Source organism: Nuphar pumila, chromosome 5 (genome assembly GCF_984573655.1).
Source record: "Nuphar pumila chromosome 5, dmNupPumi1.hap1.1, whole genome shotgun sequence".
Lineage (NCBI taxonomy): Eukaryota > Viridiplantae > Streptophyta > Magnoliopsida > Nymphaeales > Nymphaeaceae > Nuphar > Nuphar pumila.
Genome location: NC_143253.1, coordinates 20,428,177 through 20,572,355, shown reverse-complemented (window position 1 = coordinate 20,572,355; position 144,179 = coordinate 20,428,177). Strand labels below are relative to the sequence as shown.

Genomic DNA, 144,179 nt, shown 5'->3' with positions numbered 1-144,179 from the left:
GTGCAAAACAATTCATAATCACCATCAGTGGTGACTTTCAATATCAATTTTTTTTTAATTTATAACCCGAAGAAACCGCACCCACCCAGCGCAAAGACCTGGTTGTGCTGGCTCAGCCTGTCATGCTTATTCTACATTTTGGCTTGCCTAGAGGAGCCCATGAGAATGAGAGCTTGACTGCCCATCTAGCTGCCAAGGCTCCACCCCACTACACCAACCTCCCTTGGGGGCGACTTTCAATATCACTTGATCCGCTTAGCACGTGTGACATCTGCCTTGCAAACACAGGACACGTGGACTGGGGGGGACAAAATGTGCCCCACGCGTTTTGTCCCAAGTACATGGGACACAAGAGTCAGAGAGGGGTTGCAGGTCAAAAGGCAAAACCTTGTATGGATTAGTGTCAACGGGTCTAGTATGCCCAATCCAACACGTACCAGATCTACTTGGACCCGGTTTTAGTAATTAAAATAGTGGATTGATTGCCCATCCATGTCTGGACCCATAGGGTCTGATTAGCATATGGAGCTGGATATTGGTTCATGAAATTTCATACCAAACCCGAGTGCCCCTAAGTTCAAGATCTCTAATGTTTAATGTAAGAGCATAAAAAGATTACTTTACTGGGTAAGACCAAGTTTAGTTTGTGTTATCCTGTTTGTTTTTTCCTATAGAAGGTCCATTTAGATCTGGATCTAGACCCAGTTATGACTACCTCTGGGGGTGAAAGACCAAACCTTTGACACTTGAATGCAGGTCAACGGTGGGGTTAGATCCATTTCAGTTTCAGTGATATCCAGATCCGGACTGAAACATTTTACCTTAGCCTGTGGTGACTTAATTAGTTTCCACTTTACATATCCAAGTCCAAATTGGGTTCTGACCCGAAAAAAAAAATCGAACCGATACAAGCTGTTAGGTTGTGATAATGGCTCGGTGGCGCTCGTATTATTAGCTTTTGAATCATATTTTTTTGATGAAAAAACATGATTTATGACTGAGAAAGTATCAAATGTATGATTTTCTAACCATATAAAAATCAGATTACATGTATGTCCCAATAGGGATTTCCACTAAAAACAACATATAGATCACAAATGCAAGCTAAGTTTCATGAAAAACAACCAAACAAACAAATACCAACAGGGGCTCCGCTTGTTTGGTAGGAGCTGTTAGTGCAAGTAACTTTGTGTTGGGACGTTGCAAGTTCAAAACCCAATGGTACTACCTTGTGTAACTGGTGAAGGTCTGCCTAACCCCAGCTTGCCTATAAAAAAAAACAACCAAAAAATGAAAATGAAAAAAAAAACTTTTGTACCCACAAATGACTATATATGACTGTAGCGAATATGGTCCCAAAGGGGTTCAACCTTGAATCCAATCCACACATAGAGGGTCAGAAACAGATTTGAGTCGGTTTAGATCACTAACCATTGATAGGGATGTCAATGAACCGAGTTTTATCCCATATATATGACCGAATTCGATTCTGTTTAGTTGCATGTGTCAAGCTAAAACAATATCCCAACATAATTGGATGCAGACATGGTTTTGATTTATTGCTACAGAATCCGAGAAAAATCTGAATGTAATGGATATCCGAATCCGTTTACATGTAAAAAGACGGATCTGGCATGAGATTGTTACTATCAGAATCCAGATCCGTTTGGCCAACATTTTGAATATGGTATTGACAACATCCAATCCGAATCCCAACCGTTTACATCCCTAAGTTTGGTACACTAGTGGTAGTGGGTAGGTCCACGCGTCTTCACACGTGAATTCAAAAGGAGTGCAAACAAAAAAAAAATAATGATTGTCCAAGGAGGTTTCCAAGCCCCCAACTGGGTGGACAAGCTTGACCCTTCATCAACCACCCCACCAACCTGGTCCTTTATCACCTACTTTAAATCACAAACTAGTAAAATAATGCGTAATTCCTGATACAGACCTACCTTTATCTGAATTTCATGTCAAATATCACCTTTTCTAAAATTCCTGAAACGGTCCTGGTTTTTCTAACAATGGTCAGATAAAAACCTGTTGTAACTAATCCACCTTTGCCACCACCTAGTTAGCCTGGATTTTTAGGGGGCGTTTGAATCGTGGACAGGGAGTACCAGGACAGTGCATCCTGTCGGAGGGACAGAACAGTTATGAAAGCCCAAATATCATACGCACAGGCGTTTAAATCAGTTTGGACTTTGCCATGATGTCACGTAACCGTCCTCAACGCCCTCCCAACTCCTCCTATACCCTTCTCCCAAACAAAGGGATTTTTCGAAAAACTGGGTGTTGGGCCTTCATGAGTCAAGTGGCACCAGCTTACAAGTTGCAATATTGATGGACCTTACATGTGGATTCTCAAATTGATTGCAGTTGGATTCTGAACTCATTCTCCCGTGTTTGGATCAGAGATACGGTTCACTTTTGTGATCCAAATCAATATTAAGAGTAGAAACGTATCAAATGGATCCAAATATTGCTTTTACTTGGTTTCAATCCATTCAATTGGATGAGGGCACAGAATAACTAGGTGAATTTGAATCTGGATCAAGAAATATGTGATTAGAATTATTTTGGTTCTGACATATTCAGTGTCATCTCTTGTTTGTTCGGGGCAATGTGGTTAGTGTGAAGCACTTTAGTTTTACGTTGGAACAGGTAGAGAGGTAGGCCATCAGTTGGGCATCCAACCTGGTTAGTTGCTGCTTTTTAAAAGGAAAAAGTTTGTATTTTTGGATTTGTTTCATTGCTAGTGGCTTTTCTAGCAAATTGACAGCATTTTGATTAATAAACTGTTGGATTGTATATAAGGATTTAAGAAGGAAAAAGAAAAGCGATATAATTAGAGATCTTAGTTTCTTACAGTATGTGCAAAATTCTTGTATCTGCAAACATTGTTCAGTTTTTTGTTGAAATATTTTCTCCATTTAAACAAAAAAGCTAAATGGGTTAGCTTCTTTGATAATTAATAACAAATGCTTTCTGATAGTGCCTATGTTAATCTACATATAACTGTCTCTCCCTTTTGACCTGTGCTAAACCTTACTATCTCTGTTTATGTGAATGAGTTTTTTTGGATTTGGTGATTAGTATGCCCAAATTTCGTGGGGCCCACCAGTAAATGATCAATCTTAGACTGAGACTGGTGTATTACCCGTCAATGGCCTTTTCCTCACCAACCATCAATTTGGCTTGAAAAAGAGGGGGCTCCTACCGTGTTTCACGGCCCACTGATTTTTTCCTTGAAACCATAGTCCACTACCCTCTTTTAAAATGTCAAAAAACATATCCATAACCCCACCAACACCCACCTACCAACCATATATATAAGTTACCCCATCCCCATCGTTTGGCTTCAGGGCCAGAGTCTCTCTCTCTCTCAACCCCAATCCATTGACATATCCCCATTTCTCTCACCCCAGTCCATCATTTCATAAGACATAGTCACCACCCTCCTTTTGCTTCATTCCTAACAAACTCTCTCTCTCTCTCTCTCTCTCTCTCTCTCTCTCTCTCTCTCTCTCTCTCTCTAACATGGCCACCATGGCCATGAGAGCCAGCTCTCTCATCCTTCCCTTACTGCTTTCATTGGCCCTCTACTATGCAGCACCCCAATCCAGTGTCCTTTCTTCCCTCCCAGTTTCCTCCGCCACTTTGGCTATATCTCTCTTCTGTTCCCTCTCTATCATCTCTGTATTGCTTGGCTCTGATGAGGGTAACGTCCCCCCGGGCCCACTTGCCGTCCCAATCTTTGGCAATTGGCTACAAGTAGGTAATGACCTTAACCACAGGTTCCTAGCCAGCATGGCCAAGAAGTATGGTGACGTTTTCCTGCTCAAACTGGGTGTGAGGAACCTGGTTGTGGTCTCGAACCCAGACCTGGCTAAGGAGGTCCTGCACAGCCAAGGAGTCGAGTTCGGGTCGCGCCCGCGAAACGTCGTGTTCGACATATTTACCGGGAACGGCCAGGACATGGTGTTCACCGTCTACGGCGACCACTGGCGAAAGATGCGCCGGATCATGACGCTGCCCTTCTTCACCAACAAGGTGGTGCAGCAGTACAGGGAAGGTTGGGAGAGTGAGATTGAGGAGGTGGTCAAGGACCTGACGAAGGATGAGAGGGTCAAGAAGGAGGGGCTGTTGATCAGGAGGAGGCTACAGCTCATGCTGTACAACATCATGTACAGGATGATGTTTGATGCAAGGTTTGAGTCAATGGATGACCCACTTTTCCAGCAAGCCACAAAGTTCAATGCTGAGAGGAGCCGTCTGGCACAAAGCTTTGAGTACAACTATGGGGACTTCATCCCCATCTTGAGGCCATTCTTGAGAGGGTACCTCAACAGTTGTAGGGACTTGCAAAACAAGAGGCTGGCCTTCTTCAACAATCATTATGTTCAACACAGAAGGTAAGTTTGCTCATTGATCTTTTTCTTTTTTTTATGATAAGGAACCCATTAGGATCGAACCTTAATTGGCATAATTCGTTTTATATATGTTTATTTATTTATTTGCAGGAAAGTGATGGCTGCTAATGGAGCTAAGCATATTATAAAGTGTGCAATGGATCAGATCATTGAAGCAGAGATGAAGGGAGAAATAACAGAGGCCAATACCATATACATTGTGGAGAACATAAATGTGGCAGGTGAGAACAATCTTCTTATGAGTGCCCCCTACAACCTAAGGCGATTGAAATGCTTTTGAAAACTGAAAATGATTACTGGCCCATTGTGAGCCTGAAAAACAAGTCAACATAGTAATCTGCTGTCACCTGTAAAGTTAAAAGCTTTCTCCTTAAAATCTCCTTCATCTTTCCTTGAAAACAAAAGTACCCTTTGTTGGCAGGCAGCATGACATAATGGAATCAAAATAAAACCTCCAAATAGCTCTATAGATTTAGCATTTGCAAGAGGTTGTTAGCCATTCTTAAAACTTAGACCTTGAAGAATTAGTCATTATTCAAAAGCCTAACAAAATTTTTTGACACTTGGTGCAGCCATTGAGACAACATTGTGGTCAATGGAGTGGGCAATTGCTGAGCTAGTCAACCACCCAAGGGTCCAAAACAAGCTCAGGGAAGAGATCTCATCTGTCCTCCAAGGAAGTCCAGTGACAGAAGGTGACCTGCAGAGGCTGCCTTACCTACAAGCAGTAGTGAAGGAGGCTCTAAGGCTACACACACCTATCCCATTGCTAGTGCCACACATGAACTTAGATGATGCTAAGCTTGGAGGCTACAACATCCCCAAGGACACCAAGGTTGTTGTGAATGCCTGGTGGTTGGCAAACAACTCTGAGTGGTGGAAGGATCCCTCCGAGTTCCGGCCGGAGCGCTTCCTAGAGGAGGAACAGAGTACCGACGCGATCGTCGGCGGCAAGGTCGATTTCCGATTTGTTCCGTTCGGCATGGGACGCAGAAGCTGCCCTGGGATCATCTTGGCACTGCCTATCTTGGGCCTAGTAGTTGGAAGGTTGGTTGCAAAATTTGAAATGTTGCCGCCTCCCGGCATGGACAAGATAGATGTTTCCGAGAAAGGCGGGCAGTTCAGTCTGCACATTGCTAAGCACTCGACCGTCGTCTTCCGGCCAATCTGAGGATCTATTCAGATCTGTTCTACGTTTGAATTTGAGACCTTGTTCCTAACACTTATTGGGCATACCAAACAGGAACTCTTTCTTCTACACACTTTGTTCTTGGACGATCTGGTTTGTTGGGCTCAATTACGTTGTCATTGTCTCTGTCATTTTGAGAATTTGTGTATTTGGTTCTGCGCTCAAGTTATAACAGTTTTCCTTTAAAGATTATATGTAAACGACATTTACTACATCTCAGCCATCTCTCTCTCTTGCATGGGTTTCAGATCATGGCTGGATCTTGGGTCTAAATCCATATTTGGATAAGAAGGATCCCAACCCAGTCTAGATCTAAGCTGATTTTTTGTCACCTCCAATCAAAGGTTGGCAGCGTCACATGCCAAGGTCTACAAATCAGACCAATATTGCGCGTCATTTCCAGCCATAGCTGGCTGGGTCTCGTTGGCCTGACTGACCTAAACCAAGAGCCCACAAAGCCCACTTTGATAACTGGGCTGGTCCACTTATAGGCTCGAGTTAAGGTCAAGTTGATTAAGAGTGGTAAGCTTAGTGTTTTTTGATAAAAAAGAATCGAGAACAATAATACTTTTGTCTTTCTAAAAAAAACAAAAGAACTTTTGGGTTGCGTCTAAGAAAATAAAGGAAAAAACGAAGACAAAAAGTAGCTGTAGTCCAATTGTAAACGCAATTTGTCCAATAAATTTCACCAACTTCCTACATGCACTCCACCTTAGTAGGGCTCTCCTCATTTTTTTTTTTTTTTGAGGACTAGGAATTCCTAATCTCTCATAAAGGGAAGGTACTTGGTGAGTTCCCTTTTTATGGTTTATTAAGACCCTGTTTGGAAACTAGTAGTTGGGATGGGACAGGAAGTGGCTGCTGCTAAATCCTGGATTTGACAGCTAAGTGTTAGCTGCCAAATCCGTGCTTTAGTATAAATACAATGCCGCTTCCCATACCAAATGCATTAACTCCCATCCCATCTACCAGTTTCCAAACAGCCACCAGGTGGTAGATTGACCAACTTTTTGCCAAATACATCAACTCCTATTCCAGACAGGCAGAGCTTTTGTGTTCAGAACGATTGATTCCCCTTAAGAGTCAATATTGTGTCACTCAATATTGACTCTTAAGACTAATCTAACATTTGGGCATGTTTAATTTTGGATCCAAGCGATGAGTCCCCTTAGACTCGGTTAAGTGTTTGATTCGGCCAACTCAATAGGGTCATTGTGCATGGCTCGGCTTTCCGAGTCGGATTCCTTAGCCAAAATTGGATCTGATTAATAATTAGATTTGGATTTAATATCAAGTTTTGCATCCAAATTTGTCTGAATATGAGAAAAATCCCACTCTCATGTAAATGTTGGATTTTAGGCAAGACGGGTCGAGATTTGGTTTTGGCTAATTCCCATCTAGCTTTGATTTTGAATTTAGCAAGACAACTCATAAGGTGTGGATGCTCCTTAATATAGAACTATATTTAATATGTAACATGTGATAAATAAACTTTCCCCTACAAATCAAAAGGAACACCCCAATTTAGAACCAAAGCATTCACCATTTCCATTAATCTTTATCGGAACATAGGCTCAATAATGTTTTTCAAGTTTTTTTTACATTATTTTATTGAGTATGAACTTCTCTCATTATGGCTTTGTTTGATTTTTGCTCTCTTGTGATGGAAACATTTATTGGCAATATGCCTTTTATTTTCACAAACATAGCACGGATCTTTTTTTAGTTTGTCTTTCTTGAGCTTGAAAAATCTTTTTAAGCTTATTGGGAGATGTACAATTGATATACTTAAACTTGGAATCCTTCTTCACCGTTATTTTCGATAACATGAACTTTAAAGGTTTGCTCAATGACATCTTTTCTATCATAATTCTATTTTTTCTTCAATTCTTATATGTTGGTGCAACTCTTTTAAAGTAATAACCTCTCTACAATTGTAACACCACAAAATTTATAACCCGAAAATACAAGTTTTTTGTAAAACATTGATTCCAATACGTCCAACCATACCAAATATTAAAGGGCCTCCGGAGTGCAAGTGCGACCATGTCTTAGCCTTATAGTACCAGGTCCAGTTCAAAACCACCTAAGACAAAATCGATTTGACTAAATTACATAAAAAAAATTATTTAATAAACAACAAAAATATTGTTCATACCATTCATCCATAAATCAATTTAAAATGTTCACCAAATAAATGAATTGTTCATATAATTAGTTTTAAATTTAATAATTAATTAATCAAAACAAAGTCTCCTGAATTCAAATAATTGGTTTACATGATACCCCTACAACATCCCTCAACCGCTCCAGCTCGTTCACTCATTACCTGTGTGTGAAATATAGGGGTCACACTTCAACAAGCTTAGGAAACACAATGACGATGCATGCATATAACAAACTAAGAATACATGACATCAAATATCATTAAGAACATGTATCTTGTACATAACCAACACAAGACATCAAATTAAACATGCACATCCAATGCTTTTATGCAACATGTCATAAAATAAGAATAAATTCATAAATATGCATCTGAATTATTAAGGTATATTTTCAAACAAGTTTTTCAGACTAAATGTGCTCAAGTGTAAGGTTTTTTTTTTTTTATCATTCTTGCAGGTACACACATAACAAGTCATTGCAATAGAGGTGACCATGCGGGTGTTTATTATGCTATGCATTTTCAATTTCTATGAATGACTTATTGAAGTAGATCCACTGAGGGCAATATAATGACTGAGAGAGACCCCACCAGTGATGACAATCAGGATTCATCTTAACACTTCTACAGAAAATAATGGACTTACCACCTAATAAAAAAATTAATAGTATGAGCCTTCTACTACATATGGATTGGAGAGTTGGTGAGCCATGATGTAATAATACTCTTACCAAAACATATACTTGGTCATACAGGGGTTGTACCATCTACCCTCAACAAGGTAGACCTGAGATTTCTAATAACATATACCCTTATGAGGTATACCCAGAATCTCTCAAATTAGAGCAAGCTTTATTAAGCCCATAAGTCAATGTGGCTTATTCATATGGATAACCCATTGCATTTAGTATGTTTTGGTTCCCATTTGGAACTAATACTCAATATGCATTCATGAGCATACATGTACATATATACAATTTTCATAATCACATGCATAAATACAACATTTGATATACTCATATCAACATTAAAATTACATGCAAACATATATTTATTTGTGCACACGACTCTACATTGGTTCCTTGAATGTATGTATTTTCATATCTTACCGCACTACAATCACAAACATATGTAGCATATCAAATTCATGCTCTTGTAACACTAAATTGTTTTATTGAACTATAAGCTCATTCTTGAGCATTCACATGTGCAAGCATGCATATCATGTTTTACAACACATAACATCAACATATATCATTATGATGCATATCATAATAACAAATTGACTATCAGAAGCTCATGTTGTAAGTAATATCAACACTAGCATATTAATAAAGCATGCAACGCAATTTAATATTTTACAGAAATTTACATGTTAACCATGAATATCTTTCAGACTAGTCAGAATAAATATCACAAGACAAAATAATTTTTAACAAGTATATAATTAAATATATGTTTTCATAAAAAATATCATAAACATGTATTTCGTGACTTTGATTCAATATAAGCATGTTATACATATGCATGTACACATCCTAGCATGCTGAATTTACAAAAATCAAACCCATAATATGAAACACAAGCAAGATCCAATATAGTTTTAATAAAAAATTTTAATTTTCTCAAAAGAAATCAGTTTCACCTAAATATATCAAATTTTTAGATTTTTAAAACAATCATGGATTCATTAATATCAGATTTACATGAACAAAACTTAATACATGACATTCATAAATAAATCTAAAACCTAACATAGAAAATAAATCACATAAAATGATTTTTTCAAAGAACCAAACCGGTTTATGCAACTACGTCAAAATGATTTTCCCGAAAATAATTAAGAGATTGATTACTTCTATGGACTGAACCATATTAATCACTACATCAATCATTGTTGCTATATGCATCTGAAAATCGAATCTCAGCATGCTCATGCTTCTTAGCATCATACATACATCCATAGTTAGAGTGTGCTTACCTCAAAATTCAAAAACTGAAACCTTAGGGGGCTTCTTCTTTTTGAAGACCATCACCTCCTCTTAGCTGCACCAACAATGGATGTACATCCACGTAAGTTTCAAACCTCTAAGATCCTCCAATGGGGGGCATGGAATATTGAGAGGAAGAGAGAAGAGAGGGAGGGAGGGAGGGAGGGGCGTGTAGGAGGTCCTCCTTTATAGCTCTTTGGAATATTTTCTATTTTCAATAGGAAAATCCCTTATATAAATTCCCTAAATAATTTCATACCTATTAAAAAAAAATCCTAAGTTAGTTAAAATATCTACAAGTTATGAAAACTAATAAGCCTCTTAGATATTTAAGCTTATCAATAATTTTAGAACTTCTATATAATTTGACTTTAGCCAAGGTAAAGACCTTAGCCAAGTAAGAGGAGCCCACAAGGGAAGACGTCACACCTTATGAAGCCACCCTTCCCTATTTAATTCAAAACCAAATCCTAATGTGTTTCTTAATCCCTTAGCTCTTAGCAAATTAGCCTACTTTTCAAATTAAGAAACTTAACTTGACCTTTTGACTTCAATAAAGATAGAAATTCTTATGCAATTATGAGTTAGAAAGGTAGAGGACTTTAACAAGTAGGATGGGCCCACATAGTGGGGCATCCCACCCTTGGGATCCTACTTACTTAATTAATAAATAAATTAATTTAAATTCCTAATTCAAAATCCTAATAAATCTCTAAATTGAATTCTAATTCAAATTAAAAATTCAACCCACACTTAAGACATAAAATTTATCCTATTCCTTAAATAAATGTGAAAAAATTCATAGATATTACATCCTTCCCGCTTAAAAGAATATTGTCATTGAAATTTGATACGAGAACTAGGGTATTTTTTCTTTCTGAGTAGGGTCTACGGATATTTATCATTCGAGATCACATGACCTACGAACATAATTTTCTCAAACCCAAACTAATATCATAAATAATCATATCAAGTAGAATCAGATCAATGGACAACACTTGTCAACCAATTAACACCTTAATCTCAAGAAGATACAACTAAAGAAGACACAACTTCCACTCTAATATCTAAATTAGACAAAGATACATTGAGCAATCTAACAGACAAAAGAATGCTTAATAATAGAATCAAATACAACTCATGCAAGAAGATCAACAACAATAGTAATACCTTTCCTAAGTCTGCCTTGGTTGTTCGGTTTTGTGACCATGGTAGAATATACTTGCCCGTTATTCTCTTTTTGCGCTTGTTGGGGAGCTCTCTATTGTGACTGTTGTTGCTACTGCTAGGGTTGAATTCTCCTGGCTGCCCGCTTCTAGTTATCAACCTTCTTCTTGAGACATTGTCTAATGTAATGGCTCATCTGCCTATAATAGAGATAAGAACATGTGTCACAAGGGTACAATTATCTATTATGAGAATGGTTGCACTTTGGGCACCATTGATTAGGCCTATGTTGTTGCTCGATTTCATCCTCATCTCAAAATAGTTGTTCCATCTCCTTCTCTGACTCAAAATAACTTTATTCCTGTTTTAAGAGGAATAAGAAGAAAAAAAGGAGAGGAATGGTTTAGGGTTAGGTATATATATATATATGTGTGTGTGTGTGTGTGTGTGTGTGTGTGTATAAAGATTTTATAATATATAAGGGTATATTAATAATTTCATTAACGGGGACGAGGATGGGGCAAAGAAAAAAGTAAGTCCATCCCCGCCTTCATCTTCGTACGGGTTTTGATTTTCACCTTCATCCTCGGTTCATTCCCTATTTTATGTCATCCATCCCCGGTCCAAATGGGGTGGATTGGGATGGATCTCCATTTTTTTCCCATCGATTGCCATCCCTAATTCTGAACCCAAAAGCTATTAGTAAACCATAATAAGAGAACTCACTAAGTACCTTCCTTTTATTATGAAGGTGGAGATCATCTAGGAAGTTGGTGAAATATATTTGACAAATTGAGTTTATAACTGAACTACCTATCCTTTTTTATCTCTGTTTTTCCCCAATTTTCTTGGACGCAACCCAGAATTTTTTTGTGAGGGAGACAAATTATTGTTTTTTAATCTTTTTTATCAGTTATATGACCAAATAGAGTATCAAAAAGCACTCAGCTTACCACTCTAAATCAACTTGAACTTCACTCGAGGGTATAAGTGGACAAGCCCAGTTATCAAATTGGGCTTGGTGAGCTCTTGGTTTAAGTCGGTCAGAGGCCAACTGGACCCAGCCAAATTTAGCTGGAAATGATGTGATCCTTAATGATTGGTAGACCTTGGCATATGACGATGTCACCATATAAGATTGGATTCAGATCCAGCTAGTAGACCCAACTTCTAACCTTTGATTGGTGGTGATACAAAAGAAAAATCAGCTCAGACCTAGACTGGTTGGGATCTTTGTTATCCAAATATGGATTTAGCCCCAAGATCCAACCATGGTATGATACTCATGCATGAGATAGAGAGCCGAAAAGCAATCAACATTACTTAAAAATGAAACTCAACAAAGCATTGAGTCCCACAAGCACAAATACAATGGCACTACATGAAAACACCATTTACACAAAACCAGAAAAACCCGAACACAAAACAGAAAACTCATCAAGGACCACAAACATCTAGATGAGGATCGGTTGGAGGCAGAGGCAGGTCTTTGAGATATATGCATAAGATAACATACACATCACCCAAGACCCTATGAGTCAAACAGTTAAGATTTAAAGGGACATCCCAAAAAGTAGCATCATTTCTGGCCATCCATATGAACCACCACACTGTAAATAACCAGACTCTCTAAATAGTCCTCCACTTTTTTTTGCATCTAATTATAGCAGGGTTGAGGATAAGATCTAACGCAAAGCAGCCCTCCTGCACAAAAGCTGATGGATCCCTCCAAGTTTTAGAAAACAATTCCCAAAACACTTCACACAACCAAAAAAGATGTGTGGTTTCTTCAGTCTGTCGACAAAGCACACACCAACTGGGAAACTGAAACCCCATCCTCTTGATATTGTTATGGGTTTGTATCTGGTCATGAAGAATCAACCAAGCTAATACCTTGGTCCTCGAAGGTAGTCCCTTTGCCCATAAAGCATGTTTAGGGATCCAACCCGGACTTGTAGGTAAAAGAGAATGGTACACCTTGTGGACTTGGAAAACTCCCACAAGAGACTGTCCATTAAAGCCAAGATCCGTCTACCCCCACGTCCAAATCTCTGTCAAGAAACAAACGCAATGCCCTAAACCACATTTTCCTTAAATGCAATGTGTATGGTCCACGAGCCCCCCGACGAACAACAAGTGAATCGATTAAACCATATTTCAGCCGGAGGAAGTTTGCACATGCATCTTGTGAATTATGAGCTAACCAACAATGTTTCACAACCAATGCCACACTCCTTTTACGCAAAGCAAAAATTTCTAAGCCAACCATAGTCTTTGGCATAACGATGGAGTTCCATCCCACCAAGTGCCTCTTATAAGGTCCATTTACACCTCGCCATAAAATTTTGACAGGACACGCTTAAGTTGTTGCTCAATGTTGACTGACATGACACAAACCGACATGAAGAATTCTGGAATCACTGACAAAACATGCCTGATCAAAGTAATTATGCCTGCAAGAGACAAATATTCGGCACACCAAGATTGGAGCTTAAGACCGACCTTGTCAACAACCGGTGCCCATGATGTTTTAGAGGTTGCCTTGACTTGTAGGGGTAGCCCCAAGTACTTAATCGGCAACGGCCCTAAAGCGCAATTGAAAATTTTTTCTGCCGCATTTTGACTGATCGGATCGCCATTTAGAAGCGTGATCGAACACTTATTTTCATTGAGCCTCAGCCCGGACAAAGCTGTGAAAAACATGAGAATAAGCCTTACACGGAGCATCTGTTGCACTGAAGCCCTTCCAAAGACTAGCATATCGTCTGCATATTGTATAATATGCCCAGAAAAACCTTGGATATCCAACGATTGTACGAAGCCCCTTGTATGCGCGCATCTAAAGAACCACTGCAAGTCCTTTTGCCACTGTATTAAATAAAAGAAGAGATAACAGACATTCCTGTCGTAGACCGCACCATAATGAAAACTGCTCACCCTTTATCCCGTTAATGGACATCATGGCTTGTGCATTGGTAAGGAGCTCTGACACCCATCTAGAAAATTGGTTGTCGAATCCCATGTGATTCACCACTTGCAAAAGAAAAGGCCAGTACACAGAATCATATGCTTTATTAAAATCAAGTTTCAACACGAAGTAAGGAGTACGACTCGCGTGCATGGAATGAATGACCTCTGAAGCCAATATATATGCTTGTTGAACTCTCCTATTTGGAATAAAAACAAACTGAAAATCAGAAAAAAGATTAGATGCCACCAATTTTAGTCTTGATGCTAAGACCTTTGCGACTATATGATACAAGGCTACCATTATAGAAATGGGATAGAAGCGCATAATATTTGTAGCGATGCTTTCTTTTAGAATAAGAGAAATTAATCTGACATGACACTGCCTAGGCAGTCTAGAGTTACGATGAAACTCATCAAACACTGTACACAAATCACTCTTCACTACTCTCTAGAAAACTTTGAAAAAATCTACAGGGAAACCATCTACTCCTGGTGCCTTCCAACCCCATAAATTTTTAATTGCGTTCATGATTTCTACTTCTGAAAACTTGTGTTGCAAGGTTAAGACCTGATCAGGTTGAAGAGAAGGAAATACCTCATGCCCAATATTACCTCTCATATTTGGCGGAACAGAATAAAGCTTCTCAAAATAGTTAAACATCGCCGACACAAGATTTTGCCCTTCCCATAACACCCCGTCAATTGTGATCGATTGAAGGATACTTCGTCTAAACCGATCAGAAGCAAATGAATGGAAAAATGAGTATTTTCATCCCCTACCTCCAATCATTTCACCCGAGCACGCTGCTTCCATTTTCAACTCCTCTTTTATCCTCCAATGTTTCAATAACGTCGTTCGATCAGCAAGTCTGCTTTGCAACCCCTTCAATTGCTCACCCGACAATCCTTAGGTAGAAGATAATAGGGTGAACAATGATTAGATCTCTGCCTCCCATTCAGCCGTCTCATGAAACTTACTCACAGACTGCCTTTGCAACCAAAGTTTAATATCCTTAGCTAGGCGCAAAAGCTTCTTTTGATATCGGATAGCAGCCCTGTCTTCATGAACCCTCAAAGTCCACGACCCCTCAACCACTAAATGAAACTCTGGTTCAGTTAACCATCATTGCTCGAAAGAAAATCGATGAGTTGATCTAAAGCCTCCTCCCCATTGCACGATCACCTGACCATGGTCGGACACAGTTGGGGGAATAATCCACCCCTTTATATCTGGGATGATTTCGAGGAATCCAGTTGAAATTAAGACTCTATCTAGCACCCTACAACATGGTCGTGTCTGTCGGTTAGACCAAGTAAATCTTTCTCCAGACAATGGCATGGGGTATAATTGATTTGCGGCAACAAAATCTTGGAATTCTCTGATCGATGGATTGGGCATCACTAAATTGTTCGAATCTTGAATGAACAATAAACAGTTAAAATCTCCCAATAGAATATGGCAATCACCAATCAGAGTGAGCACTCAATTCAGATCCTCCCATAGCAATAATCTTCTAGAAGCGCAATTTGGGTCATACACCGCAGTAAGCACGACCATACGATTCAGAGCTTGGACAATGAAAGCGATGGAAATCGAAAACTGACCGAGGTCGACTTGATCCGCCCCAAATGAAGACTTCCATAAAATTAAAATACCCCCAGCATGATTAACAATCGCTTTAAAATAGAAGCTTGCACTCGTCCACAACTTTGAAACCGAAGCAATAGAAACCTCTTGAATCTTTGTATTTGGATGTGATTGCATGAGAGAGAGAGAGTCGCTAAGATCTTTGAAATGTAGTAAATGTTGTTCACATATAATCAATCTTTGAAGGAAACTGTTTTAATTTAAGCACAACCAAATACACAAATTCTCAAAATGAAAAAAAAAATCAACATAATTGAGCTGAATAAACCAGATCATGCAAGAACTCCACAGTCAAATGTGTGTAGAAGAAAGTTCCTGCTTGGTACGCCCCATAAGTGTTGGAATATTTTCCTAGCAGAGAGAAGGAAAGTACATAACAATGACAGAGAACAAGGTCCCAATTCAATGTAGAACAGTTCTGAAAGATCCTCAGATTGGCCGGAAGACGACCGTCGAATGCTTAGCAATGTGCAGACTGAACTGGCCACCTTTCTCGGATACGTCCAACTTGTCTATGCCGGGAGGCGGCAACATTTCAAAATTTGCAACCAACCTTCCAACTACTAGGCCCAAGATAGGTAGTGCCAAGATGATCCCAGGGCAGCTTCTGCGTCCCATGCCGAACGGAACATATCGGAAATTGACCTTGCCGCCGACGATAGCATCGGTACTCTGTTCCTCCTCTAGGAAGCGCTCCGGCCGGAACTCGGAGGCATCCTTCCACCACTCAGGGTTGTTTGCCAACCACCAGGCATTCACAACAACCTTGGTGTCCTTGGGGATGTTGTAGCCTCCAAGCTTAGCATCCTCTAAGTTCATGTGTGGCACTAGCAGTGGGATAGGTGTGTGTAGCCTTAGAGCCTCCTTCACAACTGCTTGTAGGTAAGGCAGCCTCTGCAGGTCACCTTCTGTCACTGGACTTCCTTGGAGGACAGATGCGATCTCTTCCCTGAGCTTGTTTTGGACCCTTGGGTGGTTGACTAGCTCAGCAATTGCCCACTCCATTGACCACAATGTTGTCTCAATGGCTGCACCATGTGTCGAAAACTTTGTTAGTCTTTTGCATAATGAGTAATTCTTTGAGGCCCTAGTTCAACAATGGCTAAAAACCTCTTGCAAATGCTAAAACTATGGAGCTATATGGATATTTTCTTTTGATTGGTCAATATGTGGACCCTTTGTAGAATCTTCAGTCAAATTCCATTATGTCATGCTGCCAACCAAGTAGGGATGTCAACTGGTCGGATTCGGGCCGGATCTAGGCATTACGGGATCAACTTAGTTGGATTCGGGTTTTATTCGGACTCGGATTTCGATGAAAAATTAATACCAAACCCGAATCCGATTGTTAATCAGATCCAGATTTGGCTACCGAATCAGATTAGTAGGATTGGGATTCAGGTGGGATATTGGGTTACATTCCACCCGTTGACATCCCTACAACCAAGGGTACTTGTTCAAAAACAGATGGAGATTTTAAAGAGAAGAAAGCTTTTAACTTTACAGGTGACTGCAGATAACTTATATTTAGACTTGTTTCACAATGGGTCAATTATCATTTTCAGTTTTCAAGAGCATTCCAATCCATCAGGTTGTGGGGCACTTATAAGCAGATAGTTCTCACCTGCCACATTTATGTTCTCCACAATGTATATGGTATTAGCCTCTGATATTTCTCCCTTAATTTCTGCTTCAATGATCTGATCCATCGCACACTTTATGATATGGTTAGCTCCATTAGCAGCCATCACTTTCCTGCAAATAAACATATATAAAACGAATGATGCCAATTTGGGTTCGATCCTGATGGGTTCCTTGTCATAAAAAAAGAAAAAGACCGATGAGCAAACTTACCTTCTGTGTTGCACATAATGATTGTTGAAGAAGGCCAGCCTCTTGCTTTGCAAGTCCCTACACTTGTTGAGGTACCCCCTCAAGAATGGCCTCAAGATGGGGATGAAGTCCCCATAATTGTACTCAAAGCTTTGTGCCAGACGGCTCCTCTCAGCATTGAACTTTGTGGCTTGCTGGAAAAGTGGGTCATCCATTGACTCAAACCTTGCATCAAACATCATCCTGTACATGATGTTGTACAGCATGAGCTGTAGCCTCCTCCTGATCAACAGCCCCTCCTTCTTGACCTTCTCATCCTTCATCAGGTCCTTGACCACCTCCTCAATCTCACTTTCCCAGCCTTCCCTGTACTGCTGCACCACCTTGTTGGTGAAGAAGGGCAGCGTCATGATCCGGCGCATCTTTCGCCAGTGGTCGCCGTAAACGGTGAACACCATGTCCTGCCCATTCCCGGTAAATATGTCGAACACGACGTTTCGCGGGCGCGACCCGAACTCGACGCCTTGGCTGTGCAGGACCTCCTTAGCCAGGTCTGGGTTCGAGACCACAACCAGGTTCCTCACACCCAGTTTGAGCAGGAAAACGTCACCATACTTCATGGCCATGCTGGCTAGGAACCTGTGGTTAAGGTCATTGCCCACTTGTAGCCAATTGCCAAAGATTGGAAGGGAAAGTGGCCCCGGGGGAACGTTACCCTCACCAGAGCAAAAAAAGAGAGAGATGAGACATAAGAAGAATGAGAGAGAGATAGCCAAAGTGGAGGATGAAACTGGGAGGGAAGAAAGGACACTGGATTGGGGTGCTGCATAGTAGAGGGCCAATGAAAGCAGTAAGGGAAGGATGAGAGAGCTGGCTCTCATGGCCACGGTGGCCATGTTAGAGAGAGAGAGAGGTTGTTAGGAATGAAGCAAAAGGAGGGTGGTGACTATGTCTTATGAAAAGATGGACGGGGGATATGTCAATTGGACTGGGGCTGAGAGAGAGAGAGAGAGGATGGCCCTGAAGCCGAAGGATGGGGATGGGGGAACTTATATATATGTTGGTAGGTGGGTGTGGTGGGGTTATGGATTTGTTTTTTGACATTTTAAAAGAGGGTATTGGACTCTGGTTTCAAGGAAAAAACAGTGGGCTGTGAAACATGGTAGGATTCCCCTCTTTTTCAAGTCAAACTGATGGTTGGTGAGGAAGGCCATTGACGACTATTGCACCAGCCGCAGTCTAAGATTGATCATTTTGTGGTGGGCCCTAAGAAATTTGGGTAAACTAATCACCAAATTCAAATCTTAAAATTTGCTACTTACCTAAGCTTGGTGGTGCAATAAGCTAACTTTATTATGATTTTTTATCATATTGGTGTAATGTACAGCCACACCATCTTGACCTAGTAAAAGAAATGGAACTGCTAAAATAAAGGAAAATCTGATCTTCACGTACTTTTATCAAAAGTAAAATACACTTTACCTTTGAAAAAATTAAATTGTTTTAAAAGATGCACTTGTTGGGTTCCCTGCGTTTCAATATGGATATCCAAATTTTGAAAAACAAGTGTGTACTTGGATAAAAAAACTTAATTATAACTTGGATAAAAAAATACATAAAAAATATGTCTAATTATTATACTAATAAGATGTTTTCATTACATAAGTATAAAATTACACATGATTTCAGAAAATATATTAATATACGTATATAATTGTACACACATATATATTTCAATTATTCATAACATATTTAGTATAATCTACAAAACATTCTTTCAACCTTTCATAGAAACACAATAATACATATATAAATAACATATTACATAATTCATAATACTAAACATGCTTTCAGGGTTTTATAGAAAAATCTATAAGAAACAAAGTATCACACATATAAAAACATAATCAATTAAAAGTATTTGTGCTCCCTTTCAATGTTTTACAGAAAAAATCCCAAAAGCAAAGTAGCACACACACACACACACACACACACACACACACACACACACATATATATATATATAACAACTAAGCAAGTTTTCATGATTTCACAAAACAAATCACACAAATACACACATATATAATTATATATACAAAAATTAACAAAATATATAAGAATAATAAATAACTAAACTGCCCTCATTTCTAGGTGGAGGTAGCTTAGTCGCCAACTAGGCACCTTAAACGGTGCCTAGTCAGCAAAATTGATATCTTTTAAGGTACCCACCTAGGATTTGTAAAGCTTAGGCATTTTACTTATTGCCTAGACCGACTAGGAGGACTAGTTGGTGCACAGTCGGGTGCTTTTGACTACAAAGGTTACATCAAAGTCTATTTTAAGCTTCTTCTTTTTTTGCATTAGTTATAAATAAAATAACATATTCTATGCAAGTAGAAGTTTCTCAATATATGTTCTTCGCAGATGATATAGAGCTAGTTAATCAAGATAGAGAAGATATAGAGAAGCAACTAGAACTTTATAAAGTGTACTAAAGAAAAATAATTTAAAATTAATAAAACAAAAACTGAACATATGAAATACAAGTTTAGCATATAAGCAAGTGAGAGCAATGTCATAAGAATATAAGATATGCATGTTCAAAAGACTTCTACTTTGATAGAGAATATATAGAAAAGTTACTAGAACTTTATAGGAGAATACTAAAGAAAAATGATTTAAAATTAGTAGAACAAAAACTGAATATATGAAATACAAGTTTAGTACATAAGCTAGTGAAAGCAATGTCATAAGAATACAAGATATGTATGTTCAACAATGCCATAAGTTTCAATATTTAAGGTCTATCTTACAATAAAATGGTAAATTTAAAAAGATTTCAATTAGTGACATGTTATATGATAAAATAGTACCCCTATAATTGAAATGGCATTTCTACATGACTGTTATAAGATCAACAATATTATTTGGAGTCAAATGTTGAGTGATTAAGAAGATAATGTATATTGCAGAGAAGGATGCCTGGGGTTACAAGAAATGATAAAATCATAATTGAATATATTAACACACCTAGGAGTTAGATCAATAAAAGACAAAATAAATTTATGCCATTTATAATGGTTTGGACATACATGAAGACCTTCCATGGCTCTAATGAGAAAGTTTGACATGGTGCAAGTAAAAGGAACTAGAAAAAGAAAATAAACATTGAAACTTGAAAGGAGTCAGTTAAATGTCGCATGAAAGATTGTAAAGTGACTGAAGTTACAGCTCTAAATAGATAGGAATGAGAGAATAAGACTCACAAAGCCCATCCCATGTAGTAGGGATAAGACTTGATGATGATAATGTGATTTGATTTGATTTTGGGTTGATAACCATGACCACTTAATTTGATCCCACAAGAGAATATGATTTTCATAAACTTGGGTCAGTATTTGAAGCTTATCTAACACTCAAAAGTGGATCCTTATCTCTAAACATTCATATTTTTATTGATTCATCACACAAGAAAAATGGTGCCAAATGAGAGACTTGTTGTGCATGTCTCATCATAAGTCATGCTCCTTATGGTTTGTTTGTATGAATGCATAAAGGGATATTTTCATACGTTAAAAGCTTATGCATGGTATGCAACATGGTGTTATTCATGTTTTTAGTAATACTTATGATTATTTGGATCTTGATATATATCGATCTAAATTAGGTAGTGGTTAACCTGATGATAGTTAAACCATGTTGCATGTGATTATGATGCACATGGATAATGAGAGTATTAACTATGGTAAAAAATTTTGTAAAGTGTGAGTATTTAATATAGTTGGTAAAGCATAATTGATCATGAATCCATAAGTTGAAGAAAATTCATAGTACTTCACTAGTGTGCATGTAGACATAATGATATCCGATGGTATGGTCATGAAAGAACTATATGAACTCAATGACTAGCTAAGAAAGTGAGACCCACAACATAATGCATTTATTTGAATATGGTATTGTGCATTAAGGGTTATAATTTAAATTATGACATGATGAGAAACCTATATGATTATGTGAAATTAATGCATGCAAGGACAATGTCATGGCAGAACCCATACAATATATGAAAAGAATTATGGCTCATATAATGATAAAAATATCACATGACTATGTATGAAATAACCTATAACATATGTGAAAAACAACATATTTGAAAATAAAGAAAATGCATATGGTTATGTGAAAAATAAATTATAATATGTGCAAATACCTCATACTTGTAGATTGAACGATGAAAAAGTTTACATGATTATATGATAAATAACCCATAACATGTGAGAAAAATATCATATTTAGATATTGATATAACCCAAGGAATTGTGGAAGTTTATTTGGTGCATATTTTGTCATGAAGTGTTATATGCAATACATGATGCACCATTTATGATATAATGTGGGTGTTCATCCCATATGGCCAAGTGAGAGATATTGGATCCTGATATAGGATCTAGTGTGGTCATACAGTCTCACATAAGGAACCTATATGTGATACATATTCTAGATCAAGATATTTGATCTAAAGTATGAATTCATGTTTTAGATCAAGAGTTAGTCATTAGATCTCACAAGTGAATCCAGCAATCTAGAGTAGTAGACCTGCAATCTAGAGTAGTAGGCCCTTGAAATGTGATCTACAACTAGAGTGGTGGGCCCACGTCTCATTGGATTCCCAACATGTTTGAGAATCCAAGGGGAGAATTATAACTAGGTTAGGGAACAACTACACCAAGGGAGGCTTTAAGAGCTCAGTATCTACGCACAAGAGAGAGTGAATCCAAGTAAAATGGTCATATATATCGTGTAACCTCATCATAATGAGGTTTTATTGTTATCTTAAATGTTAATTTGGCATTTGAGATTAGTTACCACATTAGATGGTAAGTCAGTTAGGATTATATCTTATTGATTTCTATCTCCTTTAAAAGGTTGGAGTTTCCAATGTGAATATGATTCTTATCTTCTCTAAAATTGTGTCCCATGCTTTCGACTATCATGCTCGTTAAATATGGTATCAAAGCAACTGTGATCCCTGTGTCTTCATCGTCCACAACTTAGCGTTCATCGGAAGTTCAATTTTCGATGAGTGCCCAAGTCAAAATAGTGATGGTTAATTCTTCAGTTGAGATGACCTCCCTACTGCAGTGCATTTTGATTAAGTCAAGTTCAGTCTTTGATCTGGTAATATCCCTGAACCAATGCCTGGCAATAATGACAATCAAGTAAGTGTGCCGCCCAATGACTCATCCATGAGTCAATGGTAGACCCATATTATTTGCATCGTTCAGACAATCTTGGTGTTTCCTTTGTCTCCAAGCCTCTCATAGGAGATAACTATCATATATGGAAGTGTGCTATAAGTATGACATTAAGTGTCAAAAACAAACTTGGGTTTGTCGATGGATCCATTTTAAAATCCAGTGGACCTCTATCCTTGGTGGCATCCTAGGAGAGATTGTTGAGTACTTAACTCTTTCTATAAGGACCTCTCCTTCAGTGTCACATACATTGAATCTACGTTCAAAGTTTGGAAAGAATTAAATAATAAATTTTCTCAATCCAATGCCTCGAGGATTTATCAAATTCAACAAAAAATAATAAACCATAAACAATTGCAATAATCAGTTCTGGTTTATTTTACCAAACTGAAAGGTCTATGTGATTAATTATCATCCTATGATGCTCTTGTGGGGCAATGAAGGTGATTTAGGATAACCAATAATGAGAGAGGTTAATGCAGTTCCTTATGGGATTGAATGATAGTTATAGTTCTATTAGGAGCCAACTCCTACATATGGATATGATTTTGTTAGTTTCCAAAGCTTATTCTCTAGTTCTTCAAACGGATTCTTCTTTTGTTGACCTTGCTCATTTTGCGAGCTCAGTGACTTTTGTTTTTGGTCGCTTTGCTTCCTCATTTTGTCAAGGATTTAAAACACAAATCCCTTGCTCGCTCGGTTCTTTTTTTTTATCGATCGCTTTGCTCCCTCTTTTAGGCAAGGAAAAAAATAAAACTTAAATCTTAAGCTCACTATGATTTTAGCGAGTCAGGGTTAGAGGGCCAAAGAGACTCACGAAGACAGGGATCCCCCTAGATCAAGACGCTATGCATGATATAAAGACTTTTGATATTTGCGATATACATGCATTGAATTTTTTGACCTGGTATGACATGATCATGATTTTCTTGTATGTATGACTCTAATGAAAGCTTGTGACTTATGGCATGTCAATGAGAAGGTGACTCAACATGACTGAGCGACACAGGCATATATGAGTGACTTTTGAAAAAACTTGTCATGCCCGAATGTTTAAAAACATTTACAAAATATGTGTCTCGTGTGTGCACAAGCATTTCCCTAGATATATTGCATGAGTGCTAGACTACAGATCTTGCAGAGGTTAAAACTCTACATGTTGCCAAACAGAGAATGTACTTTGTGGGAGTTTTCTCAAGCCCCTAAGAAAAAAATATTGAATATAAGTCTAGGTTCACCCTAAATCAGCTCACCTTGTCATGGTCTTTCCCTAACTGATAACCTTGTCATTCTTGGATCAATAAAATTTTTTCTCTCTTTCCATGTGTGGCTCCATTTGGCTCTTTCTGACTTTTTCTTTGCATGTGACTAGTTTGACTCTTTTCACCTCTCAAACCATTGCCACCTAGACCTATGATTGAGCGATATCCTCTAGAAAACTATCAAGACTAGGATATGATAGGGTTTTCTCACTTAAGTGCACTTTTTCACACTTGGCACTTTTTGACCTTATTCACCTCTCAATTGGTTCGGTTGTTGACAGAGTCCACCCAATGCTAGTGACTAAGGATCTCCTTGGACCGACCAAAGAAATGTGAGAAGCAAGATCATGCAAAAGTTAACTAATACTTGATCTTAAACTTACATAGTTCATCACCTAAGAAGATCCTATATGGTCTTACAATCATTGACTTAGGACACCTACCTAAGGGTCTTCATGATTTGACCCTTAAGGCTTTTGATTAGGACATAATTTGTCAAAGAGTTCGACCTTCACTGCCTTCCACATTTTTATGAGGTAACCATCCATTTAAACTTCAATCTCCATGACTTCATTCCTACTCAATGTTCCTGAAATACATCATGCTTATACAACGATGAAGCTATTTTAAAAAACAAACCCGATCTAGAAATAATATATTTTCAAATAAGAAGCACTAATGAGATTCAATAACTCAACTTCATCGAACTTAATTAGCCTATAAGAGTTCTCAAGCAAGATTTGCTTGACAACATATGGTCCTTCCTAGTTTGGGTGCTACTTCCCCAAAGGATATGACAATATATGTTGAATCTGACATAGGACCAAATCATTGATTTGAAAAAACCACTCAATCATATTCTTAGCATAATATTGCTCGATTCTCCTTCTATATCCCTCTGCATGGTCAGCTGCTAAGAGCCTTTTCTCATCCATGAGATCCATCTCTGCTTAACTTAAGTTCATGTTGTGCTACTAAAGGCATTTATAAGGCAACAACAATCCTAAGAGAGGGTAGTTGCACTTGAAGGGCAAGACGACTTGGGTCTCATAAGCTAACTCAATTTGAGTGGAGTTAGTAAGGATACAAATGATATTTTGGTATGGCCATAATATATTATGCAACTTCTCATGCTAGTCTAGATCAATTTTTATTGTTCTCTCGATGATGCAAAAGATGGTCTTATTGGTGGCCTTAGCCTATCCATTACCTTGGGGGTAATATGAGGCTACAAAATGTTGGGTTATGTCAAACTTATTGCATGCTTTCTTCACCTTCCCATTCTTGAAATGAGAATCATTATCACTCACGATATCATTTGAGACTTTAAAATGACATAATATGTTTTTATGAATGAAAGATAACATATGTTGACCCTTGACTATAGTTAGGGACAACTTCAACCCACTTGGTAAAGTACTATGTGACCTCAAGGATGTAATGATGCCCATTGGATGCATGAGGATGAATGTGACCTATAACATCAAAAGCGCACACAAAGAATGCCCATGATAATGCAACAAAATGCAATTCTGATGAAGGTGCATGAATGACATGGTCATGGATTTGACACCTCTCACATTTTTTGATATATTGGTAGCATTAGAGTTCATGGTGAGCCAATAGTATCCTGACCTGAGAATTTTTTAGCATCATATGGATGTCTATATGGCCACCACAAATTCTATTGTGGCACTCTGCTAAAACTTTCTGGGCCTTCTCCTTGTCTAGGCACCTAAGGAGCTCTTGGCTATACCCTTTGTATAGGATTCTACATAAAAGGTAATATCCCTAGGAAAGTCTTTCAAGGAATTTCTTACCTCGTGGTTCAACATTCTCATAAAAGGTCATATTTTCTAAAAAGTTCTTGATATCATAGAACCATGGTTTCTCATCTTGCGACACTTGATAATTGACCTTTTCTAGTTTTGCCTTCTCTCTCTTATTACATGCCGACCTTTCTAGTCATCCAATTGAGAATGATCCAGAGTTCTAATCATGTTTTATTCTAATAATGGAAGTGAGACTTGCAAATTTGTTAGCAAATTGATTGTTGTCTCTTCCCATATCAGACAATTTAATGAGAACAAAGTTTTTTTAGATCCAAAACCAAATTGGTGTAAGGGATCAACCTTTCCTGCTTTGTTTTTCATTCTCCAACAACTTGTTGATTACCAACATTGAATCTCCTTTGACATGTACCTTTATAACTTTTAATTCAATCAAGACCTTCAATTCTTAGATCAAGGCTTCATATTCTATGACATTGTTAGTACATGGAAAGTCTAATTTAAAGGCTTATGGAATCTTGTCCCCTTCTGGGGTAATGATCACATATTTGATCCCAGATCCATTGATGTTTCTAGATTCATTGAAATACAATTCTCATATATCCTTTTTTACTTTCTTCCACCATGGCCAAGATATTTTTATCAAAAAAATCATCATTGACTCCCCTCTTCTTGTCTATGTGTATATCTGCTAGGTGGTATGCTATGGCTGGCCCCTTGATTGACTTTTGAGAGATGCTTTAAATCAAATTTCATGAGTAATACTCGCCATCTTGCATTGCTTCCGATATATTTTTAGTCACCTAAACCAAAGCTAAGCATGTTTTCTCTAACCTGTTATACTTTTTCAATGATATACTTAATCAGATCAAGCCTAGATATGATCCTAACTTCACATGCTAGCATATAATGTCTCAATTTTTTTGTCACTTAAACCAAAAATAAGCATTGTTTTCTTCAACCTGTTATATTTTTTTCATACTCCATAAAGGTCTTGCTTATGTAATAGATGACATACTCTCTCTTTTTCATCATCCTCATATTGAGCAAGCAGACACCCTAAAGCTATATCATTAATAAATAGATACATGAGTAAGGGTTTGCCTATAGCATGAGGTTTTAAGGTAGGAGGATTCATGAGGTATTCTTTGAGTCTGATAAAAGATGCTTGACATTCTTTGTCGCAAATAAACTTGACTTCTTTTCTCAATAGTTGATTGAAGGGTTCACACCTAGTGCCCAGGTTTGAGATGAACCTTCTAATTGCCTAGATCTTTCCTTGGAGTCTTCAAAGTTGCTTGAGAATAGTTAGTGGTGACATCTCAGTGATGACTTTGAATTTGGTGGGATCTATCTCAATTCTTCTTTTGCTAACAACAAAGCCAAGAAGTTTATCTGGCGCAACACCATACACAGTTCTGGGGATTTATCCAAAGTTTGTATTTTCTGAGGCATTAAAAAACTCTTCTCAAGGACTTAAGGTGACTCTCAAATCCTAGACTTGACTAAGATATTATCTACATAGACTTCAATATAGTCATGAATTTGATCATGAAAGATAACAATCATAGTTCTCTTATAGCTCTCTTTAGTCCTAAACTTAACTAAGATATTATCCACGTAGACTTCAATATAGTCATGGGTTTTATCATGTAAGATAACAACCATAGCTCTCTTATAGGTTGCCCTTGCATTTTTTAGGCCAAAAGGCATGACAGTGTAACAAAACGTGCCCTACGGCATAGTGAACACCATTTTGGGCTGGTCAAAAACAACTAATTTGATATGGTTGTATCTTAAAAATTCATTCATAAATGAGAACATTTCATGTCTCATAGTGTTATCTATTATGAGGTCAATGTTAAGGAGAAGAAAATCATACTTGGGTGTAGCCTTATTCAGGTCTTTAAAATCTATGGAGATTCTAACTTTACCATTGGGCTTGAGGACCACTATGATGTGAGCTAACTACTCGGGATAGTCTATGGGTATAATGAATTTGACTCTAAGCATGTCCTCTAGGCTAGCTTTGACATGAAGTTCTACTCAAAGCTCAATCCTCCTAAGTTTTTGCTTTACAAGCTTGACATTTTGGTGCAGAATAAGGCAGTGTTTGACAAGTTCCAAATTCAAGCATGGTATGTCCTGATATGACCATGCAAAAATATCCTTATATTGAGTTAGGAAGTTTATCAAGGTTTCTCTTTCCTCAGGACTTAGGGAAGTTCCTATTATGACAAGTTCCAAATTTAAGCACGGTATGTCCGGATATGACCATGCAAAAATATCCTTATATTGAGTTAGGAAGTTTATCAAGGTTTCTCTTTCCTCAGGACTTAGGGAAGTTCCTATTATGACCACTTTGGGTTCCTTGAAGGTGCCTAGGTTGACCTCTACACTATCCTCCCTAATGATTGAAGAAGGATTTTTGTGCCTTTCAAAAATTCTTTTAAACTCCAGAAGCTCAATGACGCCCTCACCTGGCTCTCATTGGTCAATGCATAGCTCGTGCCCTAGGCTATCCTTAGTCTTCTTTTCAAAAGACTCAAAATCATTAGTTTTTTTTTAAATTTTCTTTTTTTTGGATTTTTAAAATATGCTCATTTTTTTGAGTTTTTAAATAAGAACCAGAAAAATTAATGAAAAGAGGACTGACACAAACTCCAGAAATTTCATCCTCAGACATCGGAAAGTTGTGGAGCAGGAAGAAAATTGGGGCATCTCAAGAAAGAAAAGCAAAAATAGATTTTTTATTTTTTATTTTTTATTTTTATTTATTTTTTAAATAGTAACATACAAAATCTAGGCTCGACTCACATACCTGGCGTTTGGATCATCACCTAGTTGTTTCTCTTGGTTTGCTCCATGATCAACCTTTTCACCTAATAGTAACTCTCTAGCTATAGAAGAAGTACCTGCATCAAATGATAAACTAGAGAATAAAATATCCAGATCTAAGGTTTTGGGGTCAATCCAACATGAGGAATTCAACCACATCACTAGGAGATTTGATTCAGGGTTGGTCCCAAGAGTGGGATCCATATTTACCAGGCAATTTGGGTTGTCCAAGTTCAAAGATTTTGTGTCTTCCTGAAAAAAGGGCTCTCAACCCGAAATCGGTCCATTCTAACTTTGTCAGTATGTTGAAGGTCCAATTATCCAAATTCAAAGGTTGTAAGTCTGAATCCCAAGTAGAAAGACTTACATCATCATCAGGCTCATCTGACCATCCATAACAAGGATCATCATTTTTTGACATCAAATCGCCCAAGCTTGAGCGAGAGGGGATCTTAGGTGGTTCTTGAAAGAGTTGCCTCAGACCAAAATCTTCTTCTTGACCTTGCTGACCTAACTGCCTCTCTAAGTTGTAGAGCATCTTCCAAAAATAGTGCTCCCAAGTGGACACTATGGGATTGCAGATGTCTTGTTCTCACAAGTTGGCTTCCTAGATGTGGTAACCTCCTTCCACAAAATCTATGCAATCTGGATCGTAGAGCCACAAAGTGTGATTACAGTGCTTCACATGCATTCAAATGGCTGCTTCAGGATAGGTTCCTACCACATCAAGAAAAGCAGATAACTCTAGTTGTTCAGGAGTCACCTGTTAGAGATGCATCTGGAAGTAGTCTTTGAAATGCTTCTGCAGGTGATCATCCTAGTAGTCATCCCATACATGCTTCGGCTAAGATTTAAATGCTCCGCCTATGCTATTGTCAAAAACATAGTATCTGAAATAGATTTTTAGCCCAGTCCTGACTGCAGCAAATAGTTTGATTTGTCCATATGATATAGATTTTTATTAATAATTGTAGCCATTTTTTATTTTATCTCAAAAAAAAAAAAACGGGGGCGCTGCCCCCAAACCCCCCAACTATCAAACCAGTTTTTTTTCCTACACCCTTGTTTGCTCCCCCCCCCCCCCCCCCCCACCTCACATGAATCCTAGCTACGCCACTGGACAATAGGGTTCATATCCCATCACAAGGGAACCATTTTTTTTTAAAAAAAAAAAAAATTAAACAAAATTTAGCCGATAATCATAGGCCACTTCTATTTTTCTTTGAGATCCGGATTCTCCTCCCAATCTCCATGCCCTGTTTTTCGCATGAAGGTGGCGATCTCCATGCCCATACTTGCCTCTTTAGAGTCAAATTATTATACTACTCCCATGTAAAGATGAATATGTTTGAATCTTTACAAAGAAATTGTACTCATGGTGGTATAACTTGGACAACTATGACCCTTAAGGGTCATATTACACAAAATGCACAAAATACAAAAGAACTTTCAAATAAATTTTTTTAATCATATTTGACCTCAAACCAATATTTCAAAACAACTATAAATAATTTTATTAATTATTTTGAAACTGATTTTTACAACAAAGAGAAGACGCACAACAGTTGATGCACATTAACAACATGGAAAATGTACCAACGTTGTATAAAAAGAAAAGCATATCAACTAGGTGTGTCAACTAGTCCGGTTTGAACCAGACCCGACCCGTACCTAACCCTATATGGTCAAGGTTTGGTGATAAATAAGAAGACCTGAAGGGTCCGATAAATACATGGAGCCAGGTATGGTTTATGAAATTTTATACCACACCCGGGGCGTGACGCAAGTTCTGATTAAGATCCGCAATTTTTCAATGTAAAAATGATAAAAAATATTATTTTACCCGGTTTGGTTGATGTAGTTCTTATAGGATCCAGGTATGATTTCTCTTATGATGGGTCCGATGAGACCCGGGTCCAGACCTTGTTACAAGCATATGTGAATGAAAAGATAGCTTGCACCCTTGCTACCCAAAACTCAAAGTAATTTGAGAAACGTATTTGATTGGCTACCCACAAAGGCTCCTCTTGCCAAGGCTAGGTGGTTGGGCTTAAGGTGTTCAAGTTGAAGGATGTTGAGAAAGAGTAACGATGTGAGTTCACCCTCACATCTTTTAACTTTAAAAGAATCTCGCCTTTTCATATGAAACGCTTGTGCTTGCTCGTTGAAAACGAACCGGATCTGCATGTTCATGGGGAAAGGAAGGTACCTACCACGGGTTGTATGGAACCAAGATATGCTACCCTTGACTCAAAATCAAAGTCAATAAAAAAATATTGTAGGAGGGCATGCAGAGGAGGGATATATGATCATGAAGTTCTATAATATTGTAGGCACCAAAATAGGGTCACTGTCAACGTGTCATATCAGGCATATGAACTTCTCTCTGTCATGAGTGATTTGACTGGCCAAAATATCAAAGTCTCTAGCGTAAGATTTTGACTTTAGAACGTGTTTGTGAAGGTCTTGAAAATTCTGAGACTAAACCAAATAAGATAATCTGGTTGCTGGTGGATAAAAGATTGGTCATGCAAATACTGCGAGAGCTCCACATTGTTCACAATGTACTTATGGGGGTGTCAAAGGATCCGGTTTACCCGGACCTGACCCGAACCAAACCTTATAGGGTCCGGGTATGGTGATAAATAATAAGACCCGATTAAATTTCGGGTCTGGAACCGAAGGTTCGATTAATACACGGACTCAGGTATAGTTTGTGAAGTTTTATACCAAACCCGGACCTGACCTGAGTTTCTATTAAGACCTGCAATTTTTCAATGTAAAAATGACAAAAAATATTGGGTTCGGGTATGGTTTTTCTTCTAGTGGACCTGATTAGACCTCAGGTCTGGATCTGATACTGTACCAGAAAACTGGGTCCTGGTAGCACCTGAGTCTGAACCAAACCTGACCCGTTGACACCCCTAATTGTACCTAAAAAAAATACCATCTTTAGTCACATTAATGTCTGCACTAAAATGTCAGTAAAAGTCCTGCATAGTTGCGCATTTAATTAAAAAAGATGTCCATTATGCGAGCATGGCCAAAAGAGGATTCACAACGGAGACTTACCCGTGCGCACCTCCCCTTTTTGCAGTCAATCATGTAACCCAAGCATGAACCAGCCGGTTCTGAGGATACCTCATCCACATACATTATACAACTACACTTCTTTTTAATAAATTATTTCACATTTCTTCTCAAAAAAATGTCAGTAAAAGTGCTTAGAAATAGTAATTTAAATGCCACGCCATACGCATTACTTATAGTCCTTATTTTATTCATGTGAAACAAAAGATACCCAGCAAGTGCATCTTTTAAAACAATTTAAAATTTCTAAAGATGAAGTGCATTTTAACTTGATAAGTCCCTAAAGATTGGATTTTCCTTTATTTTGCAGTTCCATTTTTTTACTAGGTCAAAATGGTATAGCTATATATAGCGCCAATATGATATAAATCAACATAAAGTAATTCATTACACCCCCAAGTTAAAAAGTAAGCTGCAAAATATGAGATTTTGGATTTGGTGTAGTTTGCCAAATTTCTTGGAGCCCACCACTAAATCATCAATCCTATCTTAGACCGAGGGTGCTGTCTTACTCGCCAATGGAAAATCCTCACCAACCATCAGTTTGACTTAAAGAGGAGCTCCAGCCGTGTTTGGCAGCGCACTTTTTTTCCTTGAAACCACCGACCGCTACCAACACCCACCTAGCAAACATATATATAAGTTCCTCCATCCCCTTCCTTTGGCTTCAGGGCCAGCCTCTCTCTCTCTCTCTCTCTCTCTCTCTCTCTCTCTCTCCACTTGACATATCCCCATCTCTCACCCCAGTCCATCTTTTCGTAAGACAGTCATCACCCTCCTTTTGCTTCGTTCCTAACAACCTCCCTCTCTCTCTCTCTCTCTCTCTCTCTCTCTCTCTCTCTCTCTCTCTCTCTCTAACATGGCCACCATGGCCATGAGAGCCAGCTCTCTCATCCTTCCCTTATTGCTTTCATTGGCCCTCTACTATGCAGCACCCCAATCCAGTGTCCTTTCTTCCCTCCCAGTTTCCTCCGCCACTTTGGCTATCTCTCTCTTCTGTTCCCTCTCTATCATCTCTGTATTGCTTGGCTCTGGTGAGGGTAACGTTCCTCCGGGCCCACTTGCCCTCCCAATCTTTGGCAATTGGCTACAAGTAGGCAATGACCTTAACCACAGGTTCCTAGCCAGCATGGCCAAGAAGTATGGTGACGTTTTCCTGCTCAAACTGGGTGTAAGGAACCTAGTTGTGGTCTCGAACCCAGACCTGGCTAAGGAGGTCCTGCACAGCCAAGGCGTCGAGTTCGGGTCACGCCCGCGAAATGTCGTGTTCGACATATTTACCGGGAACGGCCAGGACATGGTGTTCACCGTCTACGGCGACCACTGGCGAAAGATGCGCCGGATCATGACGCTGCCCTTCTTCACCAACAAGGTGGTGCAGCAGTACAGGGAAGGCTGGGAGAGTGAGATTGAGGAGGTGGTCAAGGACCTGATGGAGGATGAGAGGGTCAAGAAGGAAGGGCTGTTGATCAGGAGGAGGCTGCAGCTCATGCTGTACAACATCATGTACAGGATGATGTTTGATGCAAGGTTTGAGTCGATGGATGACCCACTTTTCCAGCAAGCCACAAAGTTCAATGCGGAGAGGAGCAGGCTAGCACAAAGCTTTGAGTACAACTATGGGGACTTCATCCCCATCTTGAGGCCATTCTTGAGGGGGTACCTCAACAAGTGTAGGGACTTGCAAAGCAAGAGGCTGGCCTTCTTCAACAATCATTATGTGCAACACAGAAGGTAAGTTTGCTCATTGGTCTTTTTCTTTTCCTTTTTTCTTTTTTTATGACAAGGAACCCATTAGGATCGAACCCGAATTGGCATCATTCGTTTCATTTATTTGCAGGAAAGTGATGGCTGCTAATGGAGCTAAGCATATTATAAAGTGTGCAATGGATCAGATCATTGAAGCAGAAATGAAGGGAGAAATATCAGAGGCCAATACCATATACATTGTGGAGAACATAAATGTGGCAGGTGAGAACTATCTTCTTATAAGTGCCCCCACAACCTAATGGATTGGAATGCTCTTGAAAACTGAAAATGATAACTGACCCATTGTGAGCCTGAAAAACAAGTCTAGATATAAGTTATCTGCTGCCACCTGTAAAGTTAAAAGCTTTCTTCTCTTTAAAATCTCCGTCTTTTTTTTGCAAACAAAAGTACTTCTTGGTTGGCAGCATGAAGAATTTGACTTGAGATTCTAAAAAGGGTCAACATTTACTTAGTCTTAGTGTATTGACCAATAAAAAGAAAACCTCCAAATAGCTCCATAGATTTAGCATTTGCAAGAGGTTGCTAGCCATTCTTAAAACTTAGGCCTTGAAGAAATAGCCATTATGCAAAAGACTAACAAAGTTTTGGAAACATGGTGCAGCCATTGAGACAACATTGTGGTCAATGGAGTGGGCAATTGCTGAGCTAGTCAACCACCCAAGGGTCCAAAACAAGCTCAGGGAAGAGATCTCATCTGTCCTCCAAGGAAGTCCAGTGACAGAAGGTGACCTGCAGAGGCTGCCTTACCTACAAGCAGTTGTGAAGGAGGCTCTAAGGCTACACACACCTATCCCACTGCTAGTGCCACACATGAACTTAGAGGACGCTAAACTTGGAGGCTACAACATCCCCAAGGACACCAAGGTTGTTGTGAATGCCTGGTGGTTGGCAAACAACCCTGAGTGGTGGAAGGATGCCTCCGAGTTCCGTCCGGAGCGCTTCCTAGAGGAGGAACAGAGTACGGACGCTATCGTCGGCGGCAAGGTCGATTTCCGATTTGTTCCGTTCGGCATGGGACGCAGAAGCTGCCCTGGGATCATCTTGGCACTGCCTATCTTGGGCCTAGTAGTTGGAAGGTTGGTTGCAAATTTTGAAATGTTGCCGCCTCCCGGCATGGACAAGATAGACGTATCCGAGAAAGGCGGCCAGTTCAGTCTGCACATTGCTAAGCACTCGACCGTCGTCTTCCGGCCAATCTGAGGATCTATTCAGATCTGTTCTACATTGAGTTGAGCCCTTGTTCTATGTCATTGTTATGTTCTTTCCTTCTCTCTGCTAGGAAATTCCTAACACTTAAGAAACTAGTAACTATTTATTTTGGATAGCACTTTATACAAAGAAATATATAATGGCACCATTACCTACAAACGTCTCCTATGCTCTGGTTTTTTTTTTATCCAATCCAACCTCATTGATGGTTGCAGCATGTTCAAAAGAGTGGGAACCAGCTCTTGGATCATGTTTTTTTTTGTATGAAAAGACGTGATTTTATGATCGGAAAAAGTGTCACAAATTCTAGGCCGGCACTTTTTGAAACCTTTTAAAATCCTACCTAGGTATCAAAAGCCTATCTCCACTAAGTGAAACATGTAGATGTGAAGGTTGGTTTTATTAAAAAACAACTAAAAAAAATGAAAAAAGGGAAAGTTTATAGGTAATGGCGACATGACCAAATGTGGCCTTGTAATGATGATATTGATCCACCGCTATGTCACCGTTAGAACCGTCTTTGATCATGTCTGAACAAGAGCATGCATTGGCATCATCTGAATAAAAATAGAAAAAAAAAATTGCAATTTGCAAGTTTTTTTTTATCTTATAGAGAAAGCTGGGGTTAGGCAGACCCCTACCAGTTATACAACCATACCATTTGAGGTTCCAACTTAAAAGTCCCAACACAAGGTGACGTGCACTACCTGCAAGTTTCCTGAAGCATGCTCATACTTGCGGAATGAGTGAAGGTATCCCAAATGCTAGGGCATCTCCCACCTTCTTTAGCAGTACGCTCATAATGAACAAAGAAATTTTGTTCTCCTTGGCACAGTAATGCAGTTTCATAAAAATGGGAAAACTTGCAAGAGGTAAATCCAAGCACCAACCCATATAAGAAGGGAGATGGGAATGTTGGTAAATTTATAGATGGATAGTGGTTTACTTTAATAAGATCATGCAGTAATTTATTTGATAGAAAGACATTTCAAAGGGAATGACTCAAAGGGGTTTGGCTTAGTGGGATGGGACCTATGCCGCTGTGCAGGTGGGCTAAGTTTAAATCACATGGGTGCCACTCCTTGGACAAGCCTAAGCGTGGCAACTCTCTTGGGGCAAGGGATAAGCTCACAAAGTTTTACGCTGCCACAACGATTGTAAGTACATCCGACAAAGCCAGCATGGCTAGGTCTCTGAACTTGGGGGTGGTTTTTTCTCCGTGACATTTTTCTTTTTTGAGAGAAAATGAAATGATTTTTGAATGAGAGTTAGAGAAGATTGGCTTGAGAGAGAGAGAGAGAGAGAGAGCACCGAGGTGGTATCCCATGTGGTAAGCGGGGTCCTGTGTCAAGCTGAAGGCCCAGGATCAAATCCCTCTGCCACATAGGGCGGCTGTTGTTCTGGTACTAACCCCCCAGCTTGCCTATAAAAAAAAATTATTGTGCATCAGGACACCTTTAAAAAAAAATATTGTGCGTAAGGACAGCTAGAGCTGGCTGGGTCCTGTTGGCCTCTGACTTACATAAGCCAAGTGCCCACCAAGCCCAATTTGATAACTGGGCTGATCCACTTATAGCCTTGAGTCAAGGTCAAGTTGATTAAGAACGTTAAGCTTAGTTGCTTTTTGATAAACCATTTGGTCATAGTTGATAAAAAAAAGATTCATGAACAAAAATACTTTTCTCTCTGAAAAAAAAAAAAACTTTTGGGTTGTGTCCAAGAAAATACGGGGAAAACAAAGAGACAAAATGGTGAGGTACTTAGTTCAATTATACACGCAATTTATCCGATAGATTTTTCACCAACTTCCTGAACGATCTCCACCTTCACAGGTAGGGATGTAACTGGGTCAGGTATAGCTGCCCCAAATCAATTATACCCAACACGAACCAATATTGGTGGATCCAGGGTTTGGATTGGGTCCAAAATATAAACCTATAGTGAAAACAGGTCGGGTCTTGGGTATTGTAAATGAAGACTCAAATCCGAAATGGACCTGATCCACTTTTTATACCTGACCCAAATGGTTCTCCATATAAAACTGAACCGACCCGAACCTGACCCGATTATGTACCTGAACCGATTATACACCCGAAACTGAACATACCTGTACTCGACCTGATTATATGCCTTAACCGACCCGTGCCAAACCCGCTTCATACTCGATCCAACTTGAAAGTTAATAAAGAATGTGGTTTTTAGAAATTATTTTGGAGAAGGAAACTACTGGATTGGTTAAAATTTGACTATTGAGACTCTCCATAACTTATTCTCACTTTGTCCCCAAAGAGACCTAGAAAATAAAGATTTTATCCCAAGGTTGGTTGTGATTGTTACTGTGTTGCTGGCTGCAGACATTGAAAAATTGAGAGGAAGCACAACAACCAAGAAACTCAACTACCTAAGACCTTAGAGGCTTGGACCAGTTCCTTGCAACTTGCAAGTTTGTTCACGTTTTTATGATGTATCTTTTGCTTCTCTTTTTTCTGTCAATCTGTAAAACTACTGCTGATGCTGAGTACATAAAGAAGCTTACAAAACATGCAAGGGTCGATGTTGTTGTGAAATTTATTTTATCAATGATTTACATTGATTGAATGCATTGAAATGGTTGATCTCTAGCAAATTGTCAACTCTTGGATTTTTTCTTTTTCAACCCTTGAATTGGTTGTTCAAAGCTAAGTTTTCTTTGCTTTCCAAAATAATTGCTTTGAAACTACAAAAAAAAAGCCATGTGAGCATACCTTTAGTGTCTTTCCCAATTTTAGAATTGTGAAACTGAATTTAAGAATAACTTGGCATAATATTTGGATAGACAACTACTTAATTAGTTCAATACATGAATAAACATATTGTTAATGAGCACAATAAAATAATGTCTATAAAATGTAAAAAACTTGTTTGAAGATACCAAAGCAAATTAAGAATCAAAGAGGAATTTGTGTCAGGCTGAACAGCTAATGTACAGAAATATTTTTGTATATTTATATTTATATTTATATTATTTTATCCAATTATTATATATTTGAATGTCCATGCAAGAAAGTCAATATTTGGGGGCAATTGTGTGGTCTGTCTGATTATGTAAACAACTGTAAGATGTGAAAAGGACACCATGAATACATCTACGTTCTCCACATCCTCCATTGGCTGCCTATGACCGTTGTGGCTGCCCTGCATGTCTCCACCTTGTTGCCTTGAATGCATCGGTGACGGTGTTGTATGCTTTGGTGTTAATTTGTCTCTCAAGACTTGCATCTTTAATTTTGTTCTTAGACAAATCTGGTTCTCCTTCTGATAGAGATGAGGAGAGCTGGAACTACCTAGCAGCTAGGGATGCCTAGATCAAACAGAAAACCAATAGGAAATTAAACTACAACAAAAGCCTAGTTCGGCGTTTCGCCGAACACTTGACGAGCGCGGTGAAAACAAATGAGTGTAAGCACAAATGATGCAATGCCAGACCAAATCTCAATATAGATATTTCATGTTCATAATTAATAAAAAAATACATCATATATGATGTTCTAAGTGACCTGTCCTAAATAGTTAAGCTTCTAATGAATGCAAACGAGAAATCAATGCAAAACGATTCCAACGATTCCAATGGGCAAACCGGCCATTCAATAAGACATAAAATTCATAAACTAATTTAACATTAAACCAATGAGTAACAAGTGAGAAAATATGCATCAATACCCGATCATCAAGTTGGAAACACGCAACCAAAGAAGGAATCAAAACATAGCGAAATTCCTTGCTAAAAAATTTCATTGAACAGTTGGCATACGGGATATGAGGTAACGAGTTAAGAGGTTTAGCAGCATAGACAAAACATCAGAAATTGTGTATAAATATTTTTTACTGATATTTTAATGAAATACAATAATATATTCACGCCCAAACACGGAACTTAATAGTCCAAATAGTTAAATAATCCAAGGATATCGATTCCAGTGGCAGACAGGTAAACAACCAATTTTAGAAATTCGTTTAACAACAATTTTTTGTTCAAAAACATTCAACCACAGTCTGTACGAAGCAGATAAACATGTTGCCCTAACAGAACCACACAGAGATAAATTAAATTCGGTAAATATAGTTCCAAAGGGTGATTTCATTAGAGCAAACAAAATCGAATTGGCTACACCTGCTCTTGAGGAGCATGTGTATAAAATCTGATAGGTCTTGCATTGGTCTGCCATTAGTCAATGGGTTAGTTGTTTGCGTATCCCTAGCCTTTGTAGCAGGGGTTATTGTCATTGCATTTTGAACTATATAAAGCATTCCATCTGCCCACGCCCACCTAAAAGAGCAGCTTGCTCTGCAGTGTTGTCACAGAAGATAAGCACGCCCTTTTTCATTGAAGGTCTTGCTTGCTCGCCTTTCGACGTAGTAGGTAGTAGCCTAATCTAGCGATAAGTGATGAGCATTTGCCTTTGGTCTATCTATGACTGATAGTCAATGAATGATTGATTGCTACCAATTAAACAATGATTCGTCATGAAATGTAAATTAGAGTAATGAATGAATAACTTCTCTCTCTTTCGGATCATTGAAATGAGAGTTCCATTAGGAAAGGTACTCGATGCTAAGTAGAGATTGTGCGGCAACCCTAAACTTAGAAAACGATCAGATAAATCCCAATGAAGAACAAGCTAGGTTTTGATTTTAACCTAGAAACGATCAGATAAGTCCATCCGTGCACGGGTTTTGATTTTAACCTTCATTCCCCACCTCCATCCCTATTTCATGTTATCCATCCCCAATCCAAACGGTCAAATGCTATTCCTATATATATATATATATATATATATATATATATATATATATATATATATATATATATATATATATATATATATATATATATATATATAACATTGAACTTTATATATTAAACAACTTTCAACTTATTGAAAAAATTACTAAAGCAACCTTTAAAGCAAATGATGTTTTTAAAAATACATTGACATTTTTTTAAGTGAAATGACTTTTTTTTTTAAACAAAAATGAAGGCATACTTTTTAAAGCAATAAAGTATACATTATTAATTTATTAATTTGAATTTAGACAATACCACCATTTTGTCTCAGAAAATAACCATGTGTTTTAAAAAAATATCATTGCTTTTAAAAGTATAAAAATTTATAAAAACCCACCTAAATTTTGACTTATTTATAAAAATACACCTACTTATTTTACGAATAACCCTCAATTACCTGATTGGTCTTTCTCTGTTTTTTTCACCATTAACCATGATTTTGATTGAGATCAACTGAGGGTCTCTCTCTCTTGCGGATCGAGTGGTCGAGCCTGAGTCATCTCGCTGCTGTTCACCAAAACACCTGAAGGTAGTTCCTTTGAGCTCTCTCTCTCTCTCTCTCTCTCTCTCTCTCTCTCTCTCTCTCTCTCTCATTTTGTCGATATTTCTGTTTCATTTTTGGGAGGTGACAGGTGAGGATGGTGAATGGTAATCGGTAGTGGTGGTGTGTGGTTTTGGGAGGTGAGGATGGAGAGGCATTTTCGATCTTGTTAGTTCCTCATTTCTCATGCAAACAACAGATGAACGATACAGCAGGGATGCCTGAGTTTGCTCGACATCAGGCGCTTTGAGGAACATCTCCAGCAGCAGGTGGGAAGGCAACTCAGGCTCCAGCAATCAAGCGATAAAGAGGGAGACGCCCTCTGTTTGAACAAATTTCTTAAAAATTGCAAAAGGTTAATGGTAAAAAGAAAAGGAAGGCTGAGGGGTAAGAAACTAATTTTACTATGCTTAAGCATAAGACCCACTTGATTTAAGAGAGGCAGTGTGTTTGAGAATTATTTTGTTAACCAATGAGGTATTTGTAAAATTTGAAAATTCATGTGTGTTTCTGTAAATATATCAAAAGCTAGGCGAGTTTTTTTTTGTATTTTTATTATTTCAATCAGTTAAACAATGTTAACATTTAAAAGGTTTAAAAAGTTAGACAAAAACCCATATGTTTTTAAAACTTGCAAGAGGAGAAAATGCTGGAAGAATGTTGATCAAGGAGACCCCCCCTGGGGTCATGCACATGGCTAGTGGACGTGGTGATAAGCCAGAGCATACCTCCCACTTATGTTTTTTTGTTTTTTGAAAGGCAAGCTAGGGTTAGGCAGAACCTATTCAACGTACCAGTGGGTTTTGAACCTGCAATGTCTCACCACAAGGAGACGTGCACTGACAGCTCCTACCAACCACGCGGAGCCCCTATTGGTACCTCCCACTTATGTTTCAAACAGCGGTATGCACACCCCTCACATAAGGTGAACTCAGTTCACGCACAGGCACGGGGAGGGGTTGTTGCCCTAGAAGTTTTAGGTGTAGAGGTAGGTCACCAGGGGAAAATATTGGTTACCCTCTACAATACTTGCACTCTCTAGCTGAATCTCATAGGTGTGAGCTTTATTTGATTAATTTGACCCCACGAATACATTCAGCTTGGTCTATTAACTAGGAATCACACTTTAGATTGGGTAGTTTCAGCATAAAAGTATAATCTTTTTAATGTTGAAAATTTGAGGCATTATAGACCATTGAATTTTGTAGCCCTTAGTCTGCTTATACAATACGATCAGATGATTTAAAACATGTTTTGACTAAGCAAATCATATAGATCATATTCATAGGCTTGATTTACACACAAAAAAAAAAGTGAACAGATGGATTCTACTAGAGTACAGAATACTCGAGGGTAGCTAATATCTTGCCAGGTCACCGTAAGCATGAAAGATATATACAACGCAGATAGGTCACCTGACCAAGACGACATGACATAGATAAAAAGAACCAACCAAATTGGTTAACTGAGGTAGACCAACAAGGATTGTGGGTGGTTCAATCAGGCACATAGGTGAAGCTCATCTCACTGCGGCCACCGCACAAGGATTTGCCTTATTTCACGCAGGTGAACCCTATTAACAACTCAAAGCATGGTGGAACCTATTTGGGTCAAGATCCACATAGAGGCTACTTTCAAAGGGGGCATCTTGGGAATTCTATAGCAGACCCTACGGAGATTGTCCTAGTATCCAATCATGTTCTAGGATAGATCTAGCTTCAGACGCAACTCCTATTGTCTAGTCAACTACCAAATAACCAGTAGCATGGCAAATCTAAAGGCGTAATGCAAAGAGTTCAAATATCACGAGCAATGGTTTTCTGCCTACTTAGTCTCAAGAGCTGATCTTGTGAAATACTAAATAACAACCAAAAAGCTGTGTTTCCAAAGGTCACGAGGCAAATGACCTGCAATGTGGTGACCAGAAAGATGAACTGATGCAGGCAACCGGCAGAGACACTATTTGGTCATGTCCAACCTTGGCAGCAAATCTAGCTGCTGCCGGCTGTTATGAAGAGACAGATGGATAGCAATGCACAGCATTCTAGATATGTCATAAAAACACAAGCATGACCCATCCTGCTCGATTTTAAATGTGAACTCAGCGTATGCTATTTACTATCAGTCATTGCTCACAAAATATGCATTTCCCGGATAGGAGTGGTAACCTTTACCTCCCACCCCCACAAGGTATGGTTACCGCATGGTGGCAGTCTGCCTTTGTGTTCTACCTATTCCTTCAGGTCTTGCACAATTCACGTACAAATACAAAATGGTATTTAACCAACTACATGAATTGTGAAGCCAAGCAACTTATGCCAACATTTTCTTGGAGAGAAGCCACATCCTACCCCTACTGCTGCAAAGAGGGGAGTGTGTGTGTGTGTGTGTGTGTGTGTGTGTGTGTGTGAGAGAGAGAGAGAGAGAGATTTGAAACTGAAAAAGAAAAGTAAAATGACAAATATGAATTCAATGAATAGTCTAATTGTTAGCGATCTATTAGAAGTAAAAAGTTGTCTCGCCAGCCCTACATCCTGAGCTTTTCTGTAGTTCACCTTGGTACATGACATGCTGCTACACCATAAGACCCAATACACGGTAGAAACCAGAAACCCAGCAACTAGCATAAGGAATCCTAACAGCAATAAATGAACAATTGAAGGAACAGCAGAAACTCCTAAAACTCAAAGGATTTAAAAAAGAAGGCAAGGAACTAAACATCTTCCCTCCCTGCTGCCATCTCTATTAACCCGACCAATATCATCATCCCCTTAGCTACATCATTTGTAGAACGGGTAAAAGGTTAAAAAGACTTTGGTAATGTACATACAAACACTACCATCTACACTGGTAAGACTAGTTAAAAAGGAAGTGTCCACTTACATGAGTAAAATGTACAGATACCCACTAGGGCAAATAGACAGAAGTCTCTTTTATGAGTGAGAGGAGGTGAAAAGGAAGGTCTGGTAATGGGAAGTCTGCCGTTAGAGTTGCTTCCACCACCAGCCCCTCACTGAGGGAATGCCAGAGGTGGAAAATCCTCTTCTTTCAGTGAGTAATTTATCTGGGCCGCCGATCTAGCAAAATAATCAAATCCCCCTGTTAAGATAATACATTAAAAGCATCACAAGCGATCCCGACAAAGATGGTGCCAAGGTTATACATTAAAAAAAGCATCACACGCAATGTAAAGAAGATGGTGCAATCATAAATATATTAAATTTCCAGCAGTATCATACGACTAATAAAAACTGACTGCATCTTATAAACACTTGTGGTCTGGTGCCTGGTCTCAAGTAGCTCAACGTCAGAGAATTTAACACTAGCATGTTACTGATGAACTCATGTTTTATGGAAGAAACACTCCAGCTAGTTGTCCTAACAATTAAGCAACTTCACCAGGCAAAGTGTCTAAAAACTAAGAAATCATAGCTTTCAAATAGATGAAAACTTTCTTTTTCTTCAAAAACTACCACAAACTATACAAATAAAGCTGCACAACATCAACATTAACAAGAGAACAGCAATTAAGCCAATCATCAACCACTAAAACATCAGCAGTTCCTCGGGTTTTGAGACTAGACCACTGAAAAAACAAGGTGAAGATATACAACACCTACAAGGCTACAACAAAACAATACAATGCCAAGCATCAGGCTAGTAGATCAAATTGAAAACAATCATATCATCGATCAAATAAAAAATGTTGAACTAAACTATAAGTTGAGGGTGTTTTAGTTCTTTTATGCTCCAAAATACTGCATCTTCACCATATATTGTTACACATCTATTTGAATCATATATGTTCAATGAATACCAAAAGATGCCAAAAGAAACACATTTGAATATCCCAATCTTGTTTTTTTTTTTCCACAAGAGAGCTGGGGGATAAAGGCCCCCTCCTTTTCACATGGAGAATTCAGTCCATCCAATTAGGAGGTTGACACCTCCAGATGAGGCTATGGCCCTGTTGTGAAACAGAATTCAGCAGGCAACATACAGATAAGCAGGGGTTAGAACCCATGATTGAACATCTATCATAAAACTGATTCAACCTATTAAACCGTTGAGGAATTCTGTGACGACCTTCCAATAGGTTACTTAGCCGAGATGTCCAACATCTGTTGTTACTAAAAGTTGAGATTGAACTGGCATCAGGCTCAATATATTCGAAGACTGTTTCTGGCAGTTCAAATTTCGGCATGACAAGGTCAGAAACACAAAATTGAGTACCAGCTACCAGGCATTCACCAGACCCAGTTATCACAGCAAAGGCTGATTTGAATCAATGAACACCACATACTAAGGCTAGTTGAGTATTAACAAATTTAACATTTTGTGTGTGTGTGTGTGTGTGTGTGTGGGGGGGGGGGGGGGGGGGGGGGGGGAAGAATGTTGTACCTTGTCCATACAGACATGGATAACCCATCCATCTCTGTACAGAACAATTTGCGAAAATTTTCACAGCACGGGGACCAAACCTCATGCTTCATACGAGGGGTTGTGAGCTGATCCTTGTCATGAATCATGATGGATTTGGTTTCTGAAAAACCGAACACGCTATATGACTGTGAAAGACTTGCTGCCAATAGCGGTGCAACCATGGATAACGAAAGGACTTTGCAAATCACCAAGTGAGTTCAAAAGAAGGCATTTGGCAGGGGGGGCATCTACAAGCAAACTTGCGCACAATAAATTGCCAAATTGAAGCTGTATACGAGCATGACAAAAATAGATAATCAATTGTCCATTCTGCACTGTTACAGACATAACATCGGTTCACCCAAGGAATGCCCATGTGTTATAATCTGTCTTGGGTGGAGAGACGATTCTAGCAAGCCAAGTAAATTGTCCATGCACTGCGTGGTATGAGATGTTTGAACCAAATAAATGCTCTCCAAGGCTCCCGAGTAGCTTTAGGACGAATATCATTCCATAAAAATTCCTGGTGATCTGACAAGAAGGGGCATTAAGCCAAACAATATGATCATGCTGATCCAATAAGCGAAGGCGAGTCAAGTTGCAAAAACTAGGGATTAGATTATGTTGATGACCGTCACTGAGATTTATCTCTTGCCTCAGCCGCATTGATGTACAACTGAAAATATATCTTGCCATACTCAACCAGGGAAAGTTCTGTCATTGCGGGACTCGAACACCATGGATCAGACCATAATTTTGTCAAACGCCCATTGCTTACATGCCAAGATAACTGCGAGGCAATTGATCTCCAGCTAGTAGCAATTCCCCTCCAGGCCCACGAACCTCTAGAGATATAACTTTGTGACCACAAACTACGAATGTGCAAGTACTTATCCTTCATGAACCGTAACCATAATGTTTCCCTTGTTAGAAGCATCACTCCAAGAAACACCAACTTGGCTTTATTGATGTCTTCTAAATGTTTCAATCCCACACACCCCTCCATTTTGGGCTAGCACAGTAAATATGTAAATGATGTTTGTGGTCACTCCCATCCCAAAGGAATTGACAAAGCTAGGCAAGATCTGGAATATTTAGATAGAATTTTGGTTTCAAAACTGATTCAGAGTGCTGGTTGACCATTTGCTTCTTCCAGCTGAAAATCAGATTTCAACCTGGCACTGCTTCCAAAAAAGTTATAATTGTACTTGTGTCATTTTCATGTCCAATAGATCCACCATAATGGAGAATGCAGTTCTTCCTATATGGATAAAATTCCTCTCATTTGAAGGCACAGAACAAGCCTTGTGTACAAAGCTTTGCTGCTGCATACTTTCTAGGTCAAGAGAGATAGAAGAAGAGGCCTGTCAGGCAGCTTTTAACTGACATTGTCAGTAACCAACCACAGTGACTTTGATTCAGATTAGACCTGTGGGTAACAACCATCCAGCTGGTCAAGGTTTCACCTGATGTGCAATAGAACGATCAGGTTTAACCTGTGTAGAAGGTATTATCCAGAGTTACCGGAAATGCATATGCATAAGGGGAAGCGTGCTTCCCCGAGACGCGCTTCGGAAGCACGAAACACGGCGCTTCCGAAACGCACGGGGAAGCGCACGTAAAAAAGAAGAAATGCGTCCTCCTTTAAAGGAAAATGTGTTCCCCTTTAAAGGGAAGTGCATCCCCCTTTAAAAGGAAGTGTGTCCCCCTTTAAAAGGAAACGCGTCCCCCTTTAAAGGGAGACGTGTCCCCCTTTAATAGGGTACGTGTTTCCCTTTAAAGGGGGGCGCGCTTCCCTTTAAAGGGGGATGTGTTTCCCTTTAAAGGGGGACGCATTTACGAAATGTTGTTTTTACCCTTTCTAAAAACGAAATTAACACGCAAAAAACAAGAAACTAAAAAAAAATTCTGAATAAGGGCAAAACAGACATTTTAAAAAAAAATCGTGAAAACTTAAGAACGAAGGCTCAGAGTTCTCTCTCTCTCTCTCTCTCTCTCTCTCTCTCTCTCTCTCTCTCTCTCTCTCTCTCTCTCTCTCTCTCTCTCATTTTCGGCCACCGACGACCGACGACCTCCGACGATCTGCGACCTCCGACGATCGGCGACCTCCGACGACCTCCGACGACCGGCGACCTCCGACGATCGGCGACCTCCCCCTTTGTTGACATCCGAAGACCTCCTAGATCGACATTGGCAATGTCTCTGTTCAGGTATGTTCTCCTCTCTCTTCCACTGACGTCCGGCAACCTCTCTCTTTTGATTCGCTCTCCTCTCTCATCCACTATTAATTCTTGTGTTCAGACTCTTGATCCATCAAAGTGATAGTGATATTCATACCTCTGTGAATGGTTTGTTTCGTGAGTAGCAAGTTGTAGGGATTCAGTGGTTTCCAAAATAGGTTCTGAATGGTCTTTGTGTCTTGATTAAAAAAGCCCTTGCTGACGATGGTCAACCCACAAAGGCGTAGCTAGGGGGGCAGGACTGGGCTGTAGCCCGGTCCTGCCTCCCAAAACAGTTAATTTTTTTATTTTATTTTTAGAGCCCAGTCCTAACCCAGCCCTGATTCCATATGAAATAGATTTTTATCCATTTTTGTAGCCCAGCCCAGCCCTGACTGCAGCAAATAGTTTGATTTGTCCATATGAAATAGATTTTTATTAATAATTGTAGCCATTTTTTATTTTATCTCAAAAAAAAATTTGGGGTGCTGCCCCCAAACCCCCGACTATCACACAAATTTTTTTTTGCTACACCTCTTGTTTGCCCCCCCCCCCTCACATGAATCCTAGCTACGCCACTGTCAACCCAGGACTTGCAGGTTGTTCTGCATGAGAGCTACAACACATGCACCAGCCATGAAAGTTCAGACGATAAAAAAATATTAGATTGTCTTTGCTGATTCGGGTATTAGATACGTGGAATCAGCGAGCACAGTTACCATAGATATATTGGTACACCCTCTATGATACGGGCTTTAGACTCGAATGATAAAGATTATTTCCTTGTATAGACTCAAATAGGGGCTATCACACCCTTTTATAGGAATAGTTGTGGGTACACCCCCCGTGATACGGGCGGAACACAGACTGTCTTTGCTGATTCGGGTATCAGTTTTCTTATTTGGGTTTTAGATGAACGTATAAAAAGATCTAATTTCTATTAAGGACTTTTGTTGAGATTTTAATTCTGTTTAAATTAGATATGTTGGTTTAAATGTTGATCTGCTTGTTTCTTGTACTAGGTTCACGAATGATCAAGATTGTTTCTGTTTGAAATAAATTGATTGGCGTTATAGATTTTTAATATGCATCCTTCTAAAATGGGTTCACAGTTTCACACTGATTGTAGTTAAATTGATTGATCGATGCTTGTGTTCTGATGTTTATTACGGACAGGTTTTCAAGAATCATATATAACCTTATGGGTTTTATACACAAATTTTGCTATATGCATTGAGTCTTGGACTCTTGGCTGATTCATGTGTTGATTCGTTACATTTGATTTGATGAGCATATTCTGATAAGAATAAATAGAACTAATCTGCAGTTCTTTTTAGATTGGATTTATCAAGCTTCTACCTATTTGTGATTTCCTGGTTTAAATTAAATTTGTGGTGTTTCAAGTTTCAACTGCCATGTTTGTTTGAGATTTAGTTTAAGTAAACTTGAATTTTAAGGCTTGATGCTTTCCTCTGTATTCATTACGGGTGTTAATGCTATTAGAAAAAGGAAATTTGATTGGTTTCATAGTTCTGAAATTTAAATTGTGACTGCGAAGCTGTGTGCGATACATATTGTCTGGATTATTTTAAGAAATGAGCATGATTAGTTTATGTGCGCTGACACTAAACCCCATGGTATTTTACGGGAATTCGATTGCAAGGGGCGTTCATGGTTCACTTTGAGTCTCTTTTTTTTCTTTTGTTTTGGCATTCCACTCTCCATCTTTTGTTGTTAATAATAGTTTTTTTTAAAGTGTTCTAAAATTATTCCTATACTTTTATGATGCAGGTATATTTGCATGTTCTTTGCTTCATTAATGACCATCACAAGCTATGATCACGATAATTATGATGATGATGATGATTCTTTGTACAATTTGAAGCATGAATCGTCTAGTGGTGTTGGGAAGGACAATGCAAGAAAGGGCAAGACTAAGAGGTCTTCTGATTGTCCATATGAGTTTGAGGACAGAAATGAAAATTGTTTTGGTGAGGAAGATGAAGAAGAATATGACTACTATTCTGAAGATGACCAAGATGATGAACCACCTAGCATGCATAAAACAACAGTGCTATGGCGCCATGTATTGAAACAAAAGAAGAGTGGGCAAGAAAAGCAAGGTGGAACCCAGGTTTTTATGTGCAGGCACTGCAAAAATATTTATCATGGGTCATATACTCGAGTTTTTGCACATCTCATGGGATCTTTAAAGGGACAAAGTGTTGGGATTGCCTTTTGCCCTGTAGTTGCAAAAAACGCAGAATTGACAAAAAAAATTAAGAGGCAAGTTCGCAGAGTGGAGGTTTCATCAAGTGCATTTGAGTTGAGGAGATCAAGAATTGATAATCTGAAGAAGCCTATTAGTATGACTACATCATCTAGTGGAAGCCGAAAAATAGTTGATATTTGTGATACCTTTAAAAAGGTCGAAAGAGATGATGTAGATCACAAAGTTATCATATTTTTGTGTGCAAATGGCATACCTTTCAATGTGCTTCGATCACCATGCTTACTCCAAAATATTACGAGTCAGAGTATCTCAAGATCCCAGCAGCAGGAGGGGTCAAACGAGTTTCTCTTGGTAAAAATTTTATTCTATCTATTTAATAAAGTTTAAAGTTTAATTATTTTATTATTTTATTTGTATTTTCTTGTTATAGTTATTAAACATTTTTTTTTTGCAGAAAAGGATAATGATATCTTAGACGGTGCAATGCTCGCGCTTGAAGTGATATCTGTTGGAAATGAAGAGCTATCTACACTTTATAGGTCATAACTTATGGCTTTTGCATCAAGAAGTGGAAGATTTAGCCGAAATGCAGCAAGAATAGATGCATCGAATCCTACAATGTTGGTGCTTAATTGGTGGCGTTTTTATGGTGGTGATACACCTGAGTTGAGAGCATTAGCCATTAAGGTTTTATCTCAACCTATTAGCACATCTTCTGCAAAAAGAGTGTGGAGCACCTATAGTTATATTCACAATGTTAAAAGAAATAGGATCAATGAAGATCGTGATGATACCTTAGTGTATATTCATTCCAATCTTCGATTGATTGACATGTATGATTAAATTATGTTGTACTTTTGTTTTGGTATTTTTTTTCTTTTTTTTTATCATTGATTATTTATTATCATTCATATTTTATATTCTTGTTATAAAAAGATGCAACAATTGCTACAAAAAAGGACCTAGTCGAAAATGGGATATCAATTCATAACTTCCTATTGTAGAAAAAAATACGTTGAGATTAGAGGACATGCGTTTGAGAGATTTGAATGATAGTGCACAACAATCAAGCACTATTTCTAAATCCAAACCCAAAGATGCATAAACAAGAGCTCCATTACCTCCAATAATCATACGTACAAATGAAGTTGAAGAGGATACAAATCAATCCAACAGAGCTAATAGAACTGCAGATATACAAGAGCGACCATCAGTTCCTCAAGGTCGGATTGATCGTTTCTTTAGCAGAAGACCTAGGCAAGGTATGTTGATATTGTGTTTTTTATATTTTAAATTATGATTTTTTAACATTTTAATTTTTTAACGTATTCATTATAGGAAATGAAGGAAGGAGCAAAAGACATGGTAGTAGAGGACAAGAAACACGTGATGATGTAGAAAGTTTGTGATCTATTGCTGACTTGAAGGGGAAGAGAAAGATGATAGATTAATGAACTCTTGAATTATTAATTAGTTTTTTGATAATGTAGTTGGAGTAATCCAACTTAAAAACTTTTATATTGTTTTTTTGTCATGGTCTTGTAATATTTTGTTGGTTTGATATGTACTTTTATTTTGAATCTTGCATGATGAAGTGAAGTAGTGGATTATGTTAATTTTAAGTTTAGAGTTTAAAACTTTGTAGCTTATAATTTACAGTTTAGAAATTTATAGATTAAAAATTTAACTATCTCTATGTAATATTTGAGTTTATTGATTTCTCATTTTCTATGTTGCAGAGATGACAAGATTTACAACAATCACAACATCAAATAACAAGTTATTTGATTCTTTCGTTGAAAAAGGTACACTTTTTAATCAAATTTAATTGTTTTCTTAATGCATTATTTAGTGCTTGCATGCATTTGTTAAATGGTTGCAACAAGAATGCGAATTATGATCTTCTCTTGACGTATGATTTTTTAAATGCTTGACAATTGCAATATGATGCATTTGTTAGATAATTACAACTTATATTATTTATTGTCTTAGATACATGTTTTATTTTATTAACGATGACATAAATCTTATTTTTTGATAAAATAAAAATATATAATATTATAATTATATTTTTGCTTCCCTTTCGATTCTTATTCGCTTCCCTTTCGCTTTTCACTCGAATCCTATGTCGCTTCTTTCGTCGCTTCCGAGACGCTTCCTAGGTCGCTTCCGAGACGCTTCCTAGGTTCGCTCCTAAGTAGTCCTACGCTTCCCGCTTCCTAAATTTTTTGAAAGTGCCTCGCTTCCCGCTCCCGCTTCCCGTATCGCTTTTCGCTCTCGCTTCCTCGACTGGCAACTCTGGTCCCAACCAAGAGTCGTTGGACCCCCAACGGTCACAAATGTGACCGTTGGAGGCCCAACGACTCCTTGTTGGGCCCCCAATGCTCTCTCTCTCTCTCTCTCTCTCTCTCTCTCTCTCTCTCTCTCTTGTCTATAAATAAAGGGTTAGACCCCTCTCTTGTCTATAAATAAAGGGGTAGACCCCTTTGCATTGTAAGGCTTCTTGAAGCCCATTTCTTGCCTCTATAACATTTTCATATTTTGCAAGCCATTGTTGGCTTTTGTGTATGTCCATTGTGGACATGATCTTTGCATTCTATGTGTGAATGTCCATTATAGGACATTGTGTTTATTTTCGCATATTTCATTACAATAGTCATAGGGGCTATAGTAAAAATATTTTGTCTTCTTGTGCAAGCTAAAGGGGACGTCCCATATGTTGTAACTATTCCTTCTTTTGAAGTTAATTAAGTTCATCTTCTATTTGCTTCTATTCCGCCTCTTTGTTTCTTCTTGCTGAACAATCCCCAACAAAGGACAGAAGCAGTTTGCAGTGAGTGTATCTGTCTATCTGACAAAAAGATGCCTCTTCCGATGTTCTCGGTGCACTTCCTGGTGCTTGTTCATTCTACCATTCATATGTCTAATTTTGCATGATTTTCACAGTACACCTATTATTGAAAAATAAATGATTCTAGAGCAAAGGTTTAATGGAATATAATTTGCTAAAATGCATTCCCCAATTTCATTCTACCTTCAAGTTGACTTCTCTTTCCTCTTTTCAGTTACCTTCTCCACACTAACTATTTCCAACTATCTATTGCTCATCTCCACTTATTAACTGATAGACAGAGGAACATCCAAGTGACTCATACCAACCATCACCTTGCCATTTGATTCGGCTAACCCTGCCATTGATATCTATCTGCTACCAAGCAATCATAATACATTATCCCTTCAAGTAATTCATATAAATCCATCAGGTTTCCATTTGAGTTGGCTAACCCTGCCATTGGCATCTATGTGCAACCAAGCAATGTGCCAATGTCATAGACTCATAATACATTATCCTTTCAATTGGTTCATATAAATCATTTTCACCTCAACATCATCACTTCATAAACTCAGTTTATTCTTAGGTAAAACAACAAAACCAACAAGGTGCACTCAGTTTGCACGCCAGCAAGACTCATTGCACTTAAGAAAGGTGCATGATCGGGATCTTGTCCCTCAAGGAGAAAGAGTTGGTCTTAGTAAGTTTACCCAGTTAAGATCATGCTGATGAATCAGTTCAAATTGCAAGTCATTTATTGTTCCCTAAGTTTTTTAACTAAAATATTAAAGACTTTACGGATAACTGTTCCTCTAGGAGCTATATGGGAATGCAAAGAAATTAATGTTCCATATTGTCTCAACTGATCAATGCCTATTTTATCAACTTGACATAAAAATGTTCCTAGACTCGTGCTCTAAGAAATTCAACTATGAATCCTACATAGAAATGGCCCAATAAGCTTGGCATACTTTATCATTAATAAGGGCATTTAGAAAGAGTCTCTCCATGAATAAAAACCAGTGTGTTGATGAAAGAGGAGTGGTGTTATTGGGAAGCCCCTTTAGTATGGAGATAAAAGAATCATTTTTCTCATATGGATTGTGCATCCATACCGTTATATATTTTTGTATAGTACTGGTGCACCCCGAAGGGGGTGACACTTGACTCACTCAGAGCCTGAATTGGCCACCAAAACAACAACAGATAAACATCCGTCTGCACATTTATTAAAAAATAAAACTGAAAACGGTATAAAGAGCAAGCACTCAACCATGTACACTGCCAAAAGGAACCAAAGTGCTTACCTCTGGAGTTGGGGTGAAGACGGTTGATCTGGAGATGACTGAGAAGATGACCCACCCTTGAACAGGCCATGTTGCTGCTCATACAAACCTGGTGCCACACCTCCATCACCAATCTGTGTTGCTTCATTTACACTGCCAAAATGGACTGGGCCCAAGGAGCCAAACTCACGCTGCTCCTGTGATTGAGCATAGCCAATATTATGCTCATAAGGGTACAACATTACCACAGATGGAACACTGGGGCCTGCCCCACTCAGTGATGACCCAACAGCATTATAGTTGACAGTCTGAAGAGGGTACATGCCATATGCTACATTGCCTGTGCCATGAGCAGGATTGGCAGATGTAAATGGGCCACTTTGTGTAGGAAACAAAGTGACAGCCTCATGCCTGTATGAATCCCATAATCGATCTGTACGGGTATCGACCCCCCCTGGACGATCAGACCTCAAACTTAGTTTATCAGCCTGGCCACGGGCATCATATTTGTTGTGGTTTCGTCCAGAGCCACGTGTTTTTGAGTTGGCATTCCAGCCTCTGCCATTATCACCATGATCATTTCTGTCATAGTTGTAATTCCCTCGGTGGCTTCGATTGTTTGCTGAATGTCTATCCCGGAATGGAACTGGTTTCTGAAATACCCAACAATGATAGTTTCATTAATTGACTATTCCTAGTTACTGCCCCTAGGACAGAAACCAGGTTTAAATTATGGAGCATGGAAGAAAATGTCCTCAAGAAAGAGTAAATGTACAAGAGTCAATCAAAGCGTCATGCTCCAGCCGCGTGCAAATGCCAAGTGACAATCAAGAGATCAACAGAAAGATTGTGTTGACTTGGCAAAACTACATTACAACTTTATAGGTGGCAGTAAAACATGGTTGGCATGTTTCCATAACCTGACTTTGTAGTTAGGCAATCATTTTCCATGAACTCCGCTGGAAAATCCCCCATGATTGAATTACCAAAACCAACTAGAGTGTTTTGTCTAAGAGGCACTTGACAAAAAATATTTGGACTGGTCTTAACCAATCAGTTTTTTTTTATAGGCAAGCTGGGGTTAGGCAGACCCACAAACTAGAATTTTGTAGGGGTGGGAAGCCTTCAAAAGTTTATTGACTACAATGCTATTGAATTCCTGACCTCCCCCTTAACCAATTAGCTTGATAGGGAAAAACCACTAATTTTGTGCAAAGTAAATTCTGAAAGGAAAAGAATCAATACAACGATGATGAAAATCTCTCAAATTGTCTGGAAAGATATAAGATGGAAATGAAACATAAAATTCAGCAATTAATTTCTTATTTTCCACAAAAAATAAGGAAAATAATAATCAATTATTTATTTCCCAAAGGACACCATTACTGAAACAAATAAACCTAAAGAACCAAAATTGACTGCAATGCATTGGTAACTTTCTTAAAGATCATTATGGCAAAGCAACATCTCAATTGCACATGATCACTGAAAGGATTACAATCATTCAGAAAATCTGCCGAGTCGAAAGAAAAAGAAAAAAAGTGCATGACTAACGAAAGGTAGACTTCAAATTTTAAAATAGGATACAAGTGAAAAAAAATGATGCTGAACAGGAGCAACAAATATAGACCAACTCAACTCAGTATGAGGGAAGACAGAAATATTCTAGTTTTGGGCCTTTGGCCCACAGCTGTCTAATGGATATCCCATTTTCACTTCTGTACTGTATCCCCTTATTTATTAATTATACTGGAAAACTTCAAAAAAATGACCATATTACCATATCCACAGTCGTATCCATATGACATAGGCCCACAGGATATCCATAAAAAGTGAAAAAAAATGATAAAAGTGGCCAACTCTTTCACTTTTCATCATTCAGCAACAGCACCCCAAGGATTGCCATATCTCATGAATCCTAGTCAGCAACTTGACCAATATCATTTCACATTATAGACCAACATTTGACTCCTATAACATTGACACTATTCAAAATATTAAAGGATAGTCCTCGTAATCATTTTTTCCATTTTATAAACCCAAACTTTTTTATCCACATAAAGAATAAGTGTTAGGCAAAAGCACCCAACTCAAAACACAATGCATTCCATAATTCAGCCTTGATCCCTCATGCATATTTCAAGCTCATAAAGACTTGGTATTTAGAAGAAAACAAAGAACTTCAGTATATGGGTTAAGTCAATCATTTTGGATAGCAAGGGTAGGCATCCCAAAATAAGATTTCAGGGTTCACAGGTTCACAAAACAACCTCTGATTAAGAAAAGCAGAAAACAGAAAAAAGACCAAAATGGCAAAAGTATTAGGCTCTTGGTTCCAAATATTGAAATGCTTAGACCTTCAAAGGTCTTTCAACTTCCAGGAGCCAGGCAAATTTAGTAATGGCCAAGTAGAACTGGTGTCACAACTGAAAAGTGCACACATATTGTAAAAACGGAAAATGACCGTACTAAACCGATAATTTGACACGATTCCTTAAAAACACTACAATTTCTGATATTTCTCCTGATGTCCAAACTCGCAAATATCCAACATCGTTAGGAGCCTTTTACCCTTCACAAGTGTGAATTAATGCCTTATTGCGATAGAATTGTACTGCCCATTGGCTAGTGCAAACACACTTAAATCCATAATCACACATTTTTTTATGCGGATATCATGAACTCGCATAAATTTATTTGCAAATTTTCGATGAAACTGAAACCACCAAAATCGCAAATATCCTACCTTTTCGCATATACCCCAATATTTCGCATAAATATGTTTGTGAAACTCCGATCGCAAATATCCTATTTTTCGCATATATTTCACGAATTCGCATAAATATATGTGTGAAATGCCAGAAACTATAAATTCGCAAGTATCTTACTTATTCACATATACTTCACGATCTCGCATCAATGTATTTATAAATCTCATTATGTTGCAAATATCGTACTTAAGTATTTGCGAATTTATGACAAATATATGATATTTCTTATTTTTTGCGAATTTATCGAATTATATATAAACCCGTTGTGGTCCCCAACCTGCTTATTTTCTTATAATCTAGGGCTTGTTTTTGTCTTTTGTACCCAACCAGTGGTCCCCAACCTGTTTCCCTTCCAACAACTATTTTCGACCAAGGTTGAGGACCACAGCGGGTTTATATATGATTTGATAAATCCACAAAAAATAAGCAATATCACATTTGTCATAAATCCATAAATATTTCAGTACGATATTGGCAACATAAAGAGATTCACAAATACATTTATGCGAGATCGTGAAGTATATGTGAATAAGTAAGATATTTGTGAATTTGTAGTTTTTGGCATTTCACACAAATTTATAAAAAAAAAGAGATATTTGTGATTGGAGTTTCACAAATATATTTATGTGAAATATTGACATATATGTGAAAATGTAGGATATTTACAATTTTTGTGGCTTCAGTTTTACCAAAAATTCACAAATAAATTTATGCGAGTTCGTGAGGTCCATATAAAAAAATGTGTGATTCTAGATTTAAGTGTGTGTTTGTGCTAGCCGACGGGCAATAAGGCATCAATTCGCAGTTGTGAAGGGTAAAAAGGTCCTAATGATGTTGGATATTTACGAGTTTGGACATTGGGAGAATATTGAAAATTGTAGGGTTTTTAGGGAATTGTGTCAAATTATCCATATTGTACGATCATTTTTCATTGTAAAAATGTATGCATGTATGTATGTATGTATATTTTTGTATATATTTTTCTTATGCAAATATTTCTCTTTTATTATTTTTAATTTTTATTTATTGTAGCTAGGTGCTAGCCGTTAGGACTAGTCTAACGCAAGGTTGCCAAACTAGGAAGCGGAAACAGGAAACGATACGTGAAGCGGAACCGAGAAGCGAAGCATTTTAAAATTTATAGGAAGCGGAAAGCAAAGTATCAATTTAAAAGCAAAATATTAAAAAAATGAAGCAATATGGTAATTGAATAGGAATCGAACAAGAAACAAATAAAAACTAAAATAAAATTGTTTATTCTTATATTTCGTAATTTTTCAGTAAAAGAGTTAAATTTTTGTTAAAATCTAACAATGATGGTTACTAATTTAAAGAAAGTACATGGAAAGTGAGTGAAAGCGTGAGAGAAAATACATGAAAAACATGAAAAGAAACGTGAGAAAAGCATATAGGAAGCATAGACCATGTGTGTGGGAAGCATAGAAGAAGTGTGGGGGAATCGAGATTCCCATGAAGTTTCGGAAGCGAGTATCGCTCTTCCGAAGCGAGTTTCCGGGAAGCGAGCTTCCCACCTACCTAAGAAGCTTCCGGTAACTCTGGTCTAACGGCTAGTATTTCAACCTAATAGCTAGTTGGGGTTCTTCTTCTTGTATATAATGGGGCCTCTCAACCCTTCTTATGTATGCATTTTTTGTGCATTTGTTTCATTAATAAAAATAATAGTTTTTAATGATTGTGAGTGCTCATTTGTGATTTCCCATTAGTGCCTTTAGTGGCCTATGTGAGTGCACTTTTGTGCCTTGGGATGATGCTCGTAGATTCACATTTTGTCGGTGGACATCTCATTACACATATATGAGGACCAACCATAAAAAACAAGCATGGAACTTACAGGATTTGGTAGATAAGTGCCTGTGCCACTCCGATGTCTTGGCACCTCTTCACCATAGCATTGATAAACTCCAGCAGGTCTGCTGGAACCTGGTTGCAGAGGAGTAACAGGCACAAAACGTGGTCCATAACCCATGACTTGTGTAAAAAGACCCATGTTTGCTGCTGATAACGGTCTTCCCGGTCCATCCCAAGGAAAATGACCCTGTAGATAAACAGGTGGCACAACCAATTGTGGTGAATAAATTATTGGTGTACGAGGACTCTGACATATCCGCCCATACTGTAGGCTCTGCCAGTGGCTTTCAAAATCACTGTTTAGAATGTCCACATTGAGATCATCCCTTGGCTCCATAGCTGGAATATACACAGAACTTGTGTTCACAAAAACCTCAGACTGCTCCAGATTCTCTGAAGCATCAAAACTGGAAATGGCAACACTATGTTCAGATACGTTTGTGTGACCGTTCTCCAGCAAACTATCATCCCTGTCAAAGTGTGTAGGTGATCCACTAGAGTTCCCTACATCAGGTGGGAAATTGTAGACTGGAATCGCCACAAAAGGAACCGGAGGTCCTGTAGGATAGAATGCAACCTGCCGAGAGCCAGAACCTACAAGCATTGGTCCAGGAATCATGGGATCTGATCCACTGGAACCCGCTTCATAGCGAACAGGCAACGGAGGAGGAACTGCAGAAGCAGAGCCCCTATTCCTCAAGGATGTCATATGCCAGTCCTTATCATATGCTTCATCCACTACTGCTGGCACATCATTCTCATGTTGCAAACCAGCCTTGGATTTGACAGGTGTAGTGGGGAGCCCTCCAGGAGCAAATTTTCTTCCCCGCTTGTCTCTGGCAGACTTGGGAAGTTTTGACGAAATAGCCTCATTTACAGATAAAGGTCTCATGCTTGCAGACTTTTCTGATGCATAGATATCATTGTCTCGGCTGTTTTCAAATTTCTGATGCTGACCTCTAACGGAAGTACCACTAGAACCACTCAACCTTGAAGATGATACAAATTTCAACCCACTAGAGGAGGCATTGCCATTTTCAGTCCAGAATGCAGCATCACTGTCATCCTGGTTTGATTCAGTCAAAGTGGAATTTTCCTTGCTAGAGTTAATGATCTCCTCTGAACTGGAAGCCAATCCAAGCCCAGAAAGATAATGTGACAGTGGAGAAGAAACAAGACCAGGTGGGAATGGAATGCCAGATCCCCAAGCAGGGTCAATCAAGGAGAGATTAGTGGGCACCACCCCTCTTAAATTTCTCTGAGCATAGCCCAAGAGAGAAGGTTGTAATGGAACAGGCATGTGTGAAGACGCTAGACTCATGGGCCCAGGAAATCCATGTGCTCTAGCAGCTGCCATCATGTTAACCAGATCTTGCTCTTCCTGTTGCAAGTCTTGCTGGGCCTTGCTCCCATCATCATCAGCATAAGTATTTAAGGCACCTGGCATATTAGTGGCAACACTAACATCTAAACTTTGCTGTGAAGAGTTGTGCCTGAGCGACAAGGGGTCATGGGAAGAAGCACGCACACCATGGTGAGACACAGAAGTTTCAGAGGGTATGTTCTTTCTTCTATTGATGTAATCAGGCCTTGCAGTGATATATTGATTCTTTCCAATATCCAATTCCTTGCTACCCCGTCTTCCTCTGGTTGATGCCTCACTGGGTGTCTCAGTAAGTTCTGGGCTAGATCGTGTCCTTGCAAACTGATGCCTGGCTTGGGCTTTTTGGTTATTAGGAGGGTAATATGGCTTCAAAACTTTCTCGGTCTTCTCAGCATTTACAAGTTGATTACCATAACTTTTCTTACTCAAGCTGCGATAAACTCCAGAAATATTGCTTGTCCTTTGCACATTTTCTGATGAGGCATCATGAATGTTCGGAGCACCGTAAGAGAGAGAAGCATGATCAATCTCTATAACCCCATCATTATCCCCTTTTTTCTTTGTTGAGCAGTTTCTGAAATTATCAGATCCATCTGTTGGCTCTGTATTAGGAGGTTTCAACTGCCAAAGATCTGGACCAGGGGCATCAGGACGGTGCCTGCTGTCATGCCTGTCCCAAGTGTTCATGAAGAATTGATTGACCTCCGCAATAAGGTTCTCCTTGGGACACTCAAGTAACCTGGCTAGCTTCTTAGCACCAAATGCAAAGGCACTTCGTATCCTAAAGAAATTACCTGGGACCACAAAATCATATCATTAGGATAAAAATAAGGAAATAGAAAAGCAGTTCACAAGTTATATACAAGATTTAATTGTTGGTTTTCATCTTTGTTTTCAAATTATTTTTCCATCTCCCATTATATAAATGCAGCTAGATAATAATCACATGGCAAATTCCAAGCTACTAAGAAATAGGCACTTCAAGACACCAAAATAATGAGCTAGGATACAAAAACTTGCACACAATCGGGAAGCAAACATAATATCTTCAGCATAACCAGTGTTGTTGTGAACCACAATGCAGTGTGTCTGACTTTCATATCGTGAGACTGAGCATAAAGGCATATAATCAAACCTCAGAAATTACAATCCGCCGTGGTACAACTTCAATAACTGATATTATAAGATAAATTGAAAAAATAGAGAATCCAGTGGGTCACGGTAATGCTAGTCATCAAGTCCTAAAAGAAACCAAGAGAATGAGGGGGGAAAATCTAAAAAAATAGGTTAGATACCCATAACTCGCTCATGCACACACTCACTTATTTATAGAAAAGGTAGAGAAGAGAGAAAAGAAGAGTACATTTTCTAGCTGTTGGACCCTTTACAACGGCTAGAAATCTAGCTGTTGGACCCTTTCCAACAGCTAGAAACAGTCAACCTTTGACTTAGTCAAACCTAAGTTAACTATAGTATATATGTATTATATGTACAACTATATGTATATATAAATATATATTATATTAAACAATATATACATATATATATATATATACATCCATAATAACACCCCCCTTCAAACTTATAGTAACTCACTGTAAGTTTGAAATTACAAAAGAAGAAACCCATTACACAAAATGTCTTCATAAACTTCGTCAAGTTCTATTTGGCATCTCTTCAAGAGGTGCTCAATCATATGCTCCATTACATAAAGGATCTTCAATATCATCAATTCTTGATATTCTCGAAATGTTTTTAGAATCATCTATACTGCCAATATTTGAAGAACCTGTAAAAAAAAGCAAAACAAAAACAATCTAACAAGAAATAACTATACTTATATATATATATATATATATATATATATATATATATATATTAAGGAGAGAGGATGGCTAAGCACACAAACATAAAATATGTATAAAATATTTAATAAGTCAATTTAACATTTTCAAAATCATTTAAAGTAAGAATTGATTTTGAACAGTCATTACTTCAAACATGATAGTCATTGACAAACTCGACCATAATAAAATAATATTAAGAGAAATGAAAACAATGATAAAGTTATTTTATGAAAAACATGCACATATATATCTATCACAAAAAGGACATAATTATTAAAGAAAGAACTCACAAAAGAGTTAAAATCACAAGATAGTTTTACACAGAGGAAGACAAAAAAGACAAGAGTGTTAAAGAAACATTAATTTTTCAAAAGATAATATTAAGTGTCAAATACACACAATAGCTACTATGGGCATACACATAAAAGATTTCAGTAATGAAACGCTTAGAAAAGCATGTAATGAAATATGTGAAATTACAAAAACAAAGTGCAAAAGCACATACAAGTCCAAGCATGGACAATACAAAGACACAAAGGAACAATACAAGCACAAAAGTGTATAAGCACAAGCCACTATGAGACAATACAAAGAACCAACAAAGGGCAACACAAGCAAAAAAGAATACATATTTGTTTATTGAATCTATGATTAGAAAAACATAAACTTATGCAAGACAATTAATCATGTAATAACTCAGGCAACTAAAGCATCTACAATGTAAAATGTATAAAAATATTTTAACAATCATTTCTCATAAAAGAGCAAATGAGTTTAGAAAAATTATGAAAAGATTTTAAAAATATCATACATCATAGTGAATGACTTTTGCAAATTAAAATACTAGTTTGACCATCAAAAGCAATTACCTCACTAGATCTCCAATCCTCAAAAATCAAGTGTATCTGCGACTAGAACAAGAACACAGATATAATGCTATTAAAGGACCAAGGACACACACGAATGTCTATATAAACACTTTTGTTTACATATAATGGCACTCAAAACAAGTGTATCAGCAACTAAAACAAGAGCATAATCACAAATCCAATGATGGGCTAAAATCACACACGAAGGTGTGAATAAACATCTTTTGTCTACATATAACGACATTAAAAAAGCAAGTGTATCAGCGACTAGATCAATAGTAAAGTCTCAATGCCAATAATAGGCTAAAAACATACATGAAGGTGTCAACAAACATCACTTGTCTACATAATGACACTCAGATAAGAGGCATACAAAGAAGAAGACACTCGAGGTAAGAAAGCTTGTAATGGAAAACAAACCAATGTCGTCAATAAGAATAAAGAGTTTAACAATCTTTCAAAACTTCATGGTTTCATAACTACCATCACAAGATATCAAGCATCAAATGGCCATATAAGCAAAAGAATGTTAAAATATATTCATAGAAACCGAGGTCAATCACCTACCAGTTATTAGACATATACCTATACTGACAAGATCACATGAAGTGCAAACACAACTCACCCCAACGACTAACTCGGATTTTTAACAACAATGAGTTCAAAGGTCAATCATCTATCATCAATACCCAAGGAAAATGACAACACGCCACTCATAAACTTGAGTATCTAGATTGATAGGATGATATGAGTGTTAAATATATATATATATATAATTCCTTTGTATTGCCCAATAGGGGCATTTTAATCTTTTTACTTCTACAATAGGTTGTTTATTAGAAACAACTTATTCTTCTTTTTTATTTTTTACTTTTTTTATTTCTTCTTTTTTTGAGCCTTGGGGGCCCACTTTTGGAGTCGTTGGGGCCCCAACGGTTATAAATATGACCGTTGGGAGTTCCCCAATGACTCCAAGAGTGGGGAGCGCCCAATGGCTCCCTCTCCTTTGTCTTGTATATATAGGGGTGTTCCCCCTTTATTTATATAGAGTTCTCTCACTCATATTCTCAATAATATTTACCTTTTTTGCCTTTTGGCATTATCCCTTTGTGGATTTATGTGCGTGCACTTAAAGTGCTTGCATACTCTCTTTGTTTTTGTCCATTGTTGGACTTGTAAATATTTTATACTTGATATTTGTATTTCCGCTTACTTCATTACATGGTATCAGAGCCATTTGGATTCTCTTAATCTTGAAAGCATTTTTTGTGGTGTTTAAAGATCGTGACAAAGGTACTATCACTTTCTTTGTCTCAATCTTTTTCTTATCGTCATAGAGCATGAATCAAGAGTGGAGCTTTCCTTCAAGCTTAATGGATCAAACTACTTGATGTGGGCATCGACTATGGAAAATCATCTTAAAGGGAAGAATCTTTGGAGCTTTGTAATGGGAACCTCTCTTTAACCATCATTGAAGCTCACCAAAGTCGAAGAAGGTGTTGAAAAAGCTCTCATTGGGGATGATCGTCTTAAAGTCATTCATGATCATCAAATAAAGGTAGAGGAAAAGTAACCACGCTAAGATTTTGCCGTGGTTTATGAACAATATTGACATAAAAATATATGCCAACATTGTTAAGTTTAGAAGAGTCAATGAAGTTTGGTTCTTACTTAAAGGTATGTATACCCAAAAGGATTTTGTTTGTCTAGATAAAATTAGATCCACTAAGCAAGGGGACGAGAGTGTTCGTGATTACTTTAGTACGGTGTCCCATCTTTAAGATGAATTAGCTCTTCTTGAGCCTAAACGGGTGGCTCCCAAAGATATTAAAATAAAAAGAGAGCAAATTGAAAAGGAGCACTTTGTTCAATTCATTCATGATCTAAGACTGGAATTTGAACAAGTGAGGGCATCTCTCCTTCATAGGAGCAAGGCTATGCCTATTGAATATGCTCTTGCCGAAGTGTAACGACCCCAACTCATACCCCTTGAAAATGCAGAATTTTTTTTTTTAAAACCATTGCGAAAACATCCCTAGAAACCTGGGGTCTTTACAGTTCCACTCCCAATTAGATAAAAAACCAACCACAATAGAGCTTACAATTATCATCCATACCAAACTAAACCTTTATTGAAATAATGAGTAATAAGTCTAGAGACAATTGCATAAATAAAATATTCAGAGTGCAATAACTACTGAATGAAACAAAAAAATGAAATAAAAGAAGACTGAGTCACGTTGTCCATCTGTGCTTTGTCTAGCAAGTGTGTGACACCCGTGACTTCCTCAGAAGTCAGTCGCTTCACTGATCACATGCAGCTGCGAAAAACCACAGAAAGAGGAAGTTAGAAATCCGAAGAATTCTGCGTACATATCCCTCTAATGAAATAAATAAGCATAAAGAACACAGATACGATTTCATGTCATAATTCAGAGAAATGCAATTATGACAATTACATAATTCAATTAAGCATTCATGCTGCAGGAAATATTTATTAAGCATGAAGGAACATATAAGCAATCGCAGGAATCACTATTTAAGCGATACAATCATATGACATGTATTAGGGAACAATAATATTCATTCACCAACATTTAACAATTAAAGGAACAGGTAAAATATGCATGTTCTAATGCATAGCAAGATTATGCATGATTTATGTACAATGCATGAACACTTTATTATTTTTTATTAAAGTTTTTCTTTTCATATGCATGCCATATTAAATGCATACAATTTAAGTTCCTCTTTTTTATTTTTTATTACTGTTGCACGCGGATACACCAAGCGGGTACAATTTGTCCGAGGTCAAATTCGGTTCCCAGGGTAGCTCAACACACAATTTGCATTTTATTACTGGGTTCCAAACTTAGCCCTCGACCGAATCACCTTCGGAACATTATACCTTCACATCTAATGTCGAGGACATTAGGGGCACTCCACGGCTACAAGTGTCACTTCCTTGGTATACCAAAACAACATTTGTGTCAACACACCACCCCCAAATAAAGTGGCGGACTCTCCCTAAAACCGTGGACAGGAGAAAGAACCCCAATATCGGGTTCAGGGGTCAAAGTAAAGCACACAGAGTTTTTGTATCCTCGTGGTCCCTCAAAACCGAAACTCTAAGATTCGCAATTCTTCCGATAAGAAATTGGAGAACGTATATTATATTGTTCTTAATCATTATCTTTTATTAAAAGCCAATTATTCAATTTTGCAATTCAACATACAAAAGCTCGCATCTACCCCTGCGAGAACCATCACGGGACTCCCGCCCGTGAAAACACATAGAACAGTGTAATATAAAGCAATCAAAATAAATGTGATTTTTGCGATGCATTTAAAATATATAAAGAAAGAGCAAACCAACGCTCGAGGCCCACCAGGCCCATGATGATTCATTTCAATCATCGATGAACCATATGCAAAAACCATAACACTATACTATAATGTCAACAAGCTTTCAATGCACATTCATATATGCCAACATAACAATGTGCAAGCAACAATAATATTCATATGCATTCTGATGCGCATCTATATATATATATATATATATATATATATATATATATATATCAATTTAACCATGTGTATGAGCCAACAATATTCACATGCATGTGCATGATTTTACACATCAGCATGCTACAACAAAAGCAAAGACTCGCACCTACCCTTGCGAGAGTCATCACGAGACCATTGCCTCCGAAAAAGCATAGAACAGTATAAACACAATGCAATAAAAATAAATATGATCTTTACAATGCATTTAAAAGTAAGTAAAGAAGGAGCACCCAACGCTCGAGGCTCTCCAGGTCTGCGATGATTCATTACGATCATCGATGCACCCTATGCAAAATCATAACATGCCATAATTCACATATTTTCTAAATGCATATTCATGTATACAGCTTTCAGCTGTGCATAGGAAACAAGGATAATTAGAAACAGGTTTACAATCAATTCATGTGATAGTGTCAAGTGCATGTTGCCATTTAATGCATGTTTTCAAATCAATTGCAGGTCCCCATTCATTAGGCATGATCATGTCTATTGCATATTCTCATTAATATAGGAAGGCTCATGCCATCACCTACATGCAATAACTACCATGTTCATATACCATCACCTACATGCAATAACTACCATGTTCATATAAGCACCTGTATATGCAGCAAACATGTCACAACCTTGAAATTAAACATAATATATCATGGTGCAAGCATACAAACTTTTTATTCCTCTACACATACCAGTTGATCTAAATTTTTAAGTAATACATCTGGATAGTAAACTTTCTATTTTTCTCAAGCTATGCATGTGTTGTGTATAGTTACGTGGATACATATAAAAGAGAAGGTATGCTACCAGTGTAATCACATTGACATATGCCTGAAAAACAAATTAACACTTATGCAGTTCCAGAAATAACACATGAACAATATGTCTTATTGAAAATACATATTCAATGATGCACTTACATACTTAATGTTTCGACAAGCATGACATTGTACCATGTCTTATGAAAATGTATGCATGCAGTACGATCCACCCTTAGGAACATCGATTTCCACAAGGACTAGGCATCAAACGAAAGCATATACATTACTTAAAAAATCAGTTTTAATGAGAATCGAATCGGTATTCGATTTCTCACTTATGTCAAAAGAAGAGACCCGTACCTCAAAATCGACGCGGGGGGGAGCGTGCTCTGTTGCACCAGCTGCGAAAAAGGTAATCAATTAACCATTTGAAAGGAAACTGGAGGGGCGGGCAGACTCATCTGCGAGCCCGACCCGACCTAGCATTCATTAAGGGAGGCAAAGGCATGAAATGACAGAGGCAGGGAGCCCAGCTCCCTGTCTGTTCGAACAGCAACAGGGGCCACCAACCAAACTATAACTGATTTAATAAGCCCCTCGCAGATACACGGTCTGGATTAGTTCATACTATCACATGCATGGCTTAAACAAACGGCTACTGGCCGGATCGACCAGGCAGCATCCCTTGCAAACATCGCAGTACTGGCCCAAAGGCCAAGCCACTGCAAAGCGTCATCCTCTGATACAGCCTGAGCCAACACCTACCGAACATTTGAAAACCTACATAGCGGCAAGGGGACCAATAACAACATCACACTATAGCATGTTGCAGTTGTTAAATTATGTACATTAATCATATAATGTAAGATATATATTTTATATATATATGGTAATACATATACATATATTAATATATATGTATATGTATCTACTCAAATATATATATAAAATATATATTTCTATTTATTTTGTCATAAAGGGTAGTTTAGTCTTTTCCCTATTTTTGCGCACATTCACTTTTCGGATGTGACTGTAATTATTTTTCTTTTATTTTTATTTTTCTTTTTGTTCTTTTTATTTCTTTTTGGATGTGTACCTAAAAGGTACCTTGGGGGGCCCACCAACATAGTCGTTGGGCCCTCTCCAACGGTCACATTTGTGACCGTTGGAGGGGCTCCAACGACTATGGGTGGAGCCCCTCCAAGGCCCCCTTTAGTGATGTTATAAATAGGGGTTCTCCCCTTTGTATTTTTCCATGGCTTTGAGTCAAAGCCCTAGTTCTCAATAAATTGATTCCATTATTTTATGCCTTTGTGCATTTGTGAGTTATTTGTGGGTTGTGCTTTTTGTGCACAAGTGTTCTTATTGTGCTTTCGTGGTGGGTTCAATATCAAGAATATTAAGGTCTTGATATTAGTATCTTGTTGGAAATACTTTCACATGGTATCAGAGCCTCGTTGGAAGAAAGAAGATCGTGTATCTCGCCTCTTGTGAAGCACCTCGAAAATCGTGCCCTCAAGCTAGTGAAGTTTTTGAGTAAAGCACTTGCTCCGGGCAATATTTTAGAAGCAACTTTTGTCAAGAAAAGGTTGAAATTTCGTTAAGGTACGCTTTATTTTTCATCTTCTCTTCTCCATTATGGGTGAAAAAGACTCCCACTTCTCCCTTGGTTTTAAACTTAGTGGTTCAAACTACCATGTTTGGGCCGGCAACATGGAAGCCCACATCAAAGGGAAAGGTCTTTGGGGTTATGTTCAAGGATCCATATCGGAACCCGAACCCAAGCTTTCTATTATAGAGAAAGGGGAAATCAAAATTCTTGAAGGAGAAGATAGACAAAAGGCCTTAGAAGAATATTCCAAAAGGCATGATGAGTGGGAAATGAAAAACTTCAAAATATTATCTTGGATTTTTTCGTCCGTTGAAACCAAGATCAATGCCAACATCATCAAATTTAAAAGGGCCTCCGAAGCTTGGTTATACCTTGAAAAAATGTATACGTCAAGAGACTTGTCTCACAAGTACTACCTCCAAAAGAAAGCCTTGACTCTTCAACAAAATGATTTATCTATTCGGGAATATTTTGCCGAATTATCATCTATTTGGGACGAGCTTGCCATGCTCGAACCAAAATGGAGTGGAGAAGCTATTGAGTTAAGGCACAAACAACTTGAGGAAGATCGTTTCTTCAACTTCTTAAATGGTCTTAGACCCGAATTTGAGCAAATTCGGTCCTCCCTTCTATCGGCTTTTACCTCCCCATCTATTGAAGATGTCATCACCAAGCTAAGTGGTGAGGAAACACGTATGGGGATTAGTAAAAATAACCCAAGCATTCTTGCTACACCTTCTCAAAATGACTATGAAGTAGTCAATGCCGTGTCAAGACCCGGTAATAATTTGAAGACCTACAAACCGCCCCATTTCAAAAATCAAGGGCAAAATGATCGATATGGCAAGAGAGATTATAGCAAATTAACTTGCCATTTTTATAAAGAACCGGGACATATCAAACCCAATTGTCCTAAATGGAAGAAATTCCTCGCCGCGGCTTTAGCATCCCAATCGGAGGAACGGCCTTCAACATCGAATGAACCTCTTTCGCTTCATCAAATTATGGATGCTCTTCAACCTCTTCTCAAAGGAGGCACTTCTGGAGCCGCCATGTCATCTTCTTCCTCTCTTGGTAAGACATCTTGGTTACTTGATTCTGGTGCTTCGTTTCATATGACTCCAAGCCATTGTTTTCTCTCTAATTATTCTGAAAATCGCCTTCCATCTTTTGTCTCAACCGCAGATGGAACCCCTCTTGAAATTAAAGGAATGGGTAATTTTGAAAAACAAGATTTTTTTATCCCAAAAATTCGTCTTATTCCAAAACTAAACTTAAATTTACTTTCCGTTTCTCAACTCTCGGACTATGGTTGCGATATAAAGTTCTCTTCTAATAAATGTTGGATACAGGATCGCCAGTCCGGGAAATTGATTGGGGAAGGCTCTAGGAGAGGAGACCTCTACTATGTTGATTTTCTTAAAATTCCCAAGAATCAATTTTGTAATGTTGCTCAAAACAAAGATATTCATGTATGGCATAAGAGATTGGGTCATCCCAACATTGTTAAAATCTCTTATTTGTCTTTTGTTAAACATCTTTGTAATGAAAATTTTGTTTGTAATGAATGTATTCTTGGAAAAATGAGAAGTCTTCCTTTTCCTCAAAGATCCATGTTTACAACAAAACCTTTTGAAATCGTTCACTCCGATGTATGGGGTCAAGCTCCGGTGATATCCAAGGGAGGTTTTTCGTACTATGTTATCTTTGTGGATGATTTCACTAGGTTTAGTTGGATATATTTTCTTAAACATAAATATGAAGTTTTTTCAACTTTCAAAACATTTCATATGATGGTTTTAAATCAATTCAATGGAAATTTGAAAATTTTTAGAACCGATTCGGGTGGCGAATACCTTTCCAATGAATTTAAAAGCTATCTTGAAAACTATGGAATTCTTCATCAAAAATCTTGTCCCAAAACCCCCCAACAAAATGGGTTGGCTGAACGGAAACATAGGCATATTATTGAAACCACACGAACTTTGCTCATTTCTCAAAATATACCGAAAAAACTCTGGGCGGAGGCCGCTCTTACCTCTGTCTATCTCATAAATAGACTTCCATCTAAAAACTTGAATAAGATTTCCCCGTTTGAAAAATTATACGAAAAAGAACCTGATTATAGCAGGTTAAGGGTTTTTGGATGTAAATGTTTTGTCCTTACTGATAAAAATGACAAACTCTCCCCTAAGGCCATTCCTTGTGCCTTTCTTGGTTACTCTGAAACTCATAAAGGTTTTCGTTGTTATGATGTTAAGAGTGATAAACTTTATGTTTCCAGAAATGTAAGCTTCTTGGAAAATGTTAGTGGTTTCGAAAAACTTGAAACTAATGATGAGAATATAGATTATTCTTTTCTGTTTGATTTATTAACTGAAGATGATGATACTAGCGATGATGAAACAAATCTAAATGTTGAAACTCATACTGATCAACCCATTAATGAAGAACCACATAGAGATCCTATAACCTACTCTCATAGAGATAGGAGTACTTTTAGAAGTGCCCTCGAAAGATATGATAGTGGGTCTACCCCTTCAAGTGAAGTAAATCTTCGTAGGACCGAAAGATCAAGAAAACCCCCTTCTAGGTTCATCTCATATGAGTCTTTTTCACCAAAATATAGAGCATGTCTAAGCGCCATTCACTCGTACATAGAACCTAGGGATTTTGAGGAAGCACGTAAATACCCAGAATGGATAGTTGCTATGAACAATGAACTTGAAGCCCTAAAGAAAGCAAAAACCTGGGAGTTTCAAGACCTTCCTAAAGATAAGAAAGCAATAGGGTGTAGATGGGTGTTTAAAGTCAAAACTAAGTGTGATGGGTCTCTTGAGAGATATAAGGCCCGCTTAGTTGCAAAAGGGTATGGTCAAAAATATGGCATTGATTATGAGGAGACTTTTGCCCCCGTTGCTCGGATGGTCACCGTCCGATGTCTTATAACTGTTGCTTCAATAAACAAATGGAACATCTATCAGATGGATGTTAAGAATGCGTTTTTAAACGGAGATCTAAACGAAGAAGTATATATGGATGCTCCTCCTGGAATGGAGTATCCTAAAGGGAAAGTGCTTCGTCTTCGGAAAGCACTGTATGGTTTAAAACAAGCTCCCAAAGCTTGGTATGATAGGTTTAACTCTGTGATGTTAGATAATGGTTTTTCATCATGCTTTACTGATACTGCTTTGTTTGTTAGAAAATCTAATACAGGGATTGTTATTCTGTTGCTATATGTGGATGACATGCTTATTACTGAGAGTGATTCTAAAGGGATTAAAAGCATAAAGTCCATATTAAAGGATAAGTTTGAAATGTCTGATTTGGGTTTCTTAACTTATTTTCTGGGTATTGAGGTTGCATACTCTCATAGAGGGTATTTTTTGTCTCAAACTAAGCTTGCATCTGAGATTATTAACAGGTCAGGTATTACAGATGATAAAGTTTGTGAAACTCCTGCTATAGTAGGAGCAAAAATGAAGATTGATGATGGTGTTCCTCTCTCCGATCCTACTCCCTACAGGCAACTAGTAGGCTCGTTGATGTATCTAAGTATCACCAGACCAGATATCTCACATGCGGTGCATACGGCAAGTCAATTTCAGCATGCACCAACTTCTGTTCACATGGGTGCTATCTTGCGTGTCGTGAGATACCTAAAGCACACTATTAATAAGGGAGTTTTTTTGTCTTCCTGTTCTGAGTTAAAATTAATTGCTTATACTGACTCTGATTGGGGAGGTGACCCAAATAACCGTCACTCCACCACTGGTTTTTGTGTTTTCTTAGGAGACTCATTGATCTCATGGAGATGCAAGAAGCAGCAAAAGGTATCTCTATCATCAACTAAAGCTGAATATCGTGCCATGGCAACTACTACCATGGAAATTGTTTGGATTCATCAGTTGCTGAAAGATATGGGAATCAAAATTGAAGGGCCTACCAAGCTTTGCTGTGACAACAAAAGTGCGATTTATATTGCTAAAAATCACACTTTTCATGAGCGGACTAAACATATCGAGATGGACTGTCACTATGTTCGGGAGGCGTATCTTCAAGGAATCATTGACCTTCCATATGTCACGTCCGAGTATCAGTTGGCAGACTTCTTCACTAAAGCCTTGTGTGCTCCGCGCTTCAACTTCCTTCTTAGCAAACTCTCGGTCATCCTGCCCTAAGTTTGAGGGGGGTGTTAAATTATGTACATTAATCATATAATGTAAGATATATATTTTATATATATATGGTAATACATATACATATATTAATATATATGTATATGTATCTACTCAAATATATATATAAATATATATTTCTATTTATTTTGTCATAAGGGTAGTTTAGTCTTTTTCCCTATTTTTGCGCACATTCACTTTTCGGATGTGACTGTAATTATTTTTATTTTATTTTTATTTTTATTTTTCTTTTTGTTCTTTTTATTTCTTTTTGGATGTGTACCTAAAAGGTACCTTGGGGGGCCCACCAACATAGTCGTTGGGCCCTCTCCAACGGTCACATTTGTGACCGTTGGAGGGGCTCCAACGACTATGGGTGGAGCCCCTGCAAGGCCCCCTTTAGTGATGTTATAAATAGGGGTTCTCCCCTTTGTATTTTTCCATGGCTTTGAGTCAAAGCCCTAGTTCTCAATAAATTGATTCCATTATTTTATGCCTTTGTGCATTTGTGAGTTATTTGTGGGTTGTGCTTTTTGTGCACAAGTGTTCTTATTGTGCTTTCGTGGTGGGTTCAATATCAAGAATATTAAGGTCTTGATATTAGTATCTTGTTGGAAATACTTTCACAGCAGTGTGGCCTGACAAACCGCATGTCCAAGCCTTCTGGCAATAGGCACAAAGAGCCCTGCCAGCAACGAGTAGGGACACGATTCTGCTGCAGCAAAGGGGAAAGCAAACACGGAGACCCGAAAAGCACCAATTGTGCACACAGACATGTGCACGGTGGACATGCAGAGAAGCCAAGAACCCAGGCACCTCGTGGCAACATAGTACAACACACAGCCACGACGATGACGGGCATCGAAACCAACACCACCTATGCGCCCATGCATGCATAGCATGCCTAAAGCTCCACCCACTAGCTGATACAATGGTTGAACTAGTGAGTAAGCAAGCCATGGGCAACAGACACGTTGAAAGCGAGAGAGGGGGACAACAGACACGCTGAAAGCGAGAGAGGGGGAGCAGGTAGGGCCTTGCCCTCCCTTGCCGAGACAGGGAGACAGATTGGGAGCTCGACCCCTCCCTGACGAGAAAGAAAGAACAGGTGGGAGCAGAGGATCTCCCCTCCCCCACCTGCTGAAAGCACCAAGGCGGCAGGGGTGTCGCCCCCTGCCGACTTGTCAGAAAAACTGGCAGGGGCTTTTAGCCCTTGCCGGACAACCATGGCTATCGAAAAGAAAGACAGACAGGGGCTTTAGCCCCTGCCGATCGACAAGAAAGAAACAGAAGGAGAAGAAGACACAGGAAAGGAGTTACCTGCAAAGACGGCCAGTGACGGGCTGCCGATGTCAGGGCCACGGTGGCCGGAAGCACAAGACGAAGGGGCGACGCGGGGTGTCAGGCGATCGTCCGAGATCTCAGCAGAGGGGAACGAGGCGAAGTCGACAGGGGTGTCTGTCGGACACAGGGAGGAAGAGGGAGACGAGGGTTGGTGATGCCAATGGTGGTTCCGGTGAGGGTTACCGCGGGTGAAGGTTGCCAGCACGATCGCTCGCTGACGGCTTTGGTCGTTGGTGGCCACAGAGGAAGGGAAGGAGGCGGAGATGGGTGAGGGCTCCTCCCTCACCCTTGCGTGTTCTTAAAGGCACGGGGGGTGAGCAAAACAGGAAACCATCAAAGGGTTTCCCTTTTCTGAAAGGGAGGAGATATGCAGCGGCGCGGGGGAGAGGGTTTAAAAGAAACCCTCACCCCTGCGAGTTTTAACCCTAACGGGTTACGGGTCTGGGTCGGATCCGACCTGGGTCTGAAAGTTTTTTTTTCTTCCGAAAAAACTTGGGTTTTACACGAAGTATGCCAAGAAAAAACCCGTCTTGGCATGACCCACAAGAATGATGATATTTTGGTTGTTACTAAGTTAGGTTCCAAATTAAAAACCTATAAGCCACCTCACTTTGAAAAACCTAAAAAACATGGAAATGAACCCAACTATAATAGTGGTTACAGAAAGGGTGTCACTTGCCATTATTATAATGAACCGGGACATATTAGACCGGTATGTCCTAAGCTTAAGGGTAAACTTGCTTCCATTGGTGAAATCACACCTAAGCAAGCAAAAATGGAGATATTAAATATACACTTAATCAAATATCGGAGACACTTCAACAACTTCTCAAATCATCCTCAACTTTGAGTCCCGCCATTGCATTGTCTTCATCTCCTTCAGGTATGTGGATTATTGACTCAGATGCCTCCTTTCATATGACACCTCATAAGAATATTCTTTCTAAAGTTTATTATAATCCTTCCTTATCTTATGTTTCAACGGCCGATGGAACTTCTTTAAAAATAGAAAGTATTAGAACACTTGATTCAAAACATTCTCAAAAAATTTTAGTTCCAAAAATAAGGGTGGTTCAAAAAATAAATTTAAATCTCTTTTCTGTTTCTCAAATTTTCGATCATGGTTCCAAAGTTTTTTTCTCACCTAAAAATTGCACCGTGCAGGATCTCCAGTCAGGGAAGCTGATTGGGCAAAGCCATAGGAGAAGCGATTTTTATTTTGTATTTTTTTGTCTCTTATACCCAAGTCATTTTGTAATTTTGTAAATGTCAAAAGTATTGATGTTTGGCATAACAGACTTGGCCACCCTAGCTTTTCAAAGATGTATCTTTTTTTCTTTTTGGCGAAATACATGTAATGAAAAAGACATAGCTTATAAAGATTGTATTTTTTGAAAAAATCAAAGCAATTCTCTTTCCCCAAAGAACTTTTATGTCTATACGGCCTTTTGAATTAATACATTCGGATATATGGGGTGCCTCACCTATCATATAAAAATGAGGTTACTCGTATTATGTGATTTTTGTTGATGATTTCACTAGATACACGGATTTATTTCCTAAATCATAAATCCGATGTGTTCTCTTTCTTTAAAGAATTTCATATAATGATTAAAAATCAATTCTTAAGCAATCTTTCTATTCTAAGATCGGATTCGGGAGGAGAATATATGCCTAATGATTTTCAAAACTATTTAAAACAAAATGAAATTTATCATCAAAGGTCTTGTCCTAGAACTCCGCAACAAAATGGGTTAGCGGAAATAAAACATAAACATATAATAGAAACCACTAGGACTCATTTAATTTCCAAGAATGTTCCAAAAAATTTTGGACCAAAGTCGTTCTAACTTCAACTTAATTAATAGAACTCCTTCAATCTCATTAAACAATGTTTCTCCATTTGAAAAGCTTTTTAAAATGACTCAATTTTAAAAGATTAAGAATCTTCGGTTGTAGGTGTTATGTTCTTACAAGTTCGTGCTTTGTGAAGGTTCATGATCGTTGTGTGGCTTAGATTCAAGGAAAATCTTGACCCGGTATGTATCTTAAATCTTTAGTGTTAGTTGAGTTATCTATCTCATGCATTATGCATGAGAAAATACTCATTCTTCCTATCGTTTGAAGGTTATTTGTTACTTTTGTTAAAAACTAAAAATCTTTAAATGCTTTTCAAAATTATTGTTGGGTTTATTTTTATTAAATATTTTATAAGGTTTATAAAATTTGTTTGATCTTGTGAAACGATATATGCGTATGCTTTTATGAGATCTAGTTGGAATTTTAGAGTTTTTTTTAACTCGATTTAGTTAATATGAATGTATATGTTATAGTATTCTTAAGCATGTGTTGTTAGCGTTTAGATGTTTTATTAAAACAGTTCATGGTTATAAATGTCAAATCATATTCATATTTATTGTTATATTTAAATTTGTTTTGTTTTTTTAATTTGTCAAATACTTTAAAATTATTTAAAATGTTTATTTTTAAATGGTCTTGTGTGTCATTCACAAGTATGGTTTTATGAGGTTTTGCTTAACTCGTGTTTTAATTTGTTCTCTTTTCTTTCTTTTCTCTTTGATGGATTCTTATGTGGAACACAAAATTTTTGTAAAGTATTGAAAATTATGTGGTTAGGATCTTAGTGATCATGGACACCTTGTTATTTTTGAAATATGAATAAATATTTTTTTATATTGATATATTATCCTTGTGCACTTGTGATTGTCCTACATACACATTGATGAACGAGATTGTTTATTCGTGCATAAGGTATTGAGCATGATTTCTTCTTATGGGAATTATTCACTTTATTTGAATGCCTTTCAAAATGATTAAAAATCATGATGTTATTTTGAGTTTCTCTTGTTGACCCTTTTTGTGGCTCTTATGATCGTGTTATTTCTTAGTCTCGTGGCTCTTTAATGAACATTATCTTACATGTTTTTGCATGGGATTTAAGTATTATGCTTTATTTGCATACATGGTATTAATAAAATATTAATTTGAGAATTATGAGTCTTCTTTGTGTATGCCCTTTATGAGTGTTATAAGTGTTCCTTTGTAGTTCACTTTAGTACTTGTCCATTTTTCTATTTCATGGGCATGCTTGTTCGTAATTGAAGACTCTCATTGGTGGACATCTTGTCTTATCGTATGATTGCATTTGTATCTTGATATCTCATATGAGTTTTAAGTGTTAAGTTCCTTTTGCGCACTTGTGATATTGAATGAAATATTATTTTTATATTGTGTCATTTTGTGTGTATTCCCTTTGTGGGTTTGTGAGTGAATCCCACAGTGAGTTCCTTGTTGATGTTTTGGTGGATTTTGTTCATGATTAAAGGCCTATTCATTCTAAGTTTTTCATCTAACATTATTGGATTTGATTTGAAACTTGTTTTTTCAAATCAATTCTTATATATGAACCCTCATATTTGGAAATTGATGTTCATGTGCTTGTATTGCCTTTTTATGGCATTTGATTTGTTCATCAAAAAATTTTATATGTTGCATCATTTATTTTTAGCCTTGTTATTGGGTCAGGGTTAGTCGTTGAGGTGAGTTATGTGTGCAGCTCATGCCATCTTATCAATCTAAATTTTCAAGGGTTATGAGTGATGTGTTGGCACTTGTCCTGGGTTTGATTGATAGTTGATTGCCCTCTAGATCCATGTTGCTTTTGTTGAACCAAAGATGTTTGTTGGGGTGAATTATGTGCACATCGGTTTTTCTTTTGGTCAGTTTAGATTGTTAGCTTATGGTTTGGCTCTAATTGACAGTTGTTTGATCTCTGGTTCTTTAAGCATATTGAATCACTCATTTGTATATTTGGCCAGCGTTATTATGATGGATGCTTATAATTATGTTTATTTGTGATGACTATCTATTTTTAAAAAAAAAAGTGTTTCGAAAGATTGTTAAAATTGATATCCTTATTCTTCTTGGTGACATTAGTTTGTTATCATCACAAATTCTCTTACTTCGTATTTTCTCCTATTATGTCTCTTATTGAAGTGTCATTTTATGTAGACAAGAGATGTTTGTTTGTGGTGAGTTATGAGCACCCATTGATTATTCACACTTTTTTTGTGTTTATATTATGCTCTTATTCTAGTAGCTGATACACTTAAATATTGACTCATTGGCTATTCACACTTTTTGTGTGTTTGTATTAAGCTCTTGTTCTAGTAGTTGATACACTTGAATATTGAGGTTTGTCTTTTATTTAAGTATCATTTTATGAAGACAAGAGATGTTATTTTTTGTGCACCCATAGGCTATTCACACTTTTTATGTGTTTGTTATTCATATTTTTCACAAATTGGTTTGATTTGCAAATATCATTCCCTTTGTTACGTGGGATTTTTAAAATCTCTCCATGAAATTTCTAAACTTTTACTACTTATTTTTCCTTGTATGAAAAAATGTTTATTGATAAAATTTCATACATTTCATTGATAACATACATATATTTCATGCATTTCATTGATAATATATATATATATATATATGTTTTAAAGATAGTTATTGGGTCCTTTATACTTTAAACTCATTTTAGGTTGTGTGAGTGAATAATAATGGGTTGTGATTTATGAGATTTCTCTCATTCATTATTATATGCATTAAATATATTGCATATATATATGTTTCATATTGATTGTCTTGTTCACATTGTTCTATAAATAAATTTAATTAACTCCCCTTTTTCTTGAAGGGTTGTGATTTATGATATCTCTTCTTGATAATTTATATGTTCTTTAGTGATTAAATTCTCTTGTGATCAATATGTATGTTTTGTTGAAAAAATTATTGATTATGGGCTTATGCTTGTCTAATGTTGTTTTTATAAAATTTCATATTTGAAGTATGGTCCTCTTATCTTGCTTGAATTGTTACTAATGTTTCTAAAAATCTTAAAAAATTTGTTACTTTGTTTAAGAATTCTACTTGAGTGTTATTCTTGTTCAAAATATACATGTTAGTTTTTTAAACTGTATAACTATTTGGTTAGGATATCTTCTTTTGTGTAGTTGAAACCTGTGTTTTGTTCTCTTTGTAGATTCTTAAAGATGAAATGGATTGAGGAAGGAATATCTTTGATGCATCATATCATGAGGATGGAGATAGTCGATGAAGCGTTTAGGGATGATCACCGATGAGACATTTGAAAACTTATATTTGCAAAATTCTTTGATGCATCATAAAGATGGAGATTTCCAATTAAGGCACTTAAAGACTTAGATCCCCCTGTTGATTCTTTTTTGTATTTCCAAACTTTTGATATATTACACCATAAGTTTGAGGGGGAGTGTTAAGTTGTGTGTGTATATATATATAAAATTTATTTATAATGATGTAGTAGGTAAATACCCATTAGGGGTACTTTGGCTATTTCAGTCCTTGTAATAGGTTGTGCCCATTAGGAGTACATTAGTACTTTTATTTTATTTTTTTGTCCTTTCTGTTTTATAGAGACTACTTGGTCAAAGACCAAATAGAGTTGTTGGGTTATTTTTAGATAGAGTTGACTAGTCAATAAAGCTGTTGGAACAGTCCAACAGATCTATTGTGACTCTTGTGTATAAATAAGGGTGAACCCCCTCTTGTTCTTCAATGCTTCTCTTAAGTATTCGTGCTCAATAAGATGAATATTTTTTATATTTTTGTGTTCCTCTCTTTAGTTCTTTAATGTCTTAAATGCACTTAGTTTTTGTGTTGTGCCTTTGCGCTCTTGTATTGTCCCTTAGTTGGACTTGCGTATGTGCAATGTGCAATGTGCACTTTGTGTTTATGATCTTGTAAGCCCTTAGAGGCTCTCGTTTTGTATTTTCGCATACTTGCTTACAAGGACAAAGGGGAGCGTATTGGTGACCGGTCGAAAATCAGACAAGTTGGACAGACTCATTTGGTTTCAATCAAGATCAATTTTTTCATCATTTATCCTCCCATTGTTCAATGTCTCAAAAGACCTTCAAGTAAAACCATACAGATACATCCAAAGATTGTAAATGGCTGCCAGATGGGCCCATTTCCTCTGAAATATGTTTTTGTTATACACAGCCCAATGGATGCTTATGGTTCAGATTCATAGAGGGGCCTTGAAAAAATCAACGGTAATTAAAGCAAAGAAATTTTGGAGATCATGTCACATAACTTGATCTTTTCTTACAAAACTTACTCTTGACATCTTCCATATTCGATGTATTTGATTACATTGACCAGTTGTGTAGAAGTTAAGGTTATGTTGCACAGACTTATTAGATAAAAAGAACCAAAGATGGCAACAAAATCACAAAGGCATTATGATGGCCTCTCCAAAAGCTCTTTCCATATGATAGTTGCAAGATTAAGAAGGTTACTGACGGTCAAGTCTATATTTGTGAGGATGCAACTTTTTTAATTCTCAACCAACCTTGACTTTGTATTTTATCCCGGTTGTGTTCATAATAAACAGTCTAATTCTAAACATAGTTGGCAAACCCATGACTCGAACTCGGATCGCCCGACCCTTGACTCGCGAGTCAGCGGGTCGACTCAGTAACTCGGACGGGTTAGGATCTAAATTATTTTAGTGTTTTTTTATATAATACCTTAAATATTGAATATAACACTATGTTTTTCTACAATATGAATGCAAATAATCAAACTCCAAGGCCCAAGCAGCAAATTCACCAAAATCAAAGCATCAAAGGACAAAAACTACAAAATATCTGCATAAAAAATAGATAAGCTTCATGATTGCACATGTAACTAGCCACGTACATAAGAACAATAATGAAAACTGTGAAATAAAATAAAGATTCACACAATGCACACACGCAAACATGGTACACAATAAGGTGAAAAATACCCAAAGTGTGATCGTGCACACTGCGATGCAGGGAAACACAAACAATATGGAAAAAAATTGCATCATGGATGGCCGCTCAGAGAGAGAGAGAGGGGTCACCTCTTCGTTCACTTTATGACAAAGGAGGAGAGAGAGAGAACCTGTTGTCAACGTCTTTGGCGGTCGGTGGTAGTGATGGTCACCGAAAATGTAAGTGAGGGCCCAGAGTGGAATAGGGTTTCAAAAATGGGGAAGGAGGGGAAGAGTCGAGAGACTCGAGCAACCTTATCATGCTTTAAATCAGGTTCATCTCGGAACAAACTGGTACGCATACCGGTTCATCCCAGTGAATCGGATCATAACCGACTCACTTGAAACGGACTTGAATCGTCTGATTCAGCACTGACTCGGCGAGTTGCTGAATCGGACGATTCCCGAACCTGGTTAAAACAGATCAGGGTTGGATCGGTGGCCCAACTGCTGGGCGATCCAATCCAACTCGGACGATTCCCGAGTCGGATCGCCATGTTTGCCAACTATGATTCTAAATATCATCCAGGTTCTGAGACTAGTGCTCTTTTGTCTCCTTTTCATGGACATCCTTGTTGAACAGCTATAGAATTATCCGTTCCTTGAAACTTAAGCTGGTAAACAAAACATAGATATAAGTGCACCATAACACAGTGAAGCTTTACAGATTTGTCAAAAAAAACAGCCACAGCAACCCCAAACTTCCTAGAATGATTATTTCTATTAGTTTTGAGCTTAAAGCATCTTTCAAATTCAGATAATTAGTGCAAACAATAACAGGACAAACAACGAACAAGACAGTGTTGAGCATGTTTATACATAACTTGCATCCTGACCTTGTTGAAACTCCAGATTAGAGATAATTAATACTTTTAAGTGCACTTTAAAACTTGATGTACTAAGTCATCATGAAAGCAGCAATTCCATGGCCAGATCATTTCAATAAATATGGAGTTGAAACATAAAAATCATAAAGAACATAATTTTATCAAGAAGCAAAATGGAGAACACATGGTAAGCCTTAATCTCACACCAATTCTCTTGCCTAAAAACTCAGTCCAAAGAAGATAACAGGTCTGGAAAAGCCAATGAGAATTGAAACATAGATAGAACTGCCAACCAATGGCAACACATGTGATCCTTGCTAGCTAAAAGGTAATCCAGAGCATACACTAATTCAGCATATGATATCAAAAGGAAAGAAAACACCGCAACCATCCACATAATCAGGGTTAAGGCCAGATCACAAGATTCAATAAATCAAAAATGGCATAAATCCCAGACCTTTACTGACACTTCGTCCTAGATTGTTATTTGTACGTAATGGATCAATGACATTGAAATGCTTTGACACAAAAGGCTGCCCTTGATTTTCCTGCGCTCCAGGGTAAACAGCATATACTGTGCTACAAGCATCAAGAAAGTGCTTGCTGAGTAATAACTCCCCACCATCTTTCCGAGGAGGTTCCGCTGCATCATACTTCAAGTCTGTGAGTATGAGAATATGGGTTTCAGGATACCATTTATTTAATGCAAATTATTATAAAGAAAACCCCAAATAGAAATCTGGACTACCTGTTATGTCAGGAAGTTGACTAATAGGGACAGGGCCCCAAAGACTAACGCAAAAGTTTTCCCAGTCAAAGTTACTAAAGAACTCCAAGAAGCGATAAAGAACCTAAGAGGGTTGTAGAGAAAACCATCCAACTGCAGGATTAGTAAATAAAGCATCTACTACACATATGGCTGCAGAAAAAGAGGCAAATTCAATTACCTCCAGTGGTCCAGTGAAGGAATTGTTAAACACATGAAATATATACAGAACCAAGGTCTCTAAAGCATATGTAGAAATAAGTCCATGGTGGGCGCCCAAGATGCGGCTCTCATAGTAACACCAAGCCTTGATCAATATGATACTGCGCTTGAATAAATGATTTTGATTTATCAAAATGTCAACCTACAAGAATGGAAAATCTATCTCAAAATACAACTACTAGATCAACAGCTAATAAATTTATCTGATGATTCTCCTTGATGTCAATTTAAATTTGCACACAAATCTTCAGAACACCAGCACCTCACCTCCTCAAGAAAACAAAGCGTACATAACCCACCAAGCTGATTAAAAGATATATCCACCACAATGTTTTCTACAAGGCACTTGATTATCTTCACCTAAAAAATAAATAGAAAAAGGAAACTCAGCATTAAAAAATATATATTAAAATCCTAAGAATCAGAACACAATCATAAATAGCAGCACATATTGTCAGAAATATACAAGATCCAAGAAACATGAAAAGTAGGAAGAAAGAATTTAATGGACATGGAAAGAAATGTGTACCAAAATCTGAAAAAGAAAAAGAGGAAGCAGTACAAGGAAATGCAAGAATAAGTCAAAACATAGGAGCCCAAAACTTCTTACACAAAACTTACTATACAAGAGTCAGAATTTCTATGCTCCATTCAAATGTTTCAAAGTGAACAGATGCTCAAAGGTGTACTTGTAGACTAGCCACTGGAAACAAGGGCTAACTAAACAAAAGAGAAAGCAAAGGGAGAAAGGATTTTTTTCACTGAACAGAATAAGCAGCATTTGTACCAAGTAAAATAGACCCTACATTTGACTACTGGGCGCACCAAGTAAAATAGACTCCACATTTGACTACTGGAAAAAGTTAGGACCAGAGACCTAACAAGTAATTGGACGTGTAGTGACTTAAAGCCACTAGATGCTCAACTATCAAATAGCCACTATATATATATATATATATATATATATATATATATATATATATATATATATATATATATATATATATATATATATATATATATATATATAAAGAAGAGTGCACACGTGTGCTATTTCTCATCAGAAATCCTCATATCATGTGCCTTTGTTAATTTCATAAAGTTCTCTTTCTAGAAGTATAGACAGCGGTGTTCAATATCAGACACTCAAACAACACAGGAAACTCATTGGCAGCATGTGCAATGCCTGACTATGCTGACCTGTCACGAAATGGCATGGAACCCGAGACACAAAGAGCTAAAAATACTAACATAGATGAAATCCAAATGAATTATAAAAAATGCATTTGGCTAAATACAATAGGTCATGCAAATACAAAAGAAGAAACAAGATACAAAATAAAATATTTTATTGATGTGAAGTAAACACAAAAATATACAAAAAAACTCACTACAAACACACACACACCTAAAACTACCCATTACTCTCACTTTACAAATACACACCACCCATATATAAGAAGAAAGAGTGGGAAGGAGAGAGACTAGCCCATCAACGGCGAGTTGGTCAGCCTATGTTGAACAAACAAACAAATAAATAAATAAATGAATAAAATTACAAAAATAGTCATTTTAAATAATGACCAATAAAAATAAAAATAAAAACCCTACTCTACCCTTAAAGTATACAATATGTATTGTATGCTTATCCTAAAAGCACACAAAATATTCCTTTACTAAAAACCAAGTCACAATAAGTATACTTTAGTATTCTTTGAATTACAATGAGAGAGATAATACAAAGGGAATAAATAAGAAAATACCTATAAGTATACTTTAGTTTACTTAGGTATTTAATACAATGCACATATCTTAACACCCCCCTCAAACTTAAGGTGGACTACCGAAAGTTTGCAAAGAGAATAATACAAGGGACAAGAATAGGTATACAATAATCTTTATGGTGAATCCAACAACAATGGATTTTCCAAAAGAAATTCTTTGACCATCCTTAAGAATTCAATCTTCAAATCTCCAAAGACTTTTAGCTCCATTCATGTCTTTATTTAGATCCTGCATTGAGATAGTAACACAAAGCAACTACAACAAAGGGATTATAACACAATGCATATATATATATATATATAGAATACTAGATCTACACATATGGAGAGAGGATGGTGAAGCACACCAAAACCAAAAGAAAATACAATATATAGAAAATACAATAATCATTTTGAAACACACTCATTTAAACAATCAAGAGAAAAACTATTTAAAATATTTCAAAAGGCTATTACAATAATTATTGAAACAAGAGTCAAAAGCACTTAAAATAGATTCAATATATGAAAGTAATTTAAATCAGGAATATTGAAAAGAAAGAATTTCAAAAACAATTAAGAGATACAATAATCCTTTCAAACGAGAATCACAACAAAAAATCAACATGTTAAATAACCATATCAACGTATCTCCAAAAAAAAAACTCAATTACTAGAAACCAAAGTAATCACATATCAATAAAGGCTATCGAGAGACAATCATGCTCAAATTAGTAGCATTTCATAAAAATATATAAATGATCAACAACTATATCAAAATGTCAATAAGCAACCAACATATGTAATAAGAGAAATATGTCAATGTCTCAACGAAATGCAATGGCTCAAAAGGATCACAACAATAACAATATCAATAGATACATTCAATATATATCAACCCATGCAATAAAGGCATATCATAATGCATAAGCATGCTAATGGAGCATTAAAAAAATAACCACTTCCCATAAAAGAGCAAAAGGGCAGCAGAAAAGATTAGAAAATACATGGAGAGGTTCTTTTTAAAAAATCCTATATACAGCAAATTATAACAGGAGAAGTGATATTTGCAAATCCTAACAATAGTTTGCTCACCACAAGCAATCACCTCATAGACTTCCAACTCAACATTCTCAAAATATGAGTGTATCAACGCATAGGACAAGAGATTAAAAACAAATGTCAGCAATAACCATACCAGTGACCATGCACCAGCAATACTGGCTATCGAAACTGACAATAAAAATCAGCTACAACCACAAGAGGTACACACACATCACCTCACAACTGATTGTAAAATTGTAAACAACATCATCAGCTACAACGGGTGCACATAACACACCACACTGATAAAATAAAATCTCTTGTCTACAGAAAAATTATTCAGATAAGAGAGGAGATTGGAAAGACAAGAGAGGTAAAAAGAATTTGTAATAAAAACAAACTAATGTCAACAAGAAGATAAGAAAGATGATTTGAAAATAATATACAAATTAAGGCAAGAATAATAAATTTTACAAACTTTCAATAATATGAGATGAACCACCATGGTTACAACAAAAAAAATATAGCCATGAGATAAACATCAATACAAGCATCCAATCACAACAAATTACACAATGAATGATTGAAGTCAATGTGGTAAGTATTGTACTATATCGTACGATACGGTATGGTAAGTATCGTAACTATTTTCTAACTCGATACGATACACACTCGTATCGCGATACAAGTATATATCATATTTATATCGATTGTATCATACAATACAACCCTATATCGTACTGTATCGTATGATACGATGTGTATCATACGATACGCGTTTGTCACACTTTAAAAGGGTTGAAACTCGACTTTTTAAATTTTGGATTTTAAATACCACCCTAGAGCCGATTCTCTCACTTGTGTAGAGGCCTCTAGAGGAGAACTCATGAATCCTAAGAGGCATGAGAGCGATTTAGGGGCCGATTCGTGCGCAAGGGAGAGGGATTTTGCGAATGTCTCACGAAAGAGTGCATTTTCATTTTTTTCACTCAAAAGAGTGGGCTAAGATAACAAATCTGTATTCTGGGATTCATTTTTTTTTACAATGCAAAGTCTAGTAAAGAATAGAACTGCACTAAAAAAAATCATCAAATGAGTGGAATGAATATCCCCATGCACAAAAAAAAGCCAAGAGAAATTGTAGATATTGTATTCAGAAGTGAATTCTCGGGTTCATGCGTGAAGTTATTGAGAATCACTATACCTTTGGTGAAGGTGCTTCAATTGGTTGACAGTGAAGACAAATCAGCTATGGGTTATCTCTATGAGGTCATAAATAAGGTAAAAGAGGTCATTAGAGATAATTTAAATGAGAAGAAAAATTTATAGATGCTTATATAGAACATTATTGATCATAAGTAGACTAAACAACTTCATCAACCTCTTCATGCTACAGCATATTATTTAAATCATGCATTTAGATACTCTCCTCATTTAAAATAGATAGGGAAGTCAACAAGGAACTTTTGGATTGCATCGAAAGGTTGATCCCTGATTATGCCATTCAAGATCAAATTCATAAATAAATGAAAATTTATAACAATGCATTGTATGATATGGGCAAACCAGAAGCAATGTAAAACTGTGTCACGATGCATTCAGGTAATTTATTTTGTTTATTTTAATTTTAATTTCATATTGTTATTTAGTTATGATGTTTTTTTATGATTATACTTGTTATTGTCTTACTGATTTCTCATTTTCTTGTTTTTTCAGACATATGGTAGACCGGGTTTGGAAGTGATGTTTCAAATTTAAGAGCTTTTGTCATTTGCATTCTTAGTCAAATGTGTAGTGCAAATATATCAAGAGAAACTGGAACGTTCTTGAGCAAATTCATACAAAAAAAAAGAAATAGATTGGAGCACAAAAGGCTCAATGACCTTGTCTATGTTCACTACAACTTACAATTGAGGCAGAGGTACGTAAAATTATAAAATTTATTTGGCATTTTCATGTGTTTATTTAAAGTTTTTTTATATCATACAAAACCCAACTAATTTTAGTTTTTTCATGTCATCTTTTTAGGCAAATGAAAATTAATCTCATTAGTTTCAAACATTTTGATGTATTTGATGCATAGGTTGAAGAAGAAACAAGCATTTTGAATGAAGAGCACATTCAATGGATCAACGTGGAAGGAGCACAGGAGGTAGATGATGAAGAGCTCACGTATATTGGAGACGATGTGGATGTCGAAGGAGGAGAATAAGAAGATAATGATGATGATGATGATTGAAGTTATATTTTTAAAAACTTGGTTATTTAACACTTAAGTGTTCATAAATTTGGTTATTTTGTTTTTTATTTATGTAATATGAAAGTATGAGTCTTATGGCATGTTCTTAATTGCAAGATATTTAATATTTTGCATTGTTCTTGTGAGATATGCAAGCAATATTATCTATATTAGTTGATGTTTGATGATGTCTTATACAACTCATAGAGATAAAGGCTTCACATGTGATTTTATGGTTGTATTTTGTGAAATTCATCATTATTTCATGTGTTATGATTTTTTTAGAATTTTTTCTATTTTTCTGAGTTTTCTTGATTTTAAAAAAAAATAGAAAAAAATTTATTAAAAAACTACGATTGTTTATGATAAGCTACAATACCTATCTAACTTTGGTCCTAACCAATACAGGTAACGATACACAATTTACAACCTTGATTCAAGTCACTCTCAGAGCCAGAGATCAAACAAACATCAGTTAGAGTCAAATCAAATGCCAAAACCATACTCATAAACTAGCAATCTAATTTGATACAATAGTGAGGTAAACACAACTCGCCGCAACAAAGAGAAAAATAAAGCATTCAAAGCTGCCCAAAAAAAATGAAGAAAAAGATGCAGAAGGTAAAATAACTCTCGCATACGCATATGGAAGCGAAAATAAGAGGAAGAGATACAGAATACATACTTCAGCTTGAATGTACTGAACCTCTTTTACACGATACTCTGCATTCTCCCTCTTCTCCTCATTTTCAAGCATATCTCGGACATCATTTGCCCATGTATCCTTTAGATTCTGGTTCTTGCTGAAGGCCGTCAAATCAATATCTCCATCAGGCAAATAGGTCTTTAGAGGAACAGAACCAAAGGTGAAGACCTATAGATTTCTTAGAATGTTAGTAATACTCTTCAGAAGGACAAAAGAATATGCTCAAGAAGGTATAAAATAAATGTGAAATGTAAAAGTAAAACACAGTAGTTAATCACAATAACCAATATTATGAGACAAGCAAAGAATAAAAGGCCAATCAAGCTAGATAAGCAGGCAATAAGGTTTTAGAGGAACAGCATGATCTTTTACTTCATGCATGTGTGTTGGATGGTTCCAGAAATAAAGAAAAAATGAATTTTATGGCACCATAAAAGAGAAGCATTTTGTTACCATAAATTAAACCATTTGAGATAGACACAGAGATGCATATTGACTTCAGACCATGGAACTAAAATCAAACGGGCTCTCCTACTACATCTGTAACATAACTTCATCTGTCCGCAGGATACCTTATCATCAGTTCTTGATATCCAATCTAATCCCTTTATGAATGTTTGACTGAATTCACAATGTCAACCATATTCTTTTTCCCCAATAGGCAAGCCAGAGAGCCCCAGTTCAGTTGGAGCCCAGACCCTTTGTTTAACATAGTGCAACTCTACAATCCAACTCACATTCAAACCTATATAACCTTACATCCCTGTTCCTACAAGACACTGCTTATATGGCAAAACATCACAGTTTAAAAAAGAATACAGATTTTAGTCAATGTCCTATTTAAACATCATAAATTGGATACATAATGAATAAAAGCCCAAACAAAAGGAACTTCAATCCCAAGATAAAATCTAACCTAAGCTACAAGTGATGAACTGGCTATCTCAATAATTTCCCTGCATAAATCACATTTATTAACACATAATGACCCAGTCATTTACAAGTTATGCTCACTTGTAAATTTGATGTGTCAGGAAGTTCTAAAACTTAAGGGGCATATTAATTGCATATAAATACTTATATTAGCCACTTATATTAAACGCATAGACAAGGGATGGACCCAAAGAGTTGGGGAGCGGCTGCCAATTTTGGTCCTACATCTTGGAGGAGTTTTTAATTCAATGCACATTAAGGTGTCTAACTTTCCCTCTACTTTCTAAATTTTCCTTATGATAACTTGGCAACCGGTTCTCGGTACAATGCATGTGAGGTTATTTCAAGATATAAGAAAATAAAAACAATTTTAGTTGCCATTTAATATCAAACATAAGCATCTATGCTTCGGTTCAATTTGGCATGACCTAGGCTTCATGTTGGAAATCCTAGCCCCACAACTGCAGAGTCCAAGCACCATTATAGAATGTCAATCTGGTCCTCCACTGATAACAAGGTACTAGCATTTACAATTACTTAAGATTCTAATAACCATGTCCTCGAATGACAGAAACCTACAAATACCTTCAACATATCATACGAACGAATGGTGTTAGAAAATTGTTGCTTCTCAACAGATATCCAAAATATGGGCTCTTGTGAATTTGGGTATGATGAAACCTATTGCAGTAATAAATAGCAATGCCACAAATTTCATATAAAGAAAATCTTGTGATAAATTAAATTATTTTATTTTTTAGTAAAATCTTGGAAAATATCAGTATGTAATAGAAACTAGAAAAATATAAAAGATTATAAAACTATAGAGAAAATTAAAAAGTAAACAACAGAAAAAAAAATTTATTGCACTAATATCATGATAAAATCAAAATATTTTCAAACAGGCATTATTGTAAAAATGTTTCAAAGATAAATATCACAATATTTTCAAAATATTTCCAATATTCCGGACCACCATGTTTTCACCTTTTTTGTTTCTGATGTATATACCTCTTCGGCACTCTCCAGTGCCATAAATAGCCTTTTGGCTTAAGAACCTCGTGTATCGGGCCCCTCTCTCCCCCTCTTTATGTACTCTACTTACAAGTTGTTATAAAAGAAGTTTTATGCATCCTTGCCTCTTTGCTCTTTTTGTGTTTGTGCATGTGTGTACTCTTGCTTCCGCTCCTGCGCGTGTGTTATGAGTTGCTTGTGCGCTTAAAAGGCTTGCTTTCGATGTTTGTAATTACCCTAAGCTATGTCGCGGGGATCTTCGCTTCTAAGCCCATGACAAGTTGATAACAGAGCCTTGTCGACATTGGGATTGACAATGGTGCCGAAGAGAAATGTCATGACTCCTTCATGTACTATGGTTCTTCCTGAAGAAGAGTTCACGGCCAATGATCGTGTGTCAGCTATTGCATGTGATGTTGCCGAACTGACTGGGACAGTGACCAATGTGGAGAAGTTGGCCAATGGGTCTTGTGCTGCTTTTACGGATTTGCACATAGAGATCAAAACGGTAGTAGAGGGAGTGGAAGATTCTGTGGAAAGTCTTGCCACTACAATTTGAGATAAGGTGGATGACCTTGCCACCAGGGTCGGTTCAACATCATGGCTACAGAAATGGATATTGTCCGACGAAAGAATGATCAGTTAGAGCGACACTTGAGGACTGTCCCAGCTGGTGGAGCTGTGGCGCATGTAGATAGGTCGTGTTTCAAGCTACTTGAGCCCGCAAAGTATAAGGGCACTCAGAACTCAAGAGACCTCGAGAACTTTATTTTTTAGATGGAGTAGTTTCCTGAAGCTGCTAGGATAGAGGAAGACGCAGATAGGTTGTGCATCGCAACAATGTACTTTGCGGATGAAGCGATTCTTTGGTGAAGACGTCGCTTAAGTGATGTTCGACGTGAACTAGTCGCGGTAGTCTCATGGGAGGACCTCAAGAAAGAGTTACGCAACACCTTTTGCTCAAGAATCAAGAAAAATTATCCCGCAATAGGTTGTTGGCATTTAAACAGACTGGGTCAGTTCATGACTATGTCAAGGCATTCTCCTCGATAATGAACATCAAGGACATGGGTGATGCAGATCAGTTGTTCTACTTCAGCCACAGATTACAAGGGTGGGCAGCCACAGAACTCATTTGGCATGATCCTCTAACTCTCGTTGCAATGCTTATTGTTGTGGAGAAGCTTGTCGAGCTTGATAGGAACAACACGGCATTTCAAGGTAGACAACATGGAAATGACCGTAACAATAATAATCGAAGGAATGATAATGTGCAGAATGCTAGCTGTGAAAACCAGCATAATCAGGGCTGACAGGATGGCCAAAATAACAACCATCAGAATAGGAATAACTTTTAGGGCGACAATTATCGTTGTCGTAAATTGTCGTATTTGCCACATTGATCATCGGGTCGATACGTGTCCCAACAGGAATCTGTGAAAATCTCTACAAAAAGAGATTGTGTGTAACACCACAATACAAGAAATACAAAGAGTGCACAAAGGCACAAAAGAGAACACTCACAAGTGCACGAAGGCACGGATACACATGCACAAAAGCATGAAACAAAATGAACTTCAATTCATAAGTTCTCAAGAGGGGCTTTACAAAAGCATTGTTATTGCATATGCACTCACAAAAAAGAATGTGTTTACAAGGGCCATTAAGGCCTATTTATAATGCAAAAAGAAGCCACAGGGTGCAGCTCAATATGACTGTTGGAGCTGCACCCAACGGTTACATTTGTGACTGTTGGGGCAGCTCCAACAGCTATATGGAGCTGTCACTTTCACAACAGTCAAAAAGAAAAAAAGTGTAAAAAGAAAAAGGTGTAAAAGGCAAAAGTAAATAAAAAAAGAAAAAGTAAAAATGTTAACCCATTAGGGTGGCTGACACCTATTGAGTAAAAGGACTGAAATACCCATGATGGGTATTTCAGTTTACAGTTAAAAGAGACATAATATTTTAACAGAATCATGGTCAAGGGAATGGAGATAACCATGCACCTCGAGCTGTGAATGCCTTTCAGGGTGAGGAAGTTCATCAGCCTGCAGAGGCACCAACTGTTGAGGCAATGCAGATGATGAATGCAGTGAAGGTGACAACTACTGCGGAATCAATCGTATGTAAAGAACTGATGTATTTGAAACTTCTACTCAACGAAAGACTCACCATGGCATTGGTAGACACAAATGTCAAGCATAATTTCATCTCTGGTGAAGAGAGAACGGTTGGGATTGCAGTGAAAAAAAAAAGGAGAGCCGCAAGAAAGCGGTTGACTCTGAAGCAAGGGTCATCTATGGTGTTGTTAGTGATGCTCCAGTGCGGATACATAATTGGTCAGGAAGGACCACATTATCAGTCGCACTTATAGATGATTTCAAAGTCATCCTCGAGATAAAATTTTTGAAAAGTAACAAGGCAGTATCGATGCCTCACTTTAACGCTGTCAGCTTTGAGGGTAAGAATCAGCCCTGCATGGTTACCGCGATACTGGTGAAGTCTTGCGAGTGTCTAGTGTCTGCGTTCTAGTTGAAGAGAGGCATGAAAAGTGGTGATGAGACTTTTCTTGTCATAATTCGTGCAACAGATAAAGCGGGAGAAGTCGTTGATGTCCCAGGGGCCCTAGTGCTTGTATTGAAGGAGTTTTGTGATATTATGCCCGCCGAACTACTGGAGAAGCTACATTCGAGGCATGAGGTAGACCATCAGATTGAGTTAGTGTCGGGTGCACGGCCACCCGCAATAGCTCCTTATCGTATGGCAATTCCTGAATTGCAGGAATTACGCAAGCAATTGGATGACATATTTGAAGCAAGGATCATCCAACCATCCAAAGCTCTCTTTGGAGTGCTCGTGTTGATTCAAGCAAAGCATGATGGGTTGAAGCGTTTGTGCGTCAACTACAGGGCACTGAATAAAATGACTGTGAAGAACAAGTATCCGCTTCTTTTGATCGCATACTTATTTGACCAGCTTGGAAAGGAAAAAATCTTCTCTAAGATGGACTTGAAATCAGGCTATTGGCAAGTAAGAGTTGCTGAAGGGGATGAACCAAAAACCACATATGTAATGCAATATGGGGCGTTCAAATTCCTTATTATGCCATTTGGCCTAACGAACACGCCCGTAACTTTCTCAACCCTGATGAACAAAATTTTCTACCCGCACCTTGATAAGTTTGTCGTCGTATACTTGGACGACATAGTGGTGTACAGCGACTCTATCGATCAGCATATTCACACCTTCAAATTGTGTTTCAAACTCTGAAAAACCACACGTTGTACGTCAAGCGGGAGAAGTGCCTATTTGGTCAGGGGGAAGCTCACTTCCTTGGCCATATTGTAGGAGGAGGCACATTAAAAAAAAAATGGGCCACAAGAAGGTTGAAGTTATTCAAGCTTGGGAGCCTCCTGCTAAGATTTTCGAATTATGTTCTTTCTTGGGACTTGCCAATTACTATCGGTGATTCATCAAGGGATATTCACAGATCGTTGTATCACTCACTGATTTGCTGAAGAAAGGCAGGTTATAGCTATGGTCTGATGCATGTCAGAAAGCTTTTGAGGAGTTAAAGTGCGCCCTAATAGAAGAACCAGTGTTAAGGTTGTCACATTGTCAACAGTCGTTTGAAATGAAGACTAACACGTCTGACTTCGCAATTGGAGAGGTGTTACTCCAAGAAGGACATCCCATTGCATTTGAGAGCTGAAAGCTAAATGACGCTAAGCATCGATACATTGTGCACGAGCGCGAGATGTTGGAGGTCATCGATACAACGTTGCGACGAGCTACTTTCAGACTCAGAAGAAGCTAAATCCAAGACAAGCCCGTTGGCAAGATTTTCGAGAGGAATTCGATATGGTACTTGAGTACAAGCCTGGCAGGACTAATGTTGTTGCTGACGCCTTGAGTCGAAAGGCGGAACTTGCAGCTTTGCTCGCTTGGGACGGCATTGTTAGCCAACCAACGAGCGATCTTCTCGAGCAGGTTCGAGAAACTTTAAAGAATGATCCAATGGCCCAATAGCTTATCGCATTGGTAAAAGGACAATGAGATTTTGGTTGGAGGACAATTTGCTCCGCTCCACGGGCGATTGTCTATATATTCTGTGAAAGGATACTCTATGAAGGCGCTTGATACACGAGTGTCATGATACCACCTGGACGAGTCATCTAAGACAACAGAAAACTTTGGCGTTGTTAGAACGTGTTCTATTGGCCACAGATGTGCGACGATATGGATGCTTAATTGTGGACTTGCTTGATCTGTTAGCAAGATAAGCCCATAAACCAAAGACCTGGTGGATTATTGGAGCCCCTTTCGGTGCCAAGTCGTCTGTAGGAGTGCATGACGATGGACTTTATCGTGAGCTTGCCAAAAGCTCAAGGTTGCAGGTTTATCTACGTGATTGTGGATAGGTTTTCGAAGCATGCTATCTTCTTGCCTGCCCTTGCCACCTGCTCAGTTGTCGATACCGCAAAATTGTTCGTGCGGAATGTGATCAAATATTGGGGGATCCCCGAGAGCATCATCAGTGATCGTGATGCCCAGTTAACTGGCAAATTTTGGCGAGAAATATTTCGCTTGATTGGGACAAACTTGCATTTCAGCACAAGTTTTCACCCCCAAACTAACGGGCAAACTGAGAGAATCAATGGTATGTTGGAGGAATATCGGTGGCCCTTTGTCAGTGTCAATCAAAGAAATTTGGTTGATTTACTTGATGCTGCTCAATTCTGCTACAACCTTCAAAAGAGTGAGTCATCCGACAATAGTCCATTCGAAGTTGCAACCAGACAACAGTCGCAGACTCTGCACTGACTTGCCGCACGAGGATATAGCAAAGTGCCTTATGCATACGAGTTCGGCAGGAATCGGCAAGATCAGACAGAGTTAGCAAAGGCATATTTAAACAAGACGACCAAGCGCATAAAGAAATGGGCAGACGAGAAATGTTGGCCAACAGAATTTTGTGTCAAAAACAAAGTGTTGACGAAGCTCTTTCCCGATCGCACGGCTATCTTTCGGGGCCACCACCGAGGACTCAATCGTAAGTATGACGGCGCCTTCACCATCACCAAGCACGTTTGAAACTTGGCGTGCTGACTGGATTTGCCATCAAACTTTCAAGTGCATTCGGTCTTCCATATGTGCAACCTGAAACAGTTCCACGAAGATAAAGGAGACCCTCAATGGAGCATGCCTCAACGTGCTCTTATTCTGCAACGCACACCATCAACGGTGAGCATCCTAAGCAGAGAACCGGAAGTCATCCTCAACCACTCCAACAACTATCTCGGCGAAGTCAAAAAATACCTAATGCAGTGGAAAAGTCTATCAGAATGTGAAGACACCTAGAAGAAAGCTACCCACATGTTTCAATATCGACAACTTGTGGAGGACTACCATGAACAATTGGCGTTGAGGACGGCACCAACTTAGACAGGGGAGCATGTTCCGAACCGCCATGTTTTTACCTTTTTGTTTCTGATGTATATACCTCTTCGACACTCTTCAGTGCCATAAATGGCCTTTTGGCTTAAGAACCCCGTGTATCGGGCCCCTCTCTCCCCCGCTTTATGTACTCTACTTATAAGTTGCTATAAAAGAAGTTTTATGCATCCTGGGTTCCTTACTCTCTTTGTGTTTGTACATGTGTGTACTCTTGCTTCCGCTCCTGCATGTGTGTTATGAGTTGCTTGTGTGCTTAAAAGGCTTGCTTTCGATGTTTGTGATTACCCGAAGCTACGTCGCAAGAGCCTTCTCTTCTAAGCCAATGATTGTTACATAGGATCATAGATAAAGTAGACCACACAAAATGCATCCATGTCCCTGAGGAGTAATGCTCCCTAATGCCCAAAAAAGGAAATCTAGGCTTTTCTTGGAAAAAATAGCTAAAGATGGCCAATAATGAAACCTATTGTAATAATATTTGCAAGGGGCTACATATAGCTACTGCTGATTGTGGTTCAATACCATAAGACACACACACCTGCACATACCCACCCACACCCACACTCCTAGACATTCATATGCACATACACATGACACATGAACTTTTCACACATATCAAAGCTTGGGGGAACAATCAAGTTCTCAATTTTCTCGGCACCATGCCATAAGAAGGTGCTTATTGCACCAGTTTTAGCAAGCATATTCAAAAGTAATACGAAAGTGATTGATTAACCAAAGTGTTGCCCTACCAGCTAATGAGAAAGATTTGTTCTTCCTCATACAGGCCTTACAGTAAATTTGAGCACAATCAATAGTCGAGTTCTAGTGAGCCCTGGAAGAACTAAGTGGTGTGGCCCACACTCTCTACATCGAAAACAGAGACGTACTTACGCAATCGGGTGACCTGGGGCTTTGTTTGGCGCTGGAGGCGGGATATCCACCGCACATACGAGTCCCGAAGCTTCTCCAATGTGTATGGGAGGTAGGATGGGCTATGGGATGGGTCTCTACGCGTAGGGGGAGACTACTGGTTGGCATCCACAGCGGAAGGACCGGCAGCAATGAGGAACGTGCTTCCGATACGTTCAACAGGGCGGAACCCCGAGAAGCTTACCGATTCCTCGGGAGAGTATCGAAGCCTCCAATGACCCAAGCAAGATCGTGGGAGTTGCTAGACCTTTTGATCTACCCTTGGATGTCCGCTAGAGGTGTGGAAGGCCTCCGCACACTGACGGAACAGATTTGGACGCCCAACACACGAACGGGGGCTGTGGTGGCCAAGAGCTGGATATGGCATGCTTTACGCACACGGTGGAGCCTTTGGAGGCTTACATCTGCTTCGAAAGGGCACCATAACCTCCACGCCAACCCTGGGAGCCCCTAGGGGTGCTGCAAACAGGAGGGGAAGAGTTCATAATGGGGGGCTCTTCCATAAGTTGTAAATCGATTCAGGTCTCCACAAGTTGGGTCACGGATCTTATTCAAACAATTCAATCCAAATCCACTAAAGCCATAATTTAAGGAAAAGACAAATAAAGCTAAGAATTAGGTCAAATGGCCTTGGGCGCCCAGCGCCTAGCCCAATGTGGGCGTTCTCATGCCTGGGGCATGGGTGTGTCTCCTTGAGCTCCATCACTACGAGTCCAAGGTGACTAGGAAGTGCCTACACATATGAGAGCTTTCATTATCCACAAGACACCTCTTATTGTTCTATTGTTTTAAACATTTTCTTTCTTCTCTTTTTCCTTTTCTTGGATAGAGGGCTTTATTTAAGGTAAGCAAAGCAAAGTAGAGGTAGGACAAGGAACAGAAGAGATACTCCATGAACAAAGCAAAAAAACAGAAATGAATAGCAAAAAAAAAAATCATTTCAATGGCACTATTTATTAAGAGTTTCAAGGTTCACAACAAACAGAACAAGCACTATAATGATGATGTCTTAAGAACAAACGAAGATAATTCAGGCCTTTTCGATCATTAAGTTTCAAGTACCATGCTTCCACGAAGAGAGAAACAAAGGCATTGCAAAAAGCATAGCTGCATGAAGTAGAACCTTTACCTGACAAGAAAAGCACTCCATAATTAGCCGTTGCACATAATTGGCAACTGCATTTCTTCGCTCTTTAGAAGGTTGATTTGGCTGGATACATGCAATCAATTCTGCAGTCCTCTCCTCTGCTTTTAACCATCGCTCTCTGTCCAGCTTTCGTGTTACACTTTCTGCAACATTTGGTAAAAGGCCATTGGGCAAGAGGCCGTTTGGTTGAACCCAGCCTTCATTGTCACCCATGCAACTTCCTGTAACTATCCCGTGCTGTCGACTTGTCCCTCCCTCTAATGAGAGAACACCGTCAAAGTCCCCCTGAGAGCTATGAAAGATATAAACCAAGTGAAAAATGACTCAACCATAAGATTTTCCTCTTGTAAGAGCCTCTGTCCAGAATTTCAGGCAATGTTCAACAACTATTGAGCCCATCCATCACATTACTCATATGTACACAGTTCCCATTACAACCATCATTAACATATAGCGTACAGGAATCCATCAGAATGAACACTACAAGAATGCACAAATTCCAGACCAAAACCATCAATCCAAATCAGTCACAACACCCCCCCCCCCTCCCTCCCAACATGCATTCACTAAGCCAAATACATACTGCATCATGAAACAAAGTGAAACCCACTTTTCCCTTCATGCACGACGCCAGAAAACGAATTAGACACCAAAAGAAGTTACAAATTTCCCAGGATTTCGCTCCTCCCTGAACTCAAATCAGTAAATCCCTGCAACCTCAAAAACCAATTATCCTGCAATAATAAACAACAGAAAATAAATTATTCAAACTCTTGAGAACACAATTAAAAACATAAAATTTGATAAAGCTATTGAACAAAATCACAAAAACACCAACATAGGTCATAAAATCAATTCGATGACTTTCTTAGCATCCCCACTTAAAACAACAAGGGGACCGCACGTCGAAACTCGCGAAAGAATAAACCTTCCACTAAATCAAAAGCATGCCCGATTCACCCCTTAGAAACTTAACCACCCCACGATGAGAAATCCAATGAAGGAAGCGACCAAGAAACAAGAAGCAGAAGTAGAACCCGAGGAATCAAGAAGGAGAGAAGACGAAAAAGGGATCAGAAAACCGAAAAGAGAATTAACGGAGACCATCAAACCACATAGACACCACCAATCGGAATCGAACCCTAATTCTCCCAAATACTCAACGGATCGCCAAACAACGGAAAATGGGGCACTCGAAAATTCGAGCACACGCCTTCAGAAGCAGAACAACCCACACTAACAGAGGCGAAATCCAGTACAAAAAGCGATGACCCATCTCTACATCGGAATCGATAGGGGCAGAAGAATCCGAAAAAAAAACGACGTAAATGGAAGGAAAGCAAACACCAAAAGGCAAAAACTCACCGTTGCTTCTTCTTCTCTCTGGTAGGGCCAATCGATGAGAATGAAAATATGGGGTTATAGTGGTAGAGATCGGTTTATATTAGTGGTTATACAAGAACTCCTCAAGGGTTCGCACCCTCTCTCTTCCTTTTTTCCCCTTTTTTATTGTTGGTGTTTTCTCTTTTTGGTTGCGCTGAGGAGGGAAGATGGAATCATGGAAAAAATGAGAAGCAAAGGAAAGAAAATTGATACTGTGAGCCACCCTTTTGAAAGACACAGACTATTTTGGGCCAGCGTATATTTTGAGAGAATGGATCGTATCAAACGCTGGATGACATTGCTATGTTAAACGTAGTCAGAATGCAACACGTGTCCCAACTGGGTCCCACTTCTGCACCGTTAACCCCTTACCCCTCATTTTGCCTCTCTCTCTCTCTCTCTTTCTATCTCTCTCTCTCTCACTTCTTGTAGACATTAGTAGTGTTTGATACGATCCGCTCATATTTTGGTATTTCTGTTTTGAAGTTTAGAGGCAAGTTTGGATACTCTTTCCTCGTTAGAGTTTTCTTGGTCACTCTTTTCTTTTCTTCTTAGGGCCTGTTTGGATTCATCTAATTGTGGAGCATCGGAATCCAATTTTCCACAATTCCACATTCTCCTGTTTGGTTTCACTTATAGCAATGGAATGGTATTCCCATTCCCCTGAAGTTCCAAGAATTAGATTCTCTGATTAATCAAGGGAATGCAATTCTCCATAATTGCATTCTACTTTCATTCTTTTAATAAAACAGGCACCCGATGGCTCAACCCCTCGTCTCCCTCCCCGAGAGTTCTTCACTTAGTTGCAATGGAGAACCCTAGTTGAGAGATCGAAGGTCGACCGCTGAAAAAACAACACCAGGAATGTTCTTCTTCTTCTTCTCACAATACATTTTTTCTTTTTCCTTTTTTCTTCACTTTCTACTCTTCTTCTTCTTCTTCTTCTATTTTCACTCTTTTCTCCCTTGTTCATTGTGTTGATCATATGCTAGAGGTCGATATAGACAATTTGGCTAAGTTTCAACCCTAGTGATAAGAGGAGGGGTAGGTGTAAACACCAAAAAAAATTCACCTTGGCGCACAAACCCTTTCAGCTTGCCACTGGGACCCACTTTCTAAATCCTTGACGAAACCAGTTGGTCGATATCTAAGTCAGGGTCATTCAGAGCTCGAATTTTGCCTCAAATTCAAATATTTCAAAAGATAATATCCATTATGGCTCAATTTCAATCATCAATCTTTACCTCAAAACAGAAATGTTCAACTCTTTATTTTCGCCAAGGGTTTGGGACTTTAAATCCCTCATTCAGGGTTTGTCTTTTGCATCTCATTTCATATCAGCTTGTATCATTGTATGTCATTGCATGTAAATTCATTGCATTGCATGTCATTGCATCTCATTTTCGAGATCCAACACTCTAATCTTTCAAAATCTTTCAATCCAGATTCGGATTTTAAAACCTTTTTTTCGAAATTAATTTCAAAACTTGGGTTTTTAAATCGACGTTTTATCATTTGTTAACCCCCGGGATCTTATATTTCAAACTATTTTCTTTAGAAAATGATCTGAACTATTTTTTAAAATCAATTTTAACTGATCTCAATTCTTGGATGAGACCCATCTAGGCGGTATCGCTTCCAGATTACTTCTTTCATCTGGATTTCTCAAAAATTCAGTGTCCTAGTTGGATCGAGACTGTCTTTTCACCTTTTTAAGCCTTTTCTAAAATCTTATTTATATTTTAAACTAAAAGTAATACTACCCCTTATCCATTCCTTTCATTTTGGCCAAAATCTCTAAGTTCCAGCTAGATTAGGACTCTTTTTTAGAGTTTCTGTCGAATCAAGACTCTGCCTCTTACTTTTATTTTTGTCTGTTTTCGAGAAAACCTTTCAAAATCTTTCGTTTTGGCTAAAATTTTAGAGTTTCAGTCAGACTAGGACTTTGTCCCAGAGTTTCAGTCAGATTAGAACTCTATCCCGATTTCATTCTTTATTTCTGTTTTCACTTATTTTTAAAAAACTTATCATCTGACTTTTAAAAGAACCAAAATCTTAGAGTTTCAGTCGAACTAGGACTCTATCTCAGAGTTTCAATCAAACTCTGACTCTGTCTTTCATTTGTACTTTTAATTGTTTTTAGCAAAATTTATCAAAAACTTTCATTCTTGTCAAAATTCTAGAGTTTTAGTTGGACTGGAACTCTACTTCAGAGTTTCAATCAGATCAGAACTTTGTCTTTCATTGTTGTTTTCACCTATTTCGGGAGAAACTTTCTAAAATCTTTCGAAAGAAGTCAAAATCTTAGAGTTTTAGTCAAATTAAGACTCTATTTAAGAGTCTCGGTTGGATCAAAACTTTGATCCTGACTTCAATTTTGAGAGAATATTTCAAAAATATCTTCATTTATCTTTTAAAAAACTAAATTTCAAAATTGCTATAATTTTATCACAGAGTTTCAAAATTTCAAAACTTTATCATAGAGTCACAGATGATCAGGACTCTGACCCCCATCTCGTATTTTGCCTATCTTTAACAATTTAAGAGCAGATCTTTCAAAACCTCTTTGCTTTCTTTCAAAAAATCAAAAAATAAAGAGTTTCATAATTTCAGGACCGTCCTAGAGTCCTAATCGGGTTAAGACTCTATTTTGAATCTTATTTTCACTTTTAATTCCACTTATTTTGAAAAGCTTTTCATTTGTCCTTCAAAAATTAGTCCATTTGTAGAGTCTGAGTTGATTCAGGACTCTATTTTAGAGTTTTGATTGTTTTAGGACGCTAACCCAGACTGTATTTTCTAACTTATTTTCATTAGTTTTGAGAAAATCCTTCAAAAATTTATTCGTTTGGCTTTCAAAAACCTAAATGTCATACTTTTAGTTGGTTTAGGACTCTAGTCTAATAGTTTCCGTTCATCTAGGACTCTATTTTCAAAACCTTCAATTGTCATTCGGTCATATCAACTTTGTTTCAAAACCCTTTTCAGTCTTTATTTCAACTTTTTCAAAACCCTGACGTGGGGTCCCACATTGTTGGTGCCACATCTGGAGGAGTTTTAATCCATTTATGACTCTAGTTGATTTAAAACCTCGGTTTTATTTTCAAACTTTCTTTCAAAAAACTTTCTTTCTTAAAACCCTTTATTTCTTAAACTTGATTTTCAAATCAGTTTTCAACTTTCTTCAAGCGGGGCCCAACTTGTAGGGATGCAAAACCCTAATTTTCAATTTTATTTTATTTTACATATTTCATATTTCAAAAATCCAAAAATATATTAGGTAGTTTAGGTATCCTTTTGAAGTTTTAAGAAAAATCATTTTAACCCCTTTGTTTTTAAAGTTTTAAAATCATATTTGAAAAAATAAGTGGGGCCCACTCTAGGTGGCGCCACATTTAAAAGAGTTAGGGTTAGCTTATGGTTGGTTTATGTTCTAATTAGGTTAGGAGTCTAGAAGAGTCAAAATTGATTTTAATTTTTCATTTTTACTTTGGATTTGAACCTTGGATTTTAAAGTTTTCAAAATTAGGGTTTTAGAAAAAACATATGGTGCCACATTTGGGTGATTTATTAGAATTCTAGTTAGATTAGAATTAATTAGGTTAGTCAAAGCTTAATTCCTTTAGGATTCTCTAAGAAGGGTCAACCTCCCTTGTATTTATCTCTTTTAATTTGTAATCAAATACCCTAACTAACCTAAGAGACCTAATCAATTAGAACTCTCTTTAACCAAATCCAAAAAGATCTATAAATAGGGGCACCTAAAGGGGGTCCAGCCCATGATTTCTCACCCTCTCTCCCTCTCAAAAAATTATGATCCTCTTCTCCATCAGCCTTCCTCCATTGCAGCAGCCCTAAGGTAAGTTTTATTTATTTTATTTCATGTTTTTTTTATTAATTTTATTATTTATTTTTTAGTATTTTCACCATAGTCGCCCCTCTATTCATGATCTTTATCATTTTTTTCATTCAAAACTGTGTAAACGATCCAAGAAAGTGATCTACAGATCACCCGTGATCATCTACACATTTTTTATCCATTGAAATCATTGTTGATGGGTTTATTATGCTAAACGTTCGAAAAAGATCAAGATTTGATCATTCAATGGTTGAATCCCTTTTTTAATGGCTACATCAAATCCCAATTGTGTTGTCTCTGTTTTTTTTTTTATCATATTAATGCCTATTTTACATGTTCAATCATCAAAAAATGATTAGTTGCATTAATTATATTTTTTTATGGTTTTTGCATGCTTAAATTAGGTTTATTCATGTGCTTTAATGATAATACGTGTTTTTTTATTTCGGGCACGCTGGAACCACATTATTTCATGCTTAATTTTTTTTTAAAAAAAATATGTTTTTTTTAGGGTTGATTCATGCATTTTTCAGTTTTTTTTTTTATAAAAAAATGGATTGTTTTGGGTTCTGTAACCCTGTCAAAAAATAAAAAACCAAAAACCAAATTATGCTTTTTGAACCCTCAAAACACTATGTGGATTCAGGAACAACTTGCGAATGCGATATCTCCCTTGTGAAAGATCTAATCGACAATTCGTAAGCTACTATGTCTTCATTATCATGTCTAGTATTTCTTGTAAAATTTTTAGATTTTTACATATTAGTTTGCTATTTTTACTCTGGCATAAATCAAAATCAGGTTTACAAAGCCTGTTATGCATTATCCAAACCCTAGATCAGCTTGGGCCGATCGTATCTCCCTAACCGAAGTTCCAATCGATGATCTGTAAAAAAGAGTGTTTTTGTCTGTGTACCTACTGTCATTTGAGAAAATTTTATAATTTTTTAATATGATTTGCTATATTTCTCTGTACACGAAAACAGATGTGTTTATTTTAACTCATTATTTATTTGCAGGAATCAAGCGAACATTGTCGAAGCGATATCTCTCTAACCGAAGATGATTTTTTAATTTGTAAATAAGAAAAGTTTTGTTTATCTGTCTAATATTTCTGTAAATTTTTATGAATTTCTATGGTAGTTTGATACCCAATTCGGGTCTGACACTATGACAGATACGTGCCCGTGGGTAAAATCACGTATTTTAGGGTTTTATTCAATTTTCATATTAAAATAATGTCAAAAGCATGTTTTTTTGAATAAAGTTTAATTTTAGGGTTATCAGAACTATCTATGTCAATTTTTACAGATTTTTAAATTCATTTGATATATTATTTGATTAAATCATGAAAACAGGGTGCCCGCGGAGTCCCAGTTCGAGTAAAACACTAACAAAATCACTGTTTTTATGATATTTCTATTTTTTTGTAAAAAGTTTTAAATTTTTAGGGTTTGATCATGTTTATAATCATGCTAGGGTGCTCCACACCCGATTCAGTGTTTATTTGAATCCATTTGAGCCCTAAATCTAAAGTTTTACAAAAATCTTTTCTAAAAACCCTAATTTTAAGGCCATAGTTTTGTTTTAGGGTTATTTTTGTCATTTATTTAAAAAAATTTAACTTTAAAGCTGTTTATTTTTATTATTTATTCAATTTTATATTATATTTTATTATGTTTATCTCAGAAAAACATGAAAAAGGCTTATATCTGGATAAATTTAGTATTTTTTTAAATATTATTGGATATATCTAGAAAAGCTAACATGTTTTTACTAACGAGTATTCTAGTTTTATAGGGGCATTCAAGTGTGTATTTTCTTTTATTTTATTTTTCCTTTTATGTAGATTATAATTGTAAACATTGGAATAAGAATTTAATTTCCTACTTAGAATAGGACTGCATTGCATATAGTTTATTTCTTTCAATAATGTCATTGTGTGATGAATGATGATTCATAAATATTCAAATTCATCATGGTCTACACGAATGACATGTACACTAGCTTCTAAGGAGTTGATAAAATCGGTGAATTTTGTATTTGTGTCCATAGTCAGAATACAAACAAAACTCAAATGTATCATTTTTTTCTAAGCCACAAATGGCTTACACTCTTGGGCATTTCAGAAATCATAGCATGTTCTCCAATCTTTTCTATGTATTTTCTCATTTTAGAATCAAATGAGATATATTCAATACATATTCGTGGCCATAGTCAGGGACATGTAAAGAATCTATTTCATCTAAGTTTTATAAGTCAAAAAAGTTTTTTTCTCAAAGATTTTCCTCAAATCCTCTTCTTTTTTTTACAAAATTACATTCATTCATTAACTTAGGTTTAGATCGCATCATGAAAATATTTCACAGGGCTACACGCCCACCTTTTTACCAATTCAAGATTTCAAATCTCAGAAATCGATTTTTTCAAAATCTCTAAATTTTCTTCAGAATCAATTTTCGCAAAACATAAAGGTTTCCTTAGAAATTGATTTTCCTTTTCTTTTGAAAAGTTTTCTAAATGCAATTCATGATTTTTCAAGATGTATTCATTTATAAATTCTTCCAAGTATTTTTCAAGTATTTCAAGCAAACATCATGCTTTCAATTTGCATTTTTCAAAAATTCATAGCACATGCCTGATTCTTTGTATATTTTGGAATATAATATCGATTTAAACAAATTGAGCAAAGCAAAGCACCAGGTTGACATTTGGTTCAATTACCTCTGGTTATGGTGTCAGGAATGGTTGAACCTCGCATAGACAGAAGAGTCCCATTCTTTAGAATTATCCTGCATTTTTAAACGAAGGTGAGTTATTTTCAAAATCTTTTTCAGCGTGCAAAAGTAAAATTTTGCAATAATAACATCTTTGGTGACTGTGATGTGACCTGTCATCGCCTGATCAATCGTATGTTTGGTTCTATTCAATTTGTCAAAATCGTGTTCTAAAATGTCAACTTTATATCTTGTGAACCTAGGAGTCCAGAATCAAACCCAACTGATATGAATTTCATATAAACTTAGGCATGGTTTAGTAGGACCGATTGAGGAGGCATTATTCATGCTCACCTAGACTTAGGTGAAATACAATCCTCCTCAATCTAGGATCTGATTGAAAATATTGTTTGCTTCTCATAATTTTTTTAAAATTCTACTTCTTTAGGTCATTAGAGCCTTCTGTTTTCTTGCATGTTGATCAAATTTCAAAAACAACCTTACCTACTTTTACCTGGCCACCACGTTGTTGGGCTTTCTTCCAGAACCATAGTTCAGGACAAAGCCTTACAACTGGGTCACCTATTTGGGTTGATCCCCCCTGCCACGTACCGAAGGTCATAGTCCAAAGTATATCGATAGGCGCTCAAGGATGTTAGAAAACATGAGCCTAGAATTAGAGAAAATATTTATATACCACGTACACTGAGCCTCGGCTCGAGTATATCGGTATAGCATGATTGGACACAAATGACCTGAGTCTTAGAGTTTGGGTTAGGGTCCTACAACTATTTTAAAACGTATGCATCTAGAGTCAGCCTTTTAGACAATATTGTATGTGCATACTTGTTTGTACAGGATGTGATTGAATGTATCTTAGTTATTTCCCCTTTATTTATTTTATTCTTTCATATTTTCTCTGAAAATACTGGATGATCTTCTGAAATGCCATATATTTCATTTATTTTCATACATTCCCTTTCATTTTCTCAAACCCTGGAAGATTTTTCAGCAAATTTTCTATTTTCCTCAAAACTCCAAGTAATTTTTCATCCTTTCATATAGATCTTGAATTTCAGGCTTATTTTTATCCTGCCTGCAATTTCTTCAAAAAAATATGTACATTCCTCAAGTTTGGTCATGATTTCCTCTTTGTTTCCAGTCTATCCTAATGACATCCAGTCAGCTTGATTTATTTTTTCTCAAAGGCTATATATCTTATAAGGTACGACAAGGTCTCCTCGATCATCGAATTCTGAACACCAGACATTTTATTCTCCGATGATACTATTTTTGGCTCAAAAACTTCTCTCATATGTTCTCGAACTATCTGAGTGACTGTGGATTGGAACTGACATCATCAGTAAGAGAGGAGATCATTAATGACAATTTGATCCAAGCACTGATAGAGCGGTGGAATCCGCATACTTGTACCTTCTAGTTCTCGTAGGGAGAGATGACTCTACTACTGGACGAATTCTCAGACATCATGGGTCTATCTGAGCCAGCTGGTCAGCCTAAAGATCCATTAGAGCAACAATTTTTAATCAATGACAAGAGACTCACCCCCCAAGATACTTTAGCATGAATGACTGGACGCAGATTCTGGCCATTGATAGAGACATATGAGAGCCAATATGTCGACTTGTTTGAGCTATACCAATAGTATGGAGCATTTGAAGAAGTCGCCTCTTTATCCCGAGCAGCGCGAGAAAGGATTCAACATGCAATGATCTTATGCACCATAGGGCTAGCCTTCTTCCATAATGGACAAAACTATGTTGACATCAGAACAGTAAAACTTTTGCGAAGATAAGAAAGTTGGGAGACCAACCGTCTATCTATCGATATGGCCCTGCTTGCCTTCTTATACCATTGATTGACCCATTTCGTGCTTAAAGATTCTATCTTAGTGGAAGGGTACATCTACGCACTACAGTTTTGGTTCCTTCAACACGTACCAACTCGAGTTAGCTCATTCAGATATAACAGTAAGAAGCCATTACCCACTTCTCTGTACTGATTCTTGACCGAGAACCTTCATGAAGAGGAAATCGTGTAGGACTACTTCGATTGTCAGGAGTCACTCCCTCGATACACCTATGCATATGTCAAAAGATTCAAGTTGCTCGGACCTTTCTTCTCCATTTATTACCAATCAGAGCGATGTGCCAGGCAGTTCTCACAAAGACAAAAGCACATTGAAGCTCAATTATTGTCAGGCATTGTGCCAAAATTTATTCTAAAGTCTGCTCATTGGTCCAGAACATACTATTCTGACAAATATAGCTGAGATTTTTTGTTACCCTCACTGTTTTTCTTGGTCCTCGAGTGTCTTCTGACTATCATGAGTGGTGACAAATTGTTTGTCCCCCCCCCCTCTCTGTCAAGTCTATTATTAATAAAACCATTCTTCTTCAACAACTAATCTTTTTATTATGGTTTGACGACCTCACTTAGGTAACAAGGCATATTCTAGCTGTTTATTTCCTTTACAAGAATAATAACGCAAATCTCGTGATTCCAGCGACGACCCAATCCCTGGTAATGGGATATCCTTTAAATTGTCAACCTAACTCTCATCAAACATTTTCCCCCTATTTGTTTTATCTTAAAGCTAAACTTTAAAATTAATTACCCATTTTATTTTGCAGAGAGCATTTGCAACCCTACATGGTTCAGACAAGGTCCGACAAGAAGACCGCATCCCTTCAGCATATCGATCAATCCTCTGCATCTAAAAAAAAAATGTTGTCTCCCCAATCTCCCAAGAATCAGAGCTAGCAAGGCAATAGTGATGTTGACCCTCAGATGTATTCATTGTTCTAAAAGATGAATGAATAAAATGAAGAATGAACCGACATGGGCAAGTTCAGGCAAAATCCCCAGTAAGAAAAAGGTCAAGGGTCGTACTATGAAAAAGCACTTGAAGATCTCAAAGAAAAGGGTTCAGTACGAGGATACCTCTGATGAATCTGAGTCAATGGATGACACCGATGAAGAGTGTGAGGATCAACGGGCATTTCATAAGTCAACTCAAAGGCAAGGGTCAGCCAACAAATCTAAAGATCAGTCTGTCGATGACCCAGTTCAGACACAGTTGGGGAAAATGGTCAAAATAGTCAAAGATCTGCAAGCTTGCGACAAGGGCAAGAAGGTCTTCACGAGTGAAGACTTTTATGACAGATTAGACGGGGATGACAGTCTCGACAATCGCTTTGGGAAATTCATCAAGTTTGATGGTTTTGGCGATCCCAAGGCCCATCTTGCCATATTTTTCGCTGAGTGTTCTAAGCTCAAAAGAGACAATCGAGCTTTGTTCATTTATTTTCCACGCAGTTTGGAGGGCGCCGCTACCAAGTGGTACTCAGAGCATATCAATCTAATCAAATTGCAGAAATTTGATAAGGTGGTTAATTCATTTATTTAGCGATTTCTGTTCAATACTGAAACCTTGCCCACATTGAACCATCTATGCAACCTGAGACAAAAAGAAGGCGAAAAGGCTAGAGATTTTATTCACAGATGGAGATCCACTTGCAACCGAATAATGGATCCGATATCAGAAGGGCATGTATTGTCAGTGATCCTAAATAATTTCTCCCAACCTCTAAGGGGCCTAATTTCTACCTCCCCATTGCGATCTTCCATTGAATTAACAGAACGAGAAGAATGGCTGAAAATGAGGAAGAAAAATGGTGTATATGAGAGTCTCACACTCTCAAAAAACAATCAAGATGCCAAGAAAAAAAATCACTTCACTTTTTCTGCCAATTCCTCCAACAATAACAAAGGCAACAAAAATAATTGTGGTAACAATTCAAAGGGATTCAAAGGCCAAAAAAGAATGTTTTTCAACAACGATAAGCCTCTTAATTTCAGTCTCCAACATAAATAGAAAATTCAGGAAAAACCAAAGTGCAAGGACTAGAGTACTGATCGCAAGTTCACCCCTCTGGATCAGACACTAGAGAGTGTTTTGAGTGTATGCTCGCGAGAGATATGATCTGTTTGCCTAAAGCCGCTGATCCCCCAGCAATTATGGGCAGATTCAAAGAACAATTTTGCAAATTTCATTAAGCAATGGGGCATGACACAGAGAACTGCTTCGTCCTTAAGAACATTGTTCAAGGCTGCATTGACAAAAATCTCATTATCAAAGATGAAGAAGACACTAATCAGCTGTAATAACCACAAATTTTTAAATGGATTTACACTCATAATTGGGCCCAGATTCATGTTCTTTATGGACCCAACACTAGAGAACCAACCCGGATCCTCTCTTATAACCATCTCGGGTCCAAATTGGGATTTGGATCCCGAGTCGCACGTCGCAGAGTTCGGACCCAAACCTGGCCTCATGCTAATAAAACCTCAATTACAAGAATCGTGCCTAGGGCACGATTCTTGCCAAACTCAAGAAAGAGGGAAAGGTTATGGAGGGATGTAACTAACTCCCTCCACCTTTCGCGGAGGGAGGGCCTTTGTTGGATAAAAAGGGGGTTGGAGAGGGTCTCGCCCTCTTCACTCTGCCGCTCGCCTCCCTCTTTGTCATTCTTGCGCACGTCGACGGGAGCTCCGTCGCCAGCAAGCCTCCTGACCACCTGTTGTCGTTGCCATTGCCTGCAACCAGAAGTCCCCAACGACCTCTCACCTGAGGCAGGCATCTACTCCACTCTCATTGAGTGAAGCTCCCTCTTACCGCTACTTTTCGTTCTCCCTCCTGATCGCCCCTTAGCGACAACACTGACGAGGCTCGGCAACAGAGAAAGTGACATCAACAGACCCTTCTCTCGCGATGGTTGTCTCCGATCGCCAGAAAACCAACGAAAAATGTATGGTCCTTTGAATCTGGGTGAGGAATCGAATATGGGTTCGATTCCGTGTACTGGTTCGAGATGAGAATCCATGGAAACCCTTTATATGGATGTTTTCTTTGTTTTCAAGAACCATGGGGGCGGACCATGGATCGTTTCCCCATGGCCCAATTTCTCTTGCTTGTTTGCTACCAGTATGATCCTGCTAAAAATGTTCAGGTTAAAATCTAACCTTTTCATATTTCTACTATAAACTACCATAAACTGATGTCTATACAAAATTTTTGGTTAGATGTAATATTATAGCGTTTAGGAGTAGCCTTCATATGACTACAAATATCTTGCATGTTGCTGGCATCACAAGTGCTTATACAAGACTTGTTAGTGGTGCATTATTCATGTTGTTACATGAACATGATTGAGTTTCATTAGTTGTAGTACATGGTTTATGCATCCTATTGATTAGATCAAATTATATTTTCTGTATTTCACAAGCGTATTCTCTTCTTATATTGTGAAGTTTAAGTAACTTTTCCCTGGTGGTGTCCTAGAATGATTGATTTTTGCTATTGCATTCATTCTAAAGGTTGAATCTACTATGCAAATAAAGTTTGTGTTTGAAAGTATGAAGTCGATGTGTTTAAATAGTTCTCTGTGCTTTTAAAACTTAGCAAGATTAGCTTTCTTTGGGCAGTTTTAGTGCTGAACATGGATAATTTTTTTATAAAAACTGGTAGGTGCGGTGGTTGCACTGATGTTGTAACTGGCATAACAGCAACCCGATGCGGGTGGGTACACACACATTAAGCTACCTATGTTCGTCATGGTCATTGATGTTCATAATGCTAGGACTGTCATTCATGACCGGTTGATAGATGTGTTCAGGGGTGAAATTTATTAGTGTTGTTCCTATAAGTATATATATGGTTGGTTCTGTTAAACAGTTGTATTATATGAATTAAGTGTAGGCCTCATATGAATGCTACCTGAAATCGTGATCTCTGAATAAAAGTCTACTCATGAGTTGGTTCTTATGTGTTCCCCACCTGTTTTCCTTTTTGGTATAGATCGTTAGCAGTATGCGAACCAAATTTTTTTATGAAAGCTTATGCATTTTCAGCATAATCAGTGGATTTGCTGGACGGCCAACTCCAGTTGATCCAGTCGGCTGGGATGGTTGACAGGCTCAGTCGGCTGGACTGAATTGACTATTTAGCTAGGAGGATGGCATGTCCGGGATTGGTAAGCTCGACCAACTTCTCTAGAAAATGCATAAACTTACACTTTTGACAAATGGAGATGCAAAATGTTATCTTGGTATTGCATCATCCTGATTATGCAATCATTAATGCAATCATGTGTTGGTTATTGATATTTTTGTGAGCATGTATGCTTGATGAGTATGTGTAATTTATGTGCACACTCACACACTCAAAAGAGGCATACATTGGTGAATATACGTGTGTGATATAGGTAACACACATAGTAAGGATGCATAGGATTGAGAAATGACATGCTTATGATTGGGTTTATTTTTGCATGAGTGCACATGCATTTGGCCTAGCGTTATGAATAAAACACTACTTTGGTTTTGGTTATATGATACACCGATGTCCTAAATGGACCATCATCGGCCTGGAGAGTCGTGTGTTTGACTGCTTTTCATGTATATTTTGAATTGCATCACTTAAACTACACAAGTTGGTATGACACACTACTACACTGTTCTAGTTGTCCTCACGGACTGGAGTCCCAAGAGGATCCTCGCAGGGGTGGATGCGAGCTTTTATCTTTATTTTTGCATATCATGTTGTAAAACTTAAAAAATTGACTATTAACAAAAGATAATAATTAAGAACAGTGTAATATATATTCTAAGATCTCCCATATGAAGAATGGGGATCGTAGAGTTTCGGTCTTTGGGAGACTGAAGATACAAAAACTCTGTGTGCTTTATTTTGTCCCATGAACCCGATATTGAGGTTCTTTCTCCTAGCCGCGGTTTTAGGGAGAGTCCATCACTTTACCTACGGGTAGTGTCTTTGTCACAATTGTGATTGTTTTGGTACCAAAGAAGTGGCACATGTAGGCGTGGGGTATCTCTGACATTAGATGTGGAGGTCTAATGTTCCGAAGGTGATTCGGTCGAGGGCTAAGTTTGAAACCCAGTAATAAATTACAAATTGTGTGCTAAGCTACCCTAGGAACCTAACTTATCCTCGAGGATTATACCCGTTTGGTGTACCCGTGGACAACGATAATTAAAAAGAGGAAACTTAAAGTTGTATACATTTAATAGGGCATGTATATGGAAAAAAAAAATTAAATGAAAGATAACAAAGGATTCATGCATTGTATATAGATCATGTATTTTCCTACGATGCATTAGAACATGCACATTTTACTTATTCTCTCAATCATTACATGATGAAGAGTGTATGTTAATTACTTTCTAATGCATGCCGAAAGTCTTGACCTCTTAGTTCTTGTTATATGCTACTGCTTTACTCTTCCTTCCTGTTTAGCATATGTAACCTGTTGCATGTATGATTACTTAAATGTTGTAAATTGGTATATCTGCATTCACTCAAACTATTACATGAAATCTTATCTATATTCTTTGTCTTATCTGGTTTCACTAGAAGTAGTTATACTCATAATATTGGTTTTGACACTCCACTTTATTGTTTTTTCATAGGAACAAGTAATTAGTGAGTTTTGGCTAGCTACTGAGGGAAAGCACGAGAGTCACACTTGATTTTTGACAGCTTCACGAGTGAACAAAGTTGCTCTTTCTCTTTGTCTTTTGGTCCTACTGTCCATTTTCTGTTTGTTTCTTTGAGTCAGTTGTTTCGTTACTTTCTATTTAGTAAGCATTGTCTCTAAAAATGATTCTTGATTCATAAATAAAAAGGGTGTTTGGGTTCTTATGGATGATGATTGTAAGTTCTTTTGTTGTGTTGGGCTATCCAGTTGGAATTGGAACTGTGAGGACCCCGTGTCTCTGAGAAGTTTTTCGCACTATAAAAAAAATTTGCATTTTCAAGGGGTATGAGTTGGGGTCTTTACATCACCTGTCCTGATCGAGTTATTCCTTGAAACTGACAATGTTAATGTTTTCTCCTTCCTTTCATTTTTCTTTTGAAGGAACAATTTAGTCTCGTTTCTTTCCTCAATTTATCATTTTTTATTTAAATACATCAATAAAAATATCAATTTTCCTCACTTTCTCCTTCTTTGCAAAATGTCTTCTTGCTAGGAGTGACCTCTTTTAGAGTGCCTCTCGGATCAATAAAGAAGTTCGTCACCTTGTTATCTTCAGAGAATGCTTTTCAAATATCAATTATTTATCCTTTTGTCCAATATCTTACCCCCAAGTTACACTGAGGCATCTTTTGAAAAATTATTTTTTTCTTCAAAACGTCCTGTCTGCAAGCATGATCAAACAAAATCTCTCACCATCTATTTGCATTCATTCGTATTTGTCTGCATTTATCTGCATTTTGCATCCACTTGTATCAAAATCATTACCCATTCAGGATGAGGAATAATTCTGAGACCACGACAGTTGTCCAAGTCATCGCGAGGATGAAGATTAAAAATCTCTCATCACAATCAACAAGCACTGTTTAAAAACACTGATCTTTTTCAAACTCGACCTTCAGGTCGAGTCTTTTATCAAAATCATTTTTGCTAGTCCTGCCAAACTCAACCTTCGGGTTAACCCTTTTTCTAAATCTAGTTCTTATTGGTTGAACTCTCGAAACTCAATTTTTACTGGTCAATGTTTTTGAACCTAGTCTACATTAGTCTAGTTCTCCTTTGAAGATTCGAGTTCCAACTCAAATTTTCCAGTTGCCTCTCGGATTCGAGTTTTGACTCGAATTTTCTTTTTTTCAATTGGTACAGTTTTCTTTCGGGATTTGAGTTCCAACTCGAATTTTCTAATTGGTTTAATTTTTTCTTCGGGATTCGAGTTTCGACTCAAATTTTCTTTTCTTTAAAACCTAATTGGTTTAATTTTCTTTCAAGATTCGAGTTCTGACTCAAATTGTTTTCCTTTAAATCCTAATTCGTCTAATGCTTCTTTAAAAATTTGAGTTCTAACTCGAATTTTCCTTTATTCAAAATCCATAATTGGTCTAGAAGATCCGAGTTTCGACTCAAATTTTCTTCAAATCCAATTCATCTAATTTTCTTTCCTTTAAATTCAATAATTGGTCTAGAAGATCCGAGTTCCAACTCGAAATTCCTTTCAAATCCAATTTGTCTAGTTTTCCTCTCACGATTTGAGTTTCGACTTGAATTTCCTTCCTTTCAAAATCCAGCTTCGCATTGGTCCTTTTACAAAATTCAGCCTGTGAGTCAAATCCTTTGTAAGACCAGTCTTTCTTAAATCCAATCTGTAGATCAAGCTCATCTTATTGAGAACTATTTTCATTAATCCTGTTTTAAAACTTAGTCCTAGTACTGGGCCATTTCAAAAAATTTGTCGATCTTAGATCGAACCAATTTTTAAAGCTCAGTCTTCGTACTGATTCCTTTCCTCAAAATTATTGTTCCAAGTGAACCGATGTTGTTCTTAAGTGAACCGATGTTGTTCTTAATTGAACCGATGTTGTTCTTAGTTGAACCCATGTTGTTCTTAATTGAACCAATGTTGTTCTTAGTTGAACCAATGTTGTTCCAAGTGAACCGATGTTGTTCTTAGTTGAACCAATGTTATTCCAAGCGAAACTATGATGTTCTTAATTAAATCGATGTTCTTAGTTGAACCGATGTTGTTCCAAGTCAACCGATGTTGTTCTTAATTGAATCGATGTTGTTCTTAATTGAACTAATGTTGTTTATAGTTGAACCAATGTTGTTCCAAGCAAACCTATGTTGTTCTTAAGTGAACCGATGTTGTTCTTAATTGAATCAATATTGTTCTTAAGTGAACCAATGTTGTTCTTAATTGAATCAATGTTGTTCTTAATTGAACCGATGTTGTTCTTAGTTGAACCAATGTTGTTCCAAGCGAACCGATGTTGTTCTTAGTTGAACCAATGTTGTTCCAAGCGAACCTATGTTGTTCTTAATTGAACTGATGCTGTTCTTAATTGAACCGATGTTGTTCTTGGTTAAATCGATGTTGTTCCAAGCAAACCTATGTTGTTCTTAGTTGAACTGATGTTGTTCTTAATTGGACTAATGTTGTTCTTAGTTGAACCGATGTTGTTCCAAGCGAATTGATACTGTCTTTAAGTGAACCGATGTTGTTCTTAAGTGAACCAATGTTGTTCCTATGGAACCAATGTGAATCTCCTTTTGAACCATCCCTTATGATCAGGTCTTTCACTAATATCCTAGCTCAAACAATCAATCAATATTCAGGTCACCAATTTTTATCAAGCAAAATTATGGGTTACCAATTTTATCAAAATCAATTATTTTTAGACCTATGGGTCAATCAATTTTTATCAATCAGATCTTAGCATCGCCCATTTCATCAATTTTGACAATCAGACCTCTGGTCATCAATTTTTATCAAGCAAACCTTCCAGTTACCAATTCTACCAAAGTCAATCATTATTTTCCAACCTTTGTGCTGCATCCGCCAATCATGGTCGTCCAAGATTCGACCTTTATGTCGAACTCGTCTGCCAATTGGCTCAAAATCAATTATCAATCATTTCTCTTGCGAGACACACTTTCTTATAGGGAGAGTTCAAGGGAGCTCATTCTTTTTACATGCAATTTTTATTGGTTCACTGAACCCCTTTTTAGAGAGAGTTTGAAGGGACTCGTGTTTCACGAACAATTTACAAGACATTTTTTTATTATCACACAAAAAAAACTATAGTTTTGACGGAAGCTCGTTCTCCTTGGGACCCCCCAATATTTTTTGTTAGGTCATCCCGTCACCGAGGACCCTTTTCCAGGGAGAGTGTGATGAACTCGCTCCTCCATGATATTTTTCTCGACCTTTATTATCGGTCACCTTTCCATAAGATAAACCTAGGGTTAGGGAGTTTTGACGAAAACTTAATTTCTCTTCGAAAGTTCATTTTGCAAACACCTCCTCTTCAGGGAAGAGAAGAACATTTTTTTTATTACCCGTTCAGGTAAGAGTCAAGCCTGAGTCTCTCTTCTTTAAGGAAAGGAGAGGAGAATTCAGTCACAGATGTGTCATTTAGACCTTAAGCGATTTATTTCACCAAAGATTCCAATAATATTTTGCCAAATTATTATAAAAAATAGTTGTTGATCTCAAAATTTTATTGCACAAAATCTTACCTCATATTACCTTCAGTATTCCCTTCAAAAGGACAAAGACTCTTATAAAGAAAGAAGAAAAATCAAGCTATTCTGTTGGTCAACCAAAAGGATGAAGAAAAATTCTCGATATGACTAACAAAGAAAAATTTCGATGATGTTGAAAAGCCACAAATGAATCGATATTGATCATAGCCATGTCACATTTTTAAAAGACTATTCTTCTGGTAATAAGGTAATGAAAATATACTGGGCGATATAAAATAATTCACTCAATCTCAATTTTAATATCTCTCTAATCATTCAAGTTGCAATCAACTGTCTGCAAAAGGGATCTCTCAATCATCACCAAGATAAAGACAGATGAATGAGTTAGACTTCCGGGTCCAAAGAAGACTCATATTATCTCCAAGTTGAAGGAGTATGTGAGGTGTCCTTCTAAGGAAATTTCAAATTATTGTCAAGTTAAAGACTGATGCGATGAACCTCTCGACAATCCCTAAAAGATATTTAATCATTGTTATCATAGAGAGATTTTCAATCCAATGAGATAGTTTTATTAATATAATTCTTGGGACTAAAGAAGACTCGGGATATCTTCTAGTTGAAGAAGCATGTGACGTGTCCTTTCAGAGAAAATCAGAACATTACTGAGTTGAAGTTTAATGTGATGAAATTCTCGCCAAACCGTAGGAAAGCTCATTTCTATGTCTCAAAAGAGTACAAAAAGATCATCATGGATAAACTCCAGATATCAAACTGCCAAGAATTATCTTTATTTATGTGAAACTCTTTTATCAATATCCTTTTCATCAATTGCTTTTATGATATTGAGAACAAATTCCTTTCTTTTCATATCAAGGAAATGAATAGTTTCCTTGAAGAAACTCAACAACAATAAATTTGATTTTGATTATGGATTCCACGGAGTTAGCCCAGTTGAAGGTAATACTCTAGGTAGAAGAAGGAATATATTTTAAACAAATGTGCTTATATTTCAATTATCTTGAACCAACTATAATTTTTATCTTATTGACAATATTTTTAAGTTATTCCGATATGAAGTGAGAGCTTAACGTCCATTTTGATATATCCTGACGTTGTTATTATCCCTCTTTAGGACTTGATAATAGGAGTTTTTAAGATCATTCTCTTCTTGTTTTGATTTGAGCGTCTGGGCTCTCAGATTTACACACTTCCATGTGTTCCCCACTATCCCACCATAGACAGTTCCCGTTTAGGGTAAGGGTTAAACATGAATTGTTTTTGCAAAAAGGTCATCTATTTTAAAAGCCATTCAGTCTCAACAATGAGACACCCAAGATCAATTCCTTTTCAAGCTTTAGGGAACCACATTATCTTCTTTTTCAAACCCCTCTCAGATTTATTATATAAAATCTGAAGGTTTTATCATGGTTTCTCCTTTTGAGAATTTCATTTTCTCCGTTCAGGTTAAGAGTTATACCTGAGCCTCCTTCGAGAGGTGTCTTTCATCCCATCCAGGTTAAAGGCTAAGCTTGAGCCTCATTTTGAAGAGGTGAATTTTCTTCTCCATTCTATTTTTCCGTTCAGGGTAAGGGTTAAATCTGAATTATTTTTGTGAAAGGTCATCTGTTTTAAAAGTCATTCAGTCTCAGCAATGAGATGCTCAAGATCAATCCCTTTTCAAGCTTCAGAGAACCCCATTTTCTTCCTTTTGCAAACCTCTCTCGGATTTATTGCGTAAAATTCGAAGGTTCCATCATGGTTTCCTCATTTGAGGATTCCATTTTTTTATCCCCTTCAGGTTAAGGGTCAAACCTGAACCTCGTTCTTTCATGAGGTATTTTTCGCCCCCTTTAGGGTTAGGGTCAAACCTGAACCTCGTTCTCCTATGAGGTATTTTTCGTCCCATTTAGGTTAAAGGCTAAGCCTGAGCCTCATTACGATGAGGTAATTTTTCTTCTTTATTCTACATTCTATACCTACCATAATCATCAGAGCCAATTCTTTCACACCGAGTCAGATTCTTCTAACTGAGGCATTTTTATAGTCCAAGTTTGGTGTGTTTTTCTTTGACATTAAGCTCGGCTCTCAATCGACTTAGTAGCAAAGAGGGGCATTTGTAATCACCCCAAAATTTTTACCTTCACTCACAAACCCTTTACTCTTGCCACTGAGACCCACTCTCTAAATCCCTTAGGGAACCAATTGGTCGATATCAATGTCAAGACCATTCAGAGCCCGAATTTTGCCCCAAATTCAAATATTCCAAAAGATAATCTCCATTATGGTTCAATTTCAATCATTAATCTTTACCTCCGAACACAAATGTTCAACTCTTTGTTTCTGCCAGGGGTTTGGGACCTCAAATCCCTCATATAGAGTTTGCCTTTTGCATATAATTTCATATCATCTCGTATCATTGTATGTAATTTCATTGCATTGCATCTCATTTTCGAGATCTAACACTCCAGTCTTTCAAAATCTTTTAATTCAGATTCAGATTTTAAAATCTTTCTTTTGAAATAAATTTCAAAATCCAGGTTTTTAAATCGACATTTTGCCATTTGTTAAACCCAAGGAGCTTATATTTCAAAATATTTTCCTTAGAAAATGATTTGGATTCATTTTAAACTAAATTTTAACTGATTTCAATTCTCGGATGAGACCTATCTAGGTGGTGTGGCTTCCAGATTACTTATTTTATCTGGATTTCTTAAAATTTTAAAGTCCTAGTTGAATCGAGACTCTGCCTTTTTATCTTTTTAAGCCTTTTCTAAAATCTCATTTCTGTTTTAAACTAGAAGTAATCCTACCCCCTGTCCATTTCTTTCATTTTGGCCAAAATCTCAAAGTCCCAATTGAATTATGACTCTTTTTTAGAGTTTCTATCGGATCAGGACTCTGTCACTTACTTTTATTTTTGTATGTTTTCGAGAAAACCTTTCAAAATCTTTCATTTTTGTCAAAATTTTAAAGTTTCAGTTGGATTAGGACTCTATTCCAGAGTTTAAGTCGAATTAAGACTCTATCTTGATTTCATCATTTCACTACACGAAAAATGATAATTAACAACATAAATTTATGATATATTTTTTTCGTCGTAAATTTGTGAGGGATTAGCGAAATAAAACTATCAACCGTTAACATTCAAAATATTTGCGAAATTAGCGACGAATGAAATTCCGTCGCGAATCTATCGCTTATTAGCGAATAGATTCGTAGTAACTTGGCGGCAAATTTTTTATCTCTCTAATCCGTCGCTAAATAACGATAGACAAATTATGTCGCTAATGCCATCGCTAATTTTCATTTAAACTGGCCAATCTTGGGCTCACAATTCTCCCCCCCCCCCCCCCTCTCTCTCTCTCTCTCTCTCTCTGGTTACAGAGTGGCTTGGGATGATGGTGGTGGTGGACCACTTCGATCGGCTTCCTGACCCCGTGCTGCTCCTCATCCTGAACAAGCTAGGCAACGTCAAACTGTAACGTTCCTTCGCGAAACGCCATGTACCACCATGGCCGATCTCGCTCCCCTGCACGCCCGCCTCGTCATTTCCGGCCTCTCCGACGATGCCAACCTCCCTGGCCACCTCGTCAGGCTCTGCGCCCCCCTGTCCGATGGGTCTATCTCCCATGTGGTCGCCCACCCAACGTGAACGGCGTGAAAGAAGCTTCTTCTTCTTCGTTTCTCAAGTATTGCTGAATGATGGAGTTTCCCCTTTGCATCTACCTCGATTGGAAGCCACCTACGTCGTGGGAGCATCCTTTGGGAGGACGGCCGAACGTCGACCAACCGTTGGTCCATCTGTGTGCTGTGTTGGAGCTAAGGAGTGGGAAAGTTACTTGGCCAACGACATTATCGCCGGAGCTAAGGACATGTTTCTCATTCTTGGCTGACATTTTTGTTTGTGATTTACTTTGTTCTTCTGGGATTGTTATGCTTTGTTAAGCGCCTAGGCTGAATGAGTTGTGATAATCGATTATTACTCATTGCTTGCTAGTTAAATCTGATTTCTGTTTCTTTAATTGACTGTTAGAAATATTATTTAGGACAGGTTCTATTGTTCACGAATTTCGTGTTGGAATCTTAAGGCAAAACGCTCTGTGGCCTGTTTGAGGGACACCCACCAAGTGTTTGGTGAAACGTCCCAACATCCCATCTGAGTGCGTATTTTCAGTGGGTTATTTTTTTTGCATTTAGCTGTTAATCTTCCTATCTACTTGACGCTATTCAATTCAATTTGAATGCCGTTTGTCGGGCTGTTAGCTATTCCTATTTATTCGTGTTAACCAACTCCAACTGTTATATGTAGTTTTTGAGTTAAATCTGATTTCTATTTTTGCTTGATTGAATTGTTAGTAATTTGGTTTAGGACAGGGTTTGTGTTTCACATTTTTTTTCGTCTTGGATTTTCAGCCAAAAACGCTGTTAGTAGTATGGGTGTGGGACACACACCAACTGTTTGGTGAAATGGCCCACTGACTCATCTGAACCAGTTTGGTTCAGATTTTTTGGCCACCCATTGTCTTTTTCTACAGTGTTCCCACATTTTAAACAGCGTTTAGGTATCTTTTAGGAGACAGTTTGCTGAATTGTTTTGTTTCATAATTCAGTACTTAAACCAGTCTCTAGTCGTGTTAAATAGTTTGAGAATTTCATACATTTAATTCCGCTGTCATTGCTACTTGTGCATACTGTTTACAGGATCGTCCTTCAAGACCATAGCATTGTCCCCGAGACCCGAAGTCTGCCCACCCAATGAAAAACTTCTGGCTCCGCCACTGCTACGAAGGTGAGATCCTCCATTGCATTTTGTACAAACTGGGGTTTGATTTGGTTTTGCCCATTTCAAAATTCCTTGATCCATATGTATGGGAATTGTGGGCTTCTGGATGGTGCTCGTCAAGTATTCGATGAAATGCCGCTGAGAGATGGTGTTCTGGGGGGACGTATTCGTTTTATGCTTTGTGGCGGTGCTCCTTTGTTTGGAGATACCCAAAGTTTTTTGCCGAATTATAGGGATTTGGTTTCTATGAATGTTTGAGTGCTTTTGCTGATCTGGGCAATATGATGCACTTGAGTTTTATTGGTTTGGTAAAGTTTTCTTGTTCTCCATGCTGCTTTGATTGTATTGTCTTTTACTTATTTCCACAAGCAATTGTATTTTTATAGAAACTAATGTGGTTTAACTCTTGAGGGCTCCAATAGGTCAAGGTTATGGGTTAACAAAGACATGTGCTGGTGCAACTTTTTCTGAATGGGACGATCTCTCAGTGGGTCGTGTTGGTACACCTTTACCTTGTTTTTTTATTAAGGTAGCACATCTTTCAAGAAAAAACAAGTATTGTTGTGGAGACACCAATCACCATATTGTCTAGGGCTGTCTATTTTCATGGCTTAGTAGGCACCTAACCTTGTCTTGTAGGCATAGGTGGCTATTGCAGGAACAGAGAAATTGAGTGTTGGTAATACCCAGTTTGGGATGCATGTGCCTTGTATATAGGTCTTTGCCCCTTAGGACGTGTCCATATTGAGGCTATTCTTTGATTGGAAGTTGTAATCCGTATGATCATTATAAAGATTATCGAACCATCACCTACTATAAGTTGTTTCTGATTTTTTCCCCTATCATTTAAGTCTGTAACTTTCTATCTGCTATTTCTGGACTCGCTGTATATTAAGGTGCTGATTTGTTGATATTTGTTTCCAAGCAACTGCCCGGGGTTCCTGAAAGTGAAGTCTTTTGGCTCTTTCAAGTTGAACTTTTGAATATGTTTCATATAGCTTATAAAGTCTCTGGTGAATCTGATCTGTTGCCTATGTTTAGGTTAGAAATACTGTATCTCATTTGCAATATACAATGAAGCTCCTTTATTTTTGTTTACCTATCTTGTAATTTCTTTTGCAGCTTTGTCATGTAATAGTCGATTGTTGCCCATTATATATAGGTCTTCACCAGTATAATGGTTGATCTTTTCTTATCAAACATCCTGTGTTGAGCATCATATTCATCAGGTTTATATTGGTATTAATTCGATGTCTGTGTTACCTGTCTTGTAGAGAGGTTTTGTTTCTCTCTCTCTCACTTCTTTCATTGCTGATTTTCAAGTGTTATGAAAGATCTCATTTGCCAGGCTCTTAACAAATATATTGTATATAATGACAAACCATCTTTACTGATTTTGATATCTATGAACCTTGTCTACATTTGATTACCCATTTTATTGCATTTTAGTATGCATTTTCTCTTTTAATGTTGTAGCGTTGATCGCTTCTCAGATTTGAGACAAATAGAGGTCTCATACTTGTTGCAACTAATTAGGATCCGAGCCAAGCTGAAATCCCTCATGAGGACCCACTTATTTTAATATAGGTCCAAATGATGAGTTGTGGAGCCTGATTCAGAGTTTTTGCCCTTGCAGTAAGGGGGGTCTAGGGGATCCCCCCTGGCGCGGGTCCAAGGGGGGCTGTGCCCCCCCCAGAAGATTTTTTTTTGGGCTTATGTTTGAGACCTGGTGTCTTATGGATCACACCCGATTTTTTACTAGCAACTTAGTTAAAATTGCATAGAAAAACCCTAATTTTTGGTCAAATGAGGACTTTGACCCTCATTTGACTAAAAAATTCAAGGCATGTACGCTTCGACTTCAGGCGCGCCTCGCCTCGAGGCATGCACCTCAAGGCGTATGAGGCACACGCCTCAGGACTCTTTTTTTTTTTTTTTTAAATTTTGCAACGGATTAGCGATGGATAATATCCGTCGCTAAAATTCAGCGATGAATTTTTGATGTTCTGCGACAGATTATATTTCGTCGCTAATGCCGTCACTATTGTAGCGATGGATTAGCGATGAAATATAATCCGTCGCAAACCTAAATACGTGCTTATTTAGTGACGGGTTAGCGACATACATGATCCATCGCTAATCTGTCGCTAATTTGCGATGGATTGACGACAGATAAATTCTGTCATATTTTAGCGACTAGGATTATATGACAGACACTATCCGTCGCTAATTCATTGTTAATTCGTCGCTAAACACGTTAGCAACGAATTTTGTGATGGATTAGCGACAGATAGCGTCCGTCGCTAATACACATTTTTATTGTAGTGTTTATTCCTGTTTTTCACTTATTTTTGAAAACCTTCTCATCTGACTTTCAAAAAAGCCAAAATCTTAGAGTTTGAGTCGAACTAGGACTCTATCCCAGAGTTTCAGTCGCACTAGGTCTCTGTCTTTCATCTCTATTTTTACTTGTTTTCAACACAATTTATCAAAATCTTTTATTTTGGTCAAAATTCTAGAGTTTTAGTTGGACTGGGACTCTACTTCAGAGTTTCAGTCGGATCAAGACTCTATCTTTCATTGCTATTTTCACCTATTTTTGAGGAAACCTTTTAAAATCTTTCAAAAGAAGTCAAAATCTTAGAGTTTTAGTCGAACCAGGACTCTATTCAAGAGTTCCAGTTGGATCAAGACTCTGATCCTGACTTCAATTTGAGAGAATCTTTCAACAATCTCTTCATTTATCTTTTCAGAAACTAAATTTTAAAATTGCTATAATTTTATCACAGAGTTTCAAAATTCTGGGACTCTATCATAGAGTCCCAGTTGATCAGGACTCTGACCCTGGTCTCTTATTTTGCCCATCTCCACCAGTTTAAGAAGAGATCTTTTCAAAACCTTTTTGTTTCCTTTCAAAACCCCCAAAAATAAAGACTTTCAAAATTTCAGGGACTCTGTCCAAGATTCCTAATCGGGTTAGGACACTATTCTGAATCTTATTTCCACTTTCAATTCCACTTGTTTTGAAAATCTTATCATTCGTCCTTCAAAAATTAGTCAATTTGCAGAGTCCGAGTTGATTCAGTACTCTATTTCAGAGTTTTGATTGATTTAAGACTCTAACCCTGACTGCATTTTCTTACTTATTTTCATTAGTTTTGAGAAAATCTTTCAAAAACTTCTTCTTTTGGCTTTCAACACCTAAATGTCAGAGTTTTAGTTGGTTTATGACTCTAGTCAAAGAGTTTCAGTTCATTTAGGACTCTATTTTCAAAACCTCCAATTGTCATCCGGTGATTTCAACTCTGTTTCAAAACCCTTTTCAGTCTTTATTTTAACTTTTTCAAAACCCTGACGTGGGGGCCCACACAGTTGGTGCCACATCTGGAGGAGTTTTAATCCATTTAGGACTCTAGTTGATTTAAAACCTCGGTTTTATTTTCAAACTTTCTTTCAAAAAACTTTCTTTCTTAAAACCCTTTATTTCTTAAACTTGATTTTCAAATCAGTTTTCAACTTTCTTCAAGCGGGGCCCAACTTGTAGGGATGCAAAACCCTAATTTTCAATTTTATTTTATTTTACATCTTTCATATTTCAAAAATCCAAAAATATATTGGGTAGTTTAGGTATCCTTTTGAAGTTTTAAGAAAAATCATTTTAACCCCTTTGTTTTTAAAGTTTTAAAATCATTTTTGAAAAATCAAGTGGGCCCCACTCTGGGTGGCGCCACATTTGAAAGAGTTAGGGTTAGCTTAGGGTTAGTCAGTGTTCTAATTAGGTTAGGAGTCTAGAAGAGTCAAAATTGATTTTAAATTTTCATTTTTACTTTGGATTTTAACCTTGGTTTTTAAAGTTTTCAAAATTAGAATTTTAGAAAAATCATATGGTGCCACATTTGGGTGGATTTATTAGAATTTTAGTTAGATTAGAATTAATTAGGTTAGTCAAAGCTTAATTCCTTTAGGATTCTCCAAGAGGGGTCGACCTCCCTTGTATTTATCTCTTTTATTTTTTAATTAAATACCCTAACTAACCTAAGAGCCCTAATCACTTAGAACTCTCTCTAACCAAATCCAAAATGATCTATAAATAGGGGCACCTAAAGGGGGTCCTGCTTTCTCACCCTCTCTCCCTCTAAAAAAATCGTGATCTTCTCCTCCAACAACCTTCCCCTATTACGGCAGCTCCAAGGTAAGTTTTTATTTATTTTATTTCATGCTTTTTTTATTAATTTTATTATTTGTTTTGAGTATTTTTGCCATAACTGCCCCTCTATGTATGATCTTTATCATTTTTTTTTCATTCAAGAACCATGTAAACGATCCAAGAAAGTGATCTACAGATCACCCATGATCATCTACATGTTTTTGATCCGTTGAAATCATTGTTGATGAGTTTATTATGCTAAGCGCCTGAAAAAGATCGAGATTCGACCGTTCGATGGTCGAATCCCTCTTTTAATGGCTACATCAAATCTCAATCGTGCTTTCCCTGATTTTTTTTGTTTTATTCATCATATTAATGCCTATTTTACATGTTCAAGCATCAAAAATTGATTCGTTGCATTATTTATGTTTTTATGGTTTTTGTATGCTTAAATTAGGTTTATTCATGTGCTTTAATGATAATACATATTTTTTTATTCCGGGTACGCGGGAACCACGTTATTTCATGTTTGATTTTCTGTAAAAAAAATATGATTTTTTTAGGGTTGACCCATGCGTTTGTCAGTGATTTCCTATAAAAAATCGGATTATTTTGGGTTATGTAACTTATCAAAAAAATCAAAAACCAAACTATGCTTTTTGAACCGTGAAAACGCTACGTGGATTCAGAAACAACTTGCCAAGGCGATATCTCCCTCGTCGGAGATCCGATCGATGATCCGTAAGTTGCAGTGTCTTCGTTATCAAATCTAGTATTGCTTGTAAAAATTTCAGATTTTTACATATGTGTTTGTTATTTTTCCTCTGACAAAAATAAGAATAAGATTTACATAGCCTGTTATGCATTATCTAAACCCTAGATGAGCTTGGGCAGATTGTATCTCCCTAACCGGAGATCCTATTGATGATCAGTAAATAGGTGTATTTTCATATGGGTATCTACTGTCATCTGGGAAAATTTTATACTTTTTGAACATGATTTGCTATATTTTCATATACCCGAAACCGGATGTGTTTATTTCAACTCATTATTTATTTGCCGGAATCAAGCATATATTGCTGGAGCGATATCTCCCTAACCGAAGATGATTTTCTAATATGTAAAAGAGAAAAGTTCTGTTTATCTGTCTCATATCTTTTTGTAAATTTTTATGAATTTCTATGGTGGTTTGATACCTGATTCGGGTATGACACTGTAACAGGTACGTGCCCGCAGGCAAAATAATGTATTTTAGGGTTTTATTCAATTTTCATATTCAAATAATGTCAAAAGTATATTTTTTTGAATGCAGTTTAATTTTAGGGTTATCAGAACTATCCATGTCAATTTTTAAAGATTTTTGAATCCATTTGATATATTATTTGATTAAATCATGAAAACAGGGTGGCCGTGGAGTCCCAGTTCGAGTAAAACACTGACGAAAATCACTATTTTTATGATATTTCGATTTTTTTATGATTTTTTTTTTAAAATTTTTAAGGTTTGATCGTGTTTATAATCATGCTAGGGGTGCTCCACACCTGATTTGGTGTTTATTTGAATCCATTTGAGCCCTAAATCCAAAGTTTTACTAAAATCTTTTCTGAAAACCTTGATTTCAAGGCCATAGTCTTGTTTTTAGGGGTATTTTTATCATTTTTCTTAAAATTCTGAATTTCAAAATTGTTTATTTGTATTATTTATTCAATTTTGTATCGTATATTATTATATTTATCTTAGAGAAACATGAAAAAAATGCTTATATTTGGATAAATTTAGTAATTTCTAGATATTATTGGATAAATCCAGAAAATCCGATATTTTTTTACTAACAAGTTTTCTAGTTTTGCAGGGACATTCAAGAGTGTATTTTCTTTTATTTTCTTTTCTCTTTTTATGTAAATTGTAATTGTAAACATTGGAATAAGAATTTAATTTCCTGCTTAGAATATGACTGCATTGCATATAGTTTATTTCTTTCAATAATGTCAATGTGTGATGAATGATGATTCATATACATATTCAAATTCACCATGGTCTACACGAATGACACGTGTACTAACTTCTAAGGAGTTAATAAACTCGGTGGGTTTCGTATTTGTTGTCATAGTTAGAATAGAAACAAAACCGATATTTATCATCTTTTTTTAAACCACAAATGGCCTACACTCTTAGGCATTTTCAGAAATCATAGCATGTTGTCCAAACTTTTCTAAGTATTTCTCCTTTTAGAATCAAATGAGATATTCAATACATATTCGTGGCCATAGTCAGGGATACATAAAGAATCTATTTCATCTAAGTTCTATAAGGCACAACAATTCTTTTTCTCAAAGATTTTCATCAAATCCTTCAAAAAATATTTTTTTTGCAAAATTACGTTCATTCATTCACTTAGATTTAGATCGCATCATGAAAATATTTCTCAATTCAAGATTTCAAATCTTAGAAATCGATTTTCTCAAAATCTCTAAAGTTTTCTTCAGAATCAATTTTCTTAAAACATAAAGGTTTCCTCAAAAATCGATTTTCCTTTTCTTCAGAAAAGTTTTCTAAATGCAATTCATGATTTTTCAAGATGTTTTCATTTACAATTTCTTCCAAGTATTTTCCAAGTATTCCAAGCAAACATCATGCTTTCAATCTGTATTTTTCAAAAATTCGTTGCACATGCCTGATTCTTTGTGCATTTAGGAATAGAACATCGATTTAAACAAATTGAGCAAAGCAAAGCACCAGGTTGATCCTTAGTTCAATTACCCCTGGTTATAGTGTCAGGAACGATTGAACCTCGTATCGACAAGCGAGTCCCATTCTTCGGAATTATCCTGCATTTTTAAACGGAAGCGAGTTATTTTCAAAATCTTTTTCAAAGGTCGGTTTGACTTGCAAAAGTAAAATTTTGCAATGATAACAGTGGGGGCAGGTTCATTAATGCATGAGGTATATCATTTTGTTTTTTAACTAGAATTTTGCTAAATGTTGGTAAATCTAGGTTTAATTTGTCCTCTGAAAATTGACAATTTAGGACTTAGTGTAGTAATGATGTAGGTTACTTATTTCTTTTTCTCTGAAAATTGTAATTCTGTGATGCTTAGATTATTGGATTAGGTATCCTTAATCAACTTCTTAATAGTGATTTTCTTTATTTTGTGGCCTGTTTGTTTTTTGAATTTCTGCCGCCTTGTATAAGACAAGCATCTTGGAGGAGTTTTGGGTGAAAAGCTCTCTCTCTCTCTCTCTAGACATTGGTTTCATGGGTGTTCATAGATTTAGATACCTTGTGAAAGCATACAGATGACAATGTTGGGTATCTTAGTAATGTTGTACAAAGCTTCAAAGTCTTCAGAAAAAAGAATTTGTTATCTTGTGAAACAACAAAAGCTTTCTATTTTATCATCATGGTGAATGGTATGGACTTTGTCTTACACACATGATTATCATGGATGCAGAATTTTTGTATATATGCTTAATTTTTAAGTCAAACTGGCGCCTTTTTTTTTACTAGAACCTTTGACTTTTTTATGAGCTCCATTCTAGACCAAGAACATGTATTCTGCAATTTGAATCAAATGTTTCTAATGCTAGTGAGCATGAAATTGTTATTTAGATTTTGTTTACGATAACCTACAAAAGAGGACTAATGGATACACGTTTTCACACCCACCCTTTGTTGCATGTGATTTAACTGCATTCAATTCAATTCAATTTTCTGCTTTTATTTTTTATTTTTCATCCACTAGACAAAATTATTAAGATCATGTATTTTGATAAATTTTTATTTGCAATATTACGATTTTGTTTGCATGCATGCAAAAATATGTTTATATTAATTGGCTTTTAATTCTGAACTATGTCACACATATGCCCCATTTTGGCCCACGTATCATCTCTCTTTATATGCCAGTCATACTAGAAGCTTCTAGAATCCACCATGTGAATTTTTTGGGCTCATGAAGAGCTACCATTGTGATGCACCTTTGTTAAGTGAATTTATGACGATATTTGTTGCAACTTAGTGATGTTGAGTCATTGATATATGGCTTGAACTTACAGGGTATCTGAATGATGACGTGGGCACATCATTGACCATTAACAGTAAAGGATGGCTTCACACAGGTGGCATTGGGCATGTGAACAATGATTATGAGGTGCTCATTATTGACAGAGTGAAGTATAGCTCATAAATACAAAGGCTTTGAAGTGAGTCCAACCCTGATGCAGAGCACGTCCCATACCCAACAACACACAATCATGTTTTGAGTTTGGGTCCGGACCCGAGACCCGGATCCAGCCAAACCCTTTTAAATAACCCAACTTAGGGTTGCGTGGGGGGAGATAGAGAATTCAGAATTGCAGCAGCCGTCAGTTTGGTTTTTCCTTTTGGTTCTTTTTTGCTGAGTCATTTTCTTTTCCAGTCGGTTTTCCCCTTTCTCCATTATTTTGTCTTTCTTCAGATTTTTCCCTGCATTTATTCCTTTTTGTCTCATTCAACAACTTTTTTTTTCATTTCTTTATTTCTCTGTCATGTCAGTTTGCAACAACTTTTTTTTTTTTTCATTGCTTCCTTCGTTGCCTTTGGTTTTATTTCCCATTGCTTGTTTCAAAGCCTATTGAATAAAACCAGCAGTACAACACCGTTAGTTTACGGTGATCTCTTTACTCATTTTGGCACATCGCACGATCGTGGAAGTTGTGCCCCTACTTGCTACACCTCAAGTGCATCATCGAATCCGATCTTCACGCTGCATCAACGAGTGTCGACACCAGCATCCATTAGCGAGAGTTATCGGTTCCTTCACTGCATCAAAATGTATCAGAGCCCAGCCCCTCCTTCATCAACGACATGACGCAAGAAGCGAGAAACGATCCTATAAGCGGAAATGCGTGAGAGGAGATCATGAAGTGGATGCTAAACAACTATGTCACAGGGATTCGGCTAGCAGGGTGCCGCACCCGCGTCGACGCGACTCGACGCGGGTGGGGTGCAGGTGCGACACCGGGTGCGGTCAAGCCGATCCTGGGTGTGTTGACCGCACCCAGGATCATTTAGGTCCATTTTTTTTTTAAATTTGCCCTATGAAATGGGCTGCGATTTTTTTTTTTTAAAAATTCTGCTGACAGCTGCTGATGGGCTGCGATTTTTTTTTTTAAAATTTTTTGCTGACAGCTCTTGCCTTTTCAAATCCTTTTTTCCGTAAAGGATTTTCTCTGCTGACAGCTCCTGCCTTTTTAAATCCTTTTTTTCGTAAAGGATTTGCTCTCTCCCCTTTATATATATATATATATATATATATATATATATATATATATATATATATATATATATATATATTACAATTTTGCCCCTGCTGCACCCCCGCACTCGGGTTTTTTGGAAGTGCCGAATCCTCGCACCCGCACCCATGTGACATAGCTCAACAAGTTGACGGAGATGCAGAAAGATATGCTATCCCTAGAAAAGGAGGTAGCCGGTCTGTCGAAGCGCATGGATGGGGTCGAAGCACGGATGGATGCGCTTGAATCCAAGGTGGATGCGCACGCAGTGCAATTGAACCAGTTAGGCACGCGCGCGGTTAACCCTATTGATACTACCGTCGTCGATCTAGCCCCGATGACGCTCCAGCACACGGCGCGACGAGAAGGCATTAAGAAAACCTTGCACAGGGAAGCAGGTTGCGGCAGTTCTACCCATCTGGTACTTTCCCTCCATCTCGAATCAGCAGCGACCCTGTGTGGCCCATGTCCAGGTACCCTCCAACCGAACTATCAAGGTGCGAATGTACCCCAGCAATGGCAGCGAGCCTCTGCGACTACATCGCAGGGTCTGCGTCGCGCGTCCATCCAGCAGGTGGTGTCATATCCATCATGGTTTCTTGATGCATTCAATTATGCCATTTCAACAAATTTGGACGTCTTAAATTTGCGTATTGGTGGACCTGATTACTTAGACCTTCAATTGGTCAAAACGGGTTGGGAGTTGACTGCAAATAATATTATTATGGTTTCGACAATTGGGAATGACGGGCCTCTTTACGAAACATTGAACACTCCAGCAATGATTGATCTTTTGAAGCCGTTTGGGTTTGCTTTTGGGAACAAGATCCTGAACGGGGATTTCTCTATGGACGATGAGCAGAGCCACTATGCATTCGGGGCAGATTTAGTGAAGTTTTCAGGAGGTGGTCCAGTTTTTGGTAAGCATGCTTGTATTGTTGGGATTCTAGCCAAACCCTTAAGACCGCGTGCTGGAGGGACAAAAATTCAGCTTATGTTTCCAGTGAGTGCCATAACAGATGCTACAGACGATCAATTTCAAAATAAATCTACAGGCTTTGATTTAGAGTCGTTCAGGAATATCGCTACATGTTGCCTATCGTCAATGTGTCTGATTTATATGCATATCGTGGTGACAACAAGTCGTCAGAGCCGACTTCTTCCCAACCCGGGGAGAATGATGCAGAGCACGTCCCATACCCAACAACACACAATCATGTTTTGAGTTTGGGTCTGGACCCGAGACCCGGATCCAGCCAAACCCTTTTAAATAACCCAACTTCGGGTTGCGTGGGGGGAGATAGGGAATTCAGAATTGCAGCAGCCGTCAGTTTGGTTTTTCCTTTTGGTTCTTTTTTGCTGAGTCATTTTCTTTTCCAGTCGGTTTTCCCCTTTCTCTATTATTTTGTCTTTCTGCAGATTTTTCCCTGCATTTATTCCTTTTTGTCTCATTCAACAACTTTTCTTTTCATTTCTTTATTTCTCTATCATGTCAGTTTGCAACAACTTTGTTTTTTTTTTCATTGCTTCCTTCGTTGCCTTTGGTTTTATTTCCCATTGCTTGTTTCAAAGCCTATTGAGTAAAACCAGCAGTACAACACCGTTAGTTTACGGTGATCTCTTTACTCATTTTGGCACATCGCACGATCGTGGAAGTTGTGCCCCTACTTGCTACACCTCAAGTGCATCACCGAATTCGATCTTCACGCTGCATCAACGAGTGTCGAAGTCAGCATCCATTAGCGAGAGTTATCGGTTCCTTCACTGCATCAAACCCCAAGTAGCCATGAGCAGCAATCATTTGGCAAAATCACCGAGGAATCACGAGGCATAATGTGGGTGAGGTAATCACTCCAAATTTTCCCTGTAATCATCTGAGCGGCTACTCAGTGAGGAATCAAAGGGTAAAAATTGTGAGTCAGCCTTGATAGATATTGTTTTCCCTTAAAACAAGAGGCACTCTTTCATTAATGTGATAAAAATCCCGTCTTTGTGCTGGTGCCCTAAAATGAGATCCAAAAAGAGTAAGGCCTCTGGCCACTGTTGAGGAATGGCTGGGTGCACTCTCTAGTGGGTAAGGGGACTAGAGGTTTTTATACCAATGAGCTTAGAGCAAGTGAGGTAGAAGTGTGCCATCTAAAAAGATATCTATTCAATAGATCGGGTCAGGGTTGACCCAGATCTGCTCATATAACTAATAACCAGGTTTGGGTTTTGTCTGTTCACGAAAATAGAATCCAACATCAGGACTAACATAATTTTAATAATTTATTATTATTATTGTTATTATTATAATCAGGTCGAGTCAGGTACTCGGCAAAAATCATGACCCAAACCCAGCCCACGTATTGCTTGGGTCAGGTTCGAGTAGACCCGAATATTATTCAGGTAGGCACTTTCCATGCACATACCCGGGAATTCAGGTCCAGGTCTGTTCAGGTATCGGATACAAACTGGACCATTGACAGCCCTATGACTATTTCTCATGCGCCATCTAAATTTTTGTGAACATCCCCATTTATAAGCAAAATGAGAAAGTGAGTTTGGATTTTCTATATTTTATCATCAACAAAAAACTTTTTATGTGATACTCACCTACTTAATTTAGCATTGGTTCATAGCAATCTCACAAATCTTGTTTTTGGGAAAATCAAACGCCCAGTTTGGATGATAGGGGGCACAACCAGGTTTCTGAGGAACCGGTTTTGCCTCAGAGCCAGTTTTTGGTAAACTTAATTACAAGGTGTTTGGGTGACAAAACCCATAAAGAAAAATAAAGAAAAATGGAAAAAATTAGGCCAGCCATTTTCCGGCCACTCACCGGACGGAAAATGACCTGGAGGGGGCTGCCCTGCCTGGACCGCCGGACATTTTCCTGCCGGTGGCCAGAAAATGGTCAGCTTCCTTTTAAAATGCAACAAAAAGCTAAAAATTATTGTCATTTTCCGGCCGGACTGGTACTGCTGCCCATGGTAGGTTGTACCAGGGTGGCCATTTTCTGGCTAGATACGGAGGGGGATGAGAGGTGGGGCGGTGGTGGGAGGGAGAGAGACTTGAGTGTGTTGGGGATGGGGCCTCCAATCAACCAGGTTGTAAACTTAAACGCTCCTTTTCTCACTGAGCCAGGTTTTGGTTTGAAACTAGATTTTAGTGTCACCCAAACACACCAAAATCTAGGTTTTGGGTTGAAAACTGGGTTTTAGGTGTCATCCAAACGGTACCTAAGAGGGGAAAACTTTTGCAATATTTTGAATAGCCTATTGTTCTCAAGAATTTCTCACAAAATATCACCACCATATATGAAGAAATAAAGTACGTAGAGTACATATAAAATCATATAAAAATATAAACGATAAAAATATTATTGCAAAATTGTTTTCATCACATTAATATTGGGTTGGGATAAGGCGTTACATCTTCAAGTAAATATCCCTATTTTTCTTCGATAATGAGTAAAGTTATGCAGAGCATCAAACCATTCCAAATTGATCGAATCGTATATAAATTAGTCCCCTAAATTGAAAAGAAAGATCCAGGGTTCATCATCTCACCTACAAGAATTTCGCTTTGCTTTAACGAGGAGCAAGAAGATACAACCAACAACCATGATTTCTACTACGTGAGAGTAGGTACTCCTGGAGCACCATAGCATATATATATATATATATATATATATATATATATATATATATATATATATATATATATATATATATATTAGAAAATGAGTTTTAGATCGTAATTGCAATGTGCATGCAGGCTTTTCAAGAACTTCAAAAATCGATGACCCCATAATATGCCAAAATTTTGCTTTCAAAAGTCATGTTTTAAGTCCAAAGATCATGAGCGAAGATGTGATTCTTATTAAACAAGCTATGCTGAATACATGTATGAAATCAGAATGTAGCCGCAACCTTATGATTTTTTTTACTTGAAAAGGAATAGGTGCACACGATCACTCTTGTCACTAAATTGATTTACTTTTTATGCCTAGTTTAATTACCCCTGTCGCTTGTTTGGAGGCAGGTTTCATTGTGATCAAACTTTGTTACTGATTTACTTTCTTCCCATCACACTCCTAAGGAATCTTGGGTCCGAGCCCCATGCATGCAATGACCTAAAAAAAAACAAGCTACCAATAAATATTAATTGAGGTTAGCTTTACATGACAGCATTGCTTGGGGCCCACAGTTATAGAGTGCAGGTTCAACATGAAATGTTGTCATGTGATTGGCTATGGCACATAGCCGCGCCCCGGATCCCCGCTGGGTGGTCATGGGACCACACCTAGAGTTTCCTCGCTTTGGCGAAGGTTCTTTATCATCGAAAAAAAGATTGAAAATGTTAAAGTTGGGTGTACTCTCAGGTGAGTCAGGGGACCTCAAGGATTTTACCAACTGGAGACCAGGCAATGTATGGTCAGTGATGGGAGTTTTCCCTTAGGATGAAAAACTTGTGTTATATATGGCTACTTCACGTGCTTGTCCATACAATCACACGAATCACATGTTGAAAACATGAAGTTTAATTCTTTTATCATATTCACTTTGCTTTTTCTAGAGACAAGTGTTATCCCAGAATTATGAGAATTTGGATTCACCCACTTGTCAAGATAAAATGGAATAACATGGGATATTGCATTGGTCGCCATAGTAATCTCTCTCTCTCTCTCTCTCCTTTAAAAATCTCGATAGTTTTGACAAGATAATTTTGACAAAGGGTGATTTTGAAAGTATCACGTTTTTTTTTTCTGATTTTATTGGGTTTTGAAAAATTTTCAATAAAATCACGATATATATTCTTAAATATATACATTATACAAAGAGACTGCTATGCTTTCAATCGGTCTAAACTTGGATCCTAGCAATATGTTCCACGGGTCCATCCAACGAGGACTGCATGGTGCCTACTAGGGGTGTAATTGGGTCAGGTATACACAATCCAAACTGATTAGACCCGACCCGATGCATTTTTAATAGATCCATGAGTTTGGGTCAGGTCTAAAATATAGACCGGTAGAGAAAATGGATTGGGTCTTAGGTATGATGAATGTAGACCCCAATCGATTAAGATCCAACCCAAATAGTTCAAAATAATGTAAAATTAAACAAACCCGAACCCAAACCCATTACATACCCAAATTTACTTCATACTCAAACCCGAACCCAAACCCATTACATACCCAAATTTACTTCATACTCAAACCTGAACCCAAACCCATTACATACCCAAATTTACTTCATACTCAAACCCGATTATATACCCAAACACATTTCCTACTTGATTTGACTCAACCCGAATTCGTTGAGAACTGACCAACATTAGAACCAGTTCAAACCATATTGCTTAGCATGGGTTTCCTTTTCATCAATAATTTCCTCACCCTTAAAAAAGAAACTAAAGAATGGATTAGCCTAATTCCAATGGTGCACTGTCTGAAAAAAAAACTGGGTATTAAGAGGGTGCTATAGAACCTACAGCTCATGGTACAGCTAGGGGTGTCAATGGGTCTGGTTTACCCGGACCCGACTCAGACCAACCCTATAGGGTCCGGATATGGTGATAAATAAGAAGACCCCCAGACCTTAAGGTCCGATTAATACATTGATCTGGGTATAGTTTGTGAAATTTTATACCAGACCCAGGCCCGACCAGAGTTCCGATTAAGACCCACAACTTTTCAATGTAAACATGATAAAAAAACATTATTTTACCGGGCCTGGTTCATGTAGTTTTTATCGGGTTCGGGTATGGTTTCTCTTGTAGTGGACCTGATTAGACTTGGGTCTACCATACCCAAAAATTGGGTCCAAGTCTGGTTCCACCTGGGTCCAAACCAAACCCGATCCGTTGACACCCCTAAGTACAGCTGCCGCTACACATAAGAACAAATTAGTTTCCACTTTAAGATCATTTTATTTGGTTTCTTAATGTATTGATACATAGCGGATTTCATTCACTAAATATTTATTTAAATTTTGACTAGGGGGTACGATTTCTAGAATACCAATCACACAGGGACTGGGGCTGAAACTCAAACCCATTAAGTCCCGAACAATTTATACCCAAACCTGTTAACCCATATGGGTTTATATTTTTCAATTATATCCTAACTCAAACCCAAACCCAAACCAAAATAAAAATGGGTTGGATTTGGTTCTAATTCTTAGACCTGCTTAAAGATTAGGTCTATTCAAGATCAGACTTGATTATACCCGACCCACTACATAGCTGAACCAAAACCCAAATTAGAATGGGTCGAGTCTGGGACCATCTTTTAGACCTGATTCAGATCAGGTCTTACAAAACCGGACCCAGTTTGATCCTTATGCCTACTCGGTCGATTTTGTACACAGCCTACTTTTAAGTTGCAATCCTATGCCTTATTTAGTTGTGATGAGACCAACGTTTCACTTAGAATAAGCTTGTGCCTTAGGGCTTTCAACGGGTCGGGTATCTAGCCCATCAGGGCGCAACCTAAACCCACCCAAATAACTTGCAGTCGGGTTTGGGTTCAGATTATTTTGGGTCAAGAAAATGCGTGCAATTTCCAACCCGGCAAATATAATCTGAAGGGCATTCAATTTGCTTAAAAATCCATCGGATCAGCTGCGTTATATAGGATATCTGGTAAATATCAAAGCTCAAACCCGACCCGTATATTACCCTGGTTGGATTCAGGTATGCATCCGAATAACATTTGAGAAAGCATTTTATGTCCATACCCAGGTGATCGGGTTCGGGTCCGGTGGGGTACCTAACAAAAACACTACCTATTGACACTGATTGTCTTCAATGCAATGTTATCTTATCAGCTTTTTAGATCGTTCAATATTTAACAAATCTCTACAACTATGGGTGTAGATGTACCAAACCAACAGCCGTTCGGAACAATGATAACATACGAAGGCTCTGTATGCACTGTAGGGCTGTCAAGGGGTTGGTCAGGGCCGGGTCAAGGTTGACCCGGACCTGCCCATATAACTAATAACCGGGTTCCGTTTTTGTCGGGTCACAAAAATAAAATCCTAAACCTGGATCAGCATAATTTTAGAAATTCATTTTTTATTAAAATATACATATATAATACTTGGGTCAGGTCGGGTACCCGGCAAAAAACATGAACCAAACCCGGTCCCCATATTGCTCGAGTCGGCACTTTCCATACCCATACCTGAGAATTCGGGTTTTGGTAGGTTGGGTACCTGATATAAACTGGACCCATTGACAGCCCTTTATGCATGTTAGAATAGGGCAAAAATGTGGACAATTACTGGCCAGGTATCTGGGTCAGTACCCATTTTCTAGGATACCGGTACCCGCAAACAAAGATAAATAAAGAAAAGAATCTGGTGTGGAAAATAGGTCACACATGCATAAACCATGCATTAATATTGTCAATCAAGATTTGCTTCCAGTTTGGATCTTATAATAGCTAGCTAGATCCAGCTCGATTCAGATTAAACATACACCAAATGCAAATATAACCCAAATACGCTAAACTATAGGCATATCAAAGTGCAATTAATTTAATGAGTTTATATATCCACTTGAACACTTTAAACAATTGAAATGTGTGAGTTTATATATCCACTATAACCCAAAAGTTTTATACAATTAATTTAATGTGCCAGTTTCCGTGTCCGAGCGTGTCCACTCGTGTCATCGGATACATGCCACCACAATCGCAGCTCACGTTTTGAGTTCTCTACAAGGCTGAAATGTTTTATCAACCACTTCATAATTAAGACATGGAAAATCTACTCTCTACATGAAGAAAATTTGTCATACCTAAGTTTTTTTTTTTTTTGGAATTTATAACCTGAAAAAATGCATGAAGACCTGGTCGCGCTGGCTCAGCCTGTCATACCTATGGTCGTGCCGGCAGCGTAAAACTCTGATGCTAGGACCCCTGCTCCCATAACCTACGCTACCCGTTGGCTTGCACAGCGGGGCGATACTCATGAGAATCGAACCTTGACTGCCTGTCTAGCAACGAAACCAAGCCCCCACCCAACCCCCCTTGGGGCTGTCATACTTAAGGTTGTTAATGAAAAAAAAAGGATTATACCTTCCTTGATTTGTCTAACAAAAGGAAAAAGAAAAAAGATAATCAAGTGGATTTTTTCTGATTTGATTAAAAGAAGGCTGGGTTATATATCTTACACATTGAAATAATTTTGTCAATGTCATGCCATAAAGTGCCCATAGAATATGGTGAATCCATGTTCTTGGTGGAAACAAAATTATACTGACAATGAACTTTTTTTTTAGACGAACATTAAAATTTATTAGAGAGCAAAAATATACTCACAATGAACTTAATTAAGCCTGAAATGACCCATGAATAGACTAGTTCTCATAATTTAAATTGCCTTTTTTAATCAAGTTGGAGTTTGCTTTTTTAATGGTGGGGTGGGTGGGGGAGGTGGGAGCGGGGGGGGACTGTTATCAAAACTAGGTGCTTTGGTTTTTCAAAACAAGGGGCACTCTCCCATTGTAACAAAAATCCATTGCTTCTGCTGTGTTATGCAATGAGCCTTCCAAAAATAGTAAGGTCACTATTGAGGAATATATGACAGATGCATTAATTTCAATTAAGTAATTAATTAATTAAAGAGAGATCTTGCTTTACTAAGTGCTCCATTTTAAAAGATATCTGTTCCACTCCCATGAATGTTTAAACTTTTAAATAACTTTCCCATTTATTAGCAAAATGAAAGAGTCAGTTTTCATTTTGTACATTCTACCTATCAACCAAAAACTTTTTATGTGGCAATAACCTCTTTTAATATTTTTTTTTCAGGAAAATCTAAGCGAAGAAAACTCTTGCAATATATTTTTCAAGACCTCCTTTTTCTTGGAAAATTTGCAGAAAAATATTGGCATATATAAAAATATAAAATATGCAAAGTACATACCAAAATGTGAAAATATAAATATGGAAATTATTGTAAAAGTTGTTTTATCATGTTAGTATTGGGAGACGACACTATATTTTCAAAATGGACAATATTTTGTAAATATCCCTATGTTGTGTTATCATATCATCCTTGCAAAATAATAGAATAAAATTGTGATATCAAAATATGGATATGATCGTACTGTCCTTGCAAAATGGTGTTTTTTTTGAAATACCTGGCAATTTAACAAAATCTTTTGCATATCTAAAATAGTTGATGCTCGACTTTTTTAGGACATTTTTTTTCCTTCACACATGTGAACCTAGCGATATAGAGGTACGTTGTAGGAAGTTCTCAACCTTTCAATAAAAAAGCAATTATGCAGAAATCTATAAATACAATACAACATTCACAAATACAATACGATTTTCATGAATATAGTATGTGAACCTCACTTAAGTAAATACTCCTCAAGGAGCTCTGCAAATGTGTATGACATTCGCAAATACTTGTTATAAATGTTTCCAACTTTCGCACTTTGATGAGACTTTTGTAAATACAATACAATCTTCGCGAATATAACTTGTGAACTTCACTTAAGTAAATACTCCTCAAGGAGTTCAGTAAATGTGTGTTATATTTTCAAATACTTGTATATGCATATATTGTGGCTCATTTGCAGACTTTTCGAACATTCACACATTGGATATGAGATTTGTAAATTTTCTAAAGACTTAAATGAGAATTTGGCCATATTTGTGTGAATGTTCGTACGAGCATTAAATGTGATGCTTCGTTATTTTAAAAGTGATGGTTCATATTTTAGGGCTTTGTTTGTGGTCTTCAACTCTTTTTTTTTTCAGCAAAATTGTTTGGTGACTATTTTTTGTGGCACTTCATAAACAATTTTTGAGCATCGGAGACATCATCAGCAATGAAATATTTTGGTAAGTACATCTTTAACAACTGAAACAGTTATTTTTTTGAAATTTTTAGCATGAATAAGTTATTTTAACTGAACATTGACATAAATTAATTATTTTATGAAAGAATTGCAAGCTTTTCAAGTTATCTTTGTATGTTCAAGAACCTATTTTATTTTTTTATTTGTTTAATTCATTTTCATGTGAGTCTCTGTTTCTCGCTGTATTTTCGTAATTTGGTATGCCTTTATTTTCATGTGGTTGTTTATATGGTGTGGTTAATAGCTTTATACTATAAAAAAATTGTATTTAGTGCATTGATCATTAAATTTATTGTTTCTGAGAAGTGTATTGATTAAATTTTTTGTCATTAAATTTGTTGAATATGAGAACTTATTTTAATAAATTTGTTTGTCTTATTGCAAGGACAAGCTTGCAACTTGTCAGGTAGTTGGCAATTTTTTTTTTGTTAAATGAATAGCTAAATGCACAACTCTAAAAATTGATTCATTATTTTTATTCTACATAATTTTTTACTTTTAGGCATGTTTGTTTATCTCATACCTCAAATTTATCTTATGCAAAATAAACATATATTTCTCTTGTTGCATTGCATTTAAAATTAATGATAAATTTTATTTTCGTTTAATTTTATCTTCATATATTTTCTCAAACTTTTTTTTCTATGTTCCTTGTGATAATGAGGATGACATTGAATGCTATAAATGTTGATTGTCAACTAGGATATCCAAAGGCAAGAGATGTTGTTTTGGATTAATGCTTTTTGTATTAATTATGGAGCTATTTCTTTCAACTTTTTCCTTTTTTTTTCTATTCTTCAATTGTCTATGCCAATCTACAAAATTGTTAGTCAATTCTTCACGTGACTAACATATTTATAGATGTGTAAGATGTTTCTCAATAGTCAAGGTTAACTGCTTAATATAAATTGATTTTTTTTAGATGTCATGATCTTTTTTGTTTTTCATTATTTTTTAGTATTTGCATTTTGGTTTATTATAAATTATTTTTTTATCCCTATTGTTTCATTATCATCAGATGTTATACACATTGTTATTAAGACTGATATCCTATTTAAATGATTGTATTAATCTAAAATGAAAAACCCAAAAAAAAGTATAATAGTAAACCTTTTGTCAATATTTTAATGAATATATATTGTATGCTTTATCTTCTTGCAATGCATATGATTAGTTATCTACAATATTTGATGTTATTTTTAATGTAATGAGTTGATGCTTACTTTTTGTTAATTGCTATGAAAATGATTTTTCAATTATCAGTTTGTTAAATTTGTCTTTTGTAAAAAAATCTTCATTTACTAATTATAAAATAACGATTGAATAGAGTGTCATGGAGGAAACAACACCTACTTATGGAATAGAGCAAAGAGAACAATTGATAGCTTATCCACTGGTTGATTTGTCCTACTATACAATACAGAGGAAGCTTGAGATGTGGATAGAGAAAGAATCTACTCTATGACCAAAGATATGGGCGACTGGCATATATCACGATAAATACAACATGAGTAAGAGGAGGCCCAAAAAGTTGTGCTCAAACAAGAAGCATGCAACACCTTCAGTGGCCAAATGTATTGCAAAAGAAAAGATTGAGAAGTTTGTGGCCAAAATAATGTCTCTCATCCTAGAAGTATTTGGGGTGGGAGATTTGTGTGTGAAGTCAATGGTAAAGAAGTTCAAGGTGCCATTGATTGAGTCTGAGGTTGGTGCTAACCTCAATGCCCAACTAGAGGATGCAAGAGACATTGTCACCTTAAGCGGTAGTGGTGAGATGCAAAGGGATAGTGTGGACACTATGAGAGCGGAAAGGGCGAAAAAAGTACCTCAACAAGAAGAAGATGTCATAGATAAAATAAAAAAGATTTTAGAGAACATAAAAGGTGAAGATACTGAGGTGGAGAATGTTGTTGATGGTCTTTAGTCGAAAGAGAAGGAGAGTGAGGGTCCTTTTGCAAAGGAGGTACATCAATAAAAGGAGAAGGTTGGGGTGGAGAGTATGCTCAAGATAATGATCTCATGCCCCTATAATTCATCATTGTAAACTCATGGGCTAAAATCACTAGATTAAAATATCATAGCCTCATTGTATTGCTGCACTATCTTACCATAAGAATTGAATATCTTATATAGTAAACTCTCGTGTGCAGAGATACATGTGAGGAAAGTCATGTTTTAAAGAGAACTAGATCTGTTTTGGGCTAAAATCTCTGACAAGACCGTTCTGGGTCTTGTCTAACGATGTCAGATTAGTTCAAAGACAACTAGGGTGTAGAGACTGTTTTGTGGTTTCGCCGAACGAGGTTGGGCCAATGTCTGAAGGTAAATCGGGCTTTCAAAACCACTTGGGTCTCATCGAAAAAGGTTGAGCTAGTTTGAGATTTGTATGCTTAACTACTAGAGGTTCCTTCTTGCCTAAGAGATTTGAACTTTGGATGGCTTTGTGATGCCCTATCTCTAGGTTCTAAATAGGTTCAGACTTCTTTGACATGCTCTCACATGGTTTTGTCAGAAAGACATTATTGAGAATAGTCTGAAAATAAAGAACTTGACAAAAGCTTCCTAGTCTCGTCAATAATAATAGTATGCTTCTGTAATAAAGATGATAACTTAACTAGGCCATCCTGTAACAATAGATTCAGGACCTATGACTGAGGTTGCTCAAACTTGGTGAATGTTCAATCTCTGGTTCACTTGGGATTTCCCTTATATCAATTCTCGTTCAGCTTCTTTTGAGTGGCCTTCTGGTTACCTGCCTTTTGTCCCCGATTATTATTCTTTCGAGAGTTTTGTCTTGAGGTTCTCATAGAGTTAACCTGGATTTTAAACGGGTCTGACTTCATGTATATATTGTTGTCTTTGTTGTTCTTCAGGAACTCATCATACACTCCACTCTTGATGCCTACCTCAAAGGTTGTAGCCTTCTTGATGAGTTCAACATATATTTCAACCTCAATCATGTTCATCAAGCTTCGTAGAGGTTGAGAGAAGTTGTCCACTAGATAACCAGTAAATGGGAGTTTAAAATCAACTCTTTCATTTGACTGGCATCGATTGATGAATTTATAAACAATTTCATTTTTCTTCTGCTTCAGGTCATACATTTGATTGATGGTTGAAAGGGCCTCTAAGTTGAAGTGGAAACGGACTATGAATAGATTTATGATTTGCTTAAATTCCCTGACTTATTGTATGTTCAGGATAAAGAACCATTTCAGTGCCTCTCCTTTTGAACGTATTATAGGTCAAGAGGGCCTTCTATCGTTGTTTCAATATTTAGTCATACTTTTCATGAATAAGGACAAGTGAGTCTTTGGGTCGCCCTTTTCATTGAACTTTAAGAATTTTGGAGGGGTCTCATTATCCTCATCGTACTCCTTCGACAAAAAGTCATTCATAGAGTATTCTCTCTGGTCCATGTTCAAGTATCTCATTCTCAAGGTTAGGCTTTGGACTATGACTTTCAGTGTTTTAATCTTTTTGTCTGACTCAGACGACATAACTTAGATTGGACGGTTCAACCTGGATCAGTGGATTCTCATCTCCACATCAAACACTTGAGACTCTCTCTACTGATTGTACTCTCTGTCCTCTTACAATTTCAGAGTCGGTCTAGTCCTTCTTCTGGTCTCTATGTCGGCCTATGCCCTTTTATGTTCTGAATTTTGGGCTCTTTTAGCTCTTCTTTGGGCTCGTGCATGTTTTTGTCCCAACCCTTTTTGGATCTCTCTCATTTTTTTAATCATCTTGATGGTTTGTCTTGCTTGTGTTAGCACATCCCTTTCTTTGGATTGGTCCTAGGGGTTTGTCTCATAGTAGACTCACCTATGCTAGAGTTATCTGTTTCGTAACCTGTGTAAGAAACTTTATGAGACTGGTGGAGATGTCGTTCAAACCAAGTTTTAAAATGTGAGGTTTTGAAGATTCGTCTTTTAGTAAACTCATATGTACTTAACTCCCTGTCTCGTAACTCACATAGAAGACTTTAGGAGACCGATGA

The 144,179-nt window shown here is 37.4% G+C and overlaps 4 protein-coding genes across 7 annotated transcripts; 2 read left to right on the top strand and 2 right to left on the bottom strand.

Moving 5' to 3' along the window:
- The first annotated feature begins 3,353 nt into the window (after positions 1-3,353).
- LOC149837048 (taxane 2'-alpha-hydroxylase-like) lies at positions 3,354-5,836 on the top strand. Its single transcript, XM_090005780.1, has 3 exons — positions 3,354-4,415; positions 4,524-4,654; positions 5,006-5,836. The coding sequence occupies exons 1-3, from the start codon at positions 3,541-3,543 to the stop codon at positions 5,602-5,604; spliced, it is 1,605 nt and encodes a 534-aa protein (XP_089861906.1). The 5' UTR covers positions 3,354-3,540; the 3' UTR covers positions 5,605-5,836.
- Positions 5,837-15,744: 9,908 nt separating this feature from the next.
- Positions 15,745-18,409, bottom strand: LOC149837047 (taxane 2'-alpha-hydroxylase-like). Its single transcript, XM_090007223.1, has 3 exons — positions 17,420-18,409; positions 17,190-17,320; positions 15,745-16,593 (listed from the first exon to the last, which is right to left on the bottom strand). Exons 1-3 carry the CDS (start codon positions 18,292-18,294, stop codon positions 15,995-15,997), a joined length of 1,605 nt encoding a protein of 534 aa, XP_089863349.1. The 5' UTR covers positions 18,295-18,409; the 3' UTR covers positions 15,745-15,994.
- Positions 18,410-32,295: 13,886 nt separating this feature from the next.
- On the top strand, positions 32,296-34,771 carry LOC149837046 (taxane 2'-alpha-hydroxylase-like). Its single transcript, XM_090007222.1, has 3 exons — positions 32,296-33,367; positions 33,474-33,604; positions 34,005-34,771. Exons 1-3 carry the CDS (start codon positions 32,493-32,495, stop codon positions 34,601-34,603), a joined length of 1,605 nt encoding a protein of 534 aa, XP_089863348.1. The 5' UTR covers positions 32,296-32,492; the 3' UTR covers positions 34,604-34,771.
- A 7,684-nt stretch (positions 34,772-42,455) lies between these two features.
- On the bottom strand, positions 42,456-97,601 carry LOC149837045 (uncharacterized). 4 transcript variants are annotated; one of them, XM_090005779.1, is made up of 9 exons: positions 97,066-97,601; positions 87,582-87,770; positions 82,118-82,210; positions 81,810-81,992; positions 81,611-81,713; positions 81,320-81,523; positions 57,595-59,789; positions 52,993-53,624; positions 42,456-43,077 (listed from the first exon to the last, which is right to left on the bottom strand). In XM_090005779.1, the coding sequence occupies exons 1-9, from the start codon at positions 97,294-97,296 to the stop codon at positions 43,068-43,070; spliced, it is 3,840 nt and encodes a 1,279-aa protein (XP_089861905.1). In that variant the 5' UTR covers positions 97,297-97,601; the 3' UTR covers positions 42,456-43,067. The 4 variants fall into 4 exon arrangements, with proteins under 4 accessions (XP_089861905.1, XP_089861902.1, XP_089861903.1 ...); XM_090005776.1 differs by having other exon boundaries at positions 42,456-43,055; XM_090005777.1 differs by having other exon boundaries at positions 42,456-43,055; positions 81,320-81,505.
- Positions 97,602-144,179: the final 46,578 nt, after the last annotated feature.

Bases quoted from the DNA above. Each gene is read 5' to 3' on its own strand.
- LOC149837048 (XM_090005780.1), top strand. From the start codon at position 3,541: ATGGCCACCATGGCCATGAGAGCCAGCTCTCTCATCCTTCCCTTACTG. The intron at 4,416-4,523 runs GTAAGTTTGCTC...ATTTATTTGCAG, and splicing joins CATTATGTTCAACACAGAAG to GAAAGTGATGGCTGCTAATG. The intron at 4,655-5,005 runs GTGAGAACAATC...CACTTGGTGCAG, and splicing joins GGAGAACATAAATGTGGCAG to CCATTGAGACAACATTGTGG.
- LOC149837047 (XM_090007223.1), bottom strand. From the start codon at position 18,294: ATGGCCACCGTGGCCATGAGAGCCAGCTCTCTCATCCTTCCCTTACTG. The intron at 17,321-17,419 runs GTAAGTTTGCTC...GTTTATTTGCAG, and splicing joins CATTATGTGCAACACAGAAG to GAAAGTGATGGCTGCTAATG. The intron at 16,594-17,189 runs GTGAGAACTATC...CACATGGTGCAG, and splicing joins GGAGAACATAAATGTGGCAG to CCATTGAGACAACATTGTGG.
- LOC149837045 (XM_090005776.1), bottom strand. From the start codon at position 97,296: ATGGGTGACAATGAAGGCTGGGTTCAACCAAACGGCCTCTTGCCCAAT. The intron at 87,771-97,065 runs GTAAAGGTTCTA...AGAAATCTATAG, and splicing joins TGGAGTGCTTTTCTTGTCAG to GTCTTCACCTTTGGTTCTGT. The intron at 81,714-81,809 runs GTAATTGAATTT...CAACCCTCTTAG, and splicing joins CCTTCACTGGACCACTGGAG to GTTCTTTATCGCTTCTTGGA.
- LOC149837046 (XM_090007222.1), top strand. From the start codon at position 32,493: ATGGCCACCATGGCCATGAGAGCCAGCTCTCTCATCCTTCCCTTATTG. The intron at 33,368-33,473 runs GTAAGTTTGCTC...ATTTATTTGCAG, and splicing joins CATTATGTGCAACACAGAAG to GAAAGTGATGGCTGCTAATG. The intron at 33,605-34,004 runs GTGAGAACTATC...AACATGGTGCAG, and splicing joins GGAGAACATAAATGTGGCAG to CCATTGAGACAACATTGTGG.